This window comes from Argiope bruennichi, chromosome 5, assembly GCF_947563725.1.
Source record: "Argiope bruennichi chromosome 5, qqArgBrue1.1, whole genome shotgun sequence".
Taxonomy (NCBI): domain Eukaryota; kingdom Metazoa; phylum Arthropoda; class Arachnida; order Araneae; family Araneidae; genus Argiope; species Argiope bruennichi.
Genome location: NC_079155.1, coordinates 54,743,051 through 54,848,575, shown reverse-complemented (window position 1 = coordinate 54,848,575; position 105,525 = coordinate 54,743,051). Strand labels below are relative to the sequence as shown.

Below are 105,525 nucleotides of genomic sequence, written 5' to 3'. Positions count from 1 at the left end.
TCACTATATCATATTAAAAATATTTGGTAATTGAATTAAATTCATACTTATAAGGTGAAACAAATTATACCTCGAGTATAAGAATTAAGAGCTAATTAATAAAGAGTAAATAATTTGGTAATGCAGTTAAATAGAAGTATAATTAAAATGTTATAAATAATATTTTTGTAATAAGTTAAGTAATTAGGAAATATTTAAAATTCGATCCTTCGAAAAACAAATTGGATACAAAATCTCTAGAGAGTGATTACCGAAAATGAAATTTCTTTTTTTATGTGTCATTTGAAATTTTATTTTATCTGAACTCACGAGAAATTATCAGAAATTTTATTTCTAAAGCAAGTAGAAAATATTTTTTAAAAAATTCTTTATTTGTTTCTTAATTTTCTGATAAAAATGTAATAATACTTTAACATTCTGAAGCAAAATAATAAAGATTTCTCTAAAATTAATTATGAAACAGATCAAAATTAAGCCTTAAGTTCATAATGTCATTAGAGCTTCGCTTTTATTTATTTACATAAAATTAATAAATATATTAATTTAAATAAAATTTCAATTAAATTATATGTATTTTTCTTAGAATTAAGATTAACAAAGATCCTTTTCAAAAAAACTTTCATATTCTGTATTGCTATATACTGTTTATAGGATTTTAATACTTACAAGAAACAATATAGCGGCAGTTAAAAAAGAAATATGTCCAAAAGATTATTCACATTTTTTTGCCAGGAGAGTTTAAATTAAAATGTTAAAATTTTTGAAGAATTAATTTCAAGGGCATTTATTTTCATTGTTATCAGAATCCAAAACAATAATATTATCAAGTTTTTAAATTCATTGTGTTACCGTCTATGAAGAGTGTAACGAAGAGAGATTTTTGGACGTCAAGCTGCTGCTTATAACCTAGTTTTGCTTCAAAAACTGGAATAATTTCAAAAACCTAAATTTAGCATAAACATTCTTTGTACCCACTCATTGGCAGTTCTTAAGCAGTGATTCAACTAGCAAATAAACTGCGAAAAATGAAAAATAAATGGAGAAAGAGGGAAACGATGCGTTTCTTTAATAAATGTAGCAGAAGAGAGTATAACGAGTACTGTTTTTTTTTTTTTTTTTTTTTTTATGATTATAGAAGCCGATTTAAATCTTTAGGGTATCTACATAGTATAAATACATTAACTTATTAGCACTTAAAAGTAATATTAATTTCTCTGTAATGAATTTTAAAATTTGAAAGATGGAGGTTTAAATCTCAAAGATATTTATATTAAAACTTGTTCGAATTAACAGGAAATTTTTAGGTTTTTTAATATTTTAAGATAATTTTTTAACGTAATTAAATGAAATATTTAGTAATAAAATATTTCATTATGAAATTATTTAGAATTTATCTTTGTTTCTCCATTCTGTTAATTATCAAGATTATTAAAAGTAATATTTTAAAATAGACGCACCAAAATTAATTCTCGCTTTAATTAATGGCAGCATAAATATTTCATGATTCTCCAACAAGCGTTTTTTTTTCAATATAAAATAATTTATGCATATAATTTCCTTTGTAAATGACCTTTGGAATCGTTCTGCGAATTATAGTGGACTATTGTAAAAACAGCAGATATCTTCCTCGCAATAGGGGATCGTATTATACAGGAAAAATTTATGAACATTAAAACTTATCTCTAAATTATAAACGCATATAATGCTAAAAAGTTTTTGCTTTTTCTTACCCTATTAAACTTTTTAAAAGAAAGGTAAAAAAAAGTAAAAGAAAGCACTGTTCATATATAAGCAACTGGTAAGTATATGCATTCGCTTTTTTTAAAGAAAAAAATTAAATACCTATGAAAAGCTTAAATTCATCTTACGTGTAATTTAAGGCTTTTTATTACAATATGTAAGAACTTGTAAAAATTATGCTATTGGGGTATACGAATTCACGTTGATTATATACGAGCCCAGTGTATTGCAAAACAATCAGTAATAAAGAAATGAGTATGTGAAAAATTTTTTCGTCTAAATGAATCCATTATTTTCAGACTTCCAGAGGTTTAAACCCTTTCCAGTCAATGGAAGACCTTTACAAACGAAAGGAACTTGGCTCGAACTCTTATCTGTTATACTACAGACATTGGAGCTACTTATCCTTCACCTTCATTCAGGAACCACTGACTGGAAATAGAATAACTCGGTTCCAATCTAAAAAAACGGGAAAGAAAAAATTTAAAAAGAAAATAAAAGGAGGGATACACCTTACTGTGTACAAAGAGTTGCGGGTTATTGTGCCATGTCAGCTGGAAACAAAGAGTGTGGAAGCCAAAAACCTTCTTCCGGTAGACTCCCAAGTCCGTTATAAATAATCCTTTATTCTGAGAGCCATGATTCGCGTTTCAAAACAAAGCAGACGTGATTTAGCATATGGTCAAGTGCATCGCTGATCCATTTTTGTGAAGAAACTACAGCAAAATGAAATAAAAATCGTCGATCTGAATGTAAAATAATTTAATATTTTTCTATTTCTGCAACATTTGTTTTTAAAAATATAATGAATAGAATACCTTTGAGTCGTTTCAATTAAGAAGCTCTTTGCATTTTAAAGTGTGACGATTGCTTTTTAAATTTAAGCACAGATAACTTTCCTAAAGAAAGTACAATTTTAAAAGTCAATAAGTTTAAAATCAATTTAAAACTACGTAAAAATATGTATGATTATATCTACACATGACTAGATTACTTTTAGGGATAAAAATTACTATCACTCCAAAATTTGCCGTTGTATAATTTAAAGTAACCAAGTTTGAAGAAAAAGTAATGTCAATGTTTAATTCTGTGTATTAGTATTAAAATGTCATCGCTGTAACAGACAAAAAATGTATGTATCGATCGATATATGTTCTTTATAAATCATACACTGGATCCATAGATATGCTTTTTTTTTTTGGTACAGAAATGATATTCTAAAAATGGGATCATATTAACTTTTTTTCTTTTTCTTTTGACTTGATCAATTTACGCATTATACTTACGGCATGCTTAGAAAATCAGTTATGCCAATGTTTCAACATATGCATATCTGAAGATTATTTTATAAATCAATTTAAGTCTGGAGCTGGCAACATGGATGATCATTTTAATTCATCTACATTAAAAAAAAACTATTTAACTGCTGCTACAAAAATTTAATTTTATCTATCTGGAAGTAAGAAAAAGAAATTTTTTGAAATACGTTTGTTTAAATATAAATATCAAAGTTAATTAGAATAAGATAATCCAAATTTGATTGAAATCAATCATTTTGGTGTAAAGACCATATAATAAATTTCATTTGCCCGCATTTTTTTTTAATTAGTTTTTCATGTTCATAAACAAAGATACAGGGTTAGCAAGAAATAAGTTACCAACTTCAGAGGGCTCTAAAATGCGCTCTATTGATCCAAATGAGATAAAATTTGAACTACAGATTATTGAGATGATGCGATTTACATTTATTAAATAAAAAAATTAGTGCAAAAATTCATCGTTAGGTGGCGTTGTAATACACATAAATCCAAAAAACCCCGGGGGTGGCACTTATAAAAGAGGATGAGATGCCACCCTGGAGGGTACACAAAATGGTAGGGGATCTGGCTCCTCCCATCGATGACGGGACGTACTTTCTTCGGGAAGGTTTGTACCGTGACCTGTGATGGCTCTTAGGACTCAACCATAGTTCCCGCCAGTGTTGCTGTTGCGGCGGTCCGGTCATTCAGTTTCTTTATCCGTGTGCCTTCGGACGGGTCGGAGAGTCAGTGATATAACTACACATAAAACCCTTTAATATGGTTTATAATTGTTAAATAAAGTAAAATTAAAATTGCTCAATATGTCCTCCTTCATTTTCAATAATATGCTTTAATCGGAGAACCATATTTTCTATAGATGACCGGCGTGAATCTGCCGGAATATTAAGAATATGGCACCGAATATTAAGAAAATGGCACGGAATGTTATTCTCTAGATCTGGTAGAGATTATGGCCTTTGACGGTTGATATTGTCCTTCAATTAATACCACAATTAAAAGTCGCAAGGAGGGATGTCCGACGAGCGAGGAGGCCATGCTATTGGGAAATGACGGCTGATAATTCGTGCTTCTGTGAAATGCTGTATTAACAATCGATTTATACGATGATCAATATGAGGCGGTGCACCATCCTGCATGAAAATGATATCTTGAAGGCATCCACGCTGAGAAGAGATGGGATTACAAAACCCCTCAGCATATCATGGCACTTTTGTCCTGTGACGGAACATGTTTGGATTCCATTTGAAGTTATTTCTTCAAAGAAATACGGTCACTTTTTCAGGATGCAAGGGTTGTTCCTGGGTAACGTGATGGTTTTCTCTGCCCAAATTCGACAGTTGTGGGTGTTAACTTGCCCACTGATGCGAAATTGGGCCTCATCACTCCACAGAATGTTCCATGGCCAAGTTGCGTCAACCACCATTCGAGCAAGGAACTGAAATGCAAAAGTTTTACGAACCTCCAAGTCCCCGTGCTGCAACTGGAGCACAAACTTGCTTTTGTAGGGATAAAAATAGAAAATCAGCCATACGATTTTTCGTACAGTTGAATACGGCATATCCAGAACACGGGAAATAACTGGCAAACTCACACTATTATGCGGCGACTGACTGCTGACTTCAACGAGCGCGGACGCAACATTTTCGACGCTGAAAGACGGGATTTTTTTCATCTTTTTCATCATTTTGGTATTCTTCCTTTATCTGGAAGAATACCAAATTGTCCAGCTTTTTCAAATTTCTGCATCTTGTGCGGGGCATTTGGTGACATTGGACCTCTTCGTATCTGCTTCAAACGATGTAATCCCTTTAGAGTTGCAAAGGAGTTTTGTTGGTTCTGGTAGAACAATGTCACCAGTATCGCTTTTTCTTGCAACGTAGGCATGACGAACAAAGAAGAAGCTAATGTTCGTGCAGAATCCGCCTTCTTTTCATTCAGAGAAAAAAGGTAATAGACATGTGCTGTAACGCAAATTATGTTTCACATTTTCAATGTATGCAAATAAATGCCATTTGTGTTATAGCGCTATCTATTGGTGAATTTTTGTACTAATTTTTTTTAATTAATAAATGTAAAGTGTATCATTTGAATAATCTGTAGTTGAAATTTTATCTTATTTGGACAAATAGAACGAATTTTAGAGCCCTCTGAAATGGTTAACTTATTTCTTGCTAATCCTATGTTTAATTCCAAGAACCAAATTATCTATCTATACTTATATAAAGCTCAATGTGTGTGTGTGTGTGTGTGTGTAGGTGTGTATGTGTTGGTGCTCTACAGGCCAGACCGTTTGACCTACAGCTACCAAATTTGGTACATGTATACCTTGGAGGCCGGGAGTGTGCACCTGGGGTCCCTTTATTTGAATTTTTAATTAGAATTTTAATAATTAATTAAAAACTAAATTTCTCGCCAAAAAGATCTTTTCATTTTCTCACCGCCAAATGAGTAAGGCTTCAGTTATTTTTCCCACGCTAATGAGGATAGGTTTAACATTTTTCGACCGATTATTTCAAACAATTCTGTTTATTTTCTTAATGTTTGATGCATTTAAAATAAAACATTGTTAATTAATCGATCTTTCAGATTCATTCTGAAGTACTTTTGAATTAAAATAAAACAGAATAAAGAAAATTTAAAAAATTTAATTTGCTTAGCGTTACGCCAACTGGCGTAGAAAAATTCACGCATTTGCGTTACCATAACTGGAGTTGAAAATTCACGCATGCGCATTGTGTTCTGATTATTGACAACTATTATCAACGGATGTGGACATGGTTTAATTATTTTTTAGTCGTAAGCTTTTGTAATTAAATGGTATTTATGTTAGTTATATATTTTTTGCATATGCTTATAATTTAAAGCACATCATTTTAAGTAGTTTTTTTAAACCTGTTTTTGACCGATTATTTTAAACGATTCTGTTTATTTTCTTAGTGTTTGATGCATTTAAAACTAAACATTGTTAATTAATCGATCTGCTCATGATGAATCTGAGAAAATTTTGTTGACAAATTCTTGAGATATTACATAAATTAAGAAAGATATTCTTCAGTGTCCATAAAGTTTAAACGTTCAGTGAATCTGTTTTTCAGTAATCATATTATTAAAAAAATTCTTTGTTTCAGTAAAAAATTTTATTATATTAATAGCAGATTAATCATTTCCCTTCAGTTATAACATAATATGTATCTTATTTTCTGTTAACTTCCGTAAAATTTAAAGCATAAATTCTACGGGAGCTAAATTAGAGAGATACATATTATGTTATGACTGAAGATCTTTATAATATTATAAGTGAATATGTATATATATATATATATATATATATAATTAACTATTTTAATCTATTTTAAAATAGTTAACTAGCTATTAGAGAGTAAAAATAAATTTGTAGAAAGTATAACATTTTTTATGAAAAAAGCACAACAAAAGGTTTCAGCTAATTTAAGAATCTTTAATTTCACACAATGGTCTTAAAAGTCGCTACTGATAATGTTACTTTCAAAACACAGAAACTAGAAATAAAGTTAAAATAAATACAAATGAGGAAAATAAGCATTGATTAATAATTAGATTTGATTAACATTTCTGTATAAATCTGCTTTGTAATGTTAGAACTTTTTGAACAATGTATATGTAATAAAAAAATTTTGAATTAAAAAAGATTCTATTACGTTTATGAATTCTAGTAAAGCTGGAATATATTTTAGTTGGCAAGGTAATGGTTTTCTTCTGATTGATGATTCATTTCTCTTTCCCTCTCTCTCTGTTGACAAAAAGGGTTCTGGAGTAGGATCGCACTGTTCTGATAGGCATTTTCTCGCTGCAAGCAAAAATCTTGACAATATTTAAAGATAATCTCTTGGGTTATTTACAGGGAGGAGACTTTAAATCGTTTTTTTGTGCCTAGAGAATGGCAAACAGATAGAAAGAGAGATTTATTTTTAGTCACAATTTTTCGAGATTGAACACTTAAACGGTCACACGTGCTTTAATTTTATACACATGAATATACTTAAGAAATCTTAAGTGGATACCCCTTTTAGAGTCCACGTGTTACTTTGTTGCCAGACATGTATTTGTTATGGGTTGAATGCACGTGGCTGGAGCGGTTGGTGAACTTTCTGGAATATTAAGGCATTCTAAAGATGTTACCGTATTAAAAATATCTTTTATAAAACTAACCTTGAAGAAATATTTAAGATTTTTAGAAATACTCAAACAATATTTATATTTTTCATTTAAGTCTTCTTAATAAAAATTTTCGCCACTAGAAATGTAATTTACTTTTACAGATTCTTTTAATCCATAATAAGATGAATGAAAAAATTTCATGGTTGTTAAATTAAACTAAGATATGAAATTTTTAAAGAAATTCCAAGAAATTCCAAGAAATATTAAAAATTTATTACTAATGCAGAAAAAAATGCTGTCAAATGCTCCGAATAATTTGAAACGGTCCAACAAAAATTATAGCAGTTTATTAAAGTTTTATATGATATTGTTGTATCTTCTGAACAATTCTTCACATTATACAGAATATCATACCATTTTTTATTTGCTAATTACTCAATGGATAATATTTAAACAAATACTTTTAACTATGAAGACATGTATATATTTATAAGAAATATTTCTCCGTTTTCTCCATCTGTGCTACTAATAAAGATGAAAATGTACGTGCGTGTGTGTTGACACTCAACATGCCATACTGTTTGACTATGAGAAAATCCCGTTTTAATGAAATACAGATAACAGTTTAATAATTAATCTTTAGTAATTATTCCTAATCCTAATAAGACGATTGTTTTGATAGAATCATAATAAACAGAGGGAATTTAAAATGGCAGTAATATTATTTCTTAATTTCGTGAGTAGTTGCAAAACTGAGAAGAATGAGAAAGAAACTTAAACCAGAAACTAAAATATTTGCTATTAAAAAAATTGAAGCTGAAGAAAAATAGTGGATTTTATTATAGAAAACAGAATTTAATTAAAATGGAAATTACACACAGAAAAATATTACGAAAGAAATTCTACTTTTATCTCATGCCATTTCTGGATTATTAGTTTAGACAAGAAGGGTATCTTGTAACAAACCTAAAAATTAAGAATGTTTCCAAAGTTCCTAAAAATTCCGTTGGTAGGAGGGGGGGGGGATTAGGTGTTTAAAATGCAAATAAGAATTTTTTTTATTTAAAAATTTCAAACTAAGCATAAAGATTTTAAAATGACATTCAGTTATTATTTTATGGGAATTAGAAAAGGAACATATGAAAGTAAAATAAAAAAATGGTGTGAGCGAGGGGCAAAGAGGAGGAGCTGGGTGATAGATATTTAAGTTGCAAGTCTTAGAGAAAATGACCGAAGAAAAATATTAGAGCATGCATGAATATATCTTTTTCAAGGCAAACATTTTGAAGTGACATAAAATAATACTATGTTTCTGACACCATTTGCCCTCGTAATATCACTGCTAACTATGTGGGGACCAAGCGAAAAAAGAATAATATGCACCAGGCATCACTCTTATTCCCCCCTTTAAATTTAAGAGATAATTGATGCAAATATATTCAGTCACTTTCACTTTGAATTGATGATATAATTACCTCTACTTATATTTTATTTTCAAAAACGCTTATTGGTTAACACGAGTACATTTTGAACGATATGTCAGAGAAATGGGAAACGTGCCATTTCCTTCACAGAAGTTTAGGCTATTTAAGATAAGGCTATAATAAAAGAACTGTCAAAACTTTACAATAGACAATATTTTTAACACTTGAAATAATATCTTTGAAAATGAACCGATTACGAATAGGGTAAACAATTAATTTTCTTCAATTCTTAAGTTAAAAATTTAATGCTAGAAAAAATAAATAAAAAAATATATATATAACGACTTTCCATTTTACAGATATTGATTTTTGTCAGTATCTAGAATAAATTCCCATAATGGCAGGAGTATGGGACTAAAATGTTTTGTAATAATAAGTGCTTTCATATTGACTTGTATGAATCAGTGACCAATTTTTTCCTTATACAGAATTGTTGAGCTATAAATTATTATAACTTTAAAAAAAGGTGATGAATTCAAAGATTATCTTGAAATTAAACAATGGCAGTGGAAATTTCAAATAAAGATTTTTTTGTATACTATATTAGAAACTGATCCTTTATATACTCTGAAACTATGAAGAATTGCAAACGAGCAAGGAAATTGGTGTGTATTCTTTGAACTGAGAGCATTTCTTTTTTCTCAATGAAATATCTTAAAATATCATCCATAATACTGTTAGATTAGTTACACATTTTTTTTCTCACAGACCAAATAGAAAAAAAAGTGTCATCGAATTGATATAAAATAAGAGTTTTATTCTTTGTATTTGTTTCTTTTTTTAAAGTAGATTTTCACAAAATAGAAAAAAAAATTGTAATCTGAAAAATTATAATCAATCAAGAATCTATGAAACTAATAAAATGTAAAGTAGTGTTTGGAAGATCTTTTTAAATGCCATCGAAGTTAGAAGAGTTTTCATTGTTTGCTCAATTAGGGTGGCCAAGATGTTAAGTAACTTGAATGTCACTGCCAGAAGGCGCAAAAATGAAGAATTAATTAGTTGCATTGAAGAGAAAAGTAGTTTTAAACCTTCATTCCTTATAGATTATTAAAAATGAAGAAGTTCTTTCAACTCATTTTAATAACTCGATGCATTTAATTTATCGCGAAATTTCCTTAACAAAAATCACTGTTTAAATTTTCTACACAAATCTCGTCTTTGACACTGATAATCAAGTCATGAACATACGAAAATATCTTTCAATTAATAAACAAAAACAGATATGTCCCGTTACGTAAACAAATATCAATATAGCTAGATTTTCTAGGCTCCGTAATCAGAGCGTAAAGAAAAAATACCTCTCGACAAGCTGGAAAGCAAAGATAAATTTCTTATCATCGAAGTTACTGTTTTCAAATTTCTGCTAATTTCAGTAAAATTTCTATAGATTTTCACTATCATAATTCCGACAATTCTAAATTATCTTTCGTTTAAAAGTTATATACATACAATTATTGTTATATTATTCAATTACATAAAATAGTTGGTTGGAATGGCATTTTTTTTTACCATTGCCATTACGTTGATTATACAGCAGTAAACTAAATTGCCAATTAAAATTATGCCAATAAAAAATGTAGTGTTATAAAAAAAATTCAGTTAAAATTGAATGATGCTTGAAGGAATAAAATAATATAACATTTATAAATTCTTATTTCTGCTAAACATATCACAGGAGTGAAGAACAAACTAATTGTTACGGATATTTTTACTCTGAAACTAAGTCAAATATTCATTTTATGTAATGCTTAACTAAATATAGGTAGAATTTTAAAAAAAATAATCATGGTAACCATTCATCTACATAAAAATACTTTGCATATCAAATATAATTCGTAAATATAAATTACCATGTAAACATAATTACACACACAAGAAAAAAAATATTACAACCATTAGTAGCAAATATCTAAAAATTCTTAAATTCTGATAAATAATTTGAACTATTATTAATTTGAAAACTATTTTCCAGAATACATAATTCGGGGAAAATAATTTTTTATTCTCTAAAGTCACACGTGATCTAATGGTTTGTCAATAATTTCATTTATTATGTGATTAGAAATTAAATATTTGTTTAGATCGCATAAAATAATGTGAATTGATAGCTGAAGATTCATTAACTCATAAAATAAGGAGAATTGTCTATTTTCTTATAAAATGCACAGTTAAAAATATAGTTTTAGAAGTATGAAAATTTTCTAAATAACTCATGCATTCTTAATAAATAAGAGATGGCAAATCTACTTGCTAAATTAAAATTATTTTAAGCTTAAGATCATATAGGAAGAGGATGAGAGATTTAATACTTGAAAGCTATAAAATCTTTTACTATCTTTATTTGTTTAAGATAAAGTGAAATTCTTGATTAAAAAAGTTATCTAAAATATAATAATATTTTTTCAAAGAGAAAAAGTAATTTGAAGATCTGATGAACACTGAAATAGATTTGGTTAAAATTTCGTGTAAAAACTACTGTTGTGAATCGTATTCAGAAATATTTTTAAAAAATTATTTTTAAAAATGGACTGCGCATCAACTGATTATATCATTGAAAGAAAGAATAATAATCTTTGAAATTATATATATATAAAGATATAAGAACTGTTTTTGTGAGATAATATTTTCAGAAATTATCATTACAATTTCTGAAATTTCACTTTCTTTTTTTATTAATTCTCTTTATGATGTTCCGAAGTCACCACTCAAGTGTTCAACATTCCCATTCTCCAAAATATATTTATGCCAAATTTAGCAGCATTAATTCAAAGAGTTTAGTTTGTAATATACTAAATTAGTAGAGACATACACTTTCACTTTTGGTATGAAAGAAATAATTGAATAAAGAACATTAAATATGACCAATTCTTTCATCTAAAAAATGTCATAATAATTTTTATAAAAGCCTCTGAAAAGTTTTAAAATAATATAAAAATTAGCATGTTTATGCTGTAATATTTTCAGAAGTTATGACGAAAAAAAAGTCAAAATTTCATATAAATTTTGATTAATTAAAATTTTTTAAAAATTGTTCTGAGGGGCACGTATTCTTTTTTTTTTTGATAGTTTTAATAGTAACAGTTTTGATAGTAACAATTTTAAGATCAATAGTCCATTGAACAAAATACTTTGAGATAACAAAAAAAATGCTAAAATGCTTGCAAAGCCACGAATCTATATATGATTTCTTCCGCTTTTTACAGACGACGCTTATATAAAAAAAATTTATACTACTGTATGTTTTTGATATGGGGATGATGGGAAAGTTCATTCTTGAAATAAGATTGAGAATAAAAAAGTAAAACTATGGAAGAAAAACGAAACGATGACAGGAAATCGTAAAATAAGCAGCCGGGGAGAGTCGTCTTGTGGTATATTTTAAGAATAATAAATAATTTCTATTTTTACCAAGTGATAAGTGAAGAAGAACAAGAAAAGCAATACTCTAAAACTAGCCGTTTTCATTGGGTTAATTTTTACACATTTATATAATACTTCTAGAAGCAAATATCTTGCTAGGCAGGAATTTTCGCTTTTTGGAACATCAATTTGAGAGTTCTTTCCTTTATTTAAATAATATTAAAGAAACATGATAAAGCTATTCAGTAATTGAGCTAAAAGCAATCATAACTGTGCATAATATAGTAACGTAAGAAATTACTAAAGATTATTCTAGAATTTTGCAAGTTTATATTTTCAAAAAGGTAAGTGAAATTGCCATTGATATATGAAATCAATGCATCATAAAAGAAATTACTATTTTTAACTAACCAATATGACTTTCATTTGTAAAAATTGAATTTAAATATTTTTATATATGCCAAAATTAATTACTTTTAATAATGTTAAAATCAATTACCTTTGATGATGACAAAATAATTATTCATCTAAAGAATTTTCCAACAGCAATTTATATAGAGAATGCCCACACTAATCTTATCCAATAGCTGCTTTCTCAATAATTATAAATTTATCTTCCAGTTTCAAAACAGTTCTAAATGAGGTAAATAATATTTTATATTGTTTGAGTCAATAAATTAACTATTGGAAATAAAAAGTACCAAATTTATATTTTTATATTATTTCTTAGTCTTATTAGTCATATTTAAAAAATTATTCTTATCACTCTTATTTTAAAGAGGAAACTCCAATTCTTCTGCATTTAAAATTGAACTATCACAGAGCTTTGAGTATCGTTAATTTAGATGATTTTAAACCATTTGATTGGCATTCTCGAGAGGAATCCGTGAATGCCAAGGCGCAGCGCTTGCTAGAAGTTACTTGTTCTTGTATCATTACTCAGTCAGTTTTAGTCTTGTAGAATTTCTACTATTTAAAATATTATTAGGCCAAAAAGTCTTTACTAAATATGTTTATAAAGATTGAGGCGTAACTGGACAGTTTATTTACTGACTCAAATGACATAAAATGCAATATTTTATATTATAGAAACAATTTTTTTCAATTGTAAGTATATGCTTTTTTATAATGATATGGAAAATAACCTAATGCGCCTTCATATGAGTGGGCACTCTGTATATTGCAAAAACAATTTTTCTTCATGCTCATGAAAACTTCTTTGGAGCTCTTAACTTCCACCCTCTTTTTTACAGATAAATTTATATATATATATTAAGCGACAAAAGATCCTTGTAAGAAATTTATTGACTGAACCTATGTACCCGCATCTACGTTTACGTTTATTTGTTCTATATGTAGAAAAAAATAGGAAATGGGAAAAAAAATTAAATGCCTATAATTCTACATGTTAGTGGTTTCGAATTCTTATATTCAAATTCTAAATATGTTTTAGAGATCTTAATCCAAGTTTGAACAGTATTTAGTTAATTAAAATTAAAGATTTTGGTACAACATTTTTAGCCACACTGTTTGTTTCCTTATATGTAAAGCTTAAGTCGGATAACTAGCTCCATAACGGAAACAAGTAGGGGAGAAATATGAACTGCCACTAGCAACTTTTAGCAACCACTAGCAACAAAGAAGTTAAATTTTAATTTATTATTAATTTTAAGAAAAAACAATCTAAAAAATTTTTCGGTTTCAAATACTTTACCCTTTATTTAACACTTAGTGTAATAATACACTCAGATAACTACTAATAAGTTACTACTTAAAATAGAATTTTAATAATTGTAAAATTCATATACATTCAAGTAAATAATTTTCGTGGAGCAAGATACAATATACATAAAACTGAATGTCAATATGCATCAAACTGAATATAAGTAACAATATTTTTTCAAAATATTTCCTTTGTGTTAATTTATCAATTCATCTTCTAGCCGCGTTTGGCAGCAGCTTTAATTTAATTTTAAAATTTAAAAAAAATTTAAAAAATTTAAAAAGAATTTATTTTAGAAAATTTAAGAATTTTTAAAAAAACTAAGTTAATTTAGTTTGTAGTCATTCCTCAACAACTAACAATAACTTCAAATTAAACATGAATTGTTGTTCTTTTAATTTAATATTATTACTACACAATATATTATTATTGTATGACAACAACAACAACTTGATTTTTACTATAGTAAAATAAACATTCTTTAGAATTAATACAATAATTGTGTTAAGTTGGAATTAATAAGTATTCGACCTCATTTTAATGTTTCTTGAAACTCATTAGATCGGATTAAAATTGCAGCTTGTATACTTAGAATTCGAGCATATTAATTTTCTCAGAATAATTTTAAAGTGTTTTAATAACTAGCCAATACTATTTATCATATCTCTTCTTGAAAACAGTTCTTCACTTCCAATTCCTGTTTACATGCATATTCTAATCTCTGATCTACTATTTAAAGGATTAAGCAAAAAATCATTATATAGAGTAAAAATTCTTTTTGATCATATTGATTCTAAAGCTGCTGGCAAAATAAATAAATAATAATAAATGCAAAAATTCGCAGAATTTTAATTAAAAAAATTAATTTTGTTTCTATTTTACAACTTTTTTGAGAAGCTAAAGGAATAATTAATTTTGTAGTATGGTATATTTAAAAAAGTTGAAAATAAATATTTTTTACTTTTGGAATTCAAATTTTAGGAAAATGTTTGATTTCGCGTATGCGTATATATCCCATATATACTGAACTATTTAAAAGCATGTCGATTTTTTTACCCATGGTGTAGGCTTTGAAATCATTCTCAGGGACATTAATTAAATTTTTATTCATACGTATATTTTGCATATTTAGCTCATGAAAAATTTAAACAATACAATAGTAATCTAAAGTACCTATTAAAAATTATACTAAATTTTGAATTAATTTGATATACAAAAGGAAACGACTAAAACGAAGAATTGTTTGCGAGATATTGGCCTATGAAATATATGATATTTGTTTCTCTTAATAAAAGGAATGGTTATATTATCAATTAGCAATTATTTTAAGAACTTATGCTGGTTAATCCTGTTTTTAGTAATTTGTCATAAAAAATTGAAATAACATTTTATAATCTTATCATAAATCCTTAGCTACAATGTGGCTTTGATAAACATAAAAAGCTATTCGTCTAAACGATTAAATAAATACGCATATCTTTTCTCTTGAACTTATCAGAGTGAATTAAAATCTACATATTTTCTAATTTTTCTGTTATATTTTCAACATTATATCAGACGTAAAAATAAAAACAATGTAGATAAAGCCACGATAAAATTATAGAAATGCTCTAATCTATCATCATTTGCACAACCATTATCTAATCAACAACATTAATTTTTCATCAGAGTTTTAAATTAATTTAAATAGATAGCTATTACATCAACTTTCAAAATAATGGTTAATCGAACTATTCAAATTTTTTCTTCTAAATTTCCAATGCTTACGGATTGAAATTTAGCCCTCCATTACAAGGAAATCATAAATTATTAGTATGTGTAAAAATTCAGTAGGGATTTCAAAACTGCTATCGTTTCAAATTTCAATTCATATCGTATACTTTTTATAATCAAAATTGATCAAAATATTGGCAATAATTCTCATTTTATTTTCCAATTGTTGGAATGGGATTTATTATAAAATATTTGCTTAGATTCCGATAATATTAATCTATAATCATCTCACATGGCAATCATTTCAAAAAGAAACGGATTACATAATCGAAAGTTCAAATAAAGCACCAGGAAACCTACTTTCAAAATTCCTAAACAGCTATATGATGGAAAAGAGACAATTTCACATTAATCCAGAGATTATTTTTTTTCAGAATTTTGCAATGTGCTTCTTCAAAATAAAATTCCGACTTGAGTTTTGGAGAAGCTATTATATTTCCTGCTTGTTAAATACATATATATACGCTTTGTAGGGACAAATTAAAATTAAAATATACATTAATTTTTAGGTCCTGTAAACATTAAATAAAAGAAAAATTACATTAAATGTAAAAGGCATTTACTCTTCTAATGAAAACTGCAAACAAGTTTTGTAAGATTATCCTTCGACATTTTTTTAAAAATTTATTTATTTATTTGTCTGCAAAAAATTTTATAACAGCAATTTTTTTTTAAATTTAGGGCATGTGAAAAGACCTTGCACAATAATTAATCTAACACATGGGCCAACGTTTATATATAATATGTCAATGAAGTAATGCGTATATGAATAGGTGATAGCATTATTTTTCGATGCTAAATCAAACTTAAGTATTTGAACATGCAGATTCTATTTTGCGACCACTTCTCTGCCAAAACATTAAAAAAAAATTTAAAAGAATGCTATAATCAAATTCTTTTGTGAAACGTTTCCGCATATCTTAAAAAATGTAACAATAAAGTAATCTTATTTCATTATCAAAATGTTTTAAACTTTTACTACTTTATTAAAGGGGGAGGAGGTATTTTCATATACGATCAGGTCCTTCGCCATTTTGCCAAAGAAGGATTGACTTAATACGGATTCCAATTCAAATGTTATTAAAAATTTATTAAGATGTTTAGACGATATTAATAACATTTAGTCGAAATAATATAAATTATTTCAAACTTGTTTTTATATCCTGCATTGTTCGTGGTAAAAATATTTTCATGTCTTTTATTTAAATGATGACTATTTAAGGAATTATCATGAAACCTTCATTAAATTTTTCCGACATGCTTCCATATTTGAAGGTAAAATTTTAAATATTTATAATATTGCAGGTACTTACGATATAACAAACGGTTAATATTTTCATTCAAATAATTTGCTGTCAACTGCAAAACGTAGTATAAATATCATTCACGTGAAAGCAAAAATATGCTTAATATTAACTCTGAATTAAATGTTGACGCGCATTTAAATAAACGTAATTTTTAAAGACATTTATAACATTTTAAAGCAAAAGTAGCTTTGTATAGAATACGCAAAAAGTCTGGTATCGTCTGCAATTTCATTTTATTTTTATTGTAGTAAGAATATCAGTTACACCAAATGGTTTATAAAACACACAAATTTTCGTAAAATTACAGATTGTACCAAACGATTTTAAAACCGCCGAAAGTTAAAATTTATATCAATAAATTTAATTTTTAAAAAAATAACATAATTTAATCAAACACTACAAGTGCTAACTAAAACACATATAAAATTATTTAAAATATTTATAATATTTTTAAAATAAGATTGGCAACACTGAAAATAAAATCATTCGTGGAAACTGGAAACGTGATAAAAATAATATTTGTGACTGAAAATCTCTTCAGTTTGGATTTCTACAGAGAACAAATTATTTTTGATTTTGCTTTTATTTGTAAAAGTAAGTATCCTTTTTCATCTATATTGTTTGAATTTCCAAATAATTTTTTGTATATTTTGATGTAATGATGGCTAACAGAATCCTTAAAAATCAAATTTATAAGATCTCTATTTAAAATTTTTGTTAGATTTAAAGGAGAAGCGTAATATTCTGTCTCAAAATTCGGTCGAAATATGTACTGAAAAGAAACCGTTCCGAAATATTTCAATTAGCATTTTCAGTTGTAAATTCGGTACGGAGGGGAAATAGATTGGGAGGATAGTTTCAGAGAAAAAAACTTATTTCATAAGCGTGAGTTACGTAATGTACCCCCTTACCACCCCATGTCAGCTGAGAGCAGAGACGCCTCATCTACGTCAGAACTTAAGGCGTAGTATCTTTGGCATTTTTGCGGAATTGAGCAAACCAAGAAAGAAAAAGTCCACAAATCCACCAATATTCTATTTTTCCTTTATTATTTCCTTGTCGCCGTTTTATGAAGAAATATAGATTAAAAAAGTGAGAAATAGTACTCCTTTTCTGGGCTCAAAGTAAATTTCCTTGAATTTACTTTGAATTACAATCCTCATTTTTAAAAAAATCTGAATCCGAATTTTAATTAATTAAAATTTAAGTGAATTCACGACGTTTTTCCGCGATAACTCCCGAAAATATTCTTGTACAAAAATAATTTTCCCACAGTTTCAAAATTCGAAAAAATTTTCTTTCCAATGATATTAATTTACTTGCTGTCAAATTCTTTAGTGTTGATTTAATAATCTTTTTAAAATATTTTTAAGCATATTTTACAATATGTTAAGAATGAAACCAAGCCGTTTTCAATTTTATTTCATTTTTTTTTTTTTTGCATGTTAATAAGCCATAAAGACTCGGCTTATTTTTCTGCATTGAATACGTCCTGTTTAAAATATTTTAATAAGAGTTTTGAATAATGCGACAATTACAACTAACGTTTAACTTCGGAAGCCATAATTAGTTGTTGTTTTTTAAAAATTCGCTCATTTTTTAACTTTTTATAGTATTTTTCTTTTCAGTTTGAGTTTTATTTTCTTACAGAAATATGTTATTTTTTTAAATTGAACAAGAGAAGTTTCATTGAATAATGCTCTGATATATTACATAAGTCATGAAATTTGTTATGTAGTACTTCAATAACTTCTAAGTTGACGGATTGATTTTTATTTCTTTCCTTATGTTTTTAACGAAAGTACTTCGATTCAGTAGACGTTTATTAAATTGACTAAAGTTTAATATGTTTCAATACTAAAATTGAAATTTTAGATGAAACTAGCTGCCTTTCGTGGCCAGCCATTTGCCATTATTAATACTCTTAAAATTTTCAGTTAAATATTTTATATGTCTCTTAACCCTTATGTTCATTTTGTATAGTATACCATACATACAACTTTATAAAAATATACTATCACTATAAAATAATTTTTAACTTATTAATATATATTAATATAACTTATTAATATATTATAAAATTATAATAACTTATTAATATAACTTATTAACAATTTTATAGCGTAAAGAAGCTACCTATATACATTTTTTTTGCTTTTCTTCAAAAAAGCAATCTTGCCACAATATCTCCTTCAGCAAAATATTTTTATAGTCATTTAATTCACTCATATTATGGAAGCATCAAGCCATTTTGTTCATTGTACTATGTATTTCTTTTTAATTTCTTGTGACCAACGTAAAATTTCAGCTTTAAACTAAAGTGGAAATAATTTAACTACAATTATTGTAAAAACTTTTTTTTTCTGAACCCAGATATGTTTTTAAAAGCAGAATCGTTCGGCACTGAAATCTTATGCGTACTACAGAATATTTTCATAATTTATGTAATATCTCAAGCAATTATTCAAAAAAAAGTTTCTCTGATTCATCATAAAATTCAGCTTTTAGATTTATTTTCAAAAACCTTTAAATTATGGCAATAATGATGTTTTATTTTATTTCGGTCTATAAATATACCTCAAAAAATTATAAACTCTAAATTTAATACCGCTCTTTGTCCTAGGGAATCATATTCTTGTAAAATATTCTTGACACTAACTTTTAAATAAATAGATAAACATTTCTATCTTTTGCGATCAAGTCTGACTAATTTATGAAATTTTGAATATTACAATTTTAGAATAATCATAAACTTAAGCCAATCAGTATTGAGAAAATCTGGTTCGATAACTGGCGTATCTTCTTTGAAACGGTCGATGAAATGATCTAAAATCTTTGTTCCTATAGAATAGTGATATTCAAATTTTATTTTGGAACAAATTTCTTTTTTCAGATATCTTTTTTTTTCAGTTGTAACTATGGTATTTATTAATCTGTATATTGGTGGATTGATTTCGTGAGAAAATTGAATAAAAAATTGGGAATGGGAATTTTAACATCATCTTAGGTAGGATACTCTATAATCTATATTATATCAAAACTAATTTTTTAAAAACAACAAGGCTTCTTAAATTAATAGTCGTGCCGTCTTTTGAGCAAGTGCAGAAAATTATTGCAATCATGGGACACCTACAAAGGACATTTTTCTTTCAGTTTTTTTTAAATATTGTTAAAGAAAAGTATGAAAATAATACTGAATTATAACATGTCATTAAAAATTGCTGACATACAATGTGAAATATTTTTTTTTGTTGTGGATAATTAAATCTTACTTTGCCAATTATTTTTTCTACAACGGAGACATTTTTTTGTTTTTGAATAAATATGAGTTTTGAATATTTATTAAGCTTTAAAAAGTATCAAATTTTTAAAAGTTTCAGAACCGGTGATCTAAAATTGTATTCGCATTTAGAAAATTAAATTTACACCTTTAATTTACATTTAAACAAAATTTAATGATTAAAAATATTCTCGAAATTTATTAAGAATTCAAATATTAATCATTTAATAGTGAAAGATCCATCAGGGCTTTTCGTATGTTTATCTAGAGATTCCAACGAATGAATCAATTTAAAGAAATTTCAATTATTATTTTTTTGAGACAATGTTTTTGACCTTACGCGTTCTCTTTTCCCTAGTTTCCTAATATTCCACTCCCTGCCAAGTGTAACAAGCCACCTAAAACTTCTCCTCCCTGTTTCCACAATAGCACAGAAAAGAAGTATATCTCAGAGATCTGCTCCCAAAACGCCAGATGGTTTCCTCGAGTTCCCCAAACTGCGGGGGTAAGCATTGCGTCGGTACGATTAGCCCGCCGCGGACGCGCTCATTTTGAAAAAGGGCGTCGCCACCGGAACGGCAGACCAAATAAGGTAAGTGGATGTTGCGATGCGGAGGAACGGATCTTGGTATGTCGGGGGGATAGGGGAGGGAGTTGACTTTACTATTTTCTGCATCTTTAGACGGTGGGGAAGGAAGAAATATATCAAGTGCAGGATTCGTTTTCCGGAAGGCTCTTTCTCAAACTTCCGACTTTTTTCTCGTCGTTTTTTTGGAAAAAATGCAAATATGAGTCAAGGGTGCCACTGGATGATTTGTTCACTTGCTTTGAAAGATGCGTCTGAATAAAAATGTGACGTCATTAAGTTGAATATTAAAATAAAAAAAACTTTTTTGTCAACAGTTTTGAACGAAGAAAAATAATGACTCCATGAAGGTTTTTAGATTTTTTTTTAATGTGACATCATCATTTCAGGTATCAGCTGGAAAAAAATGATAATATTGAATTAAAATCCATGATTTTAGAACTGACGATATTCTTTGGATGCATTTAATTATAATTAATGCGATCTACTCATTAAAGGAGAAACTTATCTATGTTTTATCTGCATTTCTCTTGATAAAAATGGTTTGTTTGTTTTTTGCTTTACGCATAATATATTATTCTATTCATAACTAAAAATGGGAAGGGGGAATGCGCACAATCAAAAGCTGTCAAATCCTCCTCTTATCACAATCAAATCTGATGGTGATCTCTGTTACTTGAACAAAGTGACATCATACATTTAATATAGTTCTTTTTATTCATTTTATAGGATGATTGTTCTCTATTCCTGTTACTTAAAAGCAATTATTAAAAAGCAAACACTGCAATACTTAAGAAAAAAAAATTACAGCTTTAATACTTTAGCTTTAATACTTTAATAATAATTTAGCACAGAACAAATCCAACAGTTTTCATACATCCAAAAAATAAATTTTGTTCAGGATTGGAAAATTATAGGAAACATTCTTTTCAAAAGATTATATAATTTTTATTTGATTCCAGAGATTAAAAAAGCACAGAAATTCTTAAATATCTTCATTTCAAACATACAACTTAAACGATTCTTTTCATGCATGGCAACATTTTTGTGCTTATTAAATGGCTGGATTAAAGTTACAATGCATATGCAAATTCAATTCACTCCCTATGGTAAGTTTGAACCCAAGATATTCTTAAAATGATAAAATTACAATTTTTTTTCCTCAAATACCTTTAAGGACTCGTTAATTTCTGAAAAAGAAGGAAATCTAATTTATACCACTATATCTTTAATCTTTCAAATGAATGATTTAAAAGTGAAATTTTATGTCTTGGAACTTCAATTTAACGCTAAGTAAAATTTTGTGTCGCCTGATTTTGAGTGAAAGAAGCTGTACTGTTTGGTAAAACAGTACAGCATTTATTATTATTCTTTTCTTTTCTATAAAGGCAGCGTTCTTCTGTTTCTAAGACACCAGTTCCGCTACTGATTTCTTTCAATTTCTAAAACTGATTTTGTAAACGACTATATAGCTGTTATCCCGATGTACATTACTTATAACATCAAGGCAAAAATGTCTTCTGAAAATATAGTGCACAGAGAGGAAAATCCTCATGGGGTGACCTTCACTATTTAGTCACAGTTCGAAATTAAGAGGTATGTTTCTAAATAATTGCATCAACTTGGGAAGTTTATATAGATTAACTAATAACATTTTCTGAATTTCTTGTTCTTTCAGTTACTATTAACTGTTACAAAAAGACAATGAGCCAACGGATATTGACACCATATAATAGACATAAACCTGTTACTATATATGAGGTGGCTAAACTGGGTTACTAAATTTGACTCCAAATAATATACTGGAAGAGTTCATTGTTATAGGTTATTGGGTTTTTTTTTCCTTTAATAAGAATATTTTTACCATTGAAGAATTTCTGCTTTTATCTGTGACAGATAGGCCTATGATTCATCCATATCTCATGCATAATTCGATCATTCCACTTTAGTCATCACTAAACCAAAATTTTGTCAATCTAAATATACCATTACTCTTCTAAGTGAATATCCCCTGAAAATATGAAACCATTTCCTAAAGATGAGAAAAGAAAATTTGCAGAAGCATAAGGCAGTGAGAACAGTGAAAAAAGTAAAAACAAACGAAACGTTAAATCAAAGATTACCACTGATAGACCAGAAAACTGAGTCTTAAAGACACTGCTATCAAATGATGTCCACAAATCTCGAAAACCTAGAAAGGGACTCAAAAGAAACTCTACTGTTTAGGAAAGAAAGGTTAAGAAAAAATAAATTCTGGAAGTAGTGATAATTTTTTTTCAAATTACAAAATTCAATAAAAAATTTTCTTATTTATTAAAAACATTATAATTTAAAAGTAACGAATCCTTTGAAAACAAGAAAACTCTCGCAAATAACTTGTTTTGATTTATAAAAAATTGAGATTCAATCAAAAATAACTATCCTTTTATGTGAATAAAATTCATTTTCTTATTTATGTTTGCTTTTATAAAAAATCCAGATCAAATTTACAATATCCCTTATCAAAGGGGATGTTGCACATTGACGATAAACTATGCCAGTTGACTATCATGTAAAGTTTTAAAAAAATAATTAAAAATTTTGATTTTTTTAAAAATATGTAATGAATTTAACACTAAACAGAGATAATAATTTGCAATAGAATTGTGTGTTTATATACGAGGCCAATAAAAAAAATAATATTGAAAATCGATCAAAGGTGTATCCTTCTCTCTATGAAGAATAAAATCGAGTATTCATTTTGGAAGCTTTTTTGCGACTGATTGAAACAAAATTTGAGCTAAAACTTCAATTTTAATGACAAGATCCCATAACAAATTTATGATGTTAACGAGCGTTTGAGTTATCGCATTTACGTACTAAATGTAAACCGATAAACGTCAACCTTTTGACAGATTTAATTTAAAATTTGATTAAAAAAAATCTACACATCAGATGCTAAAACTATGTATCAAATTTCATTAATCCAAGTTATTGCATTTTTTAGTTATCGCGTTTATATGCATATGAAAGTATATACTGATAAATGGTTAATATTTGAAAAAAATCTAGTTCGAAATTTTATAAATATTTATACTTTAGATGCTAAATGTGTATACTAAATTTCATTTACCTAGGTGGATGTGTTTTTTATTTATCGCGTTTCAATGTAAAAAAAATGCGGACAAACAGATGGTCAATTCATAGACAGATTTGGTTCAAAATTAGATATAGATCTATACTTTAGGTACTAAATCAGTTCGGTTTGGGTAATAAGTATTCTCTAAAACAGGGATTTAAAAAGGATTTTTTAAAATTTCGATTAGATTTTTAATTAAAAATTAATCTAATTCTTAAAATTTTTTCTTATTAACTTCAGAGCATTATTATAGTACAATAACGATTTTACACTGCTTTAGATTTTTTAAAAACTTTCCAGTTATACCAATAATATTTTCATACGTTTTCTCTAATTTTAATAGATTTTTAAAGGTTCTTTTAAGTATATTTTACAGTAATATTTTTTATTATTATTTTAGTAACTGCCTTTATACACTCGAATAAGCGTTGAGCTGCTATATAATCAAAATTAAATTTTTAAAATAGAACAATTACCAATAAAAATTAATAAAATGAGCCTAAAACATTATCATGTTACAATATTTCAATTAGAGTTTTGAACCTTCTGTAATTTTTTCTTCTTTTGCAAATGGGTCAGCGCAACTGTTACGCACGACTTAGGGATACGAGTTTCATATCCATTCACTTTGTTCATTTTAACGGTCCATATTTATCCTCTTTATAGTTTCACTCCTATCTATCTTTTTATCCTTTCGTGAGTAACAGTAAATCTATTGTAAATTAGGAAACAAAAAATTCCATAATCCTGCAGGTTATCAAAAAGGAAATCAGATTTCGATCCTTGAACGGTTTAAATTGAGAAAAAAATAATGTTCCCTTACCAAAATCTGTATATTCAGAAGGTATTAGACATTTTGTCTCATCCTCAATTGTACAGATCGTGAGCTAAATAATTGCAAAGTAAAACTCCAGTAGATTGCAAGAAAAAATCAAAATCAACAGAAGTGTTTCCCGTCGAATTTCTCATACATTTTATAATATGGTATGTTTTATATTTAGCTTTGTAGCATAATAAAGAAAAATATTTCTTTTGGATCTTTTCTTTTTAACAAGCTGAATTCAAAATTTTATACATATATATAATTCTGATTATAAACCATTAGGCAAAATTCCGTTCATCTAGTTCATTTTATCCACATGGATTGACAAGATGTATGTTTGAAGATTGTGGACATGGATGTTTGAAGATTTTACAACAAATTAATTCAGCTAGAGAGTTCCGTTTTTCAATTACTTAGTTCACAGACAGATAGAAAAAATTCTAAAAATATCGTTTTCAGACTCAAGAGATTTGAATCCGAAATCACTAATGGAATCACGTTATCAAAGTTTGGAAGTGAAACTTCCTACAGTCATTGAGTTTTCTGTTTAATATTTTGCATATAAGAAAACTTTTTAATAAAAGCTTTTTTTTTTCTCGTTTCTTAACAAGAAAATATTCTCTGAAAAAACAACACAATTTTTTCTGATATGATTTCGAAACCAATCTAAATTAGCTCTCATTCTCCGGAAATTTAAAAAACTGAAAATACACGACTGTTCGATCGTCAGCACTGATAACGATACCTGTTCAACCACGTGACACAGAGACAGGTGAATCAACTTAAGGTTTCTAGCTCGAAATGTTACTCAACAAAATTATTCCACCAAAACTTAAATAGTGGTATCTTATATCAAAATAAAACTGAGAATCCTTTTACTATTAAAATAGTAATAATCTTGACGTAATATATTCTACCAACGGAATTTTTTAAGTCACAACTTTGAAATGTCATTTTGTTAATCATGATAAAAGTGATAACTATCTGTGAAACTTGATGATAACGTTTCGAAGGCGTAACCTTCGATAACCAACATCTGATATTAAGTATAAATATGCCCTTTTGCTCGTAAATATTTTGCAAATCGCAGTACTTTAGGAGATTGTCAAAATGTCTAAAAACTGTGAATTTATATGCGTAGAGGACTTTGAGAAACATGCTCTTGCCACTCTACCGAAATATGCTGCGGATTATTACAGAAGTGGTGCTGACGAAGAACAAACATTGAAGGAAAACAGAGAAGGTTTTAAAAGGTTTGTTTTATTTTTGATATATTTGGGCTTTTCTGTACTAGAATATATAGATATTTTCTTGGCGTATTTATAAATAAGATGAAAAAATTGTGTATTTATAATTTTATATGTAATAAATCAGTATTTATTCATGTAATTTATTTACATGATAATATTCACTGGTTGGCATATTATTTGTAAATTGCGACGTAATGTCTCGCAACATTTTCGTCATCTGACAGCGGTTCAAAATTACGAGGTCCGTCCCAAAATAGCCCTAGTGTTGCTTCAAACGGGACGTTAATATAACCAAACCAAACCAAACTCGCAACATTTATGATTAGAAATCATGCAAAAAGATTCTTTAGGCAGATGGTTTGACCTTGATCTGTCAATTTTCTTCCTGAATAGTAGATGCTCAATAAAAAAGAATTTTTCAAACTTTTAATTATATTTGTAATTAAAAATTAATTGAGTATTTAAAGTTTTAGCACAATACCTTCGAATCATACTATTGTTAAAAAAACCATTTTTATACCATTTTGAAATTTAAGAAAACTTAGCCATTGATAATAAGTGATAAAAATATAATCAATAATACCATTTTAAAAATGTTTCCTAATTTTTCTCTAACTTAAAATAAAATATTTGTAAGTATATTTTATAGCGATTCTTTTCATTGCTTTATTTCCAGATTTATGCAAGGCACGCTACAATAATATGATATACACTTTTATATGTACATTATCACAGCTAAATAAGAGGGAAAAAATTAAGTTAGTTTAATGGACTGAAGCATTGCCATACTACGATATTATGTTATTATTATTATATATTTAACGATATCTTTAAACTACACGTATTTGACCTAAAGATGTTTCAAGGAACATTTCATATAGTTTGAGTTCTCAGTTTTTTTTAAAGGTATTATAATATTACTAAAATAACAAAGCATCTACCATATTTCTTCGACTGCCTTATTTTTAAATTATTTTTTCCAAAATGTAATGTGAATTGTTTGTTCAATTTTTGCTTGTAAAAATGCGCATTTGCAATGTTGAAATTCATAAGACCTTCAAAATACGCATACCTGAAATGACATTTGCATATCGTTATTTTCAATGACGCCGGAATTTATTTGATAAAATTTGACGAATCATTTTTGCCATCAATTACGGAATTTCTCTCACTAGTTTAGAAAAGTTTATTTTCTCTTCAATGAAGAGGCACAAATAAGTTAATGTTAATAAAAAAATTCAGATGGAAGTTATCTTTATTTTCCATGCTCCTTTCAAAGTCTTAAACCAGTGGCAGGGGTCACTCCAAAACTTTGTCGCACACTCTCTAATAAAGATGCTATTCCCCTCTCCCATATAATTCGGGGACCTTGAATAAGGTCGCGAATCCCCATGTATGGTATTGGCGAACAATAGTTACGAAATACAGATCTTCGGAGTCTATCTATCATTTTTACTGAAATCTAATATGCGATATTCACTGATTTATCCCTGATATTTCGCTTATTATACAAGTATCTAAAAATCGAATATGAATTTTGATGCCTTTTTTTCAAACAACTAAAACCAAAATTTGATATAAAACTAGAATTGTAGCCTAAGATCACATACCAAATTTCATTTATTTAAGTCATTGTGTTTTTGAGTGTTTCTATCAGAAAGCACAGACCGACAGACACTCAATCTTTTGACAGATGCAGTACAAAATTTGTTATGAGACAACTTACTCTTCACTAAACATTTTTTGCAATCATATTTGCTTTACACTTTGTGTAGCTCACTGGCACTCAATTAGCTAGTCAAAGGTAGTCCCATTGAATAGATTTCTTTCAGAATGAGATTAAAATTACAAATTTGATAACATTTTCAAATTTCAACAAATTTAAATATAAATTGCAAATATATCAAAGTTTATCAAAGTGTTTTTGAATTATTGTATTCACAGGCAGGTAGATGGGAGAACAGATTAAAATTTTCACACTTTTTAGATCGATCAGACGTGTCCAATTTGTGCTTCATACATATAATATTCAAAGAACAGAACAGAAAAGCCTCTTTAAAGCAATTCTTCAGGGTTACAGATTCATCTCTTTGAAAGCGAATATGATATTTTTTAACTAGCTGTAGAAATTTTAATTTGGCCTTATCGTCAGTATTGCCTTTATCTTGGCTATATTTTCATTAATGAATTTCAGATTATTTTTTAAAAAATTAGTGCTAGTTTTTCTGTAATTTATAATTTATCAAGTTATATATATATCAAGTTATTTAGGTGACCTACACTTATTCGTCTTAATTGTCTCTTGGGCAAGTTATAATTGGATATAAGATTTATGAAACAAATAACATTAAAATTTAGAAAAAAGTATGTTTGAATTTTTTTTAGTTATCTGTTAATTATTAACTATGAATTTGGAAGTCGAATAAGTATATCAAACCATTTTTTTATCCTTAGTTATTTATTACGAGTGAAAAATTAACTTTTTATGTAAATAATTCAAATATAAAAATAATATAACACATAAGATATTTTTAATTCACGTGGTGCGATACAATATTGTTTTATTTACCACTGAGGGTAACTGACTTCAATATCAGAAAAATAGAAGAATTTAAAAGTTTATTTCACAAAATATTTTTTGTATTAATGTAATTAATGAAATTCGGTTTTTTAATTAAATAAATCCGTATCAAATGGTACTGTAATGAAAATTAAGTTCTTCAATCAATATATCATAACTTGGCTTTTTTCTTGCACTCTGGTATGACAAATTTATAATGAAATAATTATAGATATATAAAGGAAAGGAGGATTCTATATTTTAAGCAAACTCATGAATTCAAAAATCAAATCACCGAATGTTAGTATTGAAAGGTTAATAAAAAATAACATTTAACTGTTTCATCGTACGAGAAAAAATTTTATACGTAGAAAAATCTGATATTCTGAGCTTGAATGATTAGAGTGCTATTAAAATGCCCCATTCAATAACAAAAAAAAATATTTAATATGAAAAAAAAATGTTTGATATTTACTTTTACAGAAATAAAAGTAAAGAACAAGTTATTGGTTTATGTAGAGTGAATTTGTCATAATAGTTACAAATCAGCTAGATTGGTTTCACTGTTCGAACTGCAGAGATTTGATAACGATTTTCAAATCAACGTTTCGAAAGGATTTGCGATGATGAGCAAATAATGCGGCAGTATTGAGATAGTGATAACAAAAAGAAGCTACTTCAGTTAAGTGTAATTTAACATTGAATAGCACTGCGACAAAAACGTTTATCTCTTTCATGAAAAGACACTTTTTGAAGAGTAATCTGTGAGTTCAATCAATTCTTTTACTCGCATTTCTTCGAATATTTAAATTTAAAATAAACGTTTTTCCGTTGTTCACATCTATGATATTTGTCTTGAAGTCAAATAAACCCACAAGGGGATAAAGTGTGCCCAATGGGGAATTAATTAGTTCAGAAAAAAAGAGCAGTGCTGAAAAAAATGGAATTTATCTGAAATGCAGTTTCAAAACACATTAAATTGCTATTTTCTGAATTGTATTTAAAAAGATATCGACTCAGCTCTTTCTGCAGTGAATGGATGAATATATATTAAACCAGTTACGTCTCAGTGAGAGCAATAGAACAATGAATCCGAAATTAAAGGCCATTAATTGCACTGGCTCCATCCGGAGTTGCGAAATTGCTAGCTCAATCAGCGCCGATATCAAGGGATAAAAGTATGTCTTTTCGTCTCTTGGTAACGATACTTTCCAATGATGTTTGGTGGCCAGTCTTATTGCTTGTCTCTCTTATTTTTTAGAGATTTCAGGTTCGAGACCCGATTTCACCGAAGAACCGTCGTGTAAGTGAATCTAGTGCGCGTTAAATCCGTCGGAGCCAAACGTCAGTGTGGAGCTGAAGTTAGGAGGGGGCCCCAGCTCAGGAGTCGTTCTCGTCATCTGATTACGAGTTCCATCCCAAAATATCCCTACAGTTGCCTTAAAACGGGACATTAATATAACTGAACTAAATTATTTGTTGTTTTATTATCTGCTTCTATTAGGATCCCGCTCCCTTTTTCATGGATTTTACGGTTCTTAGTGTGAAAAAAAATATGATTAAAATCGGAAATACAATTCAAAAAATAATTCTAGTGGCTGATGTGGTTCTGTAGACCTAAGGAATGTGTTGCCTCTAAGTTTTTGCTTACTGTTGATTTGAAATTACAGTCAGTTTATAAATTTTTAGAATAAGCAAATATTCTTTTTTTTTCAGCTTATAAATATAGTTTAGAGTAACGCATGGATCTAGCTCTAATCGAAAATTAAAAATACCAGGAAAAAAATAATCAAAAATGATATGGGTCAAAAGTCTACACCTGGCTACTGCGTATCTATCTGCTTGTGTGATGGGGATATTGAATTGGTCAAGGTCTCTGGCTTCTTTAGTCAAAGAATGAGCGCACTTATTTCCCTTCAATATTTACATATACAGATATACATTGTAATATACAGAATTTTCCCTTGCTGCGCTGCCGTGCTAGAAGAACATTTATAGAAGAGGTGATGTTAGTCTGTCCATTTCTGATAGCTTTCAAGGCGGATTTAGAATCTGAAAAGATCACCAAACTATCCATGAAATCTATAGCTTACGAATCAGTCAGGTATAAAATGAGCGCTTCTCTAATCGCTATAAATTCACTGGGAAAGTTATAGCCAATCATACTTGTATTAATTTTGTGTTTATGTCTGTTACCATCTGGAAGGAAGAAGAGAATACCAGCACCTCCTGTTTTGAAGGATTTGTCTGCGGAGCCATCGGAATAGGCGATTGCTACATTCTCCTGCAAGAGCTTTACTATCGCGTCAAGCCCATTTGTCTAAATGTCCTAGGGTTTTCTTTTTTAGATCTAGGTTGCAATATTTCCTGTAACTCTTACATTTCTGATGATAATACAATGTGCCGAATTTTATTAGCACTGCTTGTTATGAGGAAAGTATTTTATACATTTTAATTAGTGTACTTTTGTCACTATGCAATTTCTGATAATTAAAATATTAAAGATATTCATTACTGTAAGCTCTAGTGATCCTAATTAAAAATATTTTTACCTGTAGAAATGTAAAACACACACACACACACAAGTCAAATTGGTATTAGCTGAATAAATAATTTTTCGAATTGTATGTGAAAAATAATTTTTAAAGACAATTGGTAATGAATGTATACTACTAGAGGACATAAAAATTCTTAAATGAAAAAACAGTTTAAACCCATTGATGTTTATAAAAGCGTTTAAAGGTGTTTTTTTTTTTTTTTTTTTTTTTGACGCTAGTTGAAAATGTTTGGCTTTACTGTACATGAAAGAAAGAGTTTTATACTACATACCCTAAATAAAATTTTTATGTGGAAGGATTCGGGAAAATTGAGAGGATTTTTTGTCTATAATTATGGGTCTAAATTGTAAGGAAAAATAAGAAAAAAGAAGATTAACATTTCTTCAACGAATGATAGTAACTATTGCCTGTTTTATGTACTAAATGAAAAATTACTTCATTCCTTTCTAGGTTACGTTTCAGGCCAAGATTCCTCAGAGATGTTTCTACAAGGTTCTTGAAAACCTATGTCTTGGGCCATAGTATCTCCTTTCCTGTCTGCATTGCTCCCAGTGCAATGCATCGCATGGCCCATCCTGACGGGGAAGTAGCAACTGTTAAAGGTAATCAATGAGAATTTATAAAAAGATTTGTCAGTTTGAAACAGAATGCTGTTATGTTGTGAATTTAATATTTCTCTGATTAAAATCATTGAAATATTAAATCCGTCTACCAGTCATAAATCTACTATTTGAATTGAAAGAATGGAGTCGATATATTAAGCTAAAATCAAATAACAATAAAACTGCCCGAATCATTGGACTTTTTATTGACTTGCCTTCTGTCGAGATATCACTTCCTTTTCTTCCCTTCCATTCGTCACATCGTTTTCTTCTTGCAAGACGAAATTGGATTTCAGTATTTAATTGCTGGAGTTAATAGACTCCATTGATTGGTCTATTATTAATTCAACGACATTACAAATACATAATTTGATAGGGGGAACGTCTTCACCTTAATATTTTGAATTTTTACAAACTATTAATTTTATTCATTCTGTATAATTAAAGAGGCATTTGTTTATTTTTACTGCCCCCGGATTTACTTGGCGATTTTCAGAATTCACCAAGATCGCCAAGTTCCATTATGCAAAGATGCCAAAATTTCGCCAAGATAGATGCATTCGCTCATATCGCTGAAATGTCAGTCGCCAAATTAGGGAAGGTTTACATTTTTTTGGCGATTTATTGGGTGGGGGGGGGACTGTAAAAATAAAATGGCACCAACAGAAATTATATAAAGTGATTATTGTTTTTAATTTTCTAGAAATGAACTGTTTAAAAATTGTAACAAAGAAATTATATGAGTTTTTTTTTTTTTGTCACAATTTGAAATTTTTATCCTGTTTTACAATTATATTTAATTATTTGATACGCTTTTTACGTTTTAAACGCTTATACATTTCCTTGTAGAAACCTTATTTTATGAATGTACACATACCATTTATCATACACGAATGTACACATACCATTTATCATGGCGCAGCATAATCATTTCCGGCTCTTGCACCAGAAAAAATTCCCTCTTTCCATAGTAATTTTTCAGTTCTCACTTGACCATTATTATTTCCAAGTTAAGCATTCTGAAATACTTTATATATTTTGGATGCGTATGATATGAAACCATTATTATTTCCAAGTTAAGCATACGTTATACATTTTGGATGCGTATGATATGTATAAATAAGAATTTCCTATTTTTCTTTTTATTCTATTTTTAAATCCTATTGAGAACAAAAAAGGATAAAATTTGATTATTTTGCTGAAATTCAATGTTTATTAAATAACTCGTATATTGTTATTATAAAATTCTTTCATTTCCTTCATTTTTCCTCTCACAGATAAGTTATTTTAATAAAATTATAAATTCTTTAAAATGTAAAGTTTTCTTTTTGAGATAACGGAATGACAAACAACTTACTTTCCTTGACTATTGCATTAGTTCGATTAAAGCTGAAACTGCATCTATAAGGCTTATAGCGGTTGTCTCCTATATTTTACAAAGTATCTCCTTTTATTAAATATAATCAGATTATTTGTAAAGTGATTTAAAAAAAAAATTCTTTACATTATGAGAAGTGGTTCAAAATCTGCGTAATTGCATGCATGCCTTAACACGAAAATAATTCAAGAAAAATATTTGTTTATACTTGCCTAACAAACAGAACTGAATACAGTTTATTCTATAAGAATTCTGTAGAAAAGCTTTCTTGAAGAATGGATCTCATCGTAGATTACTTAAGTTAACTTCCATAGTAGACTCCTTTTAGGTTCATTATTAAAATTTATAAGTCATTTACTTAAGAAAGTCACCTTAGAACGTTATTGTAAAATCTGCATATTAACTACCGGTTAATTATATATTTAAAATATTAAGGAGTAAAAAACAACCCAATGAACCAGTCACTTAGCCCCAATCGCAGGTTTGATTTCATTCAATTTTTATTTCTTATGAAAATTCATGACCTCTAGATATGTTATTAAGGGCCGCCTGCCTTCTGAGGGCTTCTAAGAGCCTTCTGAGAGTTATCTAAAAACAAAACTTCTGTATGCATTCTTTCTTGGGAAATTCCAGGACTAACCAGGCTAGCATCAAACATTGGAACAATCTCAAAAAAAAAAGTTATTTCATACTTGTTGCCTTTAGCGACAATTGATTCAACGGGAAGATTGGTTGTGCTTACGTGTTATTTTAATAGTGTTATGTATGTTCTTTTCATTATGTATATAAACTATCCTTCAAATCTCATATCATATATCATTAAAAAACATAACTGTCTGGTTCGTCAATCTTCGAACTTAAACAGTACTAACTTCACTTTCTTATTTCTTATTAACCGTCTCGGTGACAAGCTGATGCACAAAGATTAATAGTTGCAAAAATTTTCAAATAAATATTTTATATAAGTTACTCTTGATGACTTCCTCAATAAATTATTATTAAACTTACATTTTTTGGGGGCATTTAACAAGCAATATTTTAAAAGACTTGCAACATCCTGTTCATTGTACATTTCCCTAATTTTTTTTTTGTCTGACTTATTACTATTAGCCGTCTTTGATGTCCATATTAATAAAATTAATAGAGTCATGACGATGAACTGTTTTAAATTATGACTGCATAAAAATGATGGAGAATCCTTATTGGTTAGATATGCTTGTAAAGTAGAGAAATTATTTGGTGCAGAAATTGGCAAAATCTATCCAGTTGTTGAGATTAGATTTAGTAAATTTGGTTTCAAGTACGTTTGATTTTGTAATATTTCTCAAAAAAGTAGATGAGAGAGATTGAGGAATCTTGATGACATATTTAGGCATCGTGAGCTTTCATACTAATTAACAATTGGCAAAATTGGCATTTCAGATATTTTATTTAGTGTTTGGGGTTGGTAGTGGTCTTTCCCCACATTAGACGTGCAGTGGAAAAATGTTTTAAAATTATTTCTCGAAAAGGGCTGATGGTTCAAAAAATAGCACCATTGATTTGATAAGAAATTTATATAACCCTTATATGATTATTGATTGTATTGATTTCGTATGGAAATAATAATTGACGAAATCGATACAATGTCTTTGGCTAGGGGAATTGTTCTTTGGTTTAACCAATTATTTTTAGTAATGGATGATGATGAATAGCTGGTCTCCGGGAGCCGCTAATATTAAATTTATTTTATCTACCTTTAACTGAAGCGTTCTTTTTTTATCAATTTAAAACTTCGAACTCAGTAAATTTATTTTCTAATGAAAAGAGGAGTACTAATTAGAAAAAATCTAAGCTGTAATGTAGACTAAATACAATAGCATGTAATCTGTATTATCGTCGAAATCTATTTAGTGCTATGAGTTAGGGTAAATTTTGCGTTTTGAGAAAATAATATGCCAGGTTGAGCTAACATAGAACACCCAATGAATTTGATTTTAAATTTATTTGATTGAACTGAAATTGTTGAAACAAGAAGAATATTTTGGAAATTACCCTCGAAATGACAGACGATGCGGGAAATTCTTGATTTGGCATCTTTTTTCTGTCGACTCGTAATTCTTGACCTTTGGTGATAGTGTGAGCAACAAACATGCACAAATTTATAGACGCAGTGAATCTTCTGCGAAATCCAATGGTGCATCTGCGATCCTCTGATCACAACGCTGAGACTATTAATGTAGGCCATCGTAGGTTTCCAATGCTTTTAATTTTTATTCGGGTTTTTATAAAATAAGTAAGATAACTGAAATAGGAAGTAAGATATGCCAGAAAAACTCTAAACTTTTTGAACAGCTCATTTTTACTTTTATTTATTTGCTCTTGAATAATATTCCTAATTAGAGCTCATCAGAAAGTTTTATTTATTTAAAAAATCTTGAAAAATGAACCTTATGCCGTTGCATTACTTCCATCTGAATCAGATCGAATTCATCAAATTGCAATAATTCATCCGTGAGACTAAATTCATTAAACTTGATAATTTCATTTTTCGTTTCTAAAGAAAGAGGTTGAGGCTAATATTTTGAAAAGAAAGCTCAGAATATTGATCTCACGGTAGCTTTCCAAAATGAATAAGTACAATAACTTTTTCTAATGGCTGAAAAAATATGTTGTAATCTTGACTCTCAGAACGGTGGTTATTATTTTGATCTCGTAAATTTATACTTTTTTCATGTAATTACTGATTTTAAGAAATGTCATGTGCAATTGAATCTGAGATTATTTTTAATTTCCTTTAATAATATGTGATGAATTTTTTAAAAAATATTTTTGGTCTCTGCATGAATTATAAGAAATTTCATAAACCTATTTGAAAGAAATAACGCCAATTGTGCATGATTGTCACAAGGCCTGCCGGTTGTTTAAAAGATTAAAGATTAAAAAAGTTAAAAGATTTAAAGTTTAAAAGATTAAAAAAAAAGCTTTTTCTCCTTCTTATTTTGTAACCTTTTTTACAGAGTTTTACATCATGTATACTTTCAAATTGGCAGCATATTAAATTCACATATATTTTATAGATACCCTATACCTATGAATTTCAATGTCAAATAGATGTTTGTTTATCTATTATTTAACATTTTAATACACCTAAATCAGTAGTATTTTTTCTCTGACTTATATTAAAAGTTCGTACAAGAATTTTTGTAAGGAAAAATATCATTTCAATCTCTCTTTATAAATTTATTTATGCATCTCCATTTTATAATGAGTGTCCATAGTCTCTTTGCATTCAAAACTCTTTACTTCTCTAATTTAATTTTGTTTCCTTTCTTTTTAAAATCAGCTGCTGCGGCTGAAGGAGTTCCAATGGTGCTGAGCACAGTGTCTACTACTTCATTAGAAGATGTTGCTAAAGCCGCACCAGAATCTATTCGATGGTTGCAATTGTATATATACAAAGACAGGAAAGTTTCCAGAGAGCTAATTATTCGAGCAGAAAAAGCAGGATATTTGGCTATAGTCCTTACAGTCGATGCACCTGTGTTTGGACATCGTTGGGCAGATACCAGAAATAAATTTTCCCTTCCTCCTCATTTGAAGTAAGTCTATAAGTTTATAAAAAGTATGAAGGAATTATTACAATAAGTTCTCAAAATGTGGGCTTCAAGTCCAATCAAATACTGTAGATGTAAGACAATTTGATTCACAGGAACATCTAATGTTTCTTGGTGAATTTCTAGAGCCTGTCTAATAATGCTGGTTTTTAAATTTGAATTATGTTTGACTTTATAGACGCATATTTTTCCAATATTCCCTCAATCAGAAATCGCAAGCATTCAAATCAAATGAACAGGGTGGTCAAACATTACGAAAACATCAACTAATTATGCTACTCTCACCAAAGATTTAGTGAAGAAATTGTTTAGCATTCTAAGCAGTAAGAGGTTAGGCTCCATGTTGCATAAATATAATTGAATTTAGGCATTTTCTTTCTTTTAAAGAAGGGATCAAATTATTTTCTATCATTTTGCCAGAATCTGTGCCTATTACAGTGAATTAAACCTATTGGTGTAAGATTTTCGTGGGGGGAGAGGGAAGGGACAGTAGCAGTCATATCACACCAAACTGTAACAAATGCTGAATGCAAAGGTTTTCCAAAAACAATATGCGATTTGGATGAACTCCATATCCTACAATTATGTGTGCTGACTTGCCCTGATGAAGTGAAATATGCGTTTCATCAGTCAAAAAACAATCTTTCAAAACCTGGATTTGTCATCCTTATTTTTGAAAATAATGAAGTTCGAAAAATCAATTCTTTGTTACGGATATCCAGACTGTAAGTGCTGCAAAATTTTAAGTTTATACGGATAACGTTGTACAATGTATCGCAATATATTGTGTACTATCCCCCATGGTTTGATAAGGTCCGTGCTACATTTCAGATGCTTTATGTTTCGCTAATTCACAGACCCTGTATCAATTGATTTCCTCATTTCTTCTACAACTGCCTGATTCACAGAGTTTCATCCTCTAATTCCAGGATCTTTAAGATAATGATATTCTTTCAAAGCAATGATATAACTATTATTTTTTTGGTAAAAGAATTTTACTAATAGATCGACTATCTTCGACAAAGTCACAACAACATTTTAATTACTTTTATGAGCAAAAAGCTTTTGAAATCGAAATGATAGGCATTTTGACATGATTTGTATTTTTAAATACAACAAGCAAACTACATCTCAACACTACCTATCGAAAAAAACGTGAACATTTTTTTTTAACTGTAAATTAATTTTTGCAAGCTATAAATATTATAAACACCAAGTTCCTTCAGCATACTCCAAATAGTTTTATTTTCCTAGAGTTCTTCAAACACTTACGCTCTAATTATAACCATTCTGTATTTTTGAACAATTAATATTCACTTTTTGTTGCAGATGGAATAAGCTATTTTACTCTTATTTTAAATAAAAAGCGATTCATGTGTTTGTTTTTCTATGAAAAAAATTTTCTTTGATAAATAATTGTATGATTGTTCCAAAAATCGTAATCGGAAACATACGCATGTTTAGAATGTCAGCCAGATTAGTTGATTGGAAGCGATGCAGTTTGATTTCAGTATTTGTCATTTAAAGTTCAGATTATGTATAGGAAACATGAAAAATTTACGAATACGACAATAATGCACATATCAGTCTCGTCGCAGAATCTGTATTGTTTCTAAAAATGAGTATGAAATGACAGGTATTTTCGAGAAGGTTTTTCAATCCACATGTTGTTGTTATGAAGCGATAATCCTGATTAGTAACAATTTTGAACAGACGTTGCAAAACTGGGCTTACGGACATATAATGGTACATCAATTTGACACAACCAACAAATAAAGAGTTTTCATTCTTTCCTGGCTTGTCATTTCTGCGTCTCAATATATTCTCTCTTTCATGTAGATGGCGCTTCTGATCTTGTTTTTCTTGTAATTCTGGCTTGATTTTGTGCATTATGTTTCCAGTAACCGTTTGGCTCAGTTAATTTTTGAATAATCTAGTGCACATATGTATTTTTAAGTGACTTATAATTTTATCATTCGGCAACAAATTTTTGATGTATAATTGAAATGCTTCTTACTATTTTCTAGACTTGGAAATTTTTCTGATGTTGGAATGGATAAAGTAACAGAAACAGACGGTTCTTCTGGCTTAACTAACTACGTCAGTCAATTATTTGACCCATCCATTTCATGGAAAGATATCAAATGGTTGAAAGAAATAACAACTTTACCAATTTTATTGAAAGGAATTTTAACAGGTATGTTCTGAAATATAAGTAATAATTTCAATATCTCGAGCACTGTCACATAAAGAATGTGATTCTGAATATATAATGAATTATTAGATAAAGAATTTAAATCCTTTTAAAAACAATCTTCAGTTATAATTTATTTAGCGTATATCTTTACTGGAATTTAATTGTTACTTTAGAATATTCAAAAAAATATAAATGAAAAATTTTGGAGCATCATTTATGTTTCTGGCATAATAGTTTGTTAAACAATTTCGATACTCCGAAATTCTTAATATAACAATATTCTAACCTTTATTAGTCCATCGTGTCTCCGCATGACTTGAGTGTATCTCATTAGCATTCTGTATGTAACAATTTTATATCACAAATTACATAATAGACTGTATTATGTAATCTGTGTATCTCTTTATAGTACAAGTTTCCTCCCCTTTTTTTAGTGAACGTTTCTCGCATCGAATTTGTTATCGAACAAATTATGTTATTATAAGTTGGCATACTAAAGTATTACCTTCTTATTATTATACAGAATATATTTAAAGTATCTGAGAAAGGTGTAAAGACAGAAGAGACCGAAAGAGCAGATTTTTAAATGGAAAGTGGATGCTGAAAAGGAGCATTGAAGTGTTACAGGGTAAAACTATTTACCAGTGGTTTATACCATAGCCAAAAACAGTCCGCTCGGCTGCGTCTCGCTTTTCTAAACCAGCGGGAGTGGACTCTCTAAAATTTCTGATTTTAACCACCTTCCTCTAGCATTAAATTATGGACAGTGAATAAGATAACAAATGCCATGCATAACATTAGTAACAATAGTTACGAAATATTGATATTTTGCTTGAAGTTAGCAATTTTACTGAATCTAACATGTGATACTTGATGATTGCATTGGTGATGAATCCCTGGCATTCAACAACAGCTACCTAGAAATGAATTTGTGTTTTAGGAGCGTTGTTTCTAACCAACTGAAACCAAAATCTGACATATAACTACAATTGTTATCACAATATCACATATTAAATTTCATATATTTAAGGCAATGCATTTTCGAGTTATTGTGTCTACATGTTTGTAAGAGTACAGACCGATAGAAAGTCAATCATCTGACGGGTTTTGCTCCAAATTTATCCATATTTTAGGTATTAAATGTATAAACCGAATTTTATCCATATGGCTCGTTTCATTTTGTAGTCAACTTGTTCACTTATATTCGGACCATCGGGCAGATAGACTTCCTCTGAATGGATTTCGGTCATAATTTGATAAAAAAAATCTACAAATTTGACAAAAAAAAACATATATCGAATTTCAGGAAAATAGCTCAAAGCGTTTTTGAATTATATTTTTCCCACACCGACAAAGTCAAAAATAGGCTTTTTGAACATATGGCCTGAAACGTAGAAATTCGACAAAATCTCGAGCTTGAATTTTTCGATGACTGCATTATTTTCTCTATAATTCATATACGAGAAAGTAAAAAAGTACATAGCATTTACTCAAAGAAAAATTAAATTTTTTTTTTTTAAAATCATTGATAGAAACTACGGAATCGAATAACCAGAAAAGCAAATTTCTTAATTCCCACTGTCCTCGCAGATTTCGAGCAGCATGTATCACTATATAAATGCAGAGCTCCTCGACATCTATTTGTATATGTAACTGCCAACAGATATGAAATAACTTCTCAAAGGGCGTGCAATGATTCCATTTACAATATTTACGGCTTCATTGGATAACATGGTATGAACCGATTCGCATCTTCAATCTGCAGATTAGTCAAGCATGGACATTTTTTCGGGGGGGGGCACATTAAGAGCATGATCTGATTACTGTGTTAATAAAGATATAATGGTCATACCGTCAATAGCTGATGGCAATATGCGTAGCATGTCTAACATTTTTATTAATATACATCAACCGCTGCACTATCTTATGAATCATTAATGTTCATCTCTCTTTTGAACGTCTGTTTATTAACCGTTTCCATCTACTTTTTTTAAATAGCTTTTTTATGGGTTGCCAATTACAAGCGTCTTCTCCCCCATAACTTTCCATTGTAAAACTGCTTATTTCGGGTCCTTATACTCGCTTTTCTATTTCTGCCAGGTATTTTGAACACACCGTATAGCTTCTCAATACGTTTATATCTGTGTAACATCAATAATATGAATCTGTGGTAGTTTCTATAATAAGCACAGCTGTTTACATTTAAATCACTGAATGTTAAGAATTTTTTGAATAATATTTCAGAAAAGTATTTATAACAAATCTGAGCATACAAATAATCTACAAGGCGGTTATAATTAAAGTGACTTGATTCAAGCTTTAGTAGAAATCTTTTTGGTGAAATTTGGTATTTACGTTATTTTGATCGTGGAAAAAAGAAATCTGCAATAAAAATTAATAATTCAAATTCTGACTACGGATGAAAAAATGCCAAATAAAAAATTATAGTACAAATTTGAAATAGAGGTCTTTATTTAATAGCATCATTTGTTCAATGTCCGTTCCATTTCGGTCAATCACGTATTCAAAGCTTGTTTTAGCATGCTCAATAGCAGTGCGAAATATTCTTGAGGAATTACAACGGCATGACATATTGTTCTAGCTTTCAATTCAAGCATTTTTCCATAGATACAATCTTTCAAGAATCTCCATGCCAAAACTCACAGAGATTCAAATCTGGAGAACAAAAAAGTATGCCAATCAAAAAATGACTGAAAAACCTGACAGTTCCTTTCGCTTATTAGGCAATGTGGGGTATTGCACCACCTTTTATGGATATAGAAGTCCATAAACATTCAATTCTTGTAAGAAAAATTGTATTAGATCTAATGTAATCAGAATGCTCTTGTACAACTTTAAGACATATAGTACTCTATATGCAAAAGTTCTGAGTATCCATTCTTTCATTTAGAATAAAATGTCCTTCGTCTGACCACAATGTGTTCTAAGGTCATACGTTGTAGTGACCATTCCGGCGCGAAATTGGTAAGCACTATCATTGTGCTGCTCTGGGTCTTGAAGATGCAGTTTTTGCACCATGTAAACCATGTATGGATATCAGTTTAAAATAAATAGTGTTGACCAAGGAAAAACAAATCATATAAAATCGTTAGAGCATTTGTCAAAGAATATTGGAAACCAGATGCTTTTTCAATCGCAGCAATAGAGAATTATTCTACACATTCATTTGAAATTCATTTCTAGTCTTTTCTGGCAGCACACCCAATTTCTTAGCCTCTACATATTTAGTAATCGTCTTCTTCCATCAATTCACCGACAAAAGCTCTTTTCGCAAGCCTTATTCACGCGTCGATATTCACACAGTGTTAGCTAAATCACTATTGCAGTTCTGAAAGAAAAACTTCACCAACAAATCTTGATCTTTTTTCCTTAACGGCATGGTGAAAAAGGCATGGAAGAAGATTTTAAGGTATTTATTACTGGCATTTTTAAATGTTCACAATTTACATAACAGATTTTTAGCATTACATGGAAACTACAAAAAGTTACTCCATCCCATCTGAAGGCATTCGATAAATCTGAAAGCCCAGAACACCTTGACAGCATTGGCGGGAACAATGATTGAGTTGTAAGTTATCATCGGCCACGGTACAACCCCTCCCGTAAGTGACATGTCCTATGATGGGTAGGAGGTAGAAAACTTCACATCATTTCAGTACTCAACAGAATAGCGAGAACCAATGCTTGAAGCTTCATAACCCCATTTTCGAGGCGCCCCCGGTAGGGTTGGCAATCCGGTGGATGCTATGCACCGGAGTTCCGCTATTGAGGGGGCCCTTAACATGATCAAGAACTAAAATAGTGTTCTAAACAATGAACATTTCACCTGAAAAATTCGAAATTTAAAAATGTGCATCATCTAGCCCAAAGATCAGAAGAACAAATTATTCCTGCATTAGGAAATGATACCCAAACAAAATTAAAGATGATATAAAAGTCGCCACGTACTACAGTATCCAAATGGATTGTTCTCCTGATCTTTCCCATAAAGAGCAAACTTCAGGTGTGTGAATTATTTCTCGGTATGTAATTTTGAGGAGAAAAGTGAGTTATTTAGAGGGTTTAGTGAAATAACTAATGTGATGGAGAATGACTAGTAAAAACTATTGAAAATATTAAGTGAATTTGATTTATATATTATCAATTGTCGAGGACAGAATTACAACTGTGGCAAGAGAAATAGAAAAGTATACTATCTAGAATAATTGCTCTAAGCCCTCATGCAATTTATATGCCTTGCTTATCACACTCTATTAATTAGCGACGCCTCTACCAGCAGCATATATTGTTAAAAAAATGGGGGAGGGGAGGTTGCAACTTTTATATTGCTTATTTTCTGCAACTACAAAAAAGATGGGAAATTCTACAAAAGCATTTAAATGTTACTCTTAAACCATTATGTGATACTCTTTGGGAAGCCAAAACAGATTCGGTTAAGGCAATATACATAGTTTGAACAAATTTGTAATTCCCCAGATGAATTTATTGACGCAAATAATGATAATATAGCAATAACCAGAACTAAAAGTCTATTGGATTCAATACAAGAAATGCTATTTATTTTATGTTTAATAGTATGGTTTGCAAAATTGTCCAGAATTAACACTATCAATAAACTGTTTCAAGCAAAAAAATTGTTCTTGACTCGGCTTTTAATTTAATCAATAAAATTTAAACAGAAATTAAAAATTTGAGAACAAAATTTAACACGTTTTCAGAAGAAGTAAAAGTGATACTATGTAATTTGAATATTTCCGAACATTTTCCTAAAAAAAAAATTCGAAAAGATGTATACAAAATAAAATATAAAAGATGTATTCGATTTATATCACTCACAAGATATAATGCAATACACTCTAAACAATAATTATAATGAGTTATTTCTAAATGCATTAACTGTGTTAAAACGTTTCTTTAAAATGCCACTTACAATAACTAATGCTGAGCGCTTTTTCAGCAAATTAAAATGAATAAAGAATTGTCTTTGGTCGAGCAAGTGTGCATAAAGCTTAAATACATTTGCTATACTAAGCTTTGAAAAAGAAACTACAAAAAATTGTAATTTTTCTGAAGTAATTAATAACAAAACAAAATCGCACATTAAATAAACATGCAATAGTTTCATATGTTCATGCTTGTATTTTTTTTTTTTTTTACTTTAAAAAAGTTAGGGCCCCAATGCTTATAGAGAACCTAGTGCGCTTTATAGAGTAGGTCGGCTCTGGCCCCTGGGGAAATTACATTACATGAAAAACGCCATCAAGTGATCAAAGTTTTAAACTATTATTATTTTTCAGTTGTCTTTTCCCTACGTGCCATGTAATGTCTAAACCAATTTCAATGGAGTGCGTTAAGCAAAACGGGCACTACATAGGTTAAGTAGGGTCACTTTCATTGTAACCACCCTATAAGTAAGCAGAAAAAGACTATATCTGCATCTGTCAGAAAAACATTCCAAAATCTATAGGTACAGAATAATTCAAATTTCTGGCATTCAGTTTTGCTTTTCATTCATATTTTTGTTTTCATCAGTTTGTGTGGCAAGTTCGCTATTACTCCCTACAGTCTTAGGAATGCAATTTTTATCTGGACATATTTCTTACGAAGACATGAACAGATGGCATTAAGATGCATTTTACGGGTCTTATCTACTCTGGCGCTGCTTCTTTATTGGTGAAGTATTCGTCTTCTAAACATAACAGATCGAAATATTCTGCCTTTGAATTTCTAGTTTTCCTATTCGATATAACGAGATTTGTGTTTAAATCCTAAATAAAGTGTAGCTATGGTATAATAATTCCTATTTGGAGATATTTGCAGATAAAATTAAGGAACAGAATGATTTCTACATAGGCCGTAGAAGACATAAGGAGTTGAACCACACAAAAACCAATTCTAGAAATTTCCCTACTTAGCATATTGTGTACAGATAAGATCAACGTACTGAAAATGTTGCAAATGGGTCAGAAAACCTTAATTATGATTCTTAGATATACATAGATACATTACTCATAGATAGATAGATTAGATACATTACTCATAGATACATTATTTATTCATAGATACATTCATACTTTCTGTAACTTACCGTTTATTATCTGTGATTGCATTCTTTAAGCGTGGCATTTACAATTACTCCACACCCCGGCAATGAAATGTTATCACTCCAGAATCAACCTTCAATGCAAAAAAGGAAAAAGAAAGAAGAAAAGAAAACGATAAGAGCTGACATAGAATTGAACGGAAAATATTGTATTCAGTTCTCTGGTAAATGAATGCAGGCGAAGATGAAAAGGCTTGGGGGTGCATTATAGGAGGCGGGTACTTGTGGTACATTCTTGCAAGATTTTCACCGAAGGATTTGGCGGGAATTGTCACGGAGTGGTCGTGAATGAAGCGGCCAAAATGGATGGGGGGGGAGAAAAATATTTTATAAAGTACCACATTCCATTGGGGTAGGGTTAAGTGATGGTGGATGATCGACTTTAAATTCAAGATAAATTAAAAGAATTGATCTTGGGTAAAACTGTCCTATTACTATCGTCGAATATTTTTATTACGTGTCTTACTTATTTTTTTCTTATAACAGCCGAAGATGCAAAAATGGCCGTCGAACATGGAGTGGCTGGCATTATCGTATCCAATCATGGTGCAAGGCAGCTCGATGGAGTTCCTGCTACGGTAAGGGTTTTAACAAGTTAATTTCAAAATATCAGAAAAATTATTTTCTTGTAATAATCTTATAAATTCTCACATTTTCGTTGTCAATAGATAGAAGTCTTGCCTGAAATCGTGCGAGCTGTGGCTGGACGCTGCGAAGTCTACTTGGATGGTGGAGTTCGTACTGGCACAGATGTACTCAAGTCTTTAGCTTTAGGAGCAAAAGCTGTATTTATTGGAAGGCCAGTATTGTGGGGTTTGGCATATGACGTAAGTTGCATTATTCATCAGCATTTCAAGTCTAAAAATTTAGTTACTAAATCTGAAGTATTGCAGTAATTAAACAGGAAAGTATAGAAGTACAGAAGATTTTTTGTAATGTTGTGTTGAAAGAAACAATAATGAATAAATGAAAGTACGTCATTAACTAGATTTGTATCTTCAGCTGCTGTATCCTGATTTTTTTTATAGAAAACGCATCTTTCTTTTAATTATTTTTGTAGGCTTGTTTTAGCCTTTATCTGCCTTTTATACTAAATATGTCTACAATTATTTTATCAATGACATAATTTTATAGTTGTAGGATTGGCAAACTACCGATATCAAATTCTTAGGGAATTTCTACCTGTGATGTTGCAATTACATAGATCAATAGACTATTATTTTACCCTCTAGATATGAAAAATAAATGAAAATATTAATAATGCACGTGCTGTGCCAGATTATATATAAAAAAGGGATTTTATAAAAAAAACATCAATTTCAAAATTTAAACTAAATATATTCTTTTTGAAGATTTTAAGTGGCGAAAGAGGATACTTTTATTTTTCGACATACTTTTGCTACAATAAAAACTCAAAGTAAAGAATTTAAAATTACTTCTAAAATGATGTCAAAGCGTGAATTACTGAATATAAAATATACAGTCCAATAAAAATATAATTGAATATACAGAATGTAATTGAATTATTTCATTATATTTTCTGATTATAAAGCATTTTCTGAAGGCCTCACTCTATTTGCCGGAATTCCCGCATTGACTAGCTCTGGATTCTATATTTGAAGAAAATTTATATGTCTGAAGTTGCAGTATGTGATGGTCAAAAATGCAGCGTGATTTTGCTGAATATGCGACAAAAACACGCTGATCACAATTTATTAATATCGGAATCATTTGACTATAGGAAATTGTATTACGTGAAATACAATCATTTCCATTTACTATAAATGTCGATTCCACTAACATCTTCTTCCAACAAAAATTGAATTACTGTATTCTGAGCCTGTTTGGAAAAATCTATGGAACGACGTTACCTGTTTTGACAGCTCCCTTCATTCAAAGAATCACAGCCACTAATCTTTTTAAATTGGTTTCTCCTGGTGAACGCAAGAGGTGCAGAAATATCTCAAAGTTCTAACACGTGACATAATGAAAGTATATAACCGCAGTCCGACTTTTATCTGGGTGTGCATCATATAAATAAAACATTAAAGAAATTCGCATGCAAACCTAACTTACTCATCTTGCTTCTTCTTTTTGAGAACCATCTCTTGGTTTTCAATTTCTCTTATACGAAATATTGAGAAAATATTGTAATCCTCAAAAACTGGAGATTTTGATGGATCTTCATATTTTAGACCTCTCTGAGTTCGAAAAACACATTTTTGGAAAATGTCTGCCTGTCTATGACATGTCTAAAGATAACTAAAAAAAATGCTTTAAGCTAGAACGAATAAAGTTTCATTTCTATCAAATTTTGAGCAAGATTTGTTCTGAAGAAATCAATCCATCTCTCCAGCTGTTCGAATTTAAGTTAACAAGATAGTTATAAAAAGAAAAGAACTAGATGGATAAAATTTGGCTCACAGATTTAACTTCTATAGAGCGGATACCTATCAAATTTCGTGCTGAATCCAATAAGAGGTTGACCATCTGTCGGTCTATACTTTCAGGAACATATAAACTCGATAACTCAAAAACGCAGTAACTAAATATATGAATTTGTCATGTGATTTTGGGACTACAAGTGCAGTTTTGCATCAATTTTTTTTTTCAATCGTTTAAGAAAAACGCATCTAAAACACAAATTTGATTTTTGGGTACTTTTAGCGCACGCCAGGGATTAATCGCCAAATAACTCGCCAAGGATGGCACGATGGATTCAGTAAAAATAAAATAAACATGAAACATAGTATTTCCTAGAAATATAAGTGTAAGAAAAAGGTTTTATGTGCGTTTCTTAAATATGATTCCTTAAAATCAAAGATTGCATAATACTTAAATTTCATAATATTTTAAGAAATGTATTTATTGACTGAAACAAAATAAAACATTATTATATACGTCATTTAAATCCTTTTGAAATTAAATTTAAAAACTGAATTTTATGATGAACCAGATAAATTTTTTGGAATAATTTTTTTGAGATATTGCATAAATTATAAAAAAATCTCTCTACAGCACATGCAACTTCAAAACTGATTATGTTTTCTGCACTCAGATTTTTTAAAAAAATATTTGATTTCAGCAAATAAAGTTTTATATTAACTGAAGTTTATTCACTTCCGCTTCAATCTTTTAATTTTATGGGGTCTGACAAAAAATTAGAGATATACATAATACAATGAACAGAGCAGTGCAAAGCATCTATAGTTATGTAAATTATATGATTATCAAAAATTGAAATTTAAAGATATTTTACTGGAGATGCTATTAAGAGATGAAGTTACTCAAAACAATGATTTCAAAATTTTAGCGATCATTAAGCGCTGAACCAACTGGTAGCTAAAAGCGGCAAGTATAATAATAAAATTAATAATAATTCAGGCGTTCTAATATATTTGAACTATCCTTATTTCAAAATTATTACAATCATTTCTTTGCTTTTTTTTTTCTTTGAGAATGTAGGATAGAGTATGTGGCGAAGAAATTAGAAATATCCACATTGCATCTATCTTAATACAACATTTGAAAAATCCTTCTTGCTTTTGAAAAGAATATTGGGTGGCTAATTAAAATTCTTAAAAACACCGTAATAAAACTAATTTGTTTATATTGTTAAAAGCAGTTGATTTTAAAAACATAATTTTGTTTATTAATAGGGGGAAGCAGGAGTGAGAAAAGTTCTACAAATTTTAAGAAAAGAATTTGATACAGCTATGGCTTTAAGTGGTAAGTATGAGAAACTTGTAACGAAACGATCCATATATAAAAAAATATGCAAATATTTTTTCCATACTTTTTTTATGGTTTATACAAAAATATAGAAAGTATTATTAAGATCATAAAAAGACTTAAGTGAAATATCCGTAAATTATCAGCATCTTCGGCACTTTCTTGCAACTTTAAAAGAACAATGAAACATGCAAATTTTAGATGCGAATGAATAAATAAATTTTATAGTGAATAAAAGAAATCTAATACATGGAATGAATGCTACAATTTGTAAAAAATATGTGTGGCATTTTTTAGAAGAAAACATTTTTTCATAGAGAAACCTTCGATTTCTATAACATCTGAAAGAGCATAAATTAGAAGCTGGAGGGGAAAATAAGTTTGAAGGGGCATCATCGCAACGCCTATCTCATCTAAAGGTATGCCCCAAGTGACAATAATGATTCACTAGTTTATAGCTTTTCAATTTATTTTCATCACATTATTTCAAAATGAATAAATCAAATCAAATTCAAATCTTTCCGTGATATATTTTGAATTAAAATCATCAATGAACTAAAACTGTTATTTACAGTATTTGAATTTCAATCCATGATACTCATGCTTTCTAACAATAATTACTGTAAAATAACTTTTTTTTAAAGCACATATTGAAAAAATCTTTAAGAAACAAACGATAAAATATTTAATTTTTTAATGAATCGCCAACCCTGTTTTTTTAGTTTTGCCTAAATAAATTCAGAACAATGTCACATTCTATTAAGGGCAGTTAAATGAAAATAAGACAGACTATACAACAAGCATGCACGGTAGTTGGTAACATAGGTAGGATTTTGTATATAAGTGATCTATCTCTATTAGGAATCTGAAAGGAACAGTGCGAATGTTCAATGATGTGTTGTTTGTCCGTTAGGCGTGCTCGAAATAAGGTTCAGCGAGTCGAGTGTTAGTTTGACATCACAGTTAAGCGGGAAAGAGGATCAGCGCGCTGACTGAAGAATATCGTTTCCTGACCCGTATTGTCGAGAGGCATGGAGCCATCATTTTGAGCTGAAGAGTAGCGTCAAAGCCAACAATGGAAGCACATGGAATCACTCCCACCTAGCTAGCTCCGGGGAAGTCATAATGATCTTTTCCATTGTGTGCAATGGACCGCTGTTACCTGATCTTCTAGAACACAGCACCATAATTAACACACAACGGCTTGTGAAAACTTTGCAAAAATTACAGATCGCCATCAAATACAAATGCCAATAAATTTTGATTGGTGGCATTAATCTGTTACAGGATAATACCCACCTACAAGTTGCCAAGGATGTTAAGACTACACTGCAGAAGTTTCGCTGAGAAGCTTTACACGTGCTCCATACAATCCAAATCTCTTCCAATGTAATTTCCATATTTTTTAGAGCCCCAAAGAAATAGATCCGTGAACGTTTATTCGCTTCGAATAGAGAGGTACACCATTGGTACAATCATGCTTCCATATGCAACTGCAAACATTTTCCCATGAAGGCATTAAACTTCTTGTTCTCACAGTGGGATAAAATCGTATTAACAGTTATGTAGATTACTTTTAAGATAGTTGATAGTTTACTTCCATTTTTTCTCGTCTGTCTCATTTTTATTTGACTGCCTCTCAGAAAGCGTTAAGATGACTAAAGGTTTTTAATCATTTAAAAAAAAAGATTTTTGCATTTAGAACAGATTTAATTTGGTGGTGCGCGGAATAGTATGTAAAGTTTTTATTGATGAATAAAGATTTATTAACATGAATAAATTTAAATAAAAGTTTTATTAACGAATTAATTCTTCTTCATATGTTAGACAGAACGGCTATATGACGAGTCTTGGCCATCAATTATACCCAGGGGGGTAATTTAATTCTCAAACTTTCCTTTGAATATTCTCTACAGAACACAAAACTAGTAAATTATTCTAAAAATTACTTATTCAAATGCAAAAAAGACTTCTAGATTTTCAGTAAATGCAGCATTTTGCTTTCATTTCATATATATCTTTAAATTGCTGAAAAACATAAATTATGTCTATAATTTTTATTTACAGGTTGCACTAATCTTCACGATGTGAAACCATCTTTGGTAGTAAGACAAGAATCTTTTTCAAAATTATAAGGGCTGAATTCAGATAAAAAGTGGAGAAAAACAATCAATATAATTCTTACATTTGTAGTACATCTTTTATTTTTTATATCAAGGAACTGAAGAATTTTACAAGTTTTATCATTCAGAATGACAGAATTTAGAGCAAAAGGAATTGCTGCAACTTTAACATTTAAAATTCAATACATATTATTGTATGATCAATTTCATTTTTATTTATTTTTTATTTACAATTCTGAAAAGAATGTTTAAATTTAACTTCAATGTGGAAATCGATTCACTGAACTTATATATAAATAAATTTTATATTTCCTATAGCAGCATACAAATTAATACTGGCCAAAGAAATATACATTTCATCATCATAAAATTCAAAGGAAAAATATCCTCTATGGAATTAGTTTGATGCTAATTGGATAATTTATGTTCCAATTTTTTATATCTATTCAATTTTAAAATTTTCAATAAGTTATAGAAATATTTGGCAGAACAAAATGTCAAGTTTGCTCTTCTATAAAGGTAGCAAAATAAGTATTTTGTATTAAATAACACCAAAAAAAAAACACCTCTCCTAACATAAAGATGCTGAGGGAATCTGTGATCTTATGTTGCATTAAAGGTCATACTTTTAGTGCTAATCTAAATAAAAAGCAATTAAGATGTTCTCCATTGCTCATAAGGTAAGAAATAGCAATACATATGCAGCAGAGGATAATAAATAATTTTGAAAATAATCATGCTAATCGAAGAAAATAATTTTAAGTTGTAAGTTAAGATTAAATTAATAAATGAAACAAGTAAATAATTCAGATTATAAGTAATTTTAATAAGTAATTCAATAAATAAAATAAGCGATACTTTGAACAGTAAGGCAGCAATGCATGAAAAATTTTAAACACAAAATTTTTTAACTCATTAAGTATTTAATTTAACTATAACTGCCAGCAAATCCCATTTTTCTTTTTTGATTTTTGAACATCAATACTGTCATATTCCTCCATGTCCATCAACCTTTCATGAAAAGACATTATTAATATTATCAGTTTAAATTAACTTTAAAATATCAAATGATTTGAATGAACTTAATATCAGTTATAGGATTAATTTGTGATTTTACCTCTTATTCCATTTTTCAAAATAGCCACAGCCCCATACCAAAATAAGTGAATTCATGATTGAAATAATTTTGCATTGGCTTATGATAAAAGTTCATAACTAGTCATCATAATAATCAATCAAAGCATTTTTTTTTTTTTTTTTTTTTTTTTTTTGCTTTAAACAACTGAGTTCTATAAAATTAATGAAGACAAATGAAATGTCACCTCAAACTTACTGAGATTTTTTTTATTAATATATATGCATTAGCTGAGTACAATCTTTCCATACATTTTTTATCCATAAAAAGCATTTAAAAAATTTATTGCTTAAGCACAGTTTTTTGAACTCTTTCATTACTACCTAGGTTTTTTTTTTTTTTTTCTTTTAAGTTTAGTTTATCCTTCTATCAGGGAATTAGAGAAAAAACACTTTATATATATATATTCATTAACCCCTTATGTTCTGCATTTTTCTGTCATTACCAGCAATACCTGGCAATAAGTATCAACAATACCATAGATATATAACGGGCTGGAAACTTAACGAATTTATTATTGAATAAAATTGCATAAAATTCTGTATACTGGATATCATTTGCCGAAATCCCAATGAAATAACTCCATTTGAATATTCTTCTGAATCAACATATTATTAAATTGAATAAAACTGAATTACATATAATTAAATAAATATAAACCAAATGTGTCCAAAAGCTTCTAATTAGATATTTAATGAGCATAATCATGAAAGAAAAAGTTTGAAGTGAAATGAAAATAAATGTTATCACACTCTGAAACATTGGTTACCCAGTCATCAGTAACACTTCTTAACACACATATATTACTTTTAATGTCACATCAACAAATTATTAAAGAATGCATATTTCTAAAAAAAATTTAATTAGTTAAAATGAATATTTTCAAAAATTATTCAAAATTATTTAACAGACTTTTATTATTGACTAAATATATTAGGGAAGTATTTTTAAAAAATGACATAACATAATTTTATTGATCAAACAAATTACTTGTTGGATATTTAATTTTTTTTTTTTATTAAATAGCAAATACTTCTGCTTTTTTATTCAAGTCACCATTACTCAGTTTAACATCATAATAAACTCCCATATACATTTTTATAATAACGAGAGACTCCTTGATTTTGTATTCATGTCGTAATAAGATTCTATTTTTTTTTTTTTTTTTTTTTTTCCCCTTCTAACCATGCCAAAAAATCTTTTATTAACTAGAACTTCTGAGCAAAGGTCTCGGAAAGAATTTGTCCCCCCCCCTCCCAGCATTTTTGGTAGTTTTTGATACATATATCAATTTTCTTTTTTTGTAGTTTTCTGTAATTTACCATATATCCACAGTTTTCACCCAATTTCCAAAGCAACTATGGAAATTCCGTAGCTGTTGGAGGATATGTGCTATGTAAATAAATAAAAGTACAAGGATCTACAAAACTATGAATTTATTTCAAAGAAATTCAATGAAATTAACTCTTGGCAAAACCTTAACTAGCAAAATAGATACATATAGCACAAATAAGAGTAAAAACAAAATTCATAAAAATCAAAAGATATTACAATATTTCACGGTCAAATATTCATTAATTGCCAGGAGATTTTAAGTATATTAGTAAAAAATCATCCCAGATAGGCTTACAAATATTTTTTAATAGAAATAATTTAACACAAAAGTATTCTTAAATAACAAGCAACTTAGTTTGAGTTTCAGATATTTATTTTTAAAAAATTCAATTCATTACAACCAAATCAAAAATGTATATAAAAAATCCCAGAAACTAAAACTTCTAAGACATGAAATAAATACAATAATATTTCCTTTACCAATATATACCTAGAATAAAAATTACTTAGTGTCTCTTTTCAAAGGCTTTTGCATTAAAAATTCCCTTTTTGTAATGCATTGATTTTTCACATTTGCAAAGAAAACAAACAAAATATGAGGAATCTATTCTGTATTCAATATGATTTTTTTAGGGTAAGCGTTTTACTCCCAGTCACCCTTATTTTTATCCACAAAAAGCTCTAAAAGTGACAGGTTTCTGTTAATTCAAAAAGAATTTATCACAAGAGTCAATGAAAAATTTTGAGCATACAAATGATGAAACCAGAATGTTTCAATTGATGTTTCAAAGACACTATATATACATTTTCAAGATGACATCACAGATATTTATTTTCCCCAGCTAAATAAAAATAGCAACTATCATACAAACTACAGACTTTAGAAAAATATTTAAATATATGAGTTGTTACATTTGGAACTATTTTAGCAATTATAGGACAAAAACAATAAGTTGAAATCAATCAGATCTATGATTTCTTCCCAAATGCTACATAATATCAAAATTGGGGGCTTTTTTTGTAGGTTATTTAATGATTAAGCAAAATTCAATTTAACAAAAAACTAAGAGAGCAAACTTTGAACACAAAACAAATTTAAAACACAACACAATATTAAGAATGGCAACAATTTCCAGATATAATAAGCACTATAGTCTTACATGAAAAGAAAATATATATAAAAAACACAAAAATGTACAAGAATGCTAAAGAAGAGATGAAAAATTATGGCACATTTAAACATTTGTAGCAGCTCCATGCAAGTATCCTAAATTATGGAGTAAAAAAGCATTGCATTTAGAGAAAAAAAAAAAAAAAAAAGAAGAAGAAAAAAAACATATTCCATACTGAAATAATTTTTCTTATAGGAGAGAAAATAAAATGCTAACCAAAAAAAAAAAAAAATAATAATAATAATAATAATAAAAAGTTTCAATAATAATCATTAAATTTCACCAAATCCAGGATAAATCAGAGAACATGTTTAAAACAGGAAAATGAATGTTCTACCGTAAAAACCAATACATTTTCAATTACAAGACTACACAAAAGAAAGAAAAATGTGATTAAGTACAAAAAGCAATAAGAAAAAAAAATTAGAAATCCTTATAAATTATCACAAACAAAAAAAAAGGTTAATATTTTATTAGGATGGAATGCAAAATTTGTTTTTGAATATATAATAGGAAAAAAAATTATGCATATTGAAAAAAATCTCGGGTAACTTCAAAATTTTTTTATTGAATTAAAAAAAAAAAAAAAAAAAAAAAGGAAAGACTAAATCTTAATATGTTAGAATGACTAAGACACAGGCACAAAAAAAAATTATTATTAATATCGGTGTACTAAAGACATAATTATAGATTTGATATTTTTAAAAACATTGCAGATATATGCAAATCATTTACACAAAGAAAAAGATATATTACTGTCATTATAATCATCTGAAATACATACAAAAAATGTACTTCGATAAATATCAACCATATACATAAATAATCAATATTTCTTTTTTTCGTTCAAGTAACACTATATAATATTCACATTTAATATTATCACAGTGCTTCTTTTAAAGTATGGTTATAAAATTAATTCAGTAAAGTGAAGGCATTAAAGGCTTTCAATCTACCCATCAACAAAAATTGAAAATAGTTAACAAACTCAATCTTCAATATTTGAAAATGATATACGTAATACACTAGTACCAAATCTCTTTTACTTACAAAATGTAAAAATAAAAAGTGAAGCAATTTTAAAAGTTTTAATGAAAATCTCCAATAAATCATGAAAAAGATAAGATTTCATTCATAATTCTTGTTAATCAGGAAACAGAAATTTAAAAAAGGCACTAAATGTTATATATTCATTACAAAAAAGTCCCATGAAACAATTACCATAAATATATTATTATAAATTAAGAAACAAAAATTTAAATAAATTCTTCTAGCAAAACTTTAATAAATTCTTCTAAAAACTAGAAGAATTCTAGCAATTAGCTGCATTAAGAATTATTTAAAGCCAAGTTTTCAAAATTGTTTTCTGAAGCAAGAACATTTCATTATTCTTAATACTTTAAATTAACGCATATAGCAACATTTTATATTAAATTATGAATTTCAATATATAAAATATAAGAAGAAAGGGCACACAATTCTTTTTTTAAAAAAAGCCAGAATGTAAAGAGAGAGGGGGTGAGGAAATAAACTCCAATAACAATTGCAAAAAAATTAATTTCACTGAAATTAAGAAAAAATAAAATATACATTTCTTAAAAATTAAATGAAAAGACACAAATATCCTATAAATGAACTAGGCAATTTGAATTCAACTTATATACAATTTTTTTAGCCTTTCTCAGTCCACCAGAGTTAATTTTCAATAAAACAATACTGAATAGGGAAAAACTAATTTTTTAGAAAACTGCATTTAAAAAGGTAAATCATTTTATATATTATTCCTTATTTAACTACCTTACTTATTAACTGAATTCCTTTCTTTTTTATCAATATGGAATGAAATAAATTTTACATAATTTAAATTAAACAAAGAAATGGCACACATGATGCTTAAATCCATAAAAACGGAATGGAGAATGGAATATAGATGTGTACTCTCCATCTGAAGAATTGAATGAAATTACAATAAATGTGCATGGAATAGCAAATTCACATTTTGAATATTTATGCTTTTATTTCAATTTACAGTATTCCTAATTATTTTATAAAAATTTCATTGTATCAAGATTGCTAACATTCTAGGTTAAAATTATACTATTTTCTATATATACAACCCTTTAGTCTTGCCTAATTTTGAAAAACAGAAAACTAAAAGGGACAAAGGCTTTACTTACTACAAATGAAAATTACTCATGCACATGAATTTCAGAGCTAAAATTCTATAAACATGCACAGTTTTATTTTCCTAATAGTAAAGTAGCCATAATCTTGCATTTGATTTTAGAACAAAAACTATATATAGCAATGAAACAGAGCATAAAATATAGTCATCACAAAAGCATTTCAACCATTTGAATCAATTCTTTGTCTAAAGTATTCCAAAATTCATAAAATGAAAAAAAAAAATGTGAATATTTTAAAAAGTGCCCTTTAAACTCATTATACAACAAGTATAAATATAAATATTCAAAAACGTAAACAATTTGCAACAAATTTTTGCACTGATTACAACTTTCAAAGAAATATTGATCACATTTTCAACTCTGATTATATAAATAACAATTATATATGCATAGTTCAAATTGAAAGCAATTTTTCCTAGCTTTTTTTCTTCTTCTCATTTCTTGACATTTAAATAATCAACTTATATTTAAATATTTATACTATTAAGTATCAACTTAACAGTCTGATACTTAAGCTTCTTATTAAATAACTATTATTGTTGTAAAATAGAGAAAAAAAGTCAATAGTAAACTTTAATATAAAAGTTACGAAAATAAATCAGCATTTTTAATCTTTTTCTTAGAACGTTTAAACATGTCTATAATGAAATATCATTATACTAATTAATTTAGATATAAAACATCTGCAATTTTTAAACACATGAGATGGGGATATAGCAAGCAATTTAATAAAAAAAATTTCATTTGATTGGATTTAAAAAAGGAATTTTAAATGGTATGTTCTCTATAAAAACAAAGCCTTAGTAATAATTTTATTTATAAAAAAATATTTTCAATTGATTACTGGCAGAATGAAAAAAAGGGGGGCAGGGGGTGACTTTACTGGAAAAAAAACTAATATGCAGAATAAAATGCATTAAGTCATTCATTAAACTTTAAAATAGTATATAGCTTTGAACCAGTTATGATTATATATTATTTTTTTGTAAATTTATGCAAATGCTGCTAAGTAATAAACAATGTAATAAAACATACCACCACAATTTTTTTTAAAACAAAGAACACACAAAGAAATAACAACAGTCTGATAGTATACTGGCCAATAAACAATGCTGCCATTTTATTAAAAGTACCTCAAAAATTGCATAGTTTGATAAAATCTCTTTTTGCATATACATATGTTTGGCAGACTTGCACATTATCATTGAGATTAACTGCCTCAAATAAAATAACTTATTGGTCCATCACCACAGAAAATGAAAGAAAATTGTTCTCAAGGCTCATCATCAGTTCCCAATTAAAACAACCAAATTTAAGAACAATAAAAACTTTGATATCATATTTCAATAACCTCTCAGGAACTTTACATTATTACACATTATTGTGTGACCTTTTACTGGCACATTGCAAAATGTCCTGCATCTATATTTCTAAAAGGTCTCAACTCCAATATTGTGTATAGTTTTTATCAATTGGATATCAGCTTTTAATAACAAACTCTGACCCAGTTACCAGTTTCATCTTTTTGATAAAAATGAGGACGATTATCAGGAAAAACAGTAATACCAGGGAACGGATTTTGTTGAATATATTTCAATGTTGCTCGAACTTGAACCACAAAACTTGGAGGTTCCACTTCAGGAGATGTTGACAAATGCTGAAAAGGTATGAAACAAAATTTTAAAAAATATTTCAAATATTTTAAGTATAAAAATATAGTAAAAAACAACAGTGGAAATATACAAAAATTTCTTCACATTGATGAATGGAAAATTTCCATCAAATTATTTCCATAAAAATTTTCACATTAAATTTTTTTAAACAAAATACAAACTTATCAAGACTTTTATAAGTTTGAGTAGTGTTAAAATTGCTTTTCATTAAAAAAAAAAAAAAAAATGAAACATTTTTTTTTACTTTCTCAAACTTTAATTATTAACATTTTTTGGCAGTTCATTTATTGATAATTTTATAGATGCACTATTTTACAAATTTCTTTATTAGCATGCAACTATGTTTGCACTCAAGAATCAAGATTATCTATCAACAACATGCTATAAGCATAGAAATATATATACAAATGAAAATGCCATGAAAAGATATGCATAAAGTAAATAGCAGAAATCAATTGTCAATTCATAAACACTAAAACTTCAGCATGTTCACATAAATGGTAGATTATTATAGTCCTAACACCCTGGAAACAACATTTTAGAAACAGTAAAACTGTTTACTCGTTTGTGATTCATAGTAGTTTATTGGTGGAAACAAAGATTATTTATGATGAAATAAGTAGCAGGCAACAAGGTACAACAAGGCAGAAACATTTCATGCATTTAATCAGATATTATCAGTTACGGGCTCTATTATCATTGCAATCACACTTTCATTCCCAATACATTATTACCACTGTCGTAACTATTACATAAGATACATCACTGTCACACACAAGTATACAAATATAACATCCCTGAACAATAGATAACGATTGTTTAATCTTTTTGATGCAAGATTTGAAAGGTTAAATTGTACAAAGCTTAACTCTAGTCAGATGAAATCCTACTTCTCTCAGATTATACCAATAGCAGGATCAGAATTCCTTAGTTGGAATGAAAAAGTGTATTGTAGTGATGATGAAGTGTTGGAATGATTGTAGTGTATGGTAAATATTGATTGGGCTAATGTATGGTAGATACAAAACTGGGAATGACTTATGCTGAGGAGAACACATGTCTCTTCTTATTGTCCTGACAGCCTCATATCTGACAGGACAATAAGAAGTGTGAAATATCAGAATGCCACTAATGATTGGTTACATCTGCTCACAACATGTTTTTTCCAACTGCAATGGACTGTTCTGGCAGGACAACATCGCATCACAAAGTCAAAATATTCCTTATAATGTCTTTCGGGATCATAATTGACTGTAGCGTTATTTATGATATAGGACAACCTGTGCTTAAATATTTGATCGCCCTTGCTTACAGATGCATCAGAAAATTCCTTGAAGTTCATGCCCAAACTACTAAGCAAGTTAAGTCTTCAATGTGTTTTCAAAGGAACTAATAATATTAACTAAAAATATTTACAAGACTTTCACCTGGCAGCACAGATAATTAAATTAATGAATATTTAAAACAGTCAATATAGAAATTACTTTCTTGCTCCTTTGAAATCTTTATACAAGCAAGTAATCAAATTCTTAAAACTATTATGAAACTTATGAGTAAGGAACAATTTTTGGGACTTTATTGATAAAAACATTAATATTACATGAATATAAATTTAATAAAATTGGATTTTTAACTGTTTTGTTTCTGGAGAATCAAAATGCTTTAGGAAAAAAAAATGTATCTTATTCAGTAAACAGTTTTAATAGTTGGATTCCACAGAAAAGAAAAAGTTTTTAAAAAAAATCCTTGGTCAGAATACATTAATAAATTAGAAGGCTAAGTATCAAAATTAAGGATTCCATTGCTAAATCACACTGGAGAGAGAAGTAGAAGTAATATAAAAATCTTATTTTGTAACTACAAAAGTTAGGAGCATCTTATAATTTTCAACAATAGTAAAATGATTATGACATCTCAACTAGCAATCCAGTTCTAAACACAATGTTACACCAGTATGAGGACAACCAATCTTCATTGGTAGATTTAAAATGCACCAAGTAACAGAGGATCTTCATCTTAATTGAGTTTCAAATGCAAATTCGTCCTATCCCTAATTAATTTGAAGATTCCAAATTGCACAGCTTACAATAAGGATTACTAAAGTATGACGATCAACTTAAGGTATGAGGGAGGAAAAAAGAACAAAGGTATGAAAATGCATTATGAATATGAAAATTGGCTAAACATACATAAACCTCACATATGTACAAAAAAAATGTACAAAAGAAAAATGAAATTTAGTAACGATAGCATATTTATATATATAAAATAAAACAATTCAAGATATCTGCAATATATATGGACTAATAACACATACTTAAAACTATGCTGGAAATGGAATTAAAAAATGAATTAATAAATTAATGCATTACTGAATACAAGTGAAAATGATCATATACTATAGAGGCAGAGAATTATTATTAAATTAACAATGTTAAATATTATTGGGAGGGGGAGCATTAATTCCCATCTTACTATTTCTGATGTAATAAATAAAAATAAGATAAATGAAAGATAACCACCTGCAGAATAAAATCATCACTTTGAGACAACCATAAGTCAACACCTCTAAGTGGCTCATAATTATAAGGTCCAATTCTCAACATCCCTAGATGGCAATCATATATATCAAGCATCTAAAAATAAAAATAAAAATTTAATTCAGTTCATTCACAAATAAGTGTTTAATTTCAAATTGATACTTTATAAATTTTAGAAATTTGCAAAAGATTTTACATCTCATAATTTATATTTAAATTTTTTTTTTCTTTTTAATTTACAAACTAATTAGAAATCATAATGTTAATTAAACAGAATTAGATAAAAAAGAATAAAATCAAGTACTGTATAGAAAACATTGCATGACACTGAAAATCAAAAGTTAAGACGGTTGAAGTCGAATTTACTCCACTGGTATTACTTATTCATCAAAAAGATTGTTCTTTTTAAACAGAATTCAATAACACTCTAAAAATACAACACAATATTTTCCCTAGAAATAAATATTTACACAATTATTGCCTCCTCTTTTGGAATGGAATCTGTGTATGGTTGGGAGGGGGGAGTTACAAAATTTCCTTTTCATTGGGAAATTTTATTATACTATTAAAACATGTAATTTAATTTCATGATGACTTGCTAGTGAAATGCTAGTAAGGCAGATTCATGATAAAAACAGAGAAAGAAATCATATTTACTTCTAAAAAAAAAACCCCAGAATCCTCAAGAAATACCAAATTACTGGTATAAAATTGTTTCCAAATGAATTTCATTAAAAAGAAATGATCATCAATTTTTTAAAAAAAATCATACCTCAGTATTTGTGAAAATTTAGGACTATAAAATTTAATTATATTTACCTGGCTGCTTTACTCATTTATAGCAACTGAATAATGTATTTAAAGTTACACAATTTTACAAAGGAAGAATTAAATGAGAATTCATCTATTTTTTTATTTCAAAAATAGTAAATAAAAGTGAAATAATTATGAAAAATTTTGTTAGTAAAATCAGCTTCACTCTCCATTTGATTTACATCATTTTGTAAATGAAAACTAAATAACAGTAATATATTGTTGAATTCATCAAATGAGACCAATATAAATATACAACAAATAATAATATGCATTATATAAAAGTTTTACATACATTTTAATTGTTGTTTAATTTCTAATCATTTAAATTTTTCCCACTAAAATAAAAAAAAAACAGTAAATTTGTTAAACTTGTTAATTTAAAAAATGAACTTCAAAAAGAAAAAATATAAAATGCAGTATAAAATATAATTTTAGCTAATACATAAATGTAATAAATTGTAAATTATGTAATTTAATTTTAAATATTAAAGAATATTTCCCTCTAGAATAATCTTGTTTTTTACATAGTAAAATAAATAAATCAGATGTTGAATAACGATTAAAACAAAATGCAACATACTTCATAACATCCAGTAAAATATCTAGCACAACGTAAAGGAAAGTCTGGGCCTTTGTCTGGAAATGTTGCAGGGAATATTTCTCCACTTTTAATATTCAGACCTAAAAAAAAAAAAAAAAAAAAAATTAAATTGATCTAATTATACACAAATAAAATTGTCATAATTTTAAAAGAAAATCAAAACATAAGAAATAATATCATAAGCCTCTCATATGGTTTTTGAAACAGCAAATTAGAAAAATCATTGATTTTATTGCTCAGTATATTTTCCAGGAAAAAGACTTCAAGCTTTGGCAATACAGTTGTATTAGTACACAATTGACTTTATTATTTTACATAATTATACACTTTATGTATCACTTGATTCCATTTTCATGTCCAATCTAATGAATTTAATCAGAAGAAGATAATTTGCTCAATTGGAAACATTACATATATTTTTTCATTTTAATTACTAATAAGTTTAAAAATTAAAAATAAGGCTTTACAAAAAAAATAACTAAAAATCAATATCAATCTAACTTTAGTGAGCAAATAATAAATGAGAATTAATCATATATATAGAAATTTTTTTGCTCATAGTAATTGTACTAATGGAACTTTAAACTTGAATAATTTAACAATAATTAAAAAATTTTAATTATGATGCAGCATACAAATTATTATTAGTTTTTAACATGTTTTAAAATACCAATTTAATTCTTATTTCATAACTTACCAATTCCATAAATTACTGGCCAGTTAATATTTCCTCGTAAGGAGTTATTTAATTCTGAAAAAAAGAAAAATTTTAAACACGGATCAAGCATATCTTAAGTAATTTAAAGCAAAACTTGAGAAAGGGACAAAAGACAAACTTGAACAGATTATACAATTTTTTGTTTCATGGTAATATTTTCATGGATATGAATGCTAAAGTAATAATTTTCATTGCAATTGTAAATGTTGGAACATTCGATTCTTCAGCTGAATGCAATCTAAAAACAACTAATTATCTACGAGGCTCAAGAAATTGCTTTGAGTCCAAAAATATATTTCCAATTCAGATAAAAAAAAATGGCTATGTAACATTGATAGAATTAAATAACTACACTAATTCATAGCAATTATTCACCAAATCATAAAAACATACAAAGCATTAAAAAAAACAAAAAAAAAACAGATCAAATACTATATGCAACTAAAAAGTATGCAAGCAACGATATGCGATTGGGTAAAATCTGTTTATAATCCTACTTTTGCACTTAATTAATTATTAACTGAATACCACTGGCAAACTTTAGGCTTAACCAGATGTCACTGTAACATAGTTATATTTTAAATATAATACGACATATTTGGCAATAAATCACTAGTGTGTGGTTATTACATAAGTATTCTCAATTCCAATAATAAAATAAACAAAAAATTACACTTTCAAAATAACTGATACAAAATATATTATACAAAGAACTTTTTAAAGAAATCCAGAATATAACAAAACTAGAATGAAAATGCAGGAAGATTACAAAAGAATACCAAAACCTTAAAGAGTAATAAATCTATAGACAGAAAAAATAAATAAAATTGTAACTTCCTACATATCAATATAAGAGGAATGATTTGAATTTCTATGTTCACAAGAATATTGATTAAATCAGCAGATTATATTATTTTCTTTCCGTTGATATTTTAATTTCATCTCGGAACTTATTCTGCATTTCCAAATTTACTAAAAGAAAACAATTTTAAACTGTCAATGTTTTAGTAAAAATAGGAAATTTTCCTTCCATCTAAACAAAATTATAATTTCACAATGCTAATGCAGATTAGTAAACCATAACTATAATTTTATTTTGTAAACATCACTTTTTAGACAAGTATTATTTTGTAATCAATCTGTGCAAATGAATTTGAAATTAAAATTCTGTTTCATGCATGAATTAACCTTTCATATTCTTGAATTAATGATACTTCTAATAAATTTTTTAACTCAATTTTTATATTCATAAGCAATGGCACAAATATTTGAAGCACTAAAAAAAAATCAAGAATAAAAAGAAATGGCACACTCATTTACAGGAACATGCAGAAATGAAGAAGGAAATTATAAACATTGCTGTAACTAACAATGGCTTATTAATAAACTATTTGGGAAAAAATGCATTATTTAAATGAACATTCTAAAGCATGATTACGCACTGCATATAAATTATATGCTTATTCTCCTTTTCTTAACAATACTTTAAAATGAAGAAAATAACTATTTCTGTAAAATTAATTTCCAATTGCACTATTTTATCCTAAAACAGTTAAGGAACAATATTATAATTTACCAAACAATATCACACTACAGGGAAACTCAAAATCTAGGTTAATTTAATGACTTTTTAAATACTGTAATAATATTGAAAATTTTTTTTAAAGTTTTATAAAGTTTTTAAAAAATCCTATAATGTAAACAAACATTCATATCCTTATTATTTATTTCAAAATGTATACATTAAAAAAATATGCAATATAATAATATCAGAACAAAAATATCAGTAAAAAAATAGCTATCATCATTAATGTTTGAACATGTAAAGAAATATATTAAATTTTTGAATACTTACCACAAATACATGCAGTAACTAAATGAATACTCAAAGGCTGCTTATGAAATGCATCTATATAAATTTAAAAAAAGAATCAGTTAAAAGAAGTCAATTTGAAAAAATTTTAATAATGGGAAAGCATATGAAAATTTTACTTACAAAGAAGTTGTATTGCAAGTTCTTCAGAGTAATGTCTAGGATCAAGAAAACCTCCTATCATGTGAAGTTCTAACCTGTAAAAAGCAATTAAAAATTTACATCAAAAATAGTCAAGATATCAAAAGAATAACATGAAAAATTAAGATGAGAAAGAAGAATCAAATTAAATTCATAAATATATTCATATAAAATTAATAATTAATTCAAAATATTATGGAGTTTAAAAATTATCCTCAAGAATTTCTTGAGTTTACACCTATGAAATTTTTATAACACTCACTTTGAAATTATTTTTAATTGCTGTATTATATATTTACAATACATTTTTAAAATGAAAGGTATGCACCCCATCTTTATCCTTATGTAAAAGAAAAGAAAAGAAAGAAAGAAAGAAATGGAATAATTGGTGATTTTTTAATATTGAGGTAGTGTATATTTGAACTTCATATTATTTCTCCCTCTCAACTACCTTCTACATAGCAGAACATGAATATGAAAAAACGTGCAAATTGGTTATAGGCAGTGTTTTTTTTTTTTGTTGTTGTTGTTGTTGTTGTTACATTACTACTTATAAAAGAGAATAGAAGGGAGGTTCTTCAGTCCTTTACATAGCATACTGTAATTGAAGATCTAGCTTCTTAGCAATCAGTACAGCATTCATATTAAAATTAATCAAACCAGGATACAAACAAGTGAAGCAAATTTAAAAATACTATTTTTTACTTTTTTACAAAATTAATCCATAAAACAAATTTATTCTTTAATTAGAAAAACCTCTACTTTGCAACAATTCTGAAAATTCTTAGAATTTTGGTAGATTGTTGCAATTGCATGAATGGCATGAAAAAATTATATCAGTAAAGTTTAAATTAAACCTCAAAAATTACATCTTATGAGAAGATAATAAAATATGAGAAAAACTGTCTCTTATCTATTAGCAATTTTACAATTTTAACATATCCATTAGCAATTTTACACCTTGGGTTATAATTTAGCATATTACAATATTTGTATAGTGTTTTTTATGTTTTTTTTTTAATTTTGTTAAATAGCATTCTTAAATAATCTCCAAAAACAACAGCAAGCAATCTTCAAATGATCCTTAAAAAATAAAAGGTCAAAAGAGCTTTCTTTATAAAGACAATTTATAAAAAAAGCAAGAGAAGTAAAAAATGAAAAGAAAAAAAAATCTCAAAATGTAAGCTAAACATTTTTTTTTTTTTTTACATTACATTTAATTTAATAAAGTAAACAGACATTATAATTTAAAATATTATTGGTAATATTAATTTAAATTATGATACATCTTAAATATTCAATTAAAATGCAAGACTGATTTCAAAATAATATATTGAATGCAGCATCCACAGATTAATGCACTTTAATTAAACTTCAGATATAACACATACCTTCCTTCAGGCACATTCATAGAGAGATCCTGTACATGTCTAACCATATTGATGACACCTTGTTCAAGACCAGAGCCATCAAAATGTGCAACACAAGATACACCGGAGCCTACATGAAACATGAGTGTTAATACGAATTAAGAATGTAAAAAACAAAATCTTAGAATTTAACTTTTAATGATAGGCTCAAATATATCCTATTGGTTTAAAATTTGTAACATTAACAGTTAAATATCCTAAAATGTTGTAAATAAATATAATCCTGATTGCAAAATTAATTAATTTTTTAGTATCTGAAACTATTTTTAATACGATTTAAATACAGAGCATCCTAAACATTCACAAAAAATTTTTTATTCAGATAAGATATTTTTAAACAAACAAAGAGATTTTTATATATTAATTTTGAATGATATATATTACATACATAAACATGACAACTAATGTATATTCTAATGTTAAAGGGAGATTTTTAACTTGAATTACTTAATAACAGATTATATATTTGATGCATAAATGACTCCATTTTCCTTTTAAGATTAAAAAAATAAGTTATAAAAATTGAAGATCTAATTATTCAAAATATTTTCAATACAAAACTATAATACTAAGATTTTTCCATGTTTTGTTCAACAAATGTCATGAAGAAAAAAGGTTATTTAGATGCAATCTAGTTATCAAGCTAATTTTTGATATCTGCATGGAAACTGAATTACTCTACAGAAAGGATACAGTCTGAAACAAAACAAAAATAATAATAATAGCACGAAGAAACAAATTCTAGTGAATATGGTGGAAGAAACATTTGTGATATCTGCATGGATATTGAATTTCTTTACAGAAAGGGCACTTTGTCTGAAGCAAAATAAATAATAGTCTTAAAAGGGCAAATTCTAGTTAATATGGTGGACACATTCTAGAAAAGTGGTTCTACAGTTTATTTGACTTTTTTAACAAAAATATGCAAGCATTTTTATATTGGAAAACAACCTTGTCGTATCTTTTGTCATGATTTGGGCATGTATCTTTCAATGCTTTATTCAAATTTATCAACTTCTGCTTGTATCATTCACTATTGATTAAATGGCAACAGTAAATAATAATCCTTTTAATATTAAAAGCAAAAGTATTACGGGTAAAAGAGTATCTTTATATACTCTTTTGTCATATACAGATGGTTATCCCCTCCCCAAAAAAGAAACAAACAAATATAAGAGTCTTTATTAATAAGGCATAGGGCCACCTTTGACATGTAATATAGTTTGGAATTGCCAAATCATACAAGTGCTGGATAGTGTTCTGAAGAATATGGTGGCATACTTCATGAAGATTTTGTACAAGATATGAGAAACATGTTGATAAAGGACATTGGTTCTGGACTGACAGCATTAAAAGAGATCATAATAGCTTGATTATATTGAAGTCAGATTATTGTGCTGGTAAAGATAAATGTTTCACTTTGTTCCTTTGTTCACTGTTGGATAAATGTTCCCTCGTGTTCCTCAAACCACAGCATGAATAAGAACATTATCATCCTAGAAAATTCCATCTCCTGGAGAAAACAAAGCTTTCATCATAGGACGGACCTAGCCAGCTATAACTTCTCCCTAAAAATGCTTCCTTTCAGGCTTACAACTGGTTCTGCAGAAAACCACTACAAGGCTGTCCATACCAAGATAGAGCTATTTCTATACTTGACAGTTGGAGACAATCATGATCATATGTTTAATGATGATCATAGTAATATAGACAGGTATCCTCCAAAGGTATATCCATCCTGTTGTGGGGGAAAAGTGTGAAAAATTATTCGTCTGTCCGTATACCAGTCTTCCATTTATCAATCAACCAGGTTTTGTGGTTATAACACCATTATAGGCGACATTAAGCATTAATATCTGTGACAAGTAGTTTGGAAATGCTGTTCTGCCATAAATATCTCATTTATGAATGTACCTCCTTACTAGGGATTGCAATACCGGTATTCCGGGATACCGAATACCGGTATTTTGAGCCATTTGTACAATTTTGTAATACCGGTATTCACAAGTTTAAATACCGGTTTTTCGGTATTTACTAGAATTTTTTTAAATTGTCTCCATTATATGTTCAGGGATCGCCAACATAGCAAAATAGTATATGTTTTGCTTTTTATGTCTCCCTAACGGGTGAAATTAATTAGCTTAATTAATTGCTTAAATCTAAATTAGCAAAACATGGATTATCCCAGAAAGATATTGTATCCGTAACGACGGATGGAGCAACAGTTATGAAAAAAGTTGGAAAGTTGATTGGTGCAAATCAGAAATTAACCTATGCTCATTGAATTCAATTAGGAGTAATAGATGCATTACACCAAAAAAATAAAAAATAAAGAACAGAAGAATACAAATACTGTGGATATAGAAACTTCGGATTCCAACTTTGAAGAGAGTAAGAGTGTGAGTGATATTGACAACAAAGATAATGATAATGTAATTGTTGAAAAAGATATTGCTAATGAGGATGAAATATTAACCCTTCAAGAATTGTTTTCTTAATTTATAAAATTCGAAAAATTGTTAAGATATTTAAACATTCCCCTATAAAAAAATGGCATATTACTAAAATATATACTAACTGAAAGTAAAACAGAAAACATGTTAATATTAGGTTCTAAAACACGTTGGAACGAGTTTACTCCTAATGATGGAACGATTTTTGAAACTGAGAAATCCAATCCAAAAAGCAATTATCGACTTAAACCTGCAAATTAATTTTTCAGATAGTAAATTCAACTTAATATCCAGAACTGTATCAGCTCTACTTCCAACGAAACTGACTATTGAGGCATTATGTCGGAGAGATTCTAATTTATTAACAGCTAATGCAACAATAAATTTCATATTGCAGTCATGAAAGAACAGCACACATCACTATCTAAAGAATTATATATTACAATGAAAAATCGCACAGAAGAAAGGCATACCGAAATAGAAAATGTATTATGGTATTTACACAATTATAATGATTTTAAAAATTAAAATGAAGAAAAGAAAATAACCAATTCAAATCTGATTAAGTTTATAGTAAATTTTCTTACAATTTTTTACCCACAAACCTATCCACATTCAGAAGGATTCGGTTCAGTTATCAAAGATTATGATGATACTAATGTCGATAGTGGAAAGGAATTGTCTCTTGAACAAATAATAGAATTTGCGATAAATAAAAAAATTTCAAAGAACCAAAATACAATACAGAAATCAGCTATATCCAAAACCATCAGATGAGAAATTGATTTATTTGTAGATGAGGGATTTAGAGGTAAATACTTGGAAAAAGTATATCGCGCATTGTTAACAGTATCAAGCGTAGATGCCGAAAGAGCGTTTTCGACAGCTGATAATTTGTGCACAAAATTACTTTTCAGGCTTAATGACAGTACAACTGATGCATTGTGTTTTTTAAGATCACTTTTCAAAAATTTGTTATAGTACCACAGACTGAATAGTGATATTTGCACTTTTTGGGGATTTAAATAAATAAGATGTTCCTTTACTTTTTTGTGATTCTTTATATAATGTTATAATTTATAGGTTACAAATTATTTGTGATATTTACACTCTTATAAAACTGGTAAATAAAACAAAGAAACACCTGTGTTTTCTTTCTTTTTCTGCAATTTCTAATACCGGTATCCCGGTATTAAGATCTAAAAAATACAGAATACCGGTATTGAAATTTTGGTCTGATATTGCAATCCCTACTCCTTACAGTAATTATTGACACTGAAGAATCCAGATGCTCATTGAGTACTGCAGTTACTTTGGCTGTTTTTTTTTTTTTTTTTTTAGACATTAAAATCTGTTTTAATACCCTTTGGTCTTACTTATTCAATTTCTCCTTCTGTTTATTATTTTGCTTTGCAAGCTTGTCTAATCACACTATGTGTGTGCTGTTGTGACTTGAACCTCTAGAAATGTCTAAAAGCCGAGATATTTCGGTCACAGTAGCTCCAGCTAGTAGGGCTCCTATAATCTGGATGTGATATTTTAAGCTTTTACTAAAAATCCAAAACATATGCAACTTCACTAAAGTCACCTAGTACTATCATGATGTATACTTTTTATATTAAAAAAAAATGCTATCTAGGATTATATTTTACTACTTACAAAGCATATTCTTAAATGCCAGTTTTATTCACAGGTGCTTCTATTATTTTGATAACCACCTGTGTATTGAAATCATCCTTTTTAAATTACCAAAACCACTCTTTTTTAAGTTGTGTTCAATGGGATATGTTCACCATAATTGTTCAACAGCCCTTATATTTCTTGTATAGCTTTCTTTGCAATGGAAATAAAGTAACAACTTCTGACAGATATTTTTTCTTTGGTACAAAATTCAACATATTTGCTAAGCTAAAAAATAGTTTTTACTATGAACCAGAGACCATATAGTAATTTTTTAAAGATTGTTTTCAAATCTTTCAAAAACAGCTTTTCGGGTAGAGAAACAGTCATTAATGGTATCTATTAAAAATAGATGGAATCATATTTGTACACCCACTATGCAAGAAAAAAAATGCATTCATGATGAAATATCCTAAATCACTTTAAATTAAACTTGAAAAACAATTCCTTACTGGATTATAGATGAAATATTTTTTAATGGATCAAATCCACATTTATTTGAGATGCAAGATCTGAGCTTGACTAGCAAAAATTTCAAAGCAGAAAAGAGTAAAAGAAGAAACTAACAACTTTTATCAGCCTAGATGGCAAATTTTCAACTTCAAAAGAGAAATTAGAATACATTTCTTACACAGCAGTTTAAAACAAGTTATAATTTCTATTAGGCATGAGAAAACCTAAAGCCTATACAACTCAGAAATTGAGTATTTTTAAATTTAAATTATTAGAAAAAGAACTTCAAAAATGCTAATAACCTGAATAGATTACACACACACACACACATGGATATAAATAAACTGAAAAATTCCATCTTTAAGTTTGGAAAAGTATATATAAGGAAATCTAAGTAAATGCAAATATATTGGACAGATTTATCTTTAAAAACTATGAGTAATACTTCCAGAAAAATTGTAATCATGAATTTTACAGTAATAACATATACTTTTGTTGGCTTCTTCAAAATTGCATTAATTCATTGTTCTTTTTTCCTATTTACATATAACGCAATTACCATATTAAAAAAATATAGAGAGAAAATTCGAGGAAATACATAAAACTTTCCTAGTTTCAAAATATATTTACTATGCTATTATAATCAATGCCATGTCTAAAATTCTAAAATATAGTAACAAAGTAGATGACATGAAAAAAAAATCTAAAAATTAAAAGAATACTCCATAAAAATTCACATTCACTGAAATGACTGCATGTAAGTAAACTACTTAACTTTCACATTTATTTTTGTATCATACCACTACTTACACATATTTCACCTCATTTTCATTGAAGAAATTATTTTTCAATACATACAAAAATTTTTTACACTTTAAATGACCGAATAATTTTTTTCTGTTTTTCATGCTCAAAATATAGGCCAATGCTTATATAACTATAATATTTGTAAATATTTATTAAAAAACGATTTGATAAAATATCATTTATGTATGAAAATAATCGATTTTTAAGATATGCATACGATTTTAAACAAAATGCTTACCAGAATGTCTTAAAACAACCATGCTACATGTTGTAGTATCTTCAGTGCCCACCACTGTGATATGCTCTGAAATTGAAAACATTTGTAAGTTCAATTCTTAAAATAAATATAAAATGTCACATTTATGACATTGAAATACTTACTATCATGAGGCGTAGTAACAGCATATTCTCGTTGATGGACATATAAAAGACCAACAGGACCTATTACTTTAGGAACTTGAGCTATAAGAGCAGCAGCAACATCCTACCAAAGAAAACAATCATACATTTTATTCAAAAAACTTTCTAATAAGTGAAAATAAGGAAATACTAAAAACTAAATATTTATGAATAGTACCAAACCAGAATGTATAAAATACATACCTTTAAATGAGGATAAGTTTCAAAAAGAGTTCTTGTATCTGGGGGCAATTCTTCTATTAATATACCATTTATTATCAAAGGCATTCTGAAAAAAGAGCAAGGAAACAGGGTGTTACTGATCTTAAAATATAAAAATTGGTATAACGCAATTGGCATGAAAGGATATTCCCTTATTTTACCTTTCAAGGTTTATAATATTAAAATGATAATTATATCTTCTTAGAAAAAATATTTTAGGGAGAAAGTAAAAAAAAAAAAAGCTATGAATACACAAAAAAAATTTTTATTAATTTTTTTTTTTTTTTCAACTTAAATAAATGAATCGGGGTTGTGCATCACTATACGTGTTTGGAAATTGTTACTATTATAAATTTATGAAATACAACGAGAAAAATATTTTCCAGAAAATGAAACTAACTTGAAACTGGCATGTCTTGATTTCGCAATAAAATTAAACAGAAATCAATAAACCTGTCAGAGATAAATGAATTGTAATTGCTATGTTACGACTGTCAATAGTTTATTTTAACATGTTAAAGTTTACATATGTCAGACATCTTCATAGTAGCGCAGAAAATAATTTTAAGGGAAAAAAAACGCATTTCCTTAAATTTCTTGATTTTTAAAAATGCACACTTTTAAAGTCCAATTTTAATGAAAATTATGATAAAAATTTGATAATTTTCTTAAATAAATTAGCTTAAAAAATAATTATTTATTTACTGCTCCTCTTTTGTTTAGAAGAAACGATGCCATATTTTTAGTATGAATAATCAAAGGCTTTTTTTTTATTGACTATTAATGAAAATGTCAATAAAAGAATAAAACTTATCTAAATTTCAAATCTTAGATGATTTCCCTGTTTTTATTTTGATATATATATAAACTTATATCCACTCTAATGTTTCGTAGTTAACGGTAAGTATTATATATTCAAGCGATGCTTCTTATTTATATGATTATATTTTCTGAAACCCTTTTTTTCGATAACTTTTTTTGATTTTGTTTTCCTCCTTTATGATAATAATTTATTTAGATTGGGAATTGCAAAGTAGTCCATAATTTTAAAACAAAACTGAAATAGTTTAACTGTAACCACAACTGAAATTGCTCTGTGTTGTGTTTTTTCGTTTTAACGCTTTTGAGTAGTTTAACTTGAAATATAAATAAAACATCCAAAATCATATCATATGAATAATATTTTTCCATCTAATTTTTGAACACTGTTATTATATTTTCTTAAAATGGATAAATTATGCCATTGTCGTATATTTAATTAATATTTATCTGAAAATATGCTATCCAGTGAAAAGAATAAGCCATAACTTTTCATGTGTTGAAATATTTACTACTTTTTTCTGAAAGTGCCTATAGACAATCTTATGGCACAGCCTCCACCGCCACCTCCTCCTGAGGAGGTTGAAACTCCAGGATGTGTTGTGAAAGAAATAGAAAAGCAACTTTATAAAACTTTGAAAGATGTCTTTAAGTATGATAGTTATAGAAGTTTAGTTCAGAAACGTGCTGTTGAAGCTGTTGCTAATAGCAGTCAAGATGTTTTTATTTCCATGCCTACAGGAGCTGGTAAATCATTGTGCTACCAGCTTCCATCTCTTGTTAGCGAAAGGAAAGGCTTGACTATTGTTGTCTCTCCCCTCATTGCATTGATGTCTAATCAGATGAACCAGATGCAGAATTTAGGCATCCCTACTGAAACCATAAACTCTAAAATGCCTGCTTCTCAACGGGACAGAGTGAAAAAGGACCTTATGAGTTCATCTCCTATAACAAAACTGCTTTACATAACTCCTGAATTAGCTAATACTTCTGGGTTTCACTCCATATTAGATCATTTATACAAAACAAATAATATTGCAAGAATTGCTGTGGATGAGGCACATTGTGTTTCTCAATGGGGACATAATTTTAGACCAGATTATTTGAAATTGGGAGTTCTGAGAGTAAAATATCCAGCAATACCTTGGGTTGCTTTGACTGCTACAGCCTCCATTAAAGTTATGGATGATGTTCTCGCACAGTTAAAACTCTGTCAGCCAGTTGCAATTTATAAAACTTCCTGCTTCCGTCCTAATTTATTTTATGATGTGTCTTTCAAAGAAACACTTGAAGATCCATATGCTGACTTGACACAATTTGCTTATTCTGCGCTTGGTGACCATTGGGAAATGGATCCACCAAATGAAAGAGGCTGTGGTATTGTGTATTGTCGGACAAGAGATGGTTGTGAGGAATTATCTAATAGACTGACTAAGTTAGGGTTGCATACTCAGCCATATCATGCTGGAATCAAGCCAAATATTCGTGAAGAAACACAAAATGGTTGGATGGATGGAAGGATCCCTGTCATAGCTGCAACTGTAAGTTTTGGAATGGGAATTGACAAAGCCACTGTAAGGTTTGTAGCTCACTGGTGTGTGTCCCAAACAGTAGCTGGTTACTATCAAGAGTCTGGTCGAGCAGGTAGAGATGGTAAACCAGCCAAATGTAGAATTTACTATTCTAGAAAAGACAGAGATACCATTCTTTTCCTTCTTAAAAAAGATGAAAATTCTGCCAAAACAAAAGGTCAACATATGAAAATATCTGCAACTATCAAAAGCTTTAATACAATGATTAAATATTGTGAAGAATCTGTATGTCGTCATTATTTGCTTGCAAGAGAGTTTGGCGATGATATGCCCGATTGCAGAAAGCACTGTGATGTTTGTTGCACACCTAAAGCTGTTGCACAGAAAATTGCAAAATTTAAAAGCACTTTACTGGGATCTAAAATAAGATATAAAGAATCAAAGGATGGTTTTAATGATCTTTATGGTGGTGGTCGAGATGGGGTGCAGCAAGAAACTCACGAGTATGAACGTGAAGATATTTCTAATCAGGAGAAGGAAGCCGCTGCTGCTCTTTCTAAACTAATTTCTGATGAATTTAGTAAAAGAAGGGGTACTAAAGAAAAATCTGAAAAATATACTAAAACTAGTAGTTCTAAAGTTATTCAGCCTTCTCTTTCAAAGATACCAGAAGTTTCTGTTGTAATGCGTGAGAAATACTTTGATAAATTAGTCGATGAAATAAAAACTCATATGAAACGATGCTCATCCAATGAACTCTGTCCAGTTTTAAATGATAAAGACATACAAAAGTGTGCTTCTGATTTTGAATGGAGTTGTTTTAATTCCAAAGGAAATATTCATATGTATAGGCGAGAGATTGTAAACTTGACTAAGTCATTACGAGAAGCATCTCGTCAAGTTGAAGTGCATCCTTTGGTAACAAATTTTGTGCCAAATCGAAAAAACTCCTCTTCTGGTAATAAAGAAAGATTACATACTATTGTAGATTATTTCACTAAAGGTAAACCTAACTATGAAAACAAAAAGGATATTTCAAATTTAGGCAGTTCTAAGTCATGTTCAGGTAGTCAAAGAACACTTGGTGGCTCTGACGTTTCATTGTTAGAAGAACCTAGGAAGAAAATGCAGTCTGTATCCTCAGATAGCTTGCACTGTGATATTACTTGTGATAAAAAGAATTCAAAAATGGCCTTAGGGAATGAATTGGGGGGATCTAAAATGAATGGCCCTAAAAAAATAGGAAAAAGGTTAGAGAATAAAAGATCTAGCATTGAAGTAGAGAAACCAATCATGAAATACTTTTTTGAAAGTGTTCCATGTCACATTGAACCTTCAGTTGTCACTCTCTCCCCTGACACTGTTAAACATCTCTCCCCAGCCAGTAAAGTATCAAAATCCCATTCAGTTGAAAGTGAAAGAACAGTTGCTTCATCACCATCAAAAAAGAGAAGACGGCGATCTTCTGATTTATCTCTTAGTGGACATCATGAAAAATCTAAAAGGAATGAACATACTAAGACTACTACACAGATACGCAATGATAATCTTAAAAAGGCTGCTGATTTAGTGCGAAAACATTTGAATCCAGAATATAAATCAAAACGTATTAGCAAAGATTTATTCAAGATTGTTTGTCGTAGTATATCTCATCGATTAGTAGAATCTGATGCTGTTAATGACACTGCAGCAAAATGTGAAGTTGAAAAATTGTTACAATCAAATGGATCCTTACCTGGTAGCCAGTGACATTGGTTTTAAAATGTGGATATTCCATATTTGCAGGTAATACTTTAATTATTAATGAAGCAGGTTCCATTATGTAAAACTGTTTAATTTTGTGTAATTTTAACTTTTTGTCTTTCTGCAAACATTTTTTAAAGCAATGTCATTAATAATAAAATTTAATTTTTATATAATCCAGATAAAACTGTTATGTGCAATTGGAATATTTTTGCAGTTGCCTTCTTGTTTGTTTGTTACTATCTTCATGTTATCTGTGTTTGAATGTATAGTATTAAAAGCTGTACAGAAACTACCAAAAGTGCCTTGAAAAGAACTATCACATTTCATTTGTTAAGTTGTGTATTATATTCATATACAAGAATTCTTACTCTAGAATATTAAATTTATTGCCAGTGTTTTTATTTCTAAATTTAATGTGCTATAATATGCTAGATAGCAGGCATATTTATTGTGTGATTATTCTGTTATGAAAGCTGTTTATTGAACTTTTAAAAAATTTTGTTATGAAAAAAAAAGTTAATAACTTTTGCTTGCCCTTAGCAATTATATTCTTAAATAGTCAATCAGGGTCATTATGTTTATAATATTTATTATTTGAAAGTATAAAAACTTAGAAAAAAATTTATCTCCATGTGGTTTTGAAAAATACTTCCTAGAATTATAGTTATGACTTGCATATCTTTTAAGGTTTTGTTTTTATTTGTTAATTTCTCTTTCTGGTTCTATTATTACTTTATTTATAATAGTAGCAAAAATGTTGTGCATTAAATGTATTTATAAATGTTTTGCATATATAAATAACAAGGAGTAAAAAGATAAAGGAATGACAATTACAAATTTTAATTTTTTTCATAGCATTCCTTTCAGTATACATTTCACATGGAAATTAAAATGTGAAATATTTTCATTTTTTTTATCTTGATTCTTTTCTTATATTTCAGATATTCCCTCTTATTTTATTCAGAGTATTTTTTAAAAGGCTTTAATCCTAAATTTTTCTTTCAATGTTTGTCTCATTTATCCTAAAAGTGTTTAAAATTTTTTTTCAAAGAATTTAATGGAATAAAAATCAATCAGTGAATGCTTTTAGAGTAGAATTATAACTTTGACTTTTGTAAAAATTTCATTCCTTTGTTTAAATTAAGATAGAATTCCTAGTTTTTGCAAGTATTCAAGTTTTGAAGCATAATAAATTTATTATGTATCTGTGCAAATAGTGTTTTTTTTTTTCTTGTGAATAATTTATACCAATAAAGTGAGCGCTTTTAAGGCCCAATTTGCATTTTTTTTTTTTTTTTTTTTTTTGAATGCTTGTGGATATTTATGGCTATTGGGTTTAAGTGTCAGCAAATGATAAATATTAGCGAGATGATTACATTATATATAATGAGCTTGGTGTAATCTGAAAGTTGCCTAGTGAAGTGGGCTGTTGATATCTACAGGTGCCCTTTTTTGGAATATTGCACCTTTCTTTCAATGTATATTTATTAACAAAGAATTATTTCCAACTTAATTTTTATTTTTTACATTATATTGATTAAAAAATATATAAAGTATATCCCTAATATCAATAATTTGAAGGAATGAGTTAAATTTTGTCTTTATTTTATTATACCTTCTAAGATATTAATAGAATACTGGTAATATGTAATATATATAGCGTTAAAATAGTTGTACATTTCAACATCTATTTTATGCAATCAAGTATGTTTAAAAGTTGTTTTATTTCTCATCTGCCTATTATATCCATTAATTTTAACCATTCTTAATATTTTTGTAATACTATTATTTAAGTATAAAATTTTGCTAGAAAATATTGGGTACTAAATGAAACAACATGCAATTTGCAAAATGTTTTTTGATAATAAAGATTGTTTTTCCGAGTTTCACATGATAGGTGGATGATTTATTTATTTATTTTTTAAATTTATTGTTAACTTTGCAAGTTTTTTCATAAATTATTTTTCTGTTGTAATTCTTCTGGTTTTTCTTTCATTTTTATATTCTTTTCTAACCTGAACTGAAGTGTTAGTAACAGATTAAGTTAAAATATAATTCTGAAATTTGCAGATATACTATAAATTCAGTTGGATATTTATACTTTAAAAATATTACAAAATACTGTATAGTTTATATAGAGTCTTATCTATAGACTAGACCATGTTGCTATTTATATCTTATCTATTAATATTCAAAAAATTGTATTCTTATAAATATGTGTTTTGCGTTATTTTTTTTATTGAATTGTAGACATTTAAGGGTTATTTTTAACTTTAAATTTTTAAAAAAGCAAAAAAAAAATCTGAGTAATTTTTTATAATTGTATATTATAATCTTGTTTCAAGGCTCTAGAGTGTTTTAGTTCTTTTCTGAAAAAACTATTTTAATCTTTGGTATTGCAGTTTTACTTCCCTCACATGTGTCAAATCTGTCTGAAAATGTTTTCATGTGTGTTGAATCCTGTAGAAGATCTAATAATTTGTTTCATTAAGCGCTAAAAATTATACCATGTGCATTATAACCTCATTGAAAAATGTGCCTAAAATTACACAGCAGGAAAGTTTTGATATATTTTCATTATATTGTGCCTAACATTCATTGAATAAAAGTGTTTAGCTGTTAATTATGTTGCCATTTCCAAAAAGATGTGAGAAAATTTTAGCACAGATAGACATAAAGATAATTCTTGAACCATATTCCACATGGAAACCCTCTATAATATATCCAAAAATATTGTGAATATGTAAGCACACTTTTCCTTTTTTTTTATATAAAATATTTCCAAATCTCCCAAAATGCATGTTTTAAGTATATGGCAGAGCAATAAAAATTTTATAAAAAATATGTATCAATTGTTCTATTTCTTTCAATGAAATTAAAAATTGTTTTATATGTACAAAAGAATTTTATTCATAGTTGAAGCTCTTACAGGTAACTTTTAATGCCTTACTTTTTTGGGGGGGAGGGGGAGGGTATGCCATTTGGTTTAGTTATTATAAAGGAGCACAAACACTATTATATAAAACATCTTAAATTTATTCTCTTTGTAACTTATTAAATTATTTAACAATGCCTTTTCAATATAGTAAAAATATTTTTTTTAAAAATCACTCACCATTGGCATACAAAAAATTTAAGCACATCTCAAACACCAAACATTAAATTAAAATATTGTTTTAAAATATAAATACAATTGTATTGCATTTTTATAAAGAATACGAGAGGAATATAACCACTTTCATTTTTAAGCTGTTACACAGAAAATGACAAAAATATATATATACACACACAATTAAAAATATTTAAAGTCAAAAGGAAAAAAGTTCTTCCAGAGTTTGGAAATATCATTACTTAGAAAGGAATAATGAGAGTCCCCCCCCCCCCCCAATAATTTATTATCAGAAAAAACAGATATCTTAAATTTTTGCCTTTTTTTTTTTCTGAAAAAAAGAAAATGTAGATTGGCAGGATTGTGTTTCAAATTGGAATATAATAATTGATTCATCAGAATATCAATTATTTGTTTACTTTTGAAATTTTCTAACTTTCAACTTATTTTCCTAAGTTGAACAGTTTCTAATGTATATGATTTGTTTTTAAATGATGTTTTTTTAGATTCTTACTGTAAAAAATAATAAAATTAAAAAGATATCACACATTGTTTTAATAGTATAGTAAAAAATAGAGAAAGAAGTATTATATTTTAATTGGAAATTAAACAATATTATTAATAAATAAAGATACAATGTAATCTTAAGAATAAAAGGACTGTACATTCATTGAAAATTATAATTTAAATGTGATTAAAATTCTTATTGACTTACAATATTTCTATCATAATCTCATGCTTTTATAGTTTTTTCTGCATAGATTTTTTGATGAAAAAAATTGAAGAAATTAAAAACATTATAAAAAGATTATTAAAATATTTATTCCTAGAGTAAGAAGAATGCAAACTAGTATATTTAATATTCTACTAGAATTTCTATCTGTATTGATAATAAAGATGACTATGTGTATCTTGGCACTCTACAAGTCAGACTGTTTGAGTTATAGCTACCAAATTTGGCACATGTATACGTTGAAGATCAGGAATTTGCACTCGAGCGATTTTTTTAATTTTAATTAATTAAAAATTAAGCTGAATATTTACTTTTTCTACTATACTTCCAAAAATATTACAGCACAAAAGTTATATATATATATATATATATATATATAATGATATTTCTTAATCTAATTTAAGTCTAAATTAATTTCCTAATTTATATCTTAATTTAATCCATATTAACTTCATTCTAAAATATTGTCTTATTTCTTAATCCAAGTCTACTTTTTATTAATTTATTTTTTACACGCGCTCTAGAAAACTGTAAATTAGCAGATTTTCTCGCTCTGAGCGAAGGGATAAAAATTCTTAATACCTAAACTTCGCAATACTAAATCGACACGTGTCAAAGAAATCCCTATCAAAATCTCATTGTAAAAACCATTGAAGGGAAAATTTCGGTCTCTTTTGCTCTTCTGCTCCTGTATCGCGATATGAACGTACTTCAGTTTCATCATCGCTTCTTGTACATAATATGCCTCCCGGATGAAATATATCAAAGTTTTAAAATTTCATGTTTCTTATATTCGGTCACGCAACTGTTACAAAATGTATTTACGCATATATGTAAAAACACGTCCTTTAAAGCAGTTTCGTGGCCGAAGAGAGAGGACACTTTTGAAAATTTTAAAACTTTACTTTATTCCATACCGATGAGACATAAATTATGTTCAAGAAAGAAGCGATAATGAAACTGATGTCCGTTCACATCGCTATACAAATGCAAAAGAACGAAAACCTTTTCCCCGTGGTTTTATTCTAAGAGATTCCAATAGGGATTCTTTGACATGTGTAGACTTAGAAAAGGGAAATATAGATATCTTTTAAAAGAATTTGCTTAGCTTGGCAGATTTTTAATCCTTCATTTGGAGTGTGTGAAAGTGCTGATAAAAGCAGTTAACAGAGCTCGCATAGTATTAATTAAATTTTAAAAAGGGTGGAATTGAATCAGGAAATAAGAGAACATTTTATAATTAAGTTAATATGGGTTAGATTAAGATAATTAGGAAATTAATGCAGCTTAAATTAGATTTTATAATATTATTACATATTATATATATATATATAGAGAGAGAGAGAGAGGGGATATACTAATAATAAAAAAGATGGATGTGTGTTGGGCAAGCTCACCGTTGTGTGTGTGCTAGGGCAGACCATTTGATCTACTGCTACCAAATTTGAAACATACGTATATACTTTAAAAGAAAGAAATGTGCCTCTTTTTTTTTTTCTTTTTTTTTCGAATTAATTAAAAAATTTAAGTTTATGTGGCGCTCTTTCACGATAACTTTCGAAGATATTATAGCACAAAAGTAATTTTTACATCATCTTATATATATCTTTTCAACGATACCAGTTTAATTGTATTGAATTTTATTTAGATCTTTTGGTTATTTATTTTATTTAGATTATTTATTTAGATCAAATGGTCTAGACTGTAGAAGCCAACATAAGTCACACTAACATACATTCATCTTTATTATAGGTTTGTTTACGACATTGCAGCTCCAACGTGCCGCGCAATTCCCAAATAAGATTTAAGTATGGTTTTTAAAAAATAATACGAAGAAATAAGTTCTGAGATATTCATAAAATATTTAAATGTATTATAAATTTATATAATTGAAATTTCCATTTACTCTAGTATTTCTTTTCGACCATCACCATTTTGTTTTGGCATCAATATTTTTAAAAGAATAATTACGAATGTTATGAAACATAAATTTTTTTCAAGGAATATTAATGCGAACTAGAATATTAAAATAAAAAATTATGTGCAAATTACAATATTTTTCTTGAAAATCTAGAATAATTAAAAATGGTGATTTTTTTCAAGGTGGCCATTTTGATTAAGTGGTTTCAGGATTAATATTAAGCTACATCGTAGAGTAATCGGTTCGAATTCTAATTAAAATTCTATTCTAATTAAATTCTAAATAGCACTAAAATTCTAATTCTAATTAAAAAGAAAATATTGTAACCGTGAAAAAATTTGTACTCCAGATTTTGATTCATTTCAAGGTTTCAGAACTCCCTGTGTTCGAAAAACGCATTTCTGAAATTACGTCTCTCATTTTGTCTGTGAACACGATAATTCAAAAATAACTAAGAATAAATCAAAAACACTTTGAGGCAGACGAATGAAATTTGTCATATGATCAAATATAAAATAATAATATATCAAATTTGTATGATTCTATCAAATTGTTTGACCTAACAGGAAATCTGACTGTTGGATTAAAGAAAAACACGATAGCTATCAAATGTAACCAATCGAACGGTCACCCGAAATTTCTCGTACTTGTTTATTACGAATCACATGTCAATGAGGAAAAATAAATACCAAAAAGTTAATTGACATAAAATTTTTGACTTTTTTTTGGGGGGGGGGGCAGTTTATCCTGGGATGTGGTTAATGTACATTAGCTACACTGCCTGACAATTGCTAAGGAACAAGTGATTTATGCAAAATTGCGTCTCAGACAGCTGACCAATAAATGTAAATTCAAGTTGAGAGGGCGTGATAGACCAGGACTCGTTATCTGTATAAAAGACATTGCATACAAGCTCATAATTCATACGAAAATTCATGCTGTTTGATGTTTGACCCAAAGTAGTGCAGGATGTTATAAAACTTTTTTTCTCTGAAATTCTGTTTGGTTCTTGCAATAATTAAGAGCAAAATGTCAGCAAGACATCATTTGAGTGCTACGATCGTGGACGAGCAGTTGGACGACTGGAAGCAGGTCAAAGTGTCAGCACTGTAGCTGCTGCAATGGGTGTATCAAAGAGTATCATCTCGCGATTAAAGAAAGCCTCTGAAGACGGAAATGCTTTGCAAAATCATGCCGGGGGTCGTGGTAGAAACACCACACCTTTAGGGGATCGTTATATAGCCCTCGTGGCAAAAAAGAACAGAAATTTAACTCCTGGCCAGATAGCTGCAAACCTTGCAACCGCTACCGGTGCGCATGTTTCTGCAAGAACCATCTCACGGCGATTAAATCAAGTTGGTTTGTTTGCACGGAAGCCTGATCGTTGCATCCCGCTTCAATCACGCCATCATCGTGAGAGATTACTCTGGTGTAAGGAACATGTTGGTTGAGATATCCAAAATTGGTCTAGAGTGATGTTCTCTGACGAACCTCGTTTCAGTGTGACAAGTTATTCTGGTCATCAATTACTGTGGAGAGAGCTTGGAACACGTTATGCACCACAGTTTGTTAGTGACCCGGGCGTAATGGTGTCAGCAGGCATCATGCACAATGGCAGAACACCGCTTCACATCTTTGAGCGAGGAAGCGTTACATCGCAACGGTATTGCAGAGAGGTTATTCTGGATCATGTTCGCCTTTTTAGGAGTGCTGTAAGTCCAGACTTTTTGTTTATGGACGATAATGCGCGGCCACACAGAAGCGTTGAGGTATCGGACACGCTGCAAAGTGAAAATACTGATCGTATGCAATGGCCTGCTTACTCTCCCGACCTATATTCCATTGAACATGCCTGGGATGCTCGTGTTTCCCAATTAACCATCCCTCCCCGAACAGTGCAAGAGCTCAAAATCGTCTTGAGAGAGGAACGGGACAATATCCCCCAAGAACTCCTCGATAGTTTAGTGGAGAGCATGGAGAACTGATGCAAAATGTGCATTAGTGTCCGTGGTAATCACACATCTTGCTGAGGTACTCATGTCTGCATCATTCTGATCTGAAGATCAATTTTTGTGGAGCTGTTTGGAAATCATCCAAGGAGCATCGATTTTATTTTTAAGTTTTTAATTCTTTGATGTGTCGATATCTGCACCATTTTGCACTATAGTAAATGCACATCCTCCCTACTAAATATGTACTTAGTTTCATTTCTTCAATCATTGTCTGTACTTAATTATTATAATGTTCTATACTTAATTATAACAATCCAGAAAAACGTAACTGTTCCTTAGCAATTGTCAAGCAGTGTAGAATACTGAATATGTATTATGGACGACCTCAACTTCCCCCGACCGATTGAAGCCAAAACTGAACACAAATCTACAATTGTCCCAAAATCACATACCAAAATTGGTATACTTAAGTCAACGCGTTATAGAGTTATCGCTTTTCCGAGCTTATGAAAGTGCAGACCAACACACGGTCAAGTCAATTCTTCCATGAATTTCGTTCTAAATTTGATAGATATTTATATATTGGATGTTAAATCTGCGTACCAAATTTTATCCATTTAGCTCTTTGCATTTTGTAGTTAACTTATATTTGAACAGACAGACTTCCTCTGAATGGATTTCGTTGACAATTTGATAGAGGTGTTTCAAACATGCAGATTTGCCAAAATCTCCAGTTCTAATTTTTTGTCAATTACAATGCTTTCTCTTTGTATATATACTTCTGTACTTGTATAAGTAAAAAGTTAGGTGAATAAAATTTAATACATGTAGCACCTAATGTGTAGATTTGAATCAAATCAATCGAGGAATTCGCTATCTGTCTATATATAATTTCGGAAACATGCAAACGTCATTAGTCTTAACCAGTTAACTGTTTTTGATGAGTTTACTCATCATGGAAAAAGTAAACATTTTCCGTTATCACGAGTTTATTCGTCAGGAACAATAAGTAGTGATAATTTGCAGTTTGAATTACAATTTTAGTAAAAACTCAAACATATTCGTAAATTTCAAGTGTTTAAAATATTTTGAGGCCAAGTCAAAATCAGAAGAACAAATAAAAGATTATTAATAATTATTATAAAAAAAAAAAACCCGCTTATAATATGATTTATTTTTCTTCTTAAATGTATCTCTGAGTTGTATTAGTCATAGTAGAAACAAACATTAGTCATCAGGCAACCATAAATTGTTTTAGATTATTCAATTAGGGCACGCTTAGTAATAAAAACCGAGATGAAGAACCGTTTGTATCCTTTTTACACGTTTTCAAGAGGCGACATTTTTTATGGTTCATATGCAAAAAATGTATGTTGGTTTAAGTTGCGGTTTTTTTAAAACTCATTTTATGAAGAATGATATTTTTCCACTATAATGCTTCATTCAAACAATCATAACTCAACAAGAAATTAACCAAATACAGTTATTTATATATCAAAATAATCTACATGAAATAGCGGATGTTTTGTACCTCAATCAAAGTTATATATTTATAGAAATAAATTTTTAATAGCTATTTAAAAGTTAAAATTACAGAAAAAATCTTGCTTTTTCTATTCATCGTTGATGAAAAAAATTGTAAGATATATATTATATATATATATATATATATATATAAATACTATGAAGTTCCTTTTTGGTTTTAGTTTAAATAGGTAATAAATTTTAGTTGCGATTTCGAAACTGTTTTGTTTCGTTTTCATTTTAGTTTCGTTTTCAAACTTTTTCTTACTTTAGATTGGTTACTCGTTCTTGCATTTGGTTGGAATTTAGCTGCAGGTGCGCTGTTCCACGAACTGCAAAATTTTTAAATAAAATATTTTTAATAGTTTTTTTTGGTGGTGGTGGGGGGTTCAATAGGTTTTTTGGTGTATTGCCTAAAAAATTTAAGAATTTTCAGATCATTTTTCCTGATTTTACTTTTTCGAGAATTCCTTGTTTTTGGCGTTTAGGAGATATATTTTCATTTTAATAAATAAATTAAACTATGCAAAAAGTTAATAACGAATTTATTATAGCGCATGGCCCGTCGCGCGCTCTACCAAGGGGCGCTGTGGATAGCTTTGTGTCAGGAGCATTCACGGAGAAAAAATTACTGACACAATTGTTTTGTTTAAAAAATCTTAAAAATACAAAAAAATATAAAATTTGTGGAAACGGAAAGTGTAGGACATGTCCATTAGCAGATAAGGAACAGATCAAAAATGAAAACTCAAAATTACAAACATTCTGTAAAAACAAAAATTTGATTTATCTCCTTAATTGTTCAGAATGTAATTTAAAATATATTGGCCAAACTAGCACCGAGCTTAATTTAAGAATTAACAATCACAGATCCGATATAAAAAACTTCATAAAAAATAGGACCACTGACTTCGAACTGGAGCATTTTCAAAACCATAACTTTAACAATATTAATATCTACATTCTAGAAGACAATATTAACGAATTAAACAAAAGATTAGATCTGGAAAACATTTATATTTGCAACCTGAAAACTTTATTTCCTTATGGTCTCAATAGTAAATTAAATGGGGAAGGTTATGCAGATTTAAACAATAATTGCATTTATAACAAATTTAACATATTTAAAAATTTTCTAAATAAAGATAACTTTTCTAAAAGATTTAAAAGAGGTAAAGGGAAAGGTGGCAATTTTCAAATTATATTTGAGGAATTTCAAAATTACTGTAATCTGGAACACAATAGTGAAAACATTCTCAGAATTAGGAAATACATTTTTGGTCTTAGAAATAATAAAATGAAATGGTTTTTAAATAATAAATTCGGGGAATTAGAGTTTAAAAATTCTTACACTAAATGTATTATTCTAGATCTTATTAAATGTAAACTTAACATTGGAAAAAACGATTTACTTTTTAATAATAAAAATAATGTTTACAAAGAATACTGTGTAATTAAATTCTTGGATATTTACTTCGAATATCTAAAATTACCCAAAATTATACATAATAATAATATATTTTTTCCTCTTGCAGATAAAACTACTGTATCAATAGCGTTTAGTTACACTTCAACTTTAAAGAAAAAAATTTGTAATTATAATTACTATAGCAAAAATTTAGATAAAATAAATAAAACAGATTGTTACTGTAACAAGGAAAAATATAAAGATTTTATAGATATTGATAAAGGTCATATTATTACAGGTATTTAAAAATTATTGAATCCAACTCTTTAAGAGATTTGATGGGAAGAGGAACAAAATTTAGATTAAGAGAAAAAATAAACCATAACAAAATTTTGATTTCTATTGGCAATGATTTGGATGTTTTTATTGCCAAATTATCTAGAAAATACCACTGGCCTGCGGAAGGTTTCGGGGAATGGAAAGTGAGAATTTTAAAGGAAATTAAAATAAAATTGAATACTGATTTTGACAGATCTAAAGAACGTGGGATTTATTTTAGTAAAACATTAAAAAATGAAATACAAATTTAAAAGAAAAATTTGTTATTACAGTAATAGATAAATCAGCAAATAATTTCTGTTTAATTTGAAAATATTATTATAAAGAACTTTTAATTAATGAATATAACTCTAATGCAACTTATATGTTAAAGAACACCGGGAAAAAGGAATTAGATAAAAGAATGCTAGCTTTCGCAAAAAAAACCAAAACTAAGACTTGCTCTCTTAACTATCCTTATTTATTCCCAACAGTTAAATTTCATAAAAATCCATTAAAATTCAGATTCGTAACCTGTAGCACTGGTAGTTATAATTACTATACGGGTAAACATTTCTTTAAATACTTAAAAATTATCCTGGACAAAATAAAAAATGAAGACAACTTTATTATTTCTAGTAACAAAGAAGTATTGGATTTTCTTAAAGATAACAACATTAATAAACTTAATACTTTTGATTTCGAAAATTTATACACTAATCTACCTCATGAAAAATTAATAAAGGTCTGCACTTTTATATATGACGAATATTTAAATGAAAATATCATTCCTAAAAATAACTGGCTTGAGTTATGTAATTTTAATATTACTGAAAATTACGTGTTTAATGGTATTAATTTTTATAAACAAGTCAAGGGCATTCCAATGGGGACAGCTTTCTCAAGTGCTTTAGCTAATATTTTCCTGCATTACTATGAGAAAAAAATAATTAAATATAATTTAATAAACGGGTGGAGATATATTGATGACCTACTTTTGATTAACTTCGACAATACTAATATTATTACTAATTGCTATCCAAAAGATTTAATTCTAAAAGATACAAATAAAAATCAACTTGAGGCTACCTTTCTGGATTTAAAAATCGAAATTGCTAATGATAAAACAATAGTTGGTATATACGATAAAAGGGATGATTTCAACTTTAAAATAACAAAACTATGTAACTACCATTCCAATCTAAACTCTAAAGTTTCAAAAATCTAATTTTCTCACAAGTTAACAGGATCAAAAGAGTTTGCAATAATAAAAATTCTTATATTGAAGCATCAAATATCCTCCTTAAAAATTTAATTAAAAATGATTTTCCTAGAAATTACTGTAATGTCAATTTTTTAATTAAACAAGGTATGGTTTGGGATTAATCCTTTGGCTTAAATAAAAATAGAACTTTACTTGCATATTGGATCACTCAATAGATGGCGCTGGGTGCCTACCTCTGTTTACATAATTTACCGTTAACTTTTTTAAAAACAGGAAATCACAATCGATTGTTTAAAGTTTCCTTGACTGTTGGATGGTATGTGCTGGCCTTTTCGTTTTTAATTTTAATTTTAATTTTAATGCTGTTTTTGTTTTTATTGTTATTGTTTTTATTGTATTTTTACTTTGTGGTTATTTTTTTCTAATTTGTTATTTTGTATTTCCTTTCTGTTAAAATGGTATATCTCTTGAGCATAATTTCAGGGGATTTTCGGGTCACGAGGAATCATTATTAGACTTATGTCTGTATGTCCTCACAGAAAAAATCCCTTTATTTGAATCCCTGCCTGAGGGTGACCCTTGAAAAAGTCTTCAGGCCGGATTCTTTTTTTAATAATTTTTTTGGTTTAATTTTTATTTGATTTTTGTTTTTCCTATTAACTTGATTCTAATACTTTTGTATATATATATAGCTTGATTGAGGCAAACAACATGAAAACTAATATTAGGTATAATTTCCAACTAGAATTGTGTGTCTGTACAAATTAGAATTTCAGATATCAAGTTTCAAAAAATATGCTAATTGGCTCATTAAATATTACTTAATTAATAATTTATGTAATATGGTTTGTTCTCACTGAAATGAGTTTAAACATATATTAATGATCTACTGTGAAAAAAACTGGAATTTTAAAGTTAAAATTTTAAAAAAAAATCTTCTAGTGTGTACGTAACCTTAAGTAAATAAATAAATGTGATTATTAAAATAAAAATCATTTCATTACAACAATTTCATATTATACATACTCTGTGTTTGACGAGCACACTCGTCATCGCTAAATTTTTGCGACACAATTTAGATACGCATTTTCCAAAGAGGTTAAACAGTTAACTGGTTAGACACAACGACAAGGATAAAAGAAATTTGATACTCAGTTTTAGCATCAAAAATATAGATATCAAATTTTTAACCGAATTTGTGAAATGGTTGACTGTTTGTCGGTGGAAGACATTTCCGTAGGGGAATTGAAATGCTTGACTGACGCAGGCTTGAAATAAAAAAAATGCCTGAACTTTCTTAAGCGTATAAACATAATAATTCAAAAACATAACGATTATATAAATGAAATTTAGTTTGTTTCTTGTTATTAAAATGGTTGTTCTCTGTCAAATTTTGATTTCAGTTAGAAAAATGCATCAAAATCGTGTATTCGGTTTTCTTTTCTAACCTCGAAGCACAAAGTTTCATATGCGGGACTCTGAGGATAAAAATAAGTGCACGCATGGCATTTACGGCCTCCACAATTTTTATGTTGCTATAGAAGAGACCACTTTTATAAAGTATGCAAGAAAGTTTTGGGAAGACCACTTCTCTTTTTATTTATGTGAGTAAGAATTTGACTTCACAAAATAAAAATTGCTAAAACATAAGGGGCACAAAACCAGATACAAAAATTAAAAATTCAAGATGAATATCATAAGTCGCAAAGAAATTCCAAACATTCATTGCATAAAAATTAAACTAATAATAAATGTGAATACGATTCCAATTAACTTAAAGCTTTTCCATCTGTGATACATATTCTTGCGATTTTTGTTTTCATCTCCGGATTTTTGATATTAAGAATATAGTCATAGCTCTCTTAACAAGAATTTCACGTAGCAAGCAAAACAAAATGCAAATAAATGATTTGCTTACTAGTAATGTTTTGCAGAACAAGTGGCATAGAGACACGGTGATGTCGCATGTTGAATTGGCTTGCATCAATCTGTATTATGCGCCAGTTTGGAGAAAACCTTGTATCTACAGGGAAGAAGTTCTGGCTGGATAGCGTTGACGAACGCAACTCTGAAGGGTTTGTACAAGTGCGTGTGGAGCCTTAATCGACGAGATCGTGTCTATCCAAGCTTATGAAAATAGAGTCTCGATGAGTTGGTGGAAGAACATAGCCTGGTATTACCGAAGAACTTATGAAGCTGACATCTGTGTCACATTAAAAAGCTGCGGCCTAGAAAGGCAGAAATAATAGACTCAACAGATCGACAACTTTCCGGGAAACTGAAAACAGGAAAATTGTTGCATCGTATGTTGAAAAGCATCATCTTAATAAGCAGTAGCTAACTATGCCCACTACAAATTTATTTAACAATAATGCAGCGTCTTATTTTCACCAAATTTTGAAGCATAGCCAAAGACAAATGTTAGACAATTTCTTTGCAAAAAAAAGTATGCATTATCTATTTATACTTATATAAAGCTCAATGTATGTGTGTGTGTGTGTGTGTGTGTGTGTGTGTGTGTGTGTGTGTGTGTGTGTGTGTGTGTGTGTGTGTGTGTGTGTGTGTGTTGGCGCTCTACAGGCCAGATCGTTCGACCTACAGATACCAAATTTGACACATGCATACCTTGGAAATCGGGAATGTGCATCTTTGGTCCCTTTTATTGAATTTTTAATTAGAATTTTAATTATTAATTAAAAACTGACTTTCCCGCCAAAAAATCTTTTCATTTCCCCACCGCCAAATGAGAAAGGCTTCAGTTTTTTTCCCCACGCTAACGAGGATAGGCTTTACATATTTTCGGCCAATTATTTCAAAGTATTCTGTTTAGTTTCTTAGTGTTTGATGCATTTAAAATTAAACATTGTTAATTAATTAATCTTTCAGATTCATTCTGAAGTACTTTTGAATTAAAATAAAACAGAATAAAGGAAATTAAAACTTTCTAATCTGCGTAGCGTTACCCCAACTGGCATAAAAAAATTCACGCATTTGCGTTACCATAATTGGCGTTGAAAATTCCCGCATACGCATTGTGTTCTAATTGTTGACAACTCTATTTTCAACGGATACGGACTTGTTTTGAAGGCTTAACATTTTTCCCACCGATTAATTCAAATGATTCTGTTTATTTTCTTATAGTTTCATGCATTTAAAACTAAACATTGTTAATTAATTGATCTGATCATGATGAAGCGGAGAAAATTTTATAGTAAAAAAATTTTGTGTAAGAGAAAAATTTTTAGTAAAAAAATGTTTTTATATTAATTGCAATTTAACCATTTCCACTTTAATTTTAAGCATAAATTCTACGGGAGCTAACAGAAAATTAGAGAGATAAATAAGGCCTTTATAATATTATGAATGAATTATATGGCTATCAAATTTTGAAGGTTTAAAATATTTTGATGAAGAAGCTATTAAAATAGGAGTTACATAAAATATTTAATTATTAAAATTTTAACGAGCATTAAGACTAGCGAACCGGCTGGTCGCCAAAGGCGACTAGTAAATAATAAATTACATTATTATTAAGTATTCTTTCGGAATTGTTGATTAAGTTTAAGTATTCTTTTCGGAATCAAACGCATTGCGCTATTTTATATGGATTCCTAGGTGGAAAAATTATTTCATATTACGAGCAAGATGTGGAAACGAATTGTACTCGTCAAACCAGATTCAACTTTATTTTTCCCTTTTAAATGCACTAGTAAAATTATTTTTTAAAGTTTATTTATTATTGCACCCAGAAGAGAGCTCGAAGAAAAATCCTTTCTGTTATGTGATTTTACTTGTTTTCTTATAGTGGATGGTTTATTAGATTTTACATCATTTTACTTTTAATCAAAATTTAATTTTGAATTTTCAAAGCGATATTAGAAATTTCATTTTGAAACATACCATTCTTCTATTCTACTTATCATTGAATACCAAAGGAAATCAATACTTAGTTCATCTTCTAGTCATTGTTTCTAGAGTAGTTGTTACTTTACAATAAAAATGTATGTATACAGAAACATGAGAATTCCTAGAGGATGCCAAAGTTTTTGATAAAAAAATATCTATTCAAGTTTCAGATATTTTTTCGTTTTTACTTATAAACCGAATTACTATCGACATTAATACAAAAAACTACGGAAATGCAAAATAGTGAAATTAAATTATGTCTTCATAGAAATCATTATTGGCAAATCAGATTGCAGGAAAGTAAGCAATATATTTTACTTACTTTTAAAAAAATGTGTAAAAGACTTATATATAAAATATTATTAACGTGAAAAAGTATGCCAAATTTTTCATTAATTTGTGTTATAAATTAGATTACATTGTTAAAAAGCTAGAACAAAATAAATTATTATTTATGTCATTGGGATCTCTTTGGAATGTGAAACTACAAACTGAATTTTATGAGCTAAAGAGATTTTTTATTGAATATCTGTTGAGATACTGCATAAATTATAAAAAGTAATTTGTAGTACCCATAAAACTTCAATGCTAAACTATTCTATTTTCAGTACTCCTATATTTTAAAAAAAATGTTTGCTGTCAAAGAAAAACGTTTCGTATCAGTTGAAGTTTAAAAATTTTCACTTCAAATTAAAGCTCACATTTTAGGGAACCTGACAAAAAAAATAAGGGAAATATATAGTAAAATGAATAAAATAGTATAAATAGAATGAATTATATATCTATCAAACTTTGAAACTCAAAAATATGTTACTGAAGAAGCCATTGAAACCAAGTTACTTAAACTAATTAATTGAAAATTTATTGACCAGTGAACCAGCTGGTCGTCTAAGATGACTAGTTAAATTACAATTTAGAAGTAGAATACTATATTCTTTAACATTTTTCTATCTTCCATTTACATTAAAATGTTATTGTACAAACTTCCACCCTTCTCTTTCTCAATGCAATGTTGTAATTTTTTAAGTAAATCGTCCAAAATGCAGAATTTAGTAAAATCACATCAATACCTCTATTGAAGTTAAAATTGTGTTAGAATGTCTTACTAGAGTTATTGGGTCAATTTTTAAAATGTAAGTAATATTTTTTTAAATCTTCAAAACTGCAACTTTTTTTCCTTTTTGATATTCGATTTTATTGCTTATCGCCATCTATTGACTGTCATATTCCTGATCGCTGATAGATGGCGCTACTATTTAAGAAAACAGGTTTTGTCCTGCGTTTCTAGTAATCTGGTAACGTTTATAACATGAACGGGTGAACGGTATATACTCACCCCCGCCACAGCAAATGCACTTGTCTATTTAAGGTCGAAGGTTAACCAAGTAATATTTCTTCGTGAATTTGGTATACTTTCTGCTACATAAAAAGCAGAAATTAGCTGCAGAGCAAAGTTAGAATTCAGGCATATTTTAGGTTATTATGGATATATTTAGTCATTTAAAATTTAGTCTTAATATCGCACTTAAAATTTTAGTAATTAATTCATTCACCTTACTTTGTATACACTTTCAATTATTATCAATAATAAGTGTGTAAGTTAAATTGAAAATTTATATTCAATTTCATAGAATTAGTTTAAAAAAAAAATTTTTTTTTTGGTTATTTATTCTGGTATTTTTGCGTTATTTATATAAATTATTTTCACTAAAAAAACTAATTATATTTTCTTTCAAAATTTAATGAAATAATACTAAACAAAAACTTGTCATTTATTGCATGTGTAAAACACTGACATTCTCCTTCGACAAGAAGAAAGCAAATGTTTCATACCAAAGTATTTTAAAAAATATGTACTGCATCTACTATTTTCGACATTATTACAGAATACATAATATACATATCTACAGAATACATATCTATACATAGATTATTGTACTAACAAATAAGTATCCAACTCAGGACAATTAAAGTATACTACGGTCGTTTTAAAATTATCAACTAAAGTATTTTTAAATGTAAACATTTCCAGAATTTCCCCCTTTTTTTAATGAAAAAGATTATATTTTATTTTTATCATTATAATCGCTTTTGGCAACTAACTATTTCGCTAGGAATATTGGTTATGTTTAATTTCAGATAAGTCGTTTAGATATAATTTCATGCCTATGATTCTGTCAATTTGGCAGAATTTAATTCATTTACTTGTTTTAAATAAGTAATATGCGTAATTTTAATTGTTTTCAATGTGTTTTACCATTGTGTACATGAAGCTTTGTAATAATCGGCCGATATCATAGTGCTATTAAAAACATAAATACGCGGTTCATTTGTCTTACAAATTTTGAGATTTTGAAACTTTCTTAGTCATCTTGTAAACTACGTATATATTAAATTATGAATCCCTCGTTTTATTTATTTATTTTCTCTTTCAACAAAGAAAGAAATCACGCAATCAAAGATTTGCTGAAACATTGAAAGTGGTTTGAATTCCAGAGCAACAATGCAATTGTTAGAAATTAGCCAAAATACATAATTAAATAAATAAAAATTTTAAAAATTCAGGAAAAACAACTATAAAATTCTTTTTATTAAAAAGACAGTTCTTCAAATTTTGAAACCATCTAAAATTCATATTTGTGCTATAATACTTTCGGAAGTTATCGCCAAAAAATTCCAAAACTTACATTCACCAAAAATTCAGCTTATTTTTTATTAATTATAATTCAAAAAACACTCCAATGTGTACATTTTCACCATCTGAGGTATATATGTGCCACATTTAAAAGCTTTAAGTCAGCGATCAACACACAGAGATCAACCATTTACATCTTTCACAGACACACATCCTCCACTGGTCGCCTCAGATGATCAGCTGGACCGCAGGAAATATTGGTTATATTTGATTTAAATAAAAATCGTTTTGCTATAACTTCATATCTTTGATTCTGTCAAATTGTCTGAAATTTAAGACATAAAATTTAATTCTCTTACATGAGTTCTATTTGTTGTATACGCAAACCTTTCTGACAAGTTTTTTCTTTCAATTCATTTGTCTTCCAAATTTCTGAATATTGTTTCTTTTATTATTATTTATAGTTCTGTCAGAATTTCTTCTTCGCTTTTTTAATTGTCCTGTAAACGACATAAATATGCAACATATCTTTTTATATAGATTTCAACGATGGAAGAAAATTACGCGTTGAAATATTTAATGAAACAATGAAAAAGGTTTGAATTTCAAGGCACCAATGTAATATTTTGTTGGAACTTCGAAAAAAATATTTAAAAAAAATTGCCAGAAGTTAGGAAAAATTCGCATAACTATTAAATTGATATAATTAAAAAGATTATCATTTTTATTTTTGAAAAATTGAAAAAAGGAAACGGAAATTTTGGAACAATATAAAATTCATTTTTGTGCAATAATATTTTTGAAAGTGTCATGAGAAATGACAAAATTCCGCTTAATTTTTAATTAACCAAAATTTCAATAAAAAAAGTTGCTCCGAGGTGTGCATTTCCACCTCCAGCGTATTATTATACATATATCAAATCGGCGAACTGTTGATCAAGCGATCTGGCCTATAGAGCGCCAGCACCACACATTCCTTATCATTATTAGTAGAGATAGAGATACAAATTAGCACTAATAATAAAGATGAATAATTGTGTGAGAGAGATGGTTTATGTCGTGCTGTATGGAAAAAAAAAATTAAAAATACACATCATATTATACACATTTACTTTTTCCTTATTTTTTTGTTGAATGAAATAAATGAATCTACAAAAAATTAGGTATTACATATTCTCGTTGTATACATACATACATACATACAAAAAAACCCATATATATATGTATATGTCCATGTATATATATATATATATATATATATGGTAACTATCTGATTAGCTGGGAACACTGGTTATGTTTAATTCCTATTAAATCTCCTATAATAATCATGATTACCCCCCCCACCAAAAAAAATATTTTAAACATACAGTTGTGATATACATAACATGCTTTTTATTTCAATAGCCTTACACTTGTTCTATTTATTGTGTAAATGAATCTCCCTAATGGAACCATTCATCATATAAACTACAATATATGATGACTACAATATTAAATTCTTTCTTCCTTAACTTTCAATTCAGAATTCTTTTCTTCCTTAACTTTCAATTTTTTTAATAATGGGCATAAAAGCGTGCGAATTTCAGAGCAACTATACACTCTATTGCTGAAAATTATGCAAAAATATTTTTTTTAATGCTAAAATTTAAAAGATAATTCCAACTTTAAAATGAGTTAATGAGAGTTATCGAGGAAAATGCTAAAATCTCAGTTAATTTTTTTACAAAATAAAATCTCAAAGGAATCTCTTCAAAGTGCGCATTTTCAACCTTAAAAATATATAGCTGCGAAATTTAGTAAGATGAAGCGATTTGTCCTGTAAAGAGCTAACAAAGGATAAACAAATCAAATTGCTAACAAAGGACAAGAAACCCTGACTAAGCCTAAAGCCAAACGGGGAGTGCTAACATTCTTCTTTAATATTAGTTCCTTATTCTTTTAATATTATTCGAGACAGAGAAAAAAATTTTCAAAGTCCTTTAAAATAGAGGTCATTATTAAGCTTTATGCAAAATCAAATAACGATATAAAATTTGCATAGCAAGATGCAACGTGTATTCGCCGTAGTGACAGCACACATATAAATAAGCATTAAAAAAATATTAGTTATTTTTTTGTTTGGGTTTTGTTGAAATTTTGTAATTTACATTCATGTCTATGCTATTTATTAGCTTTGATATTCAAAACTTCTTCAATATTTTTAATAAAGAATTCAAAATTCTATATTAGCCAGCCTGTAGAAACTTCTTAATATTGCACTTAATACTTCTAAATGCTAAAGAACATGTATGCGAAAATTCTTTCAAATCTGTCTAGTGAAATTATATAAATTTCAAACAAATAAATAGACATTCAATTTTGAATACAGGATGTCCCATAAATTTGTAATTAATTTAAAAAATCAAGGAAAAATTCATTTGGTAAAGAAAAAAAAATCGTTCAAATTTCTCTCAATAGAGGGCACCTAAGTATACTACTAGTTCCATGCATCCGTCCACAGAGGAGGAGGGTACGATAAGCCTTCTCCTTCTCTGTGTATCCGCCATTGCAAGCGATACCGCCATTAATTGCAGCATGTAGCATATCTAAATACATGTAACCATTTCATGAAGAATGACGTCGTTCGAAAGTTCGAACACTACAGGAGGAAGGGGACACAAGGGGAAGGCCATCAAAATTTGTTTAGAGAAGATACTCTTTAAGTTAAATATTTTAGATTTTCTCCATTCAAATGTTAGAAGGGATATCTTAGAATATAGAACTCATCACTATGATTAATTATGGAAGCACTTCTATTTTTCGAAATTTAATTGCTCTTTATAATTCTATTAATTAATATTAAAAGATCCTGTAATTTAGAAGGAGTAAATAAATAATTCAGTATTTATAGCATTAGACACAACTTTAATTTAATTTACAAAAATAATTGCTTTTATTAATTTTTCAATCCAGTTGGATAGGACAAGATCTATGTGTCTGAGATATTGTAAGACTTCAGATTTGGGCTTAATCTTTTCACATAACAATTTTACTACTGACAGTAAATTTTTATTAATGTCCCTGATTTTCTGAATTTTATAAATCGATTATTTATTTAAAAAATACTAAATAGATTTAATTTGGGAGGGGTAAACGAAAAAAAAAGTTCATATATCTATACTTATAATAAATCTCAATGTGTGTGTGTGTGTGTGTGTGTGTTGGCGCTCTACAGGCCAGACCATTCAACCTACAGCTACCAAATATGGCATGTGTATACCTTGGAGGCCGGGAACGTGCACCTGGGGGTTATTTTTTCGAATTTTTAATTAGAATTTTATTTATTTAAAAATTAAGCGAAATTTTGGCGTGTATCTGCTATTGCTACCGAAAATATTACCGCACAAAAAAGATTTTTACATGAAGTTAAAGATCAAAAATTTATCTTTTAAATGATACCAATGTTTTAACCTTAAAATTAAATTTCTATTTTAAATGAATTTTTAAATAAATATTTTAACTATATTTTTCAACATTTTTTTTCGTACAAAATAAAAATAAAATTTAAGCTGCACGAGCACGTTTCGCATTCATGGGAAAAAATTAGCTTTTTTCAAAGTTTTGGCATCACATTGATTAAAGCTCCAACTAAAAATAAATTAAATCTTTTTGGAAATGAAATCTGCAAAAATATAATTTTCGGCACGTGTCTGTAGGAAATGAAACAAATATGAAATATTATTTTTTTCTAAAAAATAAATTTAAGAAAAATTATTTTATGATTTTTTACACTCTCTATATTATTAATCCAATAAATCAGTTTTATTTTAAGGCAAGTTTGTTTAATATGAACAGGATATTCATTCAAATCAGGGCCACACAGCTAATTTGTAAACCTTTAGTAAGACACAGATCTGCTAAAATGGTCTAAATGGAAAATGATTATATTTTATGTAACTTGATTCAATAAATGCTCTAATAAATAACGAATTTTTGATTTTACATAAAACTTCTGCTATGGAAATCACGAATAACAAAATGTTCTTGAAACACTAATATTTTAAATTATAAAGAGTTAATTTCCAATCAACTAAATCAATCATTTAAACTGACTGATTTATGAAAATTTATATATAATTTTAGATTTTTCATCAATCGTTTTAAAGAAAATACGCCAATCAGCGCGCAGGTTTCTCAAGATTAATTGGCCTAAGATTATGAAAATGTTGAGTTTTTCTAAATTTTTAACATTCAAAACTTCATAAATAAGTCTTAGTTGATCGTGGAAAATAGAAACATTCATTCATTTATTTAAAATTTGGTGTGTCCAGAATATTTCTCAGAATATGATACCTTACTGCATTAAATTTAGACTTCATAATTTTTGAAATATATTTATAGGCCGGAGCAAAATATTATTATTGATTTCATTTCAATCCTTTTGAAAGCCAAACTAAAAACTGAATTTTATGCTGAATCCGAGAAATTTTTGTTGAATTATTCTTTGAGATATAACATAAATTATGAAAAATATTTTGTAGTTCACATAAGATTTAAATACCGAGCGATTCTGTTTGCAATACTCATATTCAATAATAATAATAATAAATAAATAACAATAAAGAGGATAAATAAAATAAAACGCTTGGTTGTATTAAAAAATATCTTTATATTAATTGCAATTTCATCATTTCCACTTTAAATTAAAGCTGAAGTTTTACTGGAAATGACAACAAATTAGGAATATATATATAGTAAATTGAACGAAACGACAGTATAAGTTTGGTATGACTATCAAAATTTGAAGATTAAAAATGTTTTGTTTGAGAATCTATTAAGAGATCAGTTACTTAAAATGTTTAATTGAAAATTTTAGCGAGCGGTAATACTGGCGAACCGGCTGGTCGCCATAGGCGGCTAGTATATATATAATGACCTGATGTCTCTGCGTGACCTAATTTCCGCCTGATTTTCCCAAAGAAGAAAATGGCTAAAATTTTAATTATTGTTCGGACGAATTCTTTTCTTCAGCTCTTCTAAACATAGAGTATTACCAATTTATGATAATGTGCATGAATAATAATATCAAAATTATAAAAAATTATTAGATTTAATTGTTAATTTGTTTCTAAGACATTCTTTTTTCCCCATATTTTACAATTACAGTTATTAGCATGTTTCAAGAATTGGACATTACTTCTAGCCAAATTATATTCCTTCCTGGTTCTCCTGTTTGTCGGAATGAAATTTACAACTATTTCTTTCTATTTCGAAAATAAATCTCCTTCTATCATCAAAATTCTCTTTCTCAATCAAATTTATTTTGTAATCGTCACAAATGCATCTAAATCGCAATTTATTACTTTTATCGTTGGCTTATCAAACATTCAATCCGTTCGATTAGTTAGTTAAGTTATATTAATGTCCCGTCTTAAAGTAACACTAGGGCTAATTTGGAACGGACCTCATAATTTGAACCGCGTTTAGATGACGAGGACGACACCTGAGCTGGCACACCTCTCCAAACTTTTACGCCATACCAGCCTTCCGCCAACAGCAGGGAGGGTGTTTGGCCCCGGCGGATTTAACGTCCACCAGAACCACTTACACGACGATTCTTCGGTGGAATTGAGGCTCAAACCTGAAACCTTCTAGTTCCGAAGCTGAGACCTTACCACCACCGCAGCTTTCAAACCTTTGGGTATTGAATTCATCCGATTAATTCCATTTTTACAGCTGAAGCTTTAACAATCTGTTTTGCCATTGATAAGCTCCCAATTCCAGATAAAGAAGAAATCTTCTGCTGTTAATATTTTTTTTTTTTTTTTTTTGTCCTTCAAACTTTTATTTAAATTTTATTAAGCTTTTATTTAAATTTTTAAAATTTATTATAAAATCACCCAGAGTTATTCATCGAATAGCTAAAAAAAAATCTATTTAGAATAAATCTCAACCAAAAAAAAATCGTATTGATATGGACTCCAGGGCATTCAAACATTACTTGGAATGAAAAAATAGATTATCTCCTAAAAACGGCCTCGAAGCCTTACCCATAGTTTGAATGGATTGCTGTCGAAGACATAATCATTTATTATCAAAAAATCTGGCTTCAAAATATGCATCAAATTTATTGAAACAGAATATATCAAGAAGTTCTGGGGCATTCCATCTTTCCATCCATTATTTCCTTTGCCACATGGTTTTAAAATAAGTCATAATAGCTTGTCTAATTACCTGGATTATCATCACACTAGTTCTACTGAATAAATTTGGAAAAATCCGGGGACAACAACAAACTTTAAAACAACCTTAGCTGAACGAGAGATGATCAACGAGATTATGATAAAAAATTACCTTGATCATATTCTCGTAGACTGTTCGAAATATTCAATTCAAATCTTTAGAACAAGCTGACTTTCAATCACCAAGAAATTTCGTTTCTTAAAAAAATTTCGTATTTATAAAAAAACTGTTTTTTATAATCGCTTTTTACAAATTTGTCTACGTTCGCAAAAGTTTTTTTGGATATTTATTAACTGATTCTCTGGCTTTAGGAGATGAGAACTTTTGCTGTTGAAAAACCCAGTTTATCCATTTCAATAATAACGATAAATTGTTGAAAAATATGGTTTAAATATTTTTTAATTAATATAAAATAGAAATTTAATTTATAGATTAAAACACTGGTATCATTAAAAAGATAATGTTTTTACTTTAACTTAAGGTATCTGACTACGTTAAAAACACTGGTTATCGACCACATTGGCGAATTCTTTTATTATTATTTCTTATAGTTCACGCTTTCCTCTTTCCAAAATAGTATTTTCTAGGAAAAGGAAGGTCTGACCTATCATCCAGGAGAATTTTAAACAATTTTTTAGCTAAAATTTTTCTTTAACTTCAATTTCCTCAAACTAATTTTTATAAAAATTATCCACCGTTAACATGATATCTCAAAAACTAATAGAGGTATTTGTATAAAAATTTCAGCGTGTGTTTTAAACACCGTGGACAATGAAATGAACCAAGCGTTTTATTGTTGGTGAAATAGTTTTTCATTTATAGGTGTTTTTAGAAAAATTAAGGTAAATTTATGGAAAAAAATGTATATATACGTATATTTTTACTCATAATTTCTTTGCATCTCAAAATGTTTCTTAGATTTTGGTTCATTTCATTCATCATTATATTCTATAACTTGTGTACAAAGAAAAATAGGATTGCTGAATTACAATTTTGTGTAGAGTGTTAACCGTTTTGGTTAAATCTCATTAAAATTTACTACACATTTTCCTATTTCTCAAAATATATTATATTTTCAAATAATTTTTTTGTATATATAGTGTTTACAATTGACAATACATCTAAAAACCATAAATAGTTTTAAAAAAAATCCAATTTTTCAAAAATATTGCTTCGAACGTAGTCGGCTACCTTAATGTAAAAAACATTTTTGAGCGATAATATTTTCAGAAGTTATTGCAAAAAAAAAAAAAAAACCGCAGACAATTTGTTTAATTTTTAATTAATTAAAATTCCAATTAAAAGTTTAAAAATCATTTCGAGGTGTACAATCCCAGCTTCCAAGGCATACCTGTGCCAAGTTAGGTAGCTGCAGATCAAATGGTCTGGTCTGTAGAGAGCCAATACACACGCACATACAAACACACGTTTTCTCACATACTCATTTATCTTTACTATATTTTATATATTTTTTATATATAAAATACTTATTACAATGGGTAAAAAAAGTTTCAGTTCATAGCTATGACTGTTAATGAAAATTTAATTTTTTACTCAAAATACTTTGTAATGAAAATCTGAAAATTGGTTTAACACGATTTCTTTTATTATTTATGAATATTATAAGGCGAAAATATGGAGAAAATTAAATATGTAAATTTATAGAAACAAAAATAGGCCACTAATAATGAACAAAAAGTTTCCCTACGTCATTTACATAGTACATGAAAGAACTTTTACATGCTGAACAACTTTCATTTAATGATTTGTAGGCTCGCCTTTGGCCTTTATTACTTCTCTCAAGCGTTGTGGCATAACCCCTACACACGTTTGTTTGTTTTTTCGTATTGTTAGTGTTTCTGGAGAAATATTGCTCCAAATGTCCTGAATGAATCTTCAACTCTGTGGATCCAAATGTGTTCAACCTTGTTCTTTGTGTCACATTTTTTTAATTCACGAATGATTTCTTTCCATAAATGCTCTATAGAATTTAAATTAAAAAACTAAGATGGGCTATGAAGCTATTGTTTAATTAGATAGAGTTGCAACTCTTGACAAATCTTTAAGGTGTGTTTAGGATCGTTGCCCATCTCAAAAGTAATATCATTTCTAAGAAATAGTTTTTCTACCCTGGTTAAAATGTTTTGTTTTAGAATGTCAAGATAAATTTACCTATTTATATTTCCTTCTGGAGAGGTTCAATAATGATGACGGACCTTTTTAGAATTTTAAAAATTTTATTGTTTCTCCGCTTTTGGGAGTTCCTTTGAGCTTTGCCTTCCGGCGTTGCTGCTACATCGATGAATTTGTAAGACTGATAGTTTTTCACATATACTGTTTGAGGGTGTTACAAGTGAAAGGGGACAACATGCTTACGTAACATACTCCCGCCTTGAAATTGCACAATTTCAATATTCGGATACTATATGAATTTCACACATTACAATAAATTCGACAGAATTATTACAGAAAATGAATAAATATAAAAACAAAACAAAAAATACTGAAATAATTTTATATATACAAATTTATACTATTGAGTTAAAATCTCTATATATTATTTACAATCATATACACCTATAAATCCAATTAATATTTTGGGAGTAAACATATTTGACTAATACCTCTTTTAATAACACCATTCAAAACTCTTATTACAACAACTCTGACTAAGACATCTGAACATTTTATTAATTCTTGAATTCTACCCAGTCTCCATTTATATGAAGGCAAATCTGGATTTTTGATTACAATCATATCATTAAGATTTACATTATTCTTAGCAAACCATTTGCCAAACTTGTTTTGCCATTTTAACAAATAATTATCTGATTTTTCAATTAATTTTGTTTCAATAATTAAGGTTATTGGACGGCCAATTAAGAATGTCCCGGAATCAAAACTGTATAATCATTAGGATCCGTAGATAAAGGTACAATAGGTCTACTATTTAAAATACCTTCGATTTCTGCAGTTAATGTTTAAAATTCTTCAAATGTGAGTTTTATAAAAACTACTGCTCTCTTTAAATGAAATTTAAAAGATTTGACTCCTGATTCCCAAAAGCCTCCAAAATTAGGAGACCTTGGAGGAATAAATTTTCAATCAATACTTTTTGTAGTTAGATAATCATTTAAAGTATCATCAGGATTACTCATTAATTTTTCCAATCTTTTTAATTCTGAATTTGTTCCAACAAAATTTCCTGCGTTATCCGAAAATATACATGCACATTTACCGCGTCTAGCAAAGAAGCGTTTTAAAATTGCAATTAAAGTATTAGACGTTAAATCGGTAACTATTTCCAAATGTATGGCTTTAGTTGAAAAACAAACGAAGACTGCATTATAAATCTTTGGAAAAATACCTTTGCGTTGGCCTTTGTTCAGTCAGAGCATGACAGTTCCATTAACGACGAAGCAAGAGTTGAAACTTTCATAGATTTTTTTTCACACATATATGGGCACGGGCATTACTAAACTACCACACAAGCACACCACGACACAAAAACGAGAGAGAGAGTGTATATATCGCCGCGTCGGCGTCTCGAATACATCTGGTTAGGGGAACAGATTTTTTTCCCTTTTTTCCACCGGAGGGAATCGGAACTCTAACATCCATCCCCCGGATGAAGACCTTCATAAAATTGCATACTATAGTTACAGTAAAACAATAAATTCACAATAATGCAAATTTTACAATTAATATAAATACAAATACAATTCTGATTATTAAGGTGTACGTACACACTATAAGATTTTTTTTTAAATTTCAACTTTAAAAATCCATTTTTTTTCACAGAAGGTCATTAATATATATTTAAACTCATTTCAGTAAGAAAAAACCATATTACACTAATTATTAATTAATTAAATAATATTTAATGAGCTAATTAGCATATTTTTTGAAACATGATATCTTAAATTCTAATTCGTACAGACACACAATTGTAGTTGGAAATGACGCCTAATATTAGTCTTCATGTTGTCTGCCTCAGTCAAGTTATAAAAATATGTAATTTTTTATTAACAATTTTTTCATCAACGATGAATAGAATAAGCGAGA

The 105,525-nt window shown here is 28.4% G+C and overlaps 3 protein-coding genes across 3 annotated transcripts; 2 read left to right on the top strand and 1 right to left on the bottom strand.

The window, feature by feature from the left end:
- Positions 1 to 25,476: 25,476 nt before the first annotated feature.
- On the top strand, positions 25,477 to 51,093 carry LOC129968787 (2-Hydroxyacid oxidase 1-like). Its single transcript, XM_056083035.1, has 8 exons — positions 25,477 to 25,909; positions 31,475 to 31,626; positions 36,330 to 36,585; positions 38,628 to 38,797; positions 45,408 to 45,499; positions 45,590 to 45,748; positions 48,581 to 48,650; positions 50,721 to 51,093. The coding sequence occupies exons 1-8, from the start codon at positions 25,767 to 25,769 to the stop codon at positions 50,786 to 50,788; spliced, it is 1,110 nt and encodes a 369-aa protein (XP_055939010.1). The 5' UTR covers positions 25,477 to 25,766; the 3' UTR covers positions 50,789 to 51,093.
- Positions 51,094 to 55,751: 4,658 nt separating this feature from the next.
- On the bottom strand, positions 55,752 to 72,948 carry LOC129969144 (protein N-terminal asparagine amidohydrolase-like). The gene is made up of 11 exons (XM_056083570.1): positions 72,811 to 72,948; positions 72,393 to 72,477; positions 72,171 to 72,273; positions 72,028 to 72,093; positions 66,358 to 66,466; positions 64,949 to 65,022; positions 64,808 to 64,861; positions 62,932 to 62,985; positions 62,214 to 62,314; positions 60,800 to 60,913; positions 55,752 to 58,261 (listed from the first exon to the last, which is right to left on the bottom strand). Exons 2-11 carry the CDS (start codon positions 72,474 to 72,476, stop codon positions 58,091 to 58,093), a joined length of 930 nt encoding a protein of 309 aa, XP_055939545.1. The 5' UTR covers position 72,477; positions 72,811 to 72,948; the 3' UTR covers positions 55,752 to 58,090.
- A 571-nt stretch (positions 72,949 to 73,519) lies between these two features.
- Positions 73,520 to 77,091, top strand: LOC129969587 (ATP-dependent DNA helicase Q5-like). Its single transcript, XM_056084221.1, has one exon. It carries the CDS (start codon positions 73,775 to 73,777, stop codon positions 76,508 to 76,510), a length of 2,736 nt encoding a protein of 911 aa, XP_055940196.1. The 5' UTR covers positions 73,520 to 73,774; the 3' UTR covers positions 76,511 to 77,091.
- The last annotated feature ends 28,434 nt before the right edge of the window (positions 77,092 to 105,525 follow it).

What these genes read in the sequence shown, in the direction of transcription:
- LOC129968787 (XM_056083035.1), top strand. Translation starts at nt 25,767, where the DNA reads ATGTCTAAAAACTGTGAATTTATATGCGTAGAGGACTTTGAGAAACAT. An exon ending in AACAGAGAAGGTTTTAAAAG is followed by an intron (nt 25,910 to 31,474) that starts GTTTGTTTTATT and finishes ATTCCTTTCTAG; the next exon opens with GTTACGTTTCAGGCCAAGAT. An exon ending in TCCCTTCCTCCTCATTTGAA is followed by an intron (nt 36,586 to 38,627) that starts GTAAGTCTATAA and finishes ACTATTTTCTAG; the next exon opens with ACTTGGAAATTTTTCTGATG.
- LOC129969144 (XM_056083570.1), bottom strand. Translation starts at nt 72,476, where the DNA reads ATGCCTTTGATAATAAATGGTATATTAATAGAAGAATTGCCCCCAGAT. An exon ending in GCCAGTAATTTATGGAATTG is followed by an intron (nt 62,315 to 62,931) that starts GTAAGTTATGAA and finishes TTTTTTTTTTAG; the next exon opens with GTCTGAATATTAAAAGTGGA. An exon ending in GTGATGATTTTATTCTGCAG is followed by an intron (nt 58,262 to 60,799) that starts GTGGTTATCTTT and finishes ATACCTTTTCAG; the next exon opens with CATTTGTCAACATCTCCTGA.
- LOC129969587 (XM_056084221.1), top strand. Translation starts at nt 73,775, where the DNA reads ATGGCACAGCCTCCACCGCCACCTCCTCCTGAGGAGGTTGAAACTCCA.